This window comes from Pimephales promelas, chromosome 3 (assembly GCF_988280905.1).
Source record: "Pimephales promelas chromosome 3, fPimPro1.hap1.1, whole genome shotgun sequence".
In the NCBI taxonomy this organism is placed as follows: domain Eukaryota; kingdom Metazoa; phylum Chordata; class Actinopteri; order Cypriniformes; family Leuciscidae; genus Pimephales; species Pimephales promelas.
Window position 1 is genome coordinate 16,569,471 of NC_142771.1, and position 135,379 is coordinate 16,704,849.

The 135,379-nt window shown below is 37.1% G+C and overlaps 5 protein-coding genes across 7 annotated transcripts; 2 read left to right on the forward strand and 3 right to left on the reverse strand.

Moving 5' to 3' along the window:
- Positions 1–2,233: 2,233 nt before the first annotated feature.
- cbx6b (chromobox 6b) lies at positions 2,234–7,593 on the reverse strand. The gene is made up of 5 exons (XM_089128388.1): positions 7,366–7,593; positions 5,849–5,892; positions 5,691–5,756; positions 5,242–5,308; positions 2,234–3,773 (listed from the first exon to the last, which is right to left on the reverse strand). Exons 1-5 carry the CDS (start codon positions 7,432–7,434, stop codon positions 2,523–2,525), a joined length of 1,497 nt encoding a protein of 498 aa, XP_088984514.1. The 5' UTR covers positions 7,435–7,593; the 3' UTR covers positions 2,234–2,522.
- A 645-nt stretch (positions 7,594–8,238) lies between these two features.
- baiap2l2a (BAR/IMD domain containing adaptor protein 2 like 2a) lies at positions 8,239–21,419 on the forward strand. 2 transcript variants are annotated; one of them, XM_039687294.2, is made up of 14 exons: positions 8,239–8,482; positions 8,859–8,934; positions 10,306–10,392; positions 11,398–11,459; positions 11,574–11,645; positions 11,885–11,965; positions 12,556–12,687; positions 13,012–13,113; positions 13,331–13,382; positions 13,477–13,669; positions 16,710–16,775; positions 16,849–17,005; positions 18,835–18,875; positions 19,009–21,419. In XM_039687294.2, exons 1-14 carry the CDS (start codon positions 8,429–8,431, stop codon positions 19,079–19,081), a joined length of 1,248 nt encoding a protein of 415 aa, XP_039543228.2. In that variant the 5' UTR covers positions 8,239–8,428; the 3' UTR covers positions 19,082–21,419. The 2 variants fall into 2 exon arrangements, with proteins under 2 accessions (XP_039543228.2, XP_039543229.2); XM_039687295.2 differs by having other exon boundaries at positions 8,240–8,482; positions 16,852–17,005.
- A 1,186-nt stretch (positions 21,420–22,605) lies between these two features.
- Positions 22,606–71,142, reverse strand: pvalb6 (parvalbumin 6). Of its 2 annotated transcripts, none has more exons than XM_089128389.1 (5): positions 71,012–71,142; positions 26,480–26,548; positions 24,896–25,028; positions 24,507–24,616; positions 22,606–23,381 (listed from the first exon to the last, which is right to left on the reverse strand). In XM_089128389.1, exons 2-5 carry the CDS (start codon positions 26,538–26,540, stop codon positions 23,356–23,358), a joined length of 330 nt encoding a protein of 109 aa, XP_088984515.1. In that variant the 5' UTR covers positions 26,541–26,548; positions 71,012–71,142; the 3' UTR covers positions 22,606–23,355. The 2 variants fall into 2 exon arrangements, with proteins under 2 accessions (XP_088984515.1, XP_039543245.1); XM_039687311.2 differs by lacking the exon at positions 71,012–71,142 and adding an exon at positions 56,122–56,372.
- csf2rb (colony stimulating factor 2 receptor subunit beta) lies at positions 71,054–85,486 on the forward strand. Its single transcript, XM_089128386.1, has 14 exons — positions 71,054–71,153; positions 76,900–77,032; positions 77,143–77,312; positions 77,400–77,548; positions 78,866–79,013; positions 79,121–79,247; positions 79,354–79,505; positions 79,595–79,728; positions 79,825–80,005; positions 80,644–80,740; positions 80,844–80,913; positions 81,452–81,546; positions 82,144–82,657; positions 84,851–85,486. The coding sequence occupies exons 1-13, from the start codon at positions 71,054–71,056 to the stop codon at positions 82,610–82,612; spliced, it is 2,025 nt and encodes a 674-aa protein (XP_088984512.1). The 3' UTR covers positions 82,613–82,657; positions 84,851–85,486.
- Positions 85,487–93,633: 8,147 nt separating this feature from the next.
- On the reverse strand, positions 93,634–106,907 carry pdgfbb (platelet derived growth factor subunit Bb). Its single transcript, XM_039687286.2, has 7 exons — positions 106,043–106,907; positions 100,201–100,297; positions 99,536–99,598; positions 97,568–97,761; positions 96,298–97,213; positions 94,802–94,945; positions 93,634–94,679 (listed from the first exon to the last, which is right to left on the reverse strand). Exons 1-6 carry the CDS (start codon positions 106,109–106,111, stop codon positions 94,815–94,817), a joined length of 1,470 nt encoding a protein of 489 aa, XP_039543220.2. The 5' UTR covers positions 106,112–106,907; the 3' UTR covers positions 93,634–94,679; positions 94,802–94,814.
- Positions 106,908–135,379: the final 28,472 nt, after the last annotated feature.

Here is a 135,379-nt window from a genome sequence, read left to right on the forward strand (position 1 = left end):
GGACCCTTAAAGCTGAAGGTGCTTGTATCAGGAATCATGCCATATGCCAAAGCTTAACTAAAAATAACCAGGGTCAAATATTAACTTTGTGCCACAATGACAGGAGAATTGAGGAACTTTTTTGGCAATAAATATTTCTTATAAGAATTGTATCCTGTCGTTATGACAACATATTTAGTTGTTTTCCTCTGGAATATTTACTGCAGGTAATCTCACAAAAACAATGTATCGGTGGTTTAACGCCGGGAATGTCCAACGCAATCTCACAGCAAATCGTACGTATTTTACGAGGTGGCTAAATCGTACGCTTTCATACAATTTACAGTTCACCAGTGTTGGGAGTAACGCATTACAAAAGTAATACATTACAGTAACATATTACTTTTTGCTGTAACGCAGTAGTGTAAGGCATTACTAATCAATTTTCAGTAATATTTTACTCGTTACATGTTCAGTGAGGCTTGTATTACAGTTGTATTACAGTGAGGCTTGTTCTATGTTCTATGGAGACTGGAGAGCCAACCCTTCCTCATCCGATTTGCGCAGTGTAATTAACAGAATTACAAAAAAATATGTTTTGCCTCCTATTTTTTTGTCACGCATGAATGTGTGTCTTTTCCCTAATATTGAAAATAAAACATAGACTGATATTTGTCTAATGTCTGGAGTCCTTTAAGGAAGTAGCCTATATACGTTTCAATACATTATGTATTTTCTGAGAATTTTTATTTCAAGTTTTGACTGCAAATGTCATGTCCATAATGCTGGACTTCCCCAATTTTAAATAATTTATCCTCAACTAGTTTTGTGGTGTAGGTCTACGTATTTTATAATGTTAACTTCAAATAATACTAGTAGCCTAATTTAAAGATAAGGTAGCATTGGATCTGGACGGTAAGGAGAATAACGCTGGAGTTGGAAGAGGTGTGTCGCGATTCTGTAGGTTCGTGGATCTGAGTGCAGCCAATCGCGATTTCATATTGCATATCATTAGAAGCCCCAAAGTTAAGTTCTACTTAGTTATTTTGGTGAAAGTAACTCAAAAGTAATACATGAGTAATGTAACGCATTACAATTCTGAGACAGTAATATTGTAAGGTAATGAATTACTTTTAAATAACAGTAACAAGTAATACCTAATGTATTACAGTTTGGAAGTAACTTGCACAACACTGCAGTTCACACCTCACTCGTACAGTTTCGTACAAAGACCCCAGTGATGGGTAGGTTTAAGGACATGGTTAGGTGTGGTCCTTCCTAAAGACACTTTTTTGTAAAACATATGAAATTGTAAAAATGAGGTTGTACGATTTTGTACAAATTAGCCACCTCGTAAAAGAAAAAAAACAAAACAAAAAAAAAAACATACAAATTGCCGTGATATCAGCTTGGAATGTCACCATTTTTGTTGTTGTTATTAGGACAATTTAAGAAAAAACTCTGGCGAGGATAGGACTATCGTTTCTTGATTTGCAATACACTAACATTTAAAATATGTATTATGTTGCTAATCCTAAGAAATTATTGGACAACTGTGTTTAACTCTCCTGATCAATCTCTCTCTTTGATCAATTTGGACTCTATATAATATTGTGAATATATAACTAAAAAAAAAAAATATATATATATATATATATATAAATGGAGCCCTCAATTGCGGTTTACAGCACATTTCAATGTTCGTGATGCTATAATACATTCACTCACAGAAATGATCGAAAATGCTGCAGTTTTAGTTTGAATAAGTCGCAATTAACACTTGTGTGTGTATATATATATATATATATATATACACATTCAAAAGTTTGGGATTGGTACGATTTGTAAAAATAAATGCATACTTGCAAGGATGTATAAAATTGATTAAAAGCGACAATAAAAGACGTTGTAACGTAACGTATTTCAAATAAACACTGTTATTTTGAACTTTCTGTTCATGAAAGAATCTTGAATAAAAGGTTTCCTTAGTTTTTACAAACAAATTGAGCAGCACAACTGTTTTCATCAATGATAAATGTTTCTTGAGCAGCAAATCATCATTAAAATTATCTCTGAAGGATCATGTGACACTGACACTGGAGTAATGATGCTGAAAATTCAACTTTGACATCACAGCAATAACTTTAATCACAAATACAGATTTATGTACAGTATATTGTAATTTTTTTCTATATTTTTGGCCTAGAAGACAAAAATATTACGAAAATCGAACCAACCCCAAACTTTTGAATGGTACACCTCAATCAGTTGTGATTTATGGAATAAATAGCACATCTTTAGAGAAGCCATTGTTGAGTTAATCTGCTTAGAAACGTCGATGAGTTCAGATTGAACACAATGAGCCAAACAACCTTCATCAGAGACATTCTTTCATGGTTATAAAAGTCATGGCACAGTGTTGTAGAGTGGACATCTTGGCCACATCTATTAACAAAGGCAGCTGAAACTGTAAACAATCTACTAACACACCTCCCAACACCCCTTTTGAAGGCTAGAGGAGGCCGTATCGGTGTTGTCTGCACTCATGTTTTGCTAGGGGGATGCTTTGGCTGTTGTGTGTCGTGTTGAGCTGATATATTTTTGGGGTAGCAGGGAGGAGAGGTGGCGGATGGTGGGTGACAGAACTCCTTGATGGTTACGGTGAGGAGGTTAGCTGTGATATCCGTAACGACCACATTGGCACATCGGGATGTCATGTCAGGATGCCAGTCCAAATCTTCTTCCTCCGACGGCTCCTCTGACACGGGAACTTCTGGAACCTTGAGCTGCCGACGGCCAGAGAAGGGATGCCGTCGCCGCAATCGCCTGTCCATTTCATGAGGTACGGAGAGGTCCAGAATGTGTTCGTTGTCTTCTGAGGATGACGACGCAGAGGACGAAGAGGAAAACATAGGAGAGGACGGAAGAGCAGAAGGACCCGAGCTGTTTTTGGATGCCACGGGTTGAGCGCCCCCTTTGTGAAGGGCAGGATCTTGGGAGTTGGTTGCAGAGGTTTTGGGTGATAATGAGGAATGCTGGAATTGGGTTTGTTGCGGCGAGGGTGGCTCGCCGTCTGAAACTTCCGAGCTTGAGTTTGACGGAGGCAGTTCATCATTGAGAGTCTGACCTTTGGACACGTTCAGGACCTTTGAACTTTTGGAGGAAGAAAGATTGTTTGTGTTGTTGCGACTCTCTCCACTTTGAGTCTGGTTGTCTGCACTGCTCAGAGAGTGAGAATCGAAGAGTTTTCCGAAAACAGGAAACCCAGAACTCCTAATTGGGGGCTGGATTCCTCGGTAGGACACTTCTCCAAACCGCCTGTTTTTACCAATCACCCTGTTCCGGGATGGAATTTTCTGCCTCCCGAAATGGGACTGCTGGGTAGCGGGAACATGTGTCCTTCTGCTATTAGCAACTCCGCCATTCCCAGCCTTGTCAACCACTTTGAGGTTCAGAATGACCCGTCCCTTTTTCACTTCCCTGGGTTTGACTTTTCGATTGAGAATACGGACCGTTTCCGAAAAGGGACTGACTGTTGGGCGGGAAGAAAAAGGACCGGAGGGACCGACTGTTTGATCCAGGCGGGGCAAGGGACGCCGTGCCATGCGATGGCAGCGGTGAATGTCTTTTTTCAGTTTGGGCTGAGCAGCGCCCGACTGTAGTTTAGCATTAGATGGGGCAGTTGGGGTGTAGGACGGTGCAGCTAAGGGCGGAGGAAGCTTGGAATGCAGCTGAGGACGACTATGCTTGAACTCCGGGACTCTTGGGGAAGTGTCTGCAGCCTGCGCTCTTGACTAAATAATTGGGAAAAAGTCGAAAATTATTCACTTATAAAAGAGTCACCTTTTTACCTCACCCTTATGTTGTTGCAAACCAATAGGACTTTCGTTCATTTTTCAAACACAAATGAAACCTGAGAGATTTCTGCCCCGCTATGAAGTCCATTAAACCAAAACTGCACTTGCTCGATATACGCGAGAACTAATGAGGTTTGTTCTCACGTGTCACGCAAGCACGTTTAAGCTTTTATCAAGAACCAACCAATGATTTTGTTCTTGCACGTAAAGCAAGTACACTGAAAATATTTGGTGTAGAAAAAAAATTTCACAATTTATTAAAAAGAAAGAGTATATTCCTGTAAAATGGACAATAATCTTTCTTTCAAGCGATTTTACTCGTGAGCTCTCTGAGAGATGTTCTTCAGTCAGTACACTCTCAACCAAAGTGCACACACCTCTTGTTCAAATTGCACCTCATGTGTCGGCTTTATAACACATAAATGCTCAAATACACACATACAGTTATGTCTAAATGTATGTGTAAATTAATATTTGGTGAATATTCGCATTGGCAAAGAATGTGAACAGCATATTATCTAGTTCATTAGGTCTTAGTGACAGCAGCCTTTAAATCCTGCTACTGTCTAATATTGGCTGTCTATATTATTAGTGATAATCAAACAACAAAAGAAAAGCTTTAATAAGGATTAATCTATATTTAACTTGTACTGTTATGACTATGCAGGGTTGTTTTATATTTGATTATTCCATTTCTGTAGTATGTTGACTTGAATACTACTGTTACAGTCCCTGAAAAAATATACCGCAGTTTAATTTGTATTTTTTTTTTATTATTGTATATATTTATCTACTGCATCTAATGTGCTTATTCTTTTGTTTTATTACTGAATATTGCAACAAATTATCTTATAGAAATACAAGTACATTGTTTTGGTATTTTTTGGTATAATTGGTATTATTATTTTTTAACTGTGGTATCGACTTTGCTATCGAGTATTGTGTACTTTTGGTGGTATTGGTACCAAATATTGGATTTTTGGTATCATGACATTCCTAATTTTGTCATATTTGATGTACTCTACATATGAGCGTTGATCAATGTTTATAAATGAATAAAAGCCTAATTTAAATCTGCAAGTCATAAAGCAAGCAAAAAGACTTAAACTGCCCAATTTATATGATATTCTTTTACAATGTTTTTATGAACCTTTTGAAGCATCAAAGTTTTGTTCACATAGACTTTCAAGGGAGGGACTTTCATTAAAAATATCTTCATTTGTGTTTTGAAGATGAATGAAAGTCTTATAGGTTTGGAATATGAGAGTAAGTAAATGATGAGAGCTTATTTTTGGGGTGAACTGTTTTTTAAAATATTTTTAAAGCATATTTACAAAACAAATTCAATAAATGACACTACAAAACACATGTATTTCCATGCCAGTTGGTATTGCTGCTGACGTACCTTTAGAAGCAGCGTTTTAGGTTTCGGGCCTCTCTTTTTAGGTCCATACATCTCTTGTTCTCGCTCTCTGAGTAAAAAGACGAGTTGATCAAAGGGTTTGTGATTATGTCAGGGTTTGAGCTTGTATACTGAGTGGTTGTGCCAGTTTCAGCTTTAAGAACAACAAACGTCCTCTGAGCATTAAGCATGACTACAAAAGATTTACTTGAGATGTGAGACTCAAGTATTCATGTGATGTGGATAGAGATGTCTCGAGACTGCTTCCTGTGGGTATGCAGGAAAGAGTCAATCTAGCTTTGACTCTGGGAGACCACTTCAAACAGAGGAATCAACTGTCACAAACGTATTTAACGCTCATGATCGCAGGAGTTAACATTTCGTAACTTGTCCGTTTCCTTTAAAATTGTTAATCAGGGGGATATCATTAACGATAACAAGCAATAACTCACTTTTGTTCAAATGCTGCAACCAGTCGTTCATCTAGGATGTTCTCCTCAGGTTCCCATGTGCTGTACCTGAAAAAAATATACAAAATATATATAATTTAACATTCACTACTTGTTAGGCATACAAGCTTAACTAATGAATCATATTTCTGTTAACTCACTTTATTGCCCATCCTTTCCATTTCACTAGGTACTCCATCCGTCCCTATGGAAATAACAAATCAGTTTCCAACATTTCTGAAAGATAACTCATTGAAATAATAGTAAATCCAAAAAGATAATTCTGTCATTATTTACTCTCCTTCATGCCCTTATAAATCTGCATGCTGTTGTTTTTCAGTGGAAGACATAAGTAGATATTTTTAAAGATTCTTTACTCAGCTTGTCCTATACAGATCATGCTCCATCATATATATTTAAACACCTGTAAATATATCATAAAAAGTAGAGCATATTCAACAATCCATCCTTCAAAATGCATGTCCTATTTAGAGTTGAGTGGAAGTTGTCCATATGACAAAGCTATTTTAAAGGGGTACTTCACCCAAAATGAAAAATATCCGATAATTTAAGAAAAAAGAGAGTCGAGTTTCAGAGTATGACGTAGGCATATGACGTTCGTCACTTCTCACAAGATGCTACACATACGTCATACATCAGCTTTTTTGAGGACTACAAAAAATGGCACCATTCGATCAAATTGAAAAGCTTGGAAGAGCCTGGATGTGTTTTAATAACTAAATATACCTTGATTGTGTTAGGCTAAAAGAAGAAAGTCATTTACACGTAGGATGGCTTGCGGCAGTAAATTATGGGATAATTTTCTGTTTTTTGGGTGAACTAAGGTGAATTATCCCTTTAAGGCTTTAGAGGACATGGGATAAAGTCATTTGAACAAACAAACAAAAACAACAAAAAAATAGTGCAAACTACTTCTTTAAATTCTTACCTCATAATAATAAAATACCAATTAGTGCATCAAATGCAACACACTATACAAAGTTCTTTCATATTTTTAACAATCAGTAGATGCTGGTGATTTGACAACCAAAATTTCCCCCACACCGAACCTCAAAAAATCGCCTGCTGTACGGAAAACAAAAACAAACAGCGATTTGAACGTCAAAACTAGTGGTTGCTACGCGACGCGACGCCACTCGCCACAGATACAGAACGCAAAGATTCCATTATAAATGAGTCCGACCAAAACTATACAACCGCGCGAAAAATGTATACCGTTCAGTTGCTTTTAACGCAATGTAAACATTACTGTTGTGTAGGCTACAGTGCAAGCGATTTAATGTTGCAGCGTCGCGTCTCATCGCGCCTGCTGTCGATGGGGTGTCAGACGAACCGGCCTTTGTCAAAAATTTACACTCCGGGTAGACACAAAAAAGCTAACGCGCTAACAGCACCAGTCCCGCTCCAGCTGGCGCCAGTCTAATCTAAACAGACACACACTACACACTCACCCTGAGCTCAAAATTAAGCAACTCAGTCGTATGAATGCATACACAAAATATGCGTAACACGGGTTACTCGAGCGGTTTATAGTTGCACAGAAAGCATGGTGCTCTAATGCAGTTCAATTCACTGCGCTCGGTCTGCAGGGCTGAAGTTACTGGGTTTGTAGGCCGCAGTGAAAGAAATAAAATGAGTTTTAATAAAACAGACTGACCTTACGGACGCGGCGCTTCAGAATGGCCTCGGCGGCAAACACACGGTCGCCTGCCGCAGACAGCTCCATCTTTAATGGGACAGCAGAGACGGGTTCTTCCGCGGAAGCGATGGAAAGATCCTGCGCCGTGGAGAGTGGAGGAGTGAACCAAACACAAACACACACATGCGCCCGCGCGCCTCTCTGACAATACGGCCCATGCAAGGAGAGAGAGTGATCGACAGTTAATTGAAACTTGCGGGTGGCCAGTTTCATATATATTAGGAGCCTATAGTTCATTTTTAATTTTGTCACTTTTATTTTATTATCATTATATTAAACTACCATCATCATCATCATCATCAACACTAATGACACTAGGCATTATTATAACACACATTTAAAAATGATAAATTTAATAATAATAAATATTATTAAAAATAATAAATTAAATGTAATATATATTGTATGATTATGCTTATGGGATAAATAAGTAGCCTATATGAGTGATGTTAAAGAATATAATTGTTTTCCAAGCACAAGCAAGTTTTTATAAAACATTTATGGGGCCTGTCGCAATGAAAATCATTTATGTGAACTATTTTTTATAGTAATAATAATGACAAAATAATATATATTATTTAAAATATATAAATAATATATATGAAGCAACTGCAAAATAATATTAAGTCGATTTGGATAAATGTGTCTGCCAAGTGCATAAATGTAGCTAAATCAGGGGCTTGCAAAGGTTTCTGATCACTGCACTGAGAAAAATACTAAGACGGTACAACAGCACCTGTCTCCTCCTATCTCTGATGTGCAGTGTTTTTATGGCAGGTGTCTAACCTAAGTCACACTTTTATTACTCTGCACTGTTCAATAATTCACAGGCCACACGGGTGACAATAGCTCACCGTTTCCCCCTCTCTCTCTTATACACACACAAATACTCAACTCACAAACAGGACAAGACCAGAGAGGACACAGGAAACAAGGGGGAGATCAGCAGTCAGTCTGGTTGTTTGTTGTTTAGTAAGTGGAAGTTATTTATTTGTTTGCTGTGCTACGGTGACAGATCAGGATGTCAGGACAAAACAGTGATCAACTGCACCGAACCACTCTGGCCATTTATACGGTAAGCGTGAAGTCTTTCACAATTGAGTCTGGATTACACAATCACATGTCTATTAACTGAATAGAACATGTGTAATAAAATACACTGAGATTTATTTACATGTATATACAATTATGTATTTTGCCCAGAAATGTTGCCTATATAATTTTATAATAAATCTATAAATATCCAGCATGAAGCATAGATTTTTTTGATCATATAATTTGCTCATATTAAGTTAAATAAAATATTTATAAATATATTTGTTCAGAAGTGTTTTTTAGATTCGATTTTTTAGATAATTAGAAAATGTGGTGTAACATATAGTTACAAAATGAGTTGACATTTGATTAGTTATTCAGATTGTCATTCCCAAACCGTTTGTCCTCCCGCTCAGAGCGTAATGGAGCAGTTCAACCCAAGCTTGCAGAGACTGGTGACACTGGGAAACAGCTACATTCAGGCTTTCCAAGGCAAGTCAACATGATAAAGAATGAATGAGGTTGAGTGAGGCAAGCAAGTATAAGACTGGAAAAGATGAAAGGAGGAAGAAAGAAAGTGGAGTGGCTGAACTTTGGTCTGGCGGTTGTCGTTGATGATAATAAGTCAGCATTGCTGCAACGCCATTGGCTCATTCAACATCATTGTTTAATGACTGTCTATTTTACGAGTCTTGAGTTTCACTAACACCAGGGTAACTGTGCAAACTTGACATTATGTACATCAGAAGCTTTGATAGTGTCTGTTCCTATGAAAAAATTACCTCATGGCACAAGCTGATTGGCCTCTGGTGATTATGCAGCCAATGAGATTACTCGCTCAACATTTAAATCTGGTTTAGTGTTTACTGTAGGCTAGTCTTGCAGCACCTTATCAGAGTTCCTCTGAAACCCTCCACCTCATGCAGCTCCACCTGCCTAGATATGCTAGATCTTCAGGATTTATGTAGCCTGTGTCTATTTGAGCGTGAATATATATACAGTGTATATATATATATATATATATATATAGCCTCTTCCACGCTCAAGCGCATAGTACATAAAATGTGTCTCAAAGCACCAGAAAAAGTAGCGTAATGATTATGAATGTGTCAGTGCAAAAAGGGTGCAGGAGACATATTAATTATTTATTATATTAATAAACTAGTGTTTTCTGCGTCAGTGTCTGCTATGAAGATGGAGTTGATGATGCTGGCTTGACACGAACGTCCCTAGAGAGAAATGCAACTTTCTTTTCGATTTGAATTGGTCTGTTTAAAGGTAGACATTTCAAGCTTTCTATAGAAATATTTCTCATGTCAACACTATTCATTTTGAAATGAATCTGAAGCAGTCAGTGGTACAGGTCAGTGCTCTTTAAGTTGTTTACATTTACATCTTTTAGCAGACACTTTGATCCAAAGCGACTTACATCTGAGGACTAAACCAAGCGAGTCGAACAACGCAAGAAGTGCTTGAAATACAAAGTTCAGACGTTGCTCGGAGTAGCATAAGCCAGATAAGCAAGGATTTAAATGTTTATGTTCATTATTATTGTAATGTTATGTGCTTTGAGAAATGAGGTAATTTAACGTCGTCTCTAGTGACGCTTTGTGTGGGCTTATGTGTTTTGATGGAGGCATGTCTTTGGAGTCGCTTTGAAGTGGGGGTGGGATCTCATGCTTTCAAAGTTAGCCCGCCCAGAAATGACATATTTTCTGTCTAACAAATTCTTGAATGAAAATGTATTTAATATTTTATTTTAGGAAAGTTCATCTTGTTTAAAGGATGTTCAGATAGTATTACTGTGAAAAGATGTTAAAATCAGTCTTACTATGGTAAATGAATCAAAATGTGTGTCTACAGCCCTTGCCGTCACCAGTGAGGCCTATTTCAATGCTCTGTCTAAGATGGGTGAACAGGCCATGCAAACTATGTCATCGCACTTGCTAGGTAAGCTTTTATTTCCTCTTATCCTTTCATTTTCTTTCACAATCTTTTACTTTTAAATTACAGCAGGACACATTTCTGTCGAAGTCAAAGATTTTTTCGATACACAGTTCATTTTCTTTTTTATGATAAGTACTTACTTTCCATCACAGGGACAGTGTGGGAGAGCGAGAGAAAGAGTTTTGAGTGTTTTTTTTTTATTAAGGGTGATAAATTGGGAGGGAGACAGTGTCCTTTAAACACTCATATTGTACTTTGCTCTTGTAAAGGCACTCTGTTCTTCCCAGAACCTTCTTACACACGAGAGAGAGAGAGAGAGAGAGAGAGACGTTTAAATATCTCTTTACTCAATCAAAAATTACATTACACACTTAACAATAATACAAGAAATATTAAATAAATATTCACCAGACAAAAGATAAAACATCATATTTACACAACACAAACCACTATTTACGCACCATTTGCACATAAATTCAACCATATTTCCTGTAGTTTTAAAGAAAATATATTCAGCCCTTATTCTTGATTCAACAAGTGCTGTAAACAGACTTGGAACTTTAACAATTCATCCTTCAAGAGCAACCCTACGTCTTCCAAATAGCTAGTTTTGCTTGCCCAAGAATAAAACAGAGAGAGAGAGAGAGAGAGAGAGAGAGGGAGGGAGAGAGAGAGAGAGAGATTTTATTTATGGCTGACATCTATCACCCTGTTGTGGTTTAATGGAAAAATTCCATTAAATTTCTATGGTGCTTTTGTTGTTATGAATCATATTTTATGGCCACCGAGAGTTGGTGTGACAGTATGTGCGTGTGTGTTTGTGTGTGTGTCAGTTTTGTAGTCAATATCAGATAACTGCACCTCCCGTGATGTTAAATAATAAATGATGACATAACGTCAGCTTGGCAGTGCAACCTTTAGAGGGTAATACCTATACTTTAGCACACTCAACCAGAAGATACAGTAGCTGTAATAAGATCATAAAAAAAGTGTGTGTTTGTTTTGCAGGTGATGTGTTAATACAGATCTCAGAAAGTCAGAGGAGACTCACCAATGAGATGGAGGGAGTGGTGTGTTACAGACCTCTATTGATCTTTTTATATCTGTCACTTTGTTGACGTAATACTTGTTAGACTGTCTGTACAGCTAATCCCATGTATAATGAGTATGTCTGATTGATTCAGTTCCGCTGGTTCCACTCCGAGGTCCTTCAAGAGATGGACAACAATGTCAGACTAGATAAAGATTACATATCGGTGAGTTTTTTATTCTGTATTGTAAATGCAAACAAGAGAATGTGCATTTTAAGAAAACAAAACCCGCGTAAACACCTGTTTGTTATCACAATTACAACGGCAGCTTGAGATGAGCATCTTAATAAAGGATTCCTTCCTTCAACCTTCTCAAAACTCATAACATGGAGCATTAGCTGATTTAAATTAGGCCTAATCGGAATGTTGAAACTAATATTGATATGGTTCATTTTCTCCTCCAGAACAGCAGGAGGCGCTATGAGATGGAGGTGAGAAACCAGGCAACAGCACTGGAGAGACAGATGAGGCGAGGGGTCCCACAGGTGAGAGCAGTGTGTGCATATACAGTATATCCACAATAAAGGCTAGATATCTCGTCTACGCTGATGGCCAATGGAGGTCGATGTCTGCACCTGGCGGCCATCTTGTCACAGGGAGCTCGCTCACTCGTAACATGACGTGTTTTAATGGTGCATGTACTTTTTAATAACCATAACTTGCTCAATTTTCTACTGATTTTCAAACAGTTTGGTTTGTTATAAACGACAGAGATGTAGCTATGAGACTGCATACTTATGAATAAGTGTAGAAATAAATAATCACCCAGAATTATAGCCACGTTAATAACGTTTGTAAGAAACCAAATCTTTTGTAAATCTGTCAAGATTTCAAAGAGTATTTAAAAGTATTTGTGTTTAAGAGTACATAAGAGTATTTGTGTTTGTGCTGATCACTCATCTTACATCAGCTTGCCTGTGACAAGATGGCCGCCGTTGATGACGATAGAAACTCCACCGTAAGACATCTAACCTTTATCGTGGATTTCTATGAGTGTGTTACTCTTCCCAAATGGCACTTTAGATGTAATTTCTCATTAAAACAGAAGAATTATGAAGGTGATGTTTGTGTTCAGGATGGCAGTGAGTATGTGCACTTCCTCAGAGAGTGTCAGAAAGACGCATTAAAGGAGGAAGAAAGAAGATATCGATTCCTGGCGGAGAAACACTGCGGACTCACCCAGTCTATTGCATATCTCATGAACAAGGTTAATGCCATTATTTTTTTATAATTAACTTGCCACTTAATGAGTTGTAACCAAAGTAATATGTAGATATTATTAAGGAGAACTTGTCAAAAGTGCTTGAAATGTACTAAAAGCGTTATAAAAGCTTATTATTAGTAAAATGTACTTTTTTTATTAACACAATTTTCGAGGGGACTTTAAAAACGTGCTTCATGCTACATAAATGTTATTTTCTAGAATATTCTTTTTCCCACCTTTTAAAAATTTCTTGTAGCTGGATTTACTTGCAAATTGCTTGCAAATTGTTCAGTCTGATTAACATTGACAGTGTTATTCCTCCCACAGACAGGGGGCGGCCTGCAAAACAGAGCAGAGGGCTGGAAAGATCTGGTGAATCACACAAGAGAATCCCATCCACGCACTCCTTCACGACTGGAGGAGAACATTGTGAGATACAGTATAATGACACAATAATCGCATTAAAAAATAACCTCCATCTCATAGCGCCTCCTGCTGTTCTGGAGGAAAAAGTCAATCACATCAATATTTATTCTTTTAGTCACATTAAAAAATAATCATATGGCACTTAGCGACCCTAAATGATGATGCTGTTCATAGATGTGGATGTTTAAACTCACCCCATGTTACTATGTCGTTCTGTCAGCCTGATGTTAACCGCTGGGCAGAGCAGCCACTGGGAACGGTGCCCTCTAGAGGTGTGAAGACTTTATTCTGGCATCAGACGAAACGTTTGAAGAATATTATAGCCTTTTTTGTGCTCAATATGACAATTTCAGCCCTTCTTCGCAGGCCCCTCCCCCCAGCCCAGTCGTTCCAACTCAGTCTCAGGATTGGCTGGTGGCAAAGTGATGCGAGCACTGGTGCCCCACCCTCCCAATGCTAACTCCACCCTCCTGCCGTTCTCTCGGGGAGAAGCCATCACACTGCTCCTTAAAGAGCCTAGGAACGGCTGGCTGTATGGATGTTCTGATAGCTCTGGACGGTGAGACCAGTTGACACCTTAATCCTCACCTTTAGACTTTTGATTAGGGCTGTTTTATTCTGGTCCATTGAGCATTACATTTAAATAAAAATATCTTGAATCCAACTTAAGTGAAGTGACGTCAAGGCCAAGTATGGTAACTCATACTCGGAAAATGTACTCTGATCATCACACACACTACAAACCGTGGACACACTCACCCAAAGCAGTGGGCAGCCATTCACTGAGGCACCCGGGGAGTGATTGGGGGTTACCTTGCTCAACTATGCGCAGCTTTATTCCGTACTGTAATGTCTCCATTATATTGTCATTTGTTGTTCATTTGGCACTTTGCAAACAACACAACCTTGTTCCTGCAGCGACTTTAAGCATGTTTCCTTTAACAAAGTACATGTTTATGTTTTACATGCCGTGATAGTGACATAAATCATGCAAAATCTGATTAGAGTGGTCAGACTGAAACATATTTCCAGAAATGCGATTTAAATAGGATTTCAAACCACACATTAATGCACCTCCAAACTGATTTGTGCAAATCTCATTTAGTGTGCTTTTTTTGCTCTTCACAGTCACACATGCTACATATGATCAGATTCCAATCGGAAATGCACAAAAATCGGATTTGGACTGACAGTCAGAGAATAACCTTTAAAAGACTTGACGGTTAGAACCGGCTCATTTGATTCTTTTTGGCTGTTTAAACCTGGTATTAATGCATTTGGTTGATCGTATCACAAGTAGACGAGGGAGACACATTCCTGTTTACACCTAGTGTTTAATCCGTCTCTTTTGTCCACTAACTTTCAATCACTTCTGTCCCGATTTCTTCGAGGGGAGGATCTATGGGCGGGTAAATGTGTTTTTTCAGATCTTTCGATCTAATGGACAAAATAAACTCACTCAATTTACATATGAACGTGACTGTAGATGATGGAAATACATGGAGATCATCAGCTTTCATTACTTCTCTGACAAACGCAAGGTTATGTTTGAAATCAGGAATGGCGAGAGAACATTGTGCTTAGTACGTTTTTCGCCTTCAAAGTAACCCAATTTGGGTCTAAGCCAACAAATTATAAATCTCATCCAGCTAGTGTGCTTCACATTATGATTTTGTCACACATTATGTCCGTAGGGGTAGAGTATCTTTTTTGGCTGTTCGAACACATGAGCGTTTACACTATGAAAGCAATCCGGTCAAATGTGTTTTCGACGACCTTTGAAAGTTTTCGAAAGTGGACAAGCTCATAATGTTTTATACCCAGTTTACACCGTATTTAGTATCGTCCGACTAGTGATTAGTCCGACTAGTCCGATTTACCAAATTGCATCTTAATACCAGGTGTAAACATGGCCTTTGAGTCAGACGTAGGTGCACTGTAATGGGGTAGGGTGTTTCCAGCGGTGCCCCTGGTCGGACATGACTGAAAAAGTCGACTTTCCATTCTGCCTGTAGGTTTGATTTGTTCATTTCAAACCAGTTCTTTGGTTCAATGACCCATCTGGCCATGTCTATATTAGCTCATTCGGTGCTGCTCAGGGAGCGTGCGTGCTACATCAAATGTGAAAATATAAAGTATCATTAATCCACAACTAAAGTTTGATTCTGTGAACCAGTTAACTGCTTAAGAGAATGATTCGTTCTCATTCAAGACTTGAACGTCTTTAATTTTGATGGTGTAACCCCTTGTCCCAATGCTAATTATGATAGTGAATGTAGCTAACCCAATTTAGTAAATATAACACGAGATGGGGCCCTGGGTCGGTCCTATATATTAATAAAATAAATAACGCAGGTGTTGGTTTGTTTTATGACAACTTAATTAAATAAACTTTGCAACAGCTTACTTTGGCAGTGCCTCCACTTAGTAGGAAATTATTACTTTACTTCAAATTATCCTACTAAGATGCTTTTAAATTCACAGATTAAACCCACAAAGAATGATGTAAACTGGAGGGGGAAAAACACACTGAAATGTGAATGGAGTGCTTATATACAATTTAATGTGAAAAAATAAAAGAATATGAAAATAAAGAGTTCAATTATTGTGATTAAATATGTTCCGTTTAGGAGGAAGCAGTTAAATAATATGCAGAGTATAATTGAAACAATTCCAATATGAATACTCAATTCAATTTTCACCCAAATCAGATTAATAAAATTTCAATTTAGCTGAACCTTAATGACCAAAAAATCAAGTGGGCCAAGATATTCATTCACACAGTCTCAAACAAAAATAAATCTTTGCAGGCCTGTGACTTGAGAGCGTGGTGGCCAAAAACACAAATAAAGGCCGCTTCACTTTTAAAGCAAATAAATGGTTAACGTTACCGTTATCTTTCCAAACTGAGGAGGAGATGATCCCCATAACACAACCACAAAAACAACTGTCCGTTTCCTGTGAAAAATATGTTATAATCAGTCCATGTAACTTATCAAATAAATCACAAACATAACGGGTGCACAACAGTCACAAAATGTATGCTAACATGCTATCGCGATTAGCATTTTCCTCAGTACTTAACCATATTTAATACAGACAGTATTAAACACAAAAACGGAAAATGTACCTTCACACAAGTAGACAAACATCCCAGAAAAGCACAACGATTGGCCATCCATTATAACTGGGTGTACTTTCCCATATTTTTACAATAACTAAGCGGATTGTGACTTCCTTTCACTTTCACCATGCATTTCTGCAAAAACAACGCACATCTCCAAAACCCCGCCCCTCATGAATAATCACCGTCGGAATTTACCCAATCAGAAAACAATAAAATAAAGATGCAGATATTTCACTATTTCAGTGCAAGCAAGTTGTGGTGCCTAAAAGTATAGTTTAAAACCAAACTTAAATAACGCCTATTTCTATGCATATAAAATTACATCTGGGCTACAATGGTGTATGTCCAACTCCATAAAAGTCCATTTTTGCAAGAGAGTTGCTTTATTCTCCTCAGTAACACTCTAAAAACATCTGATGTTCAAACAGACCACCTGATTTTGTTTCCTGTTCATTTATTATGCATTGTTTAGGCAAGGCTGGTTCCCTGCTGCTTATGTAGGCCCCATGAATGAACCACCTGGGCCACCTGTCTCCAGGTAAGCCAATACTGCTTTCTCTACTTTCCCATTTCTTCTATCTCATGACTTTTAACCATTATTCTCTGTTCAGTAGCAGTTCTTTAAGAAGCAGCAGTATGAGTAACCTCCTCGATCAAACTGTGAGCAGCAGCCAACAAATAACTCCGCCTGCACCTCCTCCGCCACCTTCTCCATCAACCAGATCTAGAAACTCCAGGCCTGTCACTCCCACCCCTTCAGAAAACAGAGTAAGACCTGTTAAAATCGACATCAACAACAATAACATCTGAACAACAAAAAAAAATCTAATTTTAATCATTCATTCATTCATCATTATTAAAATGACTGGATTTTATCCATCAGAACTCTATTAGACTGTGTTTAAATAATCTTTTAATTTCAGCTGGAAAGGTAAAGTTATTACATTTTGATTAAATTTATGAAGGCAAACATTTTGTCTTTAAGTAAAGATTAAGGTTCAGTGACTGTAATGTATGAATCCTTTGAGTGTGTGTTTAAATTCTGATGTGGTTTGTGGATTTCTTTAAGATCTGCTGATGTTCAGAATATTTTAAATCCCTGGAGAGATTCCTGACTGTAAGCTAAAGTAAATGTGTAGATGAGATGACAGCAGACTGACTTTGAATTTTAAGTGTCAGTTCCTACTATGGCCAGCAGGGGCACTGTGGTGAAGTTCTGTTCTCTACAACACCACATCCTTCGTTCTGGTGGCTGCAGGGGGGCAGCTCTTTCTGCTGATGGTCGGTGTGTGTATGTGTGTGTGTGTGTGTGTGTGTGTGTGTGTGTGTATGCTGCATGCTTTGGTGTGATCTTCTGCTATACCAACATTGATGCAAAGAGTATCAGTTATATATGAGCCTGTTCTGGTTTGCGCTCTCTCTCTCTCTCTCTCTCTCTCTCTCTCTCTCTCTCTCTCTCTCACACACACACACACACACACACCAGTGAGGGAGTTGGATTACATGACAGCATCCATGTTGATCATCAAAAACCACAGACATCACAGAATTGCACAAATCCATTGCTCACCAACATGTGTGCTGTCCATTTCCCTCCAAAATGATGTCATCTCCTGGAAGCTGATGTGGCTTTTGTTAGATTTTACAAAATACTAACAGGTGTGATATTGAGGACAGAGGAAAACCCTTAATTGTTGAAAACAATAATAATACATTTAATACACAATAATACATGCAATCAAAGCGCTTTACATAGAAGGGGGAACCTCCTCATCCACCACCAGTGTGCAGCGTCCACCTGGATGATGCGACGGCAGCCACAGTGCACCAGAACGCCCACCACACACCAGCTTACTGGTGGAGAGGAGACAGTGATGAAGTCAATTAAACCACAGTAACATTAGTTGTTGGGAATATTGTTTAAAGTTCATTATATACGACACTGAACAATAAACCTACATGATTTTTATAAATTTTAAGTTGAATATTTTGTCTAGTATATTAATGCATAATAATGTCCTGCATAGTGACTTCCGCATCGATGTCTCAGTTTTGTTGTTCAATAATTACAAAAATATTATGTTCACGTGATAGGAAGTAGGACATTTTCACGTTAGAATTATTTTGTAACATATATAAAATTTAAAGTGTACTAAAAAAAATTGATGCAGGATTTACTTTGAATTTTCACTTTGATTGTAAATTACACAAACAATTACAAAGAAATGTTGTTGCCTAGGTAACACATTGGATTAATAATGCATTTTTTAAAATAGATTGATAATAGAATGTTTTCTTATAAAACATACTTAAATAATCTTTATTTATTATCGGAGGCCACAAAATAAAATCTAATGGGCTGGAAGAGTTCATCTGTTTTATACCTTTGATGTAAATATTAGCAGTTAGTTTCTAGTTTACTGCAGTTCGCTTTCGGTTTGAGTTTGACCCTTGATTTCAAGATCAGTCTCTGAGAAAACATTACATTTGTGTGGTTTTGCTGTGACTTTTACTGCATACTAATTGTAAGAATAGCATAAACCCATTTTAAAAGAATCAGCCATACTGAATGACTTTTCTTATTTTGTTTTCGACAGAGACAAGATCAATTTGAGTCTCGACCAGATCTTTTTCCAAGGTCGGTAAAAACACTTTTTATATTCATGTCCCTTAACCTTTAATTATGTTGCTTTACGTATCCACAGCACCAATAAGAGATCATCTATATTGCAGATGTTTCTGTTTAACATAATTTCATTCTTTTTTTGCAGAGGCACGAATCCATTTGCCACCGTGAAGCTGAAACCCACCAAAACCAATGACAGATCAGCTCCACGCATATGAAAGATATGTCAACCAATGGCAACAATTCTTCAACAGCTAATCACTGCTCCACAATTTACTATACATTGTTCATCCATATTTAAAAACATTAACTTTCCAGCATAATCAGTACAAGCATCACATTTAAGACAATGCAACTCAACAATGATTAATGACTGATCTTTAAAAGTCTGCTTGTTCATGCAGTCTTTTTTATATGCAGATGATTCTGCGCTGATTGTTTCTCACAAGGATAAGAATATGATTGAAAGCATACTTAGCACAGAACTCCTAAAGGTTAGGATGTGGATGGCTGATAACAGATTATCACTTCATTTAGGGAAAACTGAATCCCTATTGTTTGGAACAAAGATAAAGTTAAAGAAAGCCTCATGTTTTAAGGTCCTAGCTGGAGATATTGTAATTAAGGAATCAATCAGTTATCTTGGATGTTAGATTGTAATTTATCTGGAGTAGGTCCAGCCAGCGGTAATCACCAAAGTTAATCAGAGAGTTATCAACGTTTTTGGATGAAAAAACAAAGCTAGTTTTGGCAGTAGCTTTAATTCAGCCATTTTTGGATTATGCTTGTGGTGCATGGTACAATGGTCTCAGAGTAAACCTGAAACATAGGCTTCAGACGTCTCAAAATAAATTATTAAGGCTAATTTTAGACCTCCCCATTAGAACTCATCTGGAATCTTCCCACTTTGAATGGGTGGGATGGTTGAAAGTTGAGGATCGAGTGTCTCAGATGCAGCTGGGTATGGTACATAAAATTGTTTATGGCGATGTTCCTAAATATTTTAGAAATTATTTTAATATAGTAAATGAAGTTCACAGGTACTCCACTAGGGGTAGCTCAACCGATTTTGTACCCCCCAAACAGTCTTTTCTTTATGTTGGAACTACCTGGTACACTCAAGACAGTAAGAAGTATAGGTAATTTTAAACAAGGTCTGAAATTATGGTTTAAGGGGCCAATTGTAGTTTTTATAATACCATAGTTTATTTTTTCTGTACAATATGTATGAATTTGGTTAATGTATGTGAATGATTGATGTATGATGTGTTGCCACTTGACTTCTTCCGCTGCCTTTATAAGTGACCACAATAGAAATAAGTCTTCGGGCTTTATTGTGTTATCCCTGACTACTTTTGTATTTGATTTTAATGTATGAAACAGTTTCTTACTGTTTTTCATATTTTTATATTTAAGTCGTCAAATAAAATCAATCAATCAATCATTAAATCAGGCATAGTAGTAAAGAAAATGTACATTTATCTGGCTGTTGGAGGGTTGGCAGCAACAAACATTTAATAACTCTCTTAAATATAGAGTTGCCCTATAACGTATTTGGACACTTTGTCACACTTAAAATACATGAATTTCGTGGTGAGACTTATACAAATACTGCAGGTGTTTTTTTAGTGTATGTATGGAGCCAGTTCTACTCAGATTAAACAGGTATAGATTATCCAACGCAATCTCACGACCAATTTGTACGAGTGATTAAATGGTGGCTAATTCATACGAATTTGTACAATTTGTCTAAACCCACGTGACGGGTAGGTTTAGGGGCGGGGTCAGGGTGTGTCATTCGTATGAATTCATACGAATTGGGCAACTCAAAATATGTACGATTTAGCAAAAATCTTACTAATTCGTAAGAGTGAGGGTGTACAGTACGAATTGTTATGAATTAGCCACCTCGTAAAATTCGTCGATCGGGTTGTATTATCACAATACCTACGCACATGTTGCAACAGCCGATTAGTAGAAAGTTTCACAACACTGTTCATCTTTATTTAGAACAGTGTACCTCTCACTTGAAACCTTTCTTTTTGAAAGTGTTAAGTGAAAAATGTATTGCTTTAAACTTAATCCACTTGATTTGATACTGTCATATAATGCAATGCCATTTTTTCAGATGTGGCTTATGTGTCCAAATATTTACCCAGATAGCAAACTGACATTGAATCAACGTGGAAACGACGTCTCTCATGACATTGAAACAACGTTGATTTGCTCATCGAATTAACGTTGAACCAACGTCAGACGCGGCATTCTTCAAAGCTAAATGAAATCGAAAATTGGTTTGCTTTCATAACGTTGAAACAACGCGTTGATTTCAAGTGGATTTTCCGTTAGTTTTGAAAGAATGACGCATCTGACGTTGGTTCAACGTTAATTCGATGAGCAAAACAATGTCAGATCAACGTTGTTTCGATGTCATATTTCCACGTTGATTCAATGTCAGTCTGCTATCTGGGTAATGCCCCTGCAGTGGTCATTTCTGTGTATTTTCAAACATGACATCACTTCCTGGTTCTCTTGTCGTCCATGTTTCCTCCAGTCTGTTATAAAGTGCAGCAGGTTTGTTGCTGTAGTTGTATTGACCAACCAGGAAACGTAAATGCAGGTCAGCTCAAGTACTTTTAAGTGTTGAAACAAGTGTCTTTTTCATCGTTCACATCTTCTAATAGCTGTATATAATTTGCACTAAGAAAAACACTTCCTAAAGCATCACTGGTCCTCAAAATGCACTTTATGTTTGTATGTCATGCTTGATGCCATTTGGGCTGGTTTAGAGTTCTATGAGGTCTGACCTCTTGGACCCCCGGCATCTCTGATTAGCGACTATCGGTCTCTCTCTCCTGCCCTGTGCTTGAACTTTGTCTCTCTGCTCAGTTAATTTATCGGACGTACCCAATTATGAGCTGCTCTTAAATTGGCTGTTCTGTCTGCATAAGTGCCTCTAAAGTGAATGTTCACTTTAACCTTGACAGTAATTAGTGTGACCTTCTGCGGTGTCAAGCCCATTTCTCTGAATGTCTTGCATCTAATCAGCATGTTTTTTTTTTTCTTTGAGAATATTTTCTAGTTTGATTTAATAGTTCAATATAGAAATATGTGCATATATCATGGTGATTTACGTCTATTATGCTTCAAGCAGCGGATACTGGGAAAATACATGGCGCACGTATACTCTCTCCTGTAATGAACTATGCATTCGATTCTTCACATCTTAATCTGTTTGCTGAACAAATAAAATAATGTGAAGTTGATTCAGTGTCTCTGAAGTGGTCAATTTCTCTGAAAATGTTCAATTTGAGCATCATAAGAGTTTGAGAGGGACAAAGTCACCTGCTGTGTTAGGGAGTAACTAACCAAAAGTAGCAATGCCACTTTTTCACAAAACATTTTAGTTCCAGAATGTGACATTAGCTTTCTTCTGAGAAATATTCACTTTAGACACAGATAGACAGACAGACAGACAGACAGACAGACAGACAGACAGACAGACAGACAGACAGACAGACAGACAGACAGACAGACAGACAGACAGACAGATAGATAGATAGATAGATAGATAGATAGATAGATAGATAGATAGATAGATAGATAGATAGATAGATAGATAGATAGATAGATAGATAGATAGATAGATAGATAGATAGATAGATAGATAGAGAATTTACTGAATTTACAGACTTACTGTACTTTTGACTAATTATAGAAGAAAAGAGAGAACACAAACACATTTGTTTCACACTGGAACTCTTCAGGCTTTGTCTCTTTATTTTGTTTTCTTTCACAACTTGACCTCTTTCTTCTTTTGGTGTGTTTAACAGAAGCCTGTTACCAGAGAGTTTGGAGGGAAGGTGGGGGGCAGTGGGATTCAAGGAAAATTAGGATAGACAAAGAATAGTGGACGATGGAGAGTATGTTGTTTTCTTTTCTATTATATCTACATGTTGATGGCATGAGGTTTTCCCAGTTAAAGGTCTCGATCTATAGCCTACAATAGCAGAAACACTCACTTTTGTATAAAAAGGAAAATAAATAGAATGAGGGTGGGAGATTTGTGTGTGTGTGTGTGTTGGTGATGTCCTCAGGTTTGGGTGTGCAAGCATGTGTGCGAAGCCCCAAAGTATACTTCGGACGTCCGTGTTCCACAATGGTCCGCACAATGTCTGCGTGACGTAATTTTCGTTATCAGGAGGCTCCGCAGACGTTCACGCACAGCCCAGTTTTTTTGACCGCTGTGTGTTGAGTGAGTGTTGAGCGCTTGAAAGCAAAGTCCACTAGCTGTGTGATGTGCGCTGAATGCGTCTTTCCACGTTCACGGCTAAAGGAGAATTTCAAAAGCTCGTGCACTCAACCGGAACACGGAAAACGAAGTATACCCGGGGCTTAAGTGAGTGTGTATGTGCGTTTGTGCTTCAGGAGCATTTTAGGCTGAGGTCGAGGTCAAGGGGTCATGTATGAACAGGCCAAGAGTCTGTATCACTTATTCACGAACGAGAGCAGCAAATTCTGAAACAAAAAGAAATGAAAAAGGTATAGGCTACATAATGTGGTTTAGTAAAAGCATCATGTCCTTAAGGGGTCCAGACTGTGACTAAAATTGTTGTAATCAAGACAATAAACTTAAAATCTAGTCAGTTGTCAGTTTGTGTTCATCCAAGTTTCATCACATTTTGGTGAAATTACCTTAAAATTTACCATAAATTACCAAATTTACCAGAAATTACCATATTTTTAATGAGCCATCCTAAAAGCCTTCGAAGTCTTTACTGAGTTCATTGATGTGGGGTTTGACTACCTCACTGAACCTTGAACTATTTTTCGGTTCTCTCTGAACTGGGAACCATTACTTGAAATTAACCCTGCAAAGCCTGACTTATGAAATAATAGTCCGAAAAATCTGTTTCTATTATTTATATATTTAAAAAATGGAACAGATTAAGCATTTGATAAAACATAAAAAAGTTGAATTTTGACGAGTATCGTATTTGATACAACAGACTTTTATGGCTCATATATAGTAAAGAATAGAGTTGTAATGAGAAAATTGAGCTTATGCTTGAGAGGAAAGAAAAAAATATGGAATCTGGTTGATGATATTTATTGCCAAAATTAAGATAAAATTATAATGCCTTGTCATGTAGCTATATCAATGAGATGTTTATAATATTAAAGCAGAATTCTTGCATAAAATTAATATTTAAATATCAGTTTATGACCAAATCTTTGTAGTTTATATTGCTAGGGCAAAACATATAATGCAATGCAATACTATACAATTATGATTGAGAAATGGACCAAAAAAAAAACATTCCTCAAAAAAAGCCTGATGTATCATTTTTGGTATTGTATTTCTTAAAAAAAATATAATCAGGTAACCCTAGGTTGCTTTAGTCAAGTAAGAGTTTATCTGGAAATATTAATAAGAAAATAAAAAGTTAAGATTACATTTGCTTTATAAAAATCATTTAAGATTTTACAGCTATAGAACGTGTGTAACATAACTTGAAGGGGGACATTTTTAGAATTGGAAGGCGTTTTAGAATTAGAATTAAACACTAGAAGGCTTTTACTTGCTCAATCAATCAGATAACAGACGCCCCTGGAGTTACGGCTATATTCCTTTCACTTTACCTTCTGCTCCAATCTTTCCATCTCCATCTTTGTCCGCAGCCTGCAGGAATGCTTTGGTCTCCTTATCGGTCAGGTCTCTCCCGTCTGTAGCAAACCCCTTCAGAACAAACCTGCAGAGAGGAAACCGAGCGAGACGAACGCCTTTCAAACCTCTTGTGTGCTCGCCTTCATCCAGAGAGTTTCAATTACAAATGTTACGGGTTATAAGCAGTAGTGTAGCGCAAATCCCTTGATGTGGCCGATAGCTAATGCTTTTGACCATATCTCGTCTTGCTATCGTTGATACACAATATCATTGTCTATCAGTGCAACCTGGAATGGGGGGTTAATTGGTTACAAGAAAACATGTTTGTTCGTTTTTAGCAGTGTAGAAATTGTGTCAATCTTACTTAAGTTCCTCTTCCTCTATAAAGCCGCTATTGTCGGCGTCCAGAACATGGAAAGCCTTCTTCACCTCATCAGCAGACTTCGCCTTCAGTCCGACAATCTCAAAAAACCTCTTGTGGTCGAATGAGCCGACGGCTGCGAGAAGATCGAAACAGAGAGAGAATCACTGATGTTTTGTCTGGAAACTATTTGCTCGAAAATAGAAATGATCATTTCATAACCCTCATTTTTTTTCCAACTCATATGTCTTTCTTTCTTTTGTAAAACACAAATGGTGAATTTTCTCTTGATATAATGAAAGTGAATGGGGACTGGGACTGTCAAGCTTCGAACAGAACAAAAAAAGGGGCTGGCCGTTTCAAGACAATTATCTTTTGGGGGGACTGAAAACGCGAACATTTGAAAACGGTTTTCAAAGTGAAAGTGTTTGAAAACAATACCGTTATCGTCTCCGTGTAAACTAAAAAAAACATGAATTTGTGAAAACGTCACATGCATGTGTACATTACGTGTTTAGGCGAATAGTGTTTCTTTACAAAGTGACATCGCCAACTACTGGACTGACATGAATAATAATACAGCAGCCGTTTATGTGAACGGGCATCGTTTTGACAATGTTGTCATCTATAAGCGAAGAACGCAAAGGAAAAATGCAACCCTTAAAATACTCTTAAGTTGTATCCCTAAAACTTGCCTTATGCCGTAGCTCTTAAATCAAATTCTGTGGCATTAGATGGGTTTGATACAGCAGAGTGGCCTCACGACCAATTCGTTCAAGTTCGTAAGAGCGAGTAAAAGGTGGATAATTCGTACAAATTCTTATAACCTCACTCGTACGAATTTGTACGGTTTGTCTAAACCCCAGTGATGGGTAGTCAAGGGTAGGTCATTCATATGAATTGGGCAACCCGCAATATAGGCTATGCACGATTTAGCAAAAATCGTAAAATTTGTTCGGATTCCCGTGAGATCTGTTGAGTGGCATATTTTCCATCAAATTACTTAAAATAACACTACTTTTGTGGTGCTAAAGAGTCATTTTGGAGCTCAACAGGCTCAGCCCAATTCACTTTCATTTTAATAAAAAAAGTGTTCCTGAAATTTTGACAGTTTGTGCTCCACAAAAAAAACCCCCAAAATAATGGTTTAGAATGACATCAGTGTGACTGATGAGCATTCCTTGGATGTTGACTGATATACAGCAAATTCCTCTGCAATAATTACAGTAAAAAGACAGAAGGGGCTGTTCACAGGGTTTTTGTGTAAAAAAAGTGAGATGCAACACATTTTATCTTGAGTGCTGTAACTCGCAACTGTGTTATGCATGAGACACTGCAAAAAATGCAAGATGGGATTACAGTGGCCAAAGATGACTGTCTAGTGCATGTTTACATAAAATCCAATGGAAAAGTATGGAAAGGTGCAATGCAAAAACATGTTCTGTATGAATGGTCCCTAAGAAATAGGTGATTTTTAGAACATTTAAACTCATTTTTTACATCAGTTATAAACATCATCATATTATTTGTCTTACAAATCATATTTTAGAGTAAGAGTACATGGATGACAAGGTGGACCATATTCACCTTTAAATGCGTCCAGTGCTTTCTTAATGTCATCAGGGTTGAGGATGCTGTTCATCGCCATTTCTACACCTGCAAAAAGAAGCAGAGAGAAAAAAAAACAATGATATAGTGTGTATAGTAGAGAATCAATACACTGTCACACAATCCATTAGATATCATGAAGAGAAGGAATGAATAAAAGGCCTTCAAAAAGTGGCTCCAGTGTTCATTTCCATTCTCTTTCTCTAATTCCCGTTATAAAGTTAAAAAAATAAAATAAATAAAAAAGGAGGTGGAATTAACATCCAACTGAAACATTACGACTGTCAGATACTTATTTCAAACGGTCATCCAAAGATTGTCTTTGCATCATTAGACTCACGCTTCAGTCCAAGCCAAAAACTGATACACGGAGAGCAAGATCAAAGATGACTTTAGCTGGAAATATATTTTTAATTAACACGCATTCACCAAACGCTTCCTAGGCAGATGACTCACAGTCTTTGATAGTACGTGTAGAGACTCCTGCTCAATTCTGAAGGGTTTTTAAAGGGACAGTCACCCAAAAACGAACATTCGCTCATCTCATAACCAGTTGTAAATGTGCATATTTAAATCATGAGAATGGGATTTGAGTGAATAATTCTTTAATTTTTAGTCTGTTCCTCATACACAACTATTACTTTACATGAGGAGACTCGAAATACAGTATATAATGCACAAGTCATATGTGGTACAGTTAAGATACTTTTAAGGTGTGTTAAGATTTTTGAAGTGGTCACCATTCACTTTCATTGTATAGAAGAGTAATATGAACCTCCTGCCGGTGTTATTTTAGTATCATTGATATACTATTAGTTTTTTGTTAATATTTTGAATTAAATATTATTTTTTTTACTTTCTCTTTTTTTGTATTTTTCATAGGTAGTTTTGTCTATACGGGATTTATTCATTTTTATTCATTAGTTTTAGTTATTTTAGTTAGCCTATAAATGAAAATGAGAAATATTGCCTTTGCAACTTGCTGAAATAAAATAGGTTTCATTTGTTTTAGTTTCAATATGTAATATATGTTTGGAATGACATGGAAGTGAGTGAATAATGACAATTTTCAAAACTTTAATTTTTGGATGAACTGTCTTTATTATCCTTGGGGTCAATTTGACCCCATTCAATGTTTAACATCTGTAAAAACATAATTTTTTTTTTTTTTTTGCTTCAAATTTAATGACTTTTCCTAATTTAATGGGGACAACTCTGTAAACATAAAATTAACCTGCTAATATTTTTTCAAAGTCCTGTACAAATTTTGTAGCATCGGTGTTCCTTGGGGTCAATTTGACCCCAGGCTCTTTTAGTTGTATAATAAAACAGAAGAAATATTAAAATTTCACACACATTTGTTTTGGTTGTTATATTGAGGTCATTATAACATGTTATAATTTGAATTTATAATGTTCATTGTAATTTTACATATTCAATATCATTTTCAAAAAACGTCCCTCTGTTTTAGGGCTCTAACCAAACAGAACCATATCTGTAGTATTGCGAGAACTACTAGTAGTTCACATGACATGTGACATAATTCTCAAGATAACTAATAATTCTTTCCTGTGTATTTGGGAGGGGAAAACATGATTTTTTGTGAGAACTTTGATGTTTCCCGTGCCATGGGGGAGGAGAAAACATAATTTTTGTGAGATTGACCCCAAACATAACTCGTGTTACTATCCTTGATAAAATAAATAGTTTTTCTTTCCAAATGTTATAGATGACAAAAATCTATACTTAGAAATATTATAAAACAAATAAAACACCAGATGTATTTGTACTTTTCCAATTTTAGGTCAAATAAGTAAGATTTTATGTTGATTTGTAAATTTGTCCATAGTCGGGCAATGGGTATTCTGGATGTGTAAGGGGTTAGGTGGAGTTAGGTGGGGTTAGGTGGGGTGGGGAGGGGGGTGGTGGGTGGATTTCAACTTAAAATGTTACTTAAGTAGTCAACAAAGACATAAATTAACTGAGACAAACCTTTGTACAAAAAAAATAAACATATTGTGGAGATTTAAATTACTGGGGTCAAATTGACCCCAGAGGGTAAAAAGTGTTATCAGATTTGAGGGTAACAGGAGGGTTAAGAGTGAGTAAGGTGATAATTTCCACAGAAAGTAACAGTCAGACTGGCGTAATCATTTAAAAGCAGTTTTTAGCAGTCCTCTCAGCTTCTTTCTGCTTTACCTCGACCGAATGTTCCTGCCTATAGTAAAAAAAAAAACCCTCCTCATTGTCATTTTCCACATTCCCGGCAGTATGTGCAGGTGTGCAGTGAAAGTGCAGATTATATTTTTTGCTCTCAGCTGGCTCCTCGTTCCATTGATCTGGATCAGTTGGAGGTCAGCTTGGGCAAAAACAAGCTTCAGCTCTGCTGACTGGAGGACTTTCCTCAATGACGTTTGATACAACAAGATCTATCTGCACAATGCATGTGAAGGTCTAATGCCAAACATGCTGATACAAAACACAGAGAAGTTTAATTAGCAAAACTTTGAAGACTGGTAAAATATTTTTGGGTAGGATTAGCAGTTAGATGTTTAATTTGCTGTTTATTCCAAATCACAAGAATATGCTAATTAATGTCTTTCAAATGACATATCACATTATGATACCAAGCTAAAATAGTCAAATTAAACACTTTCCTTTCTTTGTTTTCAGTTTTAGTTTTAGCTTCATCATGAAGGTCTATTATGAGGTATTGAGGAAGGAGGATCTTCCACAACACAAACCCCTTCCTCTCTTTTCAGACAGCAACATAATGTCGGCCCAGATCCAACATAGTGAGGAATCCAGATGTGGGCCAGATCTTGTGCGAGTTCCTGTACCAGATACTGCGTTGCTGCCTGGGTTATGTCTGATTTTATGCTAATTTTCACACCCCTCTCAGAGATGTCATCGGCCCTCTTTGATATCTCTCTTCGCCCTCCCATCAGTCTCTTGATATGCATCTCTCTTCAATGATCCTCTTCACTCTCTTCTTAACAATTGAAATCTCTTTTTGTCCTCTTAGAGGCTATGATAACATGCAAACACAGTATCCCAAGCCCTCAAAGGGGTCTGTAGTGTCAAAACACAATGTTTTCTTGCAAAAGAGGATAGTTACAAGCAAAATCCATCACTTTTAGTAAATGTGTGAATGTAATATATGTCTCAGTAGCATAGCACTAACCCTATATCTGCAAGGGATGGTGCTACAAGCCTAGAAGACTTTTTGTTCCTTGTGTTTTTCGTTTCTCACGCTGTTTGTTTCCCAGAAGATGCCGTTCTTTTTGTAAGGCTTTCCCCTTTCCTCCCACCTCAAAGTCTCAAATTCCCCTTCCCGAGGGCTAATTTTATCTCTCTCTCTCTCTCTCTCTCTCTCTCTCTCTCTCTCTCCCTGTGGCTCGGAGAGACCCCGGGGCCCTGGAGAATAATCTCTAATCCTGCAGCATCGCTGGGCGTAACTGTCAACCCTCATGAGTTCCTCTGGCAGCAAGGCCAGGGAATGTCAAGATTGCCAGAGACGGAGATGAAAGGGAGCTCAAGAGGGAGGAATCGGCAATGACAGCCACGGTTATGTCTGCCATGTGGAGAGCTGCCCTTAATGCCCTGATCTGAAATACATTTGACCTCTGGTCTCAGTCAAAACCTCATAATAGTTGTTTTTAACTCACTGTAGCACTTACAAAAGTATGTCTGCAGGGCAAAGGCAATTTCAGCTAACAGGGAACATTCCATTCTTTTTTAAGTTATTTTATTTGGTGAATATTATCATAATGTTATCATATAACGTTCTGAGTGCAACGTTCATGGAACGTCCATGGTTTATTTTGTACTTGATGAATGTTCTCGTAATGTTGAGAGAAAACAACATTCTCAGAGCTTCCTTACGATTTAATGAATGTTCTCGTAAATCGCTCTGAAAGTGATTCTGTTTCTCTGTGCCGTTATCGTTTTAGCTTTGGTGTGAACTCTGCTATTCTTTAATGTTAAGAATGATTTTTAGAGTGTTTGTAGTTATCATCCTTGGTGTAAAAGGGCCTTAAATCTTCTAATAAAAAGAGATTGTTTCAGTGCACTAGAACTGTGACTCCCTGGGCAGTGTGCTGACTACTGAACTGAGGAGCAGATGGAAACACACCCTAAAGCCTCACTGAAGACACAACGAGGGGAGGAGAAGCAGAAAATGAGTGAATGAGGAGGGAGAGCTAGAGAGACATCAAAGGCACTGAGTGCCTGAGAAAGAAAGGAAAAGACAGTGCGGCGCTAGAGAGGAACAAAGCGTGAAGAGCAGTGAGATGCTTTTCAAACAGTTGAGTTGGTGTTTTACAGAGGCCAGCTCGCTCTGACGCACACTGAGCATGACAATTAGAAATGCCAACAGACCAGACCACTTCAGATCAGATCAGACAAGACCTCAAACCAGCCTGTTGATCAGCTAAGACAGGGATGTCAAAATACTGGTACACTGATACTAAACAGATACAAAAATGTAACAACATCTTTATAACATCTTTTATATATATTTAATTTAATTGTTTATATTTCTATCATTAATAATTTATTAAAAGAGGATGTTTAATATATTGGATTTGCTGTGGTATCAAGAATAATGAAATGTTACTTGGTTTTGACTACTGTAATTTTAGGAAGACTGTTACAATCAGTGGTGGAGGAAGTACTGAATCTCAGTACTTAAGTAAAAGTACAAATATCCAGATAAATATTTACTTTAGTAAAAGTAGAAGTAACACAATGACAACCATACTTAAGTAAAAAGTAAAAAGTACCTGATTTTAAATGTACTTTAAGTATTAAAAGTAAAAGTACTTGCATAATAATTGATACTCTTAATGACTATTTTCTAATGATTAATAAAACATTTAATTCTAACTCATTCCACCTAATACTCCTATAATGATGTTCAATAATGATGGAAAAAAAATTGTTGTCACCATTTCTTCCATTACACATCATGCTTATCCTTACTATATGTTAATAACTATGTTTGGCAGAAAACGCGATTAATTTATGGTGTTATTCTGAACCTCTTGGCTTGCCATAATCCTTACCAAACGTATATTACACAAAGTGCGTTTCTATGCACGTAAAAACAAATTTCCGCATATAAATTGCACGATAAACACACTGCGTGCGAGACGCATTTAGTTGATGTATCTATGGCAACCAAACGTCACTGGTGAGACAAATGTGCAACGGACAGACGGTCACATTCACGTTTTGGCAGGGGAAAAACTGATCAGAAAATGTAATGAAAAAGTAACAGAAGTTGTAGAAATGTAGTGGAGTAGAAAGTATAATAATTGCTGCAAAATGTAACGAAGTAAAAGTAAAAAGTATGCACTATATATTTTACTTAAGTAAAGTAAAGATACGTGAAAAATGTACTTAAGTAAAGTAACAAAGTATTTGTACTTCGTTACATTCCACCACTGGTTACAATCTAACTATCTGTCAAGTTTATCAAACCAATACTAAATGACTCCTGTTGGTCACAATAAGAACTGTATGATGAACAAGTTTTATACAGTTATTTATATAAAAAATAATAATACAAAATATATTCATATATTGTGTGTGAGACGTGTGGAGTATAGCTTTTTATAGTAACAACTGTTCTCATTAGTGACTAGTGCATTGTCAAAAAAATACCCAAATGGCTTACACTGGTCAAAAGTTTGGGTTTGGCAAGATTTTTTTTTAAAGAAGTCTCTTATGCTCATTTGCATAAGAGGATGCATTTATTTGATTGAACATATTGTGAACTATTATTACAATAATAATTAAAAAAAAAACAGTTTCTACTTTAATATATTTTAGAATGAAATCTGTGATGTCAAAGCTGAATTTTCAGCATCATTACTCCAGAATTTCGTACTGTTTTACTTAATTTTCCGGGTCAGAAGGTCTACATTTGGTAGTTTCAGCAGTGTATAGTCTATAGTGCAAATGAAAAAAATCGGATACGGGTCACTTTTAAAAGATGATAGAAGCGGGTCATCAAAAAAAAAAAAAAAAAAAAAAAATCAGATATAGTCAAAAAATCGGATTTGGGCATCAAGTCCTGTGGTGTAAATGCAGCCTAGACAAGGTTGGTGAGGATGGGAACAATTTTACATTTCGGTGCAAACTTTGCCCGATAATAACTTAATTGCTGTCTGCGGTTGTATAGGGTTGTATATGGGTTGTGTGCAATAATTAAAAAAAATAGAATAGCTTACAGCAACATTTGCAAAAAAGAACTATGAACTAGTTCAAATTTTGGAACCGTGAACTTAGTTCAAAATTGTGAAGTATGAACTATGAGCTGAATTAGTTCATTTTTTCAACTAGTTCATGTAGAAAGTGAACTTTCCCAACACTGGTAACTCCATTAACAGTCCAGAAGATGATGTGATCACGTGATCATGCTGTAGTCAGGCTAACTGAATAAAATAGAAGCTAAAATACAACAAACTAATGAAACATTCTAAACTCTCTTGCAGGCAAAAACATGACACGGAGCAACTTGTTCATAACCGGATGCCTCAGGGAGTTTTGTAATGGGAATACAGTATTCAGTGACAGACACACAGTCGCACACACACTTTTTATTCATACTGTCTCAGAGATCAAGAGAGAATAAGAAACTTGAAGGAAAAAGGAGAAAGCGCAAACATCAACAACAAATCAGCAGTGAAAATGTGGCTGGAAGTAAACACATTTTGTAAAGAAGTTAAGCAAGGTCAAGTTTGAGAACCTTCACAAACAAGCACAAAGTTCAGCAGCAGCACCAGAGGTGATTCTCTCTCTATATTTCTTTTAAAATGGTTCGGCTGCGGGTTTTTTTTAAGTGCATATACTTCACGATACTTCATGAATTTTTGATTTAGCCTATATCTACTTTGGGAGAGTCAAGGTTTTCGGAGCAGACCGTGAATTACATGGTGCAAACATAAAACACAATTATGGAGGCAGAAACCACACTCATTTAAAAACACTATAATTCTAATTAAAAAAAAAAAAATGAAAACAGCAATAAGAATAATTGTTTAACCAAAATGAATAAATAGCCAATTCAATTTAAATAATTAAGTTTAATTTAATTAAAAAACTTTTAATTAAAATATATAAGGTCATGCATAGGCTACTTCAGGGAACACTTTTCAGACACAACTCAAATTAATAATTATTCATAGACTGATTAATTAGTTTCAATTCATATAATCATGTTTATTAAAACTCTATGAATATGGCTTTATCAGCAGTTTTCTATAAATATCTCTTTAACTTCTTGGCCTGTGTGTTTTTCAATATTAAACTATAATATTGCCCATGTAATGCAGCATAAATGTCACGGCAACAAGAAAATCTAGAAAGCTCTTCTGAAATTATGTTAAAAGGAACACCATGTTGCTTTATTTCGTTATCAGAAACTGTGCCAAAAAAAACTAACAACTTTGCAAAGAGGTAAGGCAACATCTACACTACTTAATACTGCAAAACAATAGTGCTCAAGCATGCGAATCGGGACGCACCTTTAGTCATGCATACTACTAGCATTGCTGTGATGGCTGCATCCACATCAGTTCAACAGCAATTTTCTTTTATGATGCTGCTTAAATAAAAGAGCAAGACAGATAAGAACATGTGGAATGAGTAAAAATTGTTGTTCACAAGATAAGAGAAAGGATGCAGTGCTTTAGGCTCTCCTGTTGGCCACATGCTTCATCTAACAATACAGCTCTCTCCATCTAAAGCCTTGCACGCACAAGATGAAGACCATGAATAAGAAATTAGGATAGACACATATTCTGCTTGGCCCAGGAGGAGAGTTTTATATTACGGCATGCTCAGTGATCCATGAACTTAATAAAACACAGTCGTATGTGAGCAAATACAAAAGCCACAGCAATCCATTAGAGAAAACAGCAGTGTGAGTCTATTAACACTCTGAATGAGAGATGGAAACAATATATTTGTAGCCGAGGGTAAATCTGAGGAAGGACACCAGTGAAAGCTGATAAAAAGGCTTTTTAGGGTTCACAAAGAGATCTGCATCTAAAACCACAATCCATTTAACCTTCTGTTTGGAGCATACGAAACACACAACACCACCACAAATAAATACTCATTGTAGACACACATATAGACTGGCAAATTATCTGAAGAATTTTTAATGATTCTCTTTAATTCTGTATCCTTCAGAAATAATTCCAATATGTCGATTTGATGCTCAAGAAACATGTATTATTATCAATGTTTAAAACAGTTGTGCTGCTTAATATTTTTTTTAGAAACCATGATTTATGTTTTCAAGATTCTTTGATAAATAGAAAGGTAAAAATAACAACATTACTTTGAAACAGAACTCTTTCGGGAAGAATCTTACTGACCCCAACAGCAGTGTATTTACACACACACACAGCCCAGAAATATCACTTTAATATGCAATTCAGATAATAAACTACGGCTTATAAGCTTTCAGAGGAATTCACACAAAACAAATGAGCACTACAGTAAATAAAAATAAATTACTGGGTCCCAGGAGGATAAAACCTGGTTTAGTTAATCATTTGCTGCATCAGAGAAGAACCGATGGAAATAAGCCAAAACCAGATTGATTTAAAAGTCTACATTTAGGGAGTAGAAACAATATTCATGACAAAGAGAGACCATCCGAAACTCATTTCTTTTCACATCAACTGATAGCCATACAAAAGGCTGTCAAGCAATCTGAGAAAGATCATGGAATGAACGTCTAGAGAAACGTCTGTGTTTGCCGAGACCTTAGGAAGACTGAATTCATAAATCTGTTGGGTTTGGTCACATTTTGCTCCTCTCACTGGCAAAGAATAGGACAAAGAGGTAAAGTGAAGTCGACAGAGTGGATCGGGTTCATCAGTACAATCCATCATTGCCTGTAGTGTGCACTGAATCCCAAATACTTCCCCTTCCCTCCCACAATGTGTACATGGAGCTGTGGCGTATTAACTGCTAGCTTAGCATGATAAACGCAACCGTTTTTACTATATGTAATGTACTACAGCCCATTATTTCCTGCTAAGGCAATATGCATTTTGAGGGAACTCGCACTGCGTTGTGAGAAACGACTCTTTGGGGAAGCTCAAAGCATGAATGAAACTATTCCAATCCTGATTGGTGTTGCGTCATGAAGAAACATGTGACGGCATACCGGAAGTATAAAGTTCGCAAGGCGACGCAGTGTCTCGCTCCCTTCTCAGGGAACAAGGGTTACAGACGTAACCCGAGACGTTCCCTTTCGAAGGAACTCGGCGTGTTATGTTATTTTACATACAGTTCATGAAATTTCTTAAATCGCAAAATGAATTGTAGTTAACCGCACACTTGAGTCTCTTGAGTGTCTCCATCTTTTTTTTTGACCCGGTTTAAACATAAAAGGCATACAAAATAAAAGCTGCACATAAAAGCTGCACCTCATTTGCATTTAAAGGGCCAGACACAAAACTGCGTTTTTGCTAACCCTCAAAAAGTAACAACTTTAACATGCTATATAAAAATATCTGTGGGGTATTTTGAGCTAAAACTTCACATACACACTCTGGGGACATCAGAGATTTATTTTACATCTTGTGAAAAGGGCCTTATAGCACCTCTTTAATAAACAGTGCAGACACACCCATCTTAAAGGGTTAGTTCACCCAAAAATGAAAATTAAGTCATTAATTACTCACCCCCATGCTGTACCAACCCCGTAAGACCTTCGTTCGTCTTCGGGACACAAATGAAGATATTTTTGATTAAATTTGAGAGCTGTATAACTACCACATTGGCTCCTAAGGGACTGCCTCTTGACGGCCCAGAAAGTCAATGAAGAAAATGTTTAAATATCCCAAGTGACTACCGTGGCTCAACTATATGTTTATCAAGCGACGCAAATACTTTTTGTGCGAAAAAACAAACAAAAATAACGAGTTTATTCGACTATTTCTTTTCTTCCTTGTAGGCCAGAACGAGACTTCCTTATAGATTTCCACGACGCATGCGCGAGATTTGCGATCTGCTTACACCAGCTTACACTACTTCAGATCGCAATTCTCGCGCATGCGTCGTGGAAATCTATAAGGAAGTCTCGTTCTGGCCTACAGGGAAGAAAAGAAATAGTCGAATAAACTCGTTATTTTTGTTTGTTTTTTCGCACAAAAAGTATTCGCGTCGCTTGATAAACATATAGTTGAGCCACGGTAGTCACTTGGGATATTTAAACATTTTCTTCATTGACTTTTTGGGCCGTCAAGAGGCAGTCCCTTAGGAGCCAATGTGGTAGTTATACAGCTCTCAAATTTAATCAAAAATATCTTCATTTGTGTTCCGAAGACGAACGAAGGTCTTACGGGGTTGGTACAGCATGGGGGTGAGTAATTAATGACTTAATTTTCATTTTTGGGTGAACTAACCCATTAAAGTTATCTATATATCACTTATCCTGCCTGAAAAGACCATACACATTACAGATAAAATTTCAAGCATCAATTAATGTATACATTTATCTTAAAAACTATTCAAAGCCACGACTGATATGCCACAAATCAGGTAATTTTAGGTCAATGTTTTAGCTGTAAGTCAAAGATGCCTGCAGTTTAAAACGCAATGATCAATCCAGTCGTTTATATAGATCAGTGGTTAAGAATCTTCTCTAAATAAAAGAGTGAAAAGGCACAATTTTTAATTTCATTATTATCAATGACCTCAACATTACATATTTTTGGCATATTTATGAATGTTAAGTAAATACAAAAAAAAAAAATCTCACAGAGTTATCATATGTCTTCAGGACATACAAATCATATGAACCATGCACTTTTATGACACCCCAAAACCCCTTTCATTTTCATACAGAAAAAGAGCAGCATGCACATTCACTAAAATAACTATTTTGGAATGGGTTTGGAATGAAATTAAAGCATATTAACTAGTTCTTTAAGTAATACATTTATTATTTTTAAGATTGTAGTTACACATTTTATTTGACTGCAAAGAGGTTTATATATTCTCCTTTCACTGCACCAGTGTTTACGGCTGATTTGTCAAACTATGAATCTTCTCTATGAATAGGACTGGACTTAGTCTAATCTAGATTTTTCTTCAGAGTCTTTGCGAGCAGACGCCCTCTCATGGTGTTCGAACAAATTTCACTTTTAAACATCAATTGTGCGCTGGGTCGTAAACTTGTGGTGTTGTGGAGAAACCGCATTGCGGTTGGGAGTTCAATTCTGCTCAAGGTGAGAGATCTCACGAGCCGGGAATGTCAGATCGTCATTATCGTCAATTACATGGGCTATGGGGCACAGAACCTACAGAGAGAACCCACCACTCTGTGTGTGTGCGGTTAAGACCAGTTAAAAACCTTCAGTGCATTTCTCTGCTGTTAATGATGTATAATTAACCAAACCACACTGGACTCAGGGGAAGGAGGCATTTGATTTTTAAACTCTTCAGTGCTTGTCCTCTGTCTTAATCTGTCTCTATCATTGGTTTTATTGGATCAATACTGGAGAAAGTCAAAACGTGTCTCTATCTATTCTCCTTCCCTTTTTCTCTACAGTACATGGCCTCAAAAAGTACTAAGTCACACTTTACGCCTTTTCACACGTTGAATTTGTTCACCCAAGGCCATTCACCATGTAAATGTGCTCTATTGCCAACATATAGCATTTTAAAATGTTATCTTTCCCTCAGACATGGATATTTGCTAACCCTTTTTATAAATTACAAGTGAGAAATTTAGCTTAAATCAGGCCTTTAATTAGGGTTTAAAGTGATGTTATGTTACTGTAGAGCGAAAAGTCCAATAAAACTGCAGAAATGATTGTCCTTCCCTTAAAAACAGGAAGTGTGGGAGGTAAAGTGCAGGATTAGTCATCACAATTTTGGGTTAATTTTCCCAGAAATGAAAGAAATCTTCTAAATGCATATCTGCTAAAAGTAAATATATGTCAACTTTGCAAGTCACAAGACTCCCATTTTGTGTTTCTTTTTGTGTTTCCAATTACTTTTTAGGGCCCATGTATATATTAAACTAAACTTTTGCAATTCCTGTATTGAGTGTTGCGCTGACGTTGCATTAACATAAGAGACAAGTTCATTGATCCGTGCCACAGTGTTCCGAACTGCTCCGGTTTATCTACTCAGGAATAGAAAGCACAGCTTGATTCAGGTGTGAGCATGTGCACAAGGCGTTTTGTCCTTGTCGGACAGATTGTGGATCTCTTACAGGACTCCAAGAGGTCTAAAGCCTTCTGCTAAACCAGGACAAGCAAACCCAAAACTCATTCAGTTGCTGGTAAACAGAGTATTTGTTAGCATGTGTGTGTGAGATAATAAATGGACCAGCTGGTGTTATGCTTTTTGCTGTAGATGCACATGTGCTACTACGTCTAACACTGAAGTAATTTTACATCAGAAATAGATTTTTCTTTATTTTGTAAAAGGAGCATTATGTGCTATACAGTAAAATGTACGTAATACTGTATTTTTCTGTCTTGAAAACATTAGAATCAGTCCAAAAATACTAAATTCTAAAATTGTTGGATCGCTGACATGAGAAATCTAAAAATATTAGGTAAAAACAGCTGATATGTCCATGCTAAACATTAAAAAAGCTCATATTTCCATGTTATGATGCATTAAACAACATTCACAGAAAAAAAAAAAATCTTTCAAACTCTTTAATAAAACTCAACAGAAATAGTTTACAGAGAGCACATTGGCACTTTTCAACCCTTTTAAGAAATATTTTTCAAGATTTTTAATTAAAATATATTACCATTTTTTATAATAAAACATTTTCAAATAATTTGACAATACATAAATATAATAATAATAATAATAAACGACCCATACAATCAACAGTTGTGGAGTCAACTGCCATCATTCTAAATGTTTAAATGTGTCATGCAATTTTTTAAATACTTAATGTATTTTTTATTAAAAAACTATTTAAATGCACAATAACTTAGTTTTAACATTTAGGATAGATAAACCACTGCTGAGTTGAATCAGAGAGTCATTTTTCCATATTGCTGCTACTGCAGAGCACAGGTTTAAAAAACAGAAAGATATTCTCTCATCAATTATGGATGGAGGGAAGAGAAGAGGTGCCATGAAACCAGGCATGCGGGTTTTTCGGGACGGCAAAATAAGGAAACAATAAAATGCCTGTAATTTATGTAGATAATGAAACATCACTGAGCAGGAGGTCGGTGGAGCGTGAGCACATCCAACAAAACTAAATTATTTGTGTATGGGGGAAAAGCATTCGCAATCCTGAACTGTTGGAGGACAAAGAGGTGGTCATCTTTTTTGAAATTCATAAATACATTTGTGCCGGTTTTACAACCATCTGGCTATAGGGTGAAGCAACGTTAGAATAGAAGTAAAGTAAAACACCCTGGGCTGTGACAGTGAGCAATTACATAAAACTCTTTTGAGTAGGACAAAGCATTTCCCTGAATGAGTGTGTGTGTGTGTGTGTGTGTGTGTGTGTGTGTGTGTGTGTGTGTGTGTGTGAAAGAGAGAGATAAGGGATCAAGAGAAGAACATACCTTTCAGCAAAGGAAACTTAAGGAGAAAGAAAAATAGTTGTGGCGCATTTCTGGTCTTAAAGAAAAGGATAATAAAGAATTATTTTTTTCAAGGAAAAAATGTTAAAATATGTAATTTTGGTGACTCATCAAAGATGAGTTTTAAGGGATAAAATCATCGACTTCAGGGGGACTTTAAATGTAATGAAAGATATAGAATACATTGAATGTTATCTTGCTTATTGTGCCCAAGAGCATGACCTAAATCCACATGTCTAACAACAACTTTTGAATAGCAGCCCTTTGCATTTAGATGGTGCCGTTATGACGTCTACCAGCACGGGCTAACTGAACCGGCTAACCAGCCAAACCTTGCCCCCCTGAGAATCAGGCAAAAGACTTCAAGTCTAGGAAACCAAAGGAAATAGCTTTGGGTAAATGAAAGTGTGTGTGTGTGTTACATGTGCTTAATATGCCAACAGGAGTGATAGCTTTACCAGTTTCCTCCTTCACATGCTCAGTCTTGCATGAGTCTCAATGCATGCTGCAGGATTCCCACAATGCATCAATACCTCAGGGCAATATGGTCCTCCAACTAGCTCACGCATACCATCCCGTTCCTTCCTGTCTGCCAGTCACACACACTCCATTTCTGCTTTCATTATGAAGAACTCCTTTTCACAATACATAACCAAAATTTCCCTTCATGGTCCAATCTCAAATAGACGATTATGACAACGATTTCAAAAACTTTACAGCTTTAGCATAAAATGGAATCTTTTCTGCAGCCTAAAACACAACTAAATGCTTCTACTGTTCCTTTCAACAAACTGAAGGACAAAAAAATATATATTCTATTCATTTTAGTATTAATATCAAAATATTCTTGTAACTGGTAACCTGGGAAGCTTTAAAATATCAGACTTCCACTAACACATGCACTCTTCTGTGACACTGACCTTTGAGCTGCTGCATGCAGAAGTTCAAAACTAGAGCTAGACCTGGTGCATTGAAGATTGTGCTTCAAAAACGTGTTTGTAATACGACCATCATCTTGTGTGTGTGTGTGCGTCCATGTGTTTGAGTTGAAAGATCAATAATTTGACCTTTGGTGATATTATAGGTGGCATTAGTTGGGTCAAAAACACTTCAAGTTGAGGACTAACGCCTTGCAGCACACATACAGAGAGTTCAAACATATTTGGACACTTAAGACACATTTAAAAATGTCTGAATTAGGGATGCACCAATATTCGAAATTTGATAAGCTGTGAATTATTTTCATGTTATGGTCGATAACAGATAAATGGCTAACATGAAAAGTCTATACACTGAAAAAAAAAGCTCAGCTCATTATATTTTACATCACAGACTGAATATTAATTATTGAAAATTAAATCTGCAAAAAATACTGGCAACTTCATCTAGTCATCTATTAAACAATTGGTGATTTTATTGGATTAAGTGTAAAGTTGCATTAATACAGACATTGAAAGTGTGTGAGAGAGAAACGCAGGTAAGGATAGATAGAGATTTCAGGATCAAGCGCACTTTTCTTAAAGAACCCTTTAACCTTCTGATAAAAGCTTCATTCAAGGTTTCAAATACACCTACTAAAACACCAACACTGTTCAGTCACTTCAACTCACACTGACAAACACAGGCACACTATTCCATTAGCTGAGGAGAAAAACACAGGCAGCTGAAGTAATGAATATAGGCAGTCTTGAGAACAGCAGAGGAGAAGAATAAAAGAGCAAGAGCAGATGATATTAAATGGAGATCAAATTGAGCTTTAGTCGCTTTTTACACAGAAAAAGTCTTCTCTATAGTTTTATTTGAAATCTATGTGCTCAGGAAGGAAGTTTGTAATAAAAGTCAGAGATCTCAATACGAACTCAAACATTTCTCATCAAAGAATTTGATAACTCCAAGGCTTTAGTTATCCTATCCACATTAATTGGTCAACACTTGTATCCCCAAAATTCTTATGAGACACAGATGAGACAATTTGATACTTGTATATGAATCTACTGAGCCATGAAAGAGAAACAGGTTTACAACTACAGTTGGGCTACTAATCAGAAATAATAATAAAAAAAAGTTTGAAAGCTATACCACTTTAATTTTTATTTGAATTTATTATAAATATTTATATTTACAGTAGATTATCAATTATAACATCTATATAATATAGCCTAATAGTTTTACAGGAGTAACAAAAAACTGAAGGAATAATGCAGAAACTTATTTATGGCATAATATACTGATGATCACATTCATAAAAGGAAAAAAAAGCAATAAACAACGAAATTAACTAATTTGATTACAAACTTCAAGGAAGTCAAGAGGAACATGGAAACATACATTTTCCGCTAATGATTTTGTAGCAGCTGTGGCCGTCTGAATATGAGCTAATCACTTTTGTACAGACATAATATCAGTACAAAGATTTAATGGTGGAGAAAATGATCTTCAATTTACAGCATGACTCCACTGCAGATGTTTAATGGTGATTTGATTGAAGTGACTCACGAGAAAACAGGTTCTGGTTGTTGGCGGACAGTTTATGACAAATGTCAGTTCCTTGCAAAACAGATTCTGGGTTTGCTGCCAAAGTCATTACGGGATCCTTTAGACTTCTGGTTTACAGAGAATTCATACTTTGCACGTGACGTCACAAGTAATCATACATTTCATTTGTACGGAGAGTCTGGCCTCAGAGATCCTTGTATTCCTTGTAGGCGGGTTCTCTGTTAAAGTTAAGAGTCACTCTGTTAAGAGTCACTCAGGATCTGCCATAGCCAATCGTTAACGTGTGGTCGTGACATATGTCATGCGCCCAAACCGGCCGGAAACAACAAGCCCGAATGATCAGAGGATTATGCTTACAATAAGATGGCTTTCAACGAGCGCAGGTTTTGTTCATCTAGGAACAATTATTAATTCGAAATGTATATGTGAACTATTCATTCAACTGTCGAAGCTGGGTCTAATCATTAAAGATACGCCGATGCGGTCATTTCGGATCTGCCGCAAGTGCTGTAAAGTGAATGATCTGTCTCTATCTGCAGTCAGAAGTGTAATAAACAACAATTTTTCATATTATGTCTCGTTCTAAGATGTTCTGTTCATCACAAGAATCACTAAATTTACTGTTCAGAATTTGAGCTACTGACATGACCCCTGAGCACATCTTCAACAACAGTTTAGCAGCCAGGACTTGGGGCTTCTGAACACCGCCACTCCCTCTCCAGGCAAGAATCTCTAGCAACGAAACCCAGTAAACTAATCAAGGATCTTGCCAGGACGTCGCCAGTTTTAATATACAAAAGTTGGTGTTTTGAGGTGTAAAGATAGTTGTCAATCTTGTAATCTAAACATAAATGTTCTTACACGTTCGCCAGTAGGTGGCAATGCGGCCTAGTGTCCGGAATATCGCAATGTCCGGAATACAGTGAGTAGACCTACATGTACTAACACAGTCTCATCCCAAGACGTCATATAACTGACCATACGTCAACATCCGCCTTTTTAGGGTACCCTTAAACGTCGGTTACATGACGATTCCGGGTCGTCATACAACTGACGCTTTACCTTCAACGTCAGTTAGGTGAGGGGGTAGGTTTAGGGGTAGGGTTAGGATCCGATAACGTCATCCAACCGACGTTTAAGGGTACCCTAAAAAGGCGGATGTTGACGTATGGTCAAAAGATGTCCCAAGACGTCAGTTATATGACGTCTTGGCATGAGACTGTGCTGCATGTACCGGTAAAGTCATTCTGGAAATTTACCGGTATTACTGTATTAAAGGGGCTTAGATTGTTAGAATGAGGGTAAAGTAGGATAAAGTAAACTTTATATGAAATTTATAAAAACGATTGATTTCCTCATTTAAGACCTTTGAGTTTCAAACAATAATAGACCTCTGACTCACTGATCGAACAAAAACAGAGAGATCTCTCAAAAGAAAGTCACACAGTTTTGAAACAACATGAGAGTGAATAAATGACAAGATTTTCATTTTTGGGTGAACCTTTTCTTTAACTACTGTACCACACCAAAAGTGAATGCCAAAACAACACTATTTGAGAAGAAGTTCATCTCACAGCTGTTTTAGTCCTCGTTTTGAAGTTGTACCACTTCACCACAACGAACCAAACAAACTGATTCAGAACTAGCCCGATCTACACCATAACAGGAATGAAAGATTTAAAGGGAAAGCTATCCTTCATCCATCCCACTTTAGAACCAGAGGATGCACAAAGAATCGCTTATTGAGATTAATTTCAAACTAATTTCCGATGCTCTGCTAATTCATCCCTCTTAGTGTGAGCTGAAATTGTGTTATTATTTTTTTTCATTCACACTCCTCACTTCCATTCATTCCTTTTCTCCTGTATTCTTCTCTCTCTCTCTCCCTCTCTCTCCCTCCATTTCCATTCTTATCATGTCCACAGCTTATAGCGTGAAAAAAGAGGACCTACATCAAATTAGTATTCTCCTCATGCTTGGTGCAAAGTGTATGTTAGAGTATAAGTGTGTGCGTACACGGGCACTAGAGGGGATTGTTGTGCACCGTTTAAGAATCATCGAAAATATAATTAGTTGAGTCCCTCTGCAGTCAGCAAACCTTCAGTGTAAGACACAAATCAGCACGAACACATGACAAGTCAACAGTAATGAATATGGACTACATATGGACTAAAGTTATTCAAGCTTCAAACAGCATGCAAATGCACCAAAAATATAATCAATATGTGATACTCCAAGTCCTTTCTCTGAAGTAATATTACAGCTTTGTTGTAACGAGGAGCAGAGCAAAATTGTTTTTGATTCACTGATGATCTTCCCCTTCAGTGAGCCGCTACCCATTGTGACCAAATTATAGAGGGAATGCGCGTGACGTCACCTTCAGCCGGAGTGCCTGTAGTTACCCACAGTGAGTGGCAAAAATACAGAGCGGCTGTATTTGTTTTCAGCGTGAATGCCGCGAAGGACAAACACAACACATAAAGTGGAAAGAGCTTTGCGACTGACTGTACAACTAGATTTGACAAAAAATCGGAGGTTTATTTTTACAGACTGCTATAGAAAGAGGAGCAAATGGATCGCTGCAATTCACAGAAACAGCTGGACTCCAGTCAGCGAAAGGTGGATTTGCAGTTATCATTTTGAGTCAATATGCTGAATTTAGATGTAAAACCATACCCATACATTTTGTATTGTTATAGGCTATATATTAACAACTCATCAATTAAATATTTATCATGCCATATTCTGCATTATTGGATGTTTTTTTTAATGACCAAAAAAAAAAACTATAAAGTTTTAGGGCTGGACAATATGATGATTTATATAGGCTATATACAACACTGATATAAGTGATCACCCGGATTTAGACCTTCCTATTGTATTTACATAAAGCGTTCACAGGCAAATTTGTTTTATATTTAGGTCTGTATTGCTTTTGTTTCCCTGGTGTCGAAATCAGGCAAACATAAATGTCAGGCAACACGATTCCTGGCTGCATGTCAATATCCATGGATCACTAGATTTTTAGTAAGTTGTAAGGAACACTATATTGAGTCCAAAAATTTAGTTTAAATTGATAAAATTGTTCGTTTTAGTCGTATTTTCGCAGTTTCCCCTATTAAATCCAGTCACGCAGCAGATCTTTTGCCACTCAGTCAGGCTGAGGGGGGTTGTTACGGCGGGAAAGTGACGTCAATGCATTCCCTCTATTGAGCCAGAGAGTTGAAATTGAAATGATTCAAAAACTGAATGATTCATTCAGAAATCAGACATTGCTACATGTGTTTAACCATGACAGATTATCTTTGTCATGTCTACAGCAAGACAGCCAACGAGGTCCTGGATCAGTATCAAGGGCAGTAGAGCACTAATCTGCTTCTTACAGGAGTTTAGATATTGCGACATAAATCTAAAAAAACATACACACACTCATACAGTTATTTTACACTCTAGTGACCAGCCTGAGCCTGAGGCAAAAACACTGCGCTAAGTGTTCATAGAGAACAGCGAAATGAAAGAGAGAGGGAGAGGTCTTACATCTCATGGTCGTACAGGTCATAAATGAAACTATTGAGCTATATATGCAGTTACACACACACACGCACAGAGAGAGAGAGAGAGAGAGAGAGAGTAGGCTAATACTGTAATAATGGCCTCTTACTGTAATTGTCCAGAGCCCTGTGGGTATTAAAGCACTGCTCGGCCTAATTAAGTCACTTCATTCCACACCATGACCATTACTATCTCCTGGGCTATCCCAGAATTCACTGGCTTTAAGTGGTACCAATGTTACAGTACATGTTTATGCCATGTCTGTTTTGCAGGGGGGAAAACGACCTTCAGAACTGCGGTGCGCCCTCAATCCTGGTTGGTTATGATTGGCCTGGCACAAATGATGATGATTCTGATTGGTTCTTGGTTTTAAAACGTGGCACCGAGAGCAGTGAAGTCATTATTTACTTGTATGATTATTATTAGAATATTCTTGAGCAATTGCTCCAAATATGAAGCAGTCATGAATATTAATAACTCAACGGATTCTTAGATTTTTGGTTGAACTTTTAAACCTGGATTTGATTCAGCTCGAAAAGAACCACATTAATGTGTCCCCTGGTGCAAGTGAATCATTGCCATTGGTTCAGTGAGAGTGGATGGGGTCAGACTGCAGGCTAATTATCTCGGAGGACAAATCAAAACTAATCTTGATTCAGTGGGGGAGCGAATCACAGTTAGTATGGACTCAAAGGCAGTATCTTTTAACCTCGGGAACTCTATCAGACTAAAGGACTTTTCTACTCCCCACAGTGCTAAGACATTAAATCCTACTGGTCGTCAGATTGAAGTTGCGGATTCATATAGACTGTTATGACTTCTATTATTTTGCCCTTTAGGTGGGAGTGTCCCTTAAAAATCAAGCGGGTTTCTGAGATGACAAAGCAAAGATACTGTAACTGAAAACCACTATTCAGGGAAAGGCGAAGGAACGCACTGTACCTCTCTTTTTCTGCTGACTGAATGAACAATTTACCTCTGCAAAAGAGACAGAAAGAGAATGAGCTTGCATGTGCTGTATATTCAGCACAGACATATTAAACTGATCAAAGACGACAGTATAGAAGACAGTTAAATATTTCAAATAAAAGCTGTTATTTTTTAACTTTCTATTTATCAAAGAATTCTGACAAAATGTATCATGACTTCCACAAACAAAATAGTAAGTGGCACAACATTGAAAATAATAAGAAATGTTTGAAAGATTTCATATTAGAATGATTTCTGAAGGATCATATGACACTGAAGACGAAGAAGGTATCATAGGAATAAATTACAAATTGATATATTTTTAATTAGAAATCAGTCATTTTGTAATAATTATTCACTATGTATAAACTAGTATATTTTCTCCAAAGCTCAGCTACTTTTAAAGTTAAATGTGCAAATTTAGGGCATATCACAGTGTGTATTTCAGATCATCCAGAAAGCTATAGAAAGAACAGTGAGAGTAACCGGATAAGACTGAGTCAGTTTTAGACTGCTCTCCCGGTGGACCTCCGCCACAGTGCTGACCTCATTTAGGAGGTCAGGGATTGGCTAATTGAAGGTGTGACTCCTGGTGCGACACAGTGACCTTAAACGTCAGTCTAAAGTTAGACTTTTCCCTTGCCGAACACAAGTCAAGGTAATAAATAGTCACCTTAAAATGGTACAAAGAGCTAAGAATAGATACACCCATTGATACCAAAGTCTGCAACAAGAAGATATTTCAGAAAACAAAAACACCATAAAAGTACAATAAAAAGTGAGGGCATGATAGATTTGTGTAAACAGTCCAAAGGGTAAAAGATATAGCTCATGTCCCTACATGTTCGCACTTTGGCACAAATGTAGCCTATAAATTAGCACAGGTGAGAAAGTTTTCTCTCTATGCCTTCTTGTTGAACGCTGCACTCCCATAGAGAACATTCACACACTGTCACACCAAATAATAACTTAACAGAAAACCTCTTATGTGTTTATCGGTTCACAGAGTACTGTGTGTGTGATAATGTGTGTCTGTTCATTAGCATGCGGCTTCAATCTGAGTGGATAATTAGCAGGTGTTTTAGCATTACGGATCAAATCCAAATGAGATAAACAGACACACACACACACACACACACACACGCATATGAAAGGCTTGGCATCAAACACACACATAATTATTTCAAAACCCTGATACCCTCACAATGTCACTTACAAGGACACAAACAACATAGCAGAATTTGTTTCTTGATAATAGCGACATTTTTTGACTACTAAAGCATAACAAATACCATAATTTGTTTGCACAGATGTAGGAAATATGCTGAGTTCAAATAGGCTACTCATTTATCTGAAAAGCAATGGTACAGCCAGTTATTCTACTTTGAAATGTGTGTTCTGTGTCAGAATGTCTGTTTTTGTTTTGGTCTGTGTGATCCCGCCCACTGCTACTTTACCCAATAGTATCAGAGATCGTAATTGTACACAAAGCTTTGGAAAACATTGTAAACGTATACATTAGCTGATGCTAGTCGCCTTGCATTGTCATTTGCGCTAATTTCTGCTGCCTATACTCAATCTGGCAACCCACATGACCGTCAAAAAAATTTTCTCTCTCCAAAATTTTTCATTTTACCTGCAGTACCGAGTTCAACTGCTAGCTGTTAAAATTACATAGTGCACCTTTAATATTATTAATAAAAAATATTTTATATTAATATTATTAATTGGGCATAACAAATAATAAAATAATTTTTACTTTATCAATATCCAGAAATGTAATAATATTGGTGCATCAGTAATTATGATCCATCACTGATCAGAGAATCACAACACCATAAAATTGCAGTATTTTTCTTTTAGCTGAAAGTTAATGTGTGTCATATTTCACACTTCAGTCTGTAGCAGAAAAGTAGAGGACAATCACATGAACGAAAGTGGGCAGAAACATCTAAGTGCTATCAGGGTGCGAATTATGATTATGCACCTTCATATTTACATATGAATGTACATTTCTGAATGTAAATTTCATAGTAACCATGACTGATTTTAAAGTGTCATTTGGCCACCAGTAAAATAGGTCATGTCATACCATTGCAATTACCTGGGCAGTTAAGAACGTGCATTTATTGTATAGATGAGAACATAATGTAGAACATAATGTAGTCTATTTTTTTTTAAAAAAAATGCATATGCTCAGTTGAAATTGCCCCCTTTGGCTGGCTGTTGCGAAACTAAATGTGTGAGGCAAATTGTTCAAAAAATGAAAAGTGAAAATGGTAGCATTTTATTTAAAGAGAAAACTAGATAAACACCCTCAAGTCATGGAGATGTGTTAAACTATAAAATGTTTGTTATAGATAATTATAGTTACTAAGAATAATTATGAGTCAGAGAAAGAGAACATAGAGAGATCTATCCATCCATCTAGTGTATTACCCAGGATATCTGCCAGCCTACAACCTTCTACAACTGCCAAGACCTGACTGCAGTGGTCTGCTTTAGCACAAAGAGAGGAGGCAGTTATCAGACCGTTTGACCTTGAATGAACATGTGATCGGGCATAAACGATTAAAGGGAATTTAAAGTTGAATTTGTGCGAAATCTAGGGGCTTTGACAGCTCAAATATTTGGTTATGATTTAAGATCAGTCTCCTGCGTTGTGAATGTGACTTCTGTAGGTGCAGCTGTTCAATACATGGCTGTAAATATGGTTCATATAGCCTACACAGGTGCACACATGCACTGACTAATATTAAAACAATAGTTACTTTCTTCCATGGAACACACACACACAAAAAAAAAATTACAGAGTTTTTTTTTCCCATTTCATTTCTTAAAAAAGGTTAAATATATATATATATATATATATATATATATACACACACACACATTTTAAGAAAAACTCACTCTTGGTGAATTTGCATACCCTTGCTGAAAAACTTGCTGAAATATCACTGATAATGTTCGCCTCTTAAAGGGATAGTTCACTTTGAAATTAATTTTTGATATGTTTTAGCTTATACCTCAAGGGCATCCAAGATGTAGGTGTCTTTGTTTCCACAGTATTTTCAATTTTGATATTTTTAGGTCAAACCGTTCTTGTAGGTCATTCATATAATGGAGGTTTATGGGGTCCACCCTGGGTTCACCTCAAAGAGCATGCACAGAGAGGTCCAAATTAAATATGATCTAATGACTCGTAAATGTAAGTACACGTTGATGGCCTAAGACACGAAACGAGCGGTTTGTGTGAGAAAACGAACAGTATTTATATCGTTTTTACCTCTTGTAACCACAGCCACGTCCAAGTGATCTGAAGTATACGGGCGCTTCAGTCTGAGCAAGCGGCGGAAAGCGCCGGAAGTGATCTCTTGCACTGTTGCGAAAAAAATCACAGTTGTCTGTTGATATATCGAAATCGTCTTCCATTGCAATATCCCATACATGTAAATAATATGTTTAGATATTCACAGTGAAGGATAAAGGCCGTTGCACACCGAGTCCGAAATTCGCATCCGAAATTTTCGCACGTTAAAAAAAAAATTCGACCTCACGTTATGTCAGTCACGCTTGCACACCGCCTCCGAAACTTTCGTCCGTCATAAAATTAATCGGATCGGGTTCGATTTTCTGCGTTTTTCGCATCCAGAGCCAGCATTTTGAGAGGTCTTTTGACAATTCAGGGCCAGGGGGAGCTCGTCCTCAAATCATTGCACATATGCGCCGTGCTTTCAGTTTCGGTTTTTAATTCGATCAAGTGTTTATGTTCTCTTCTCTATATTGGATTATGAAATTAATAAACCTCCCCTTTCAATCAGATTGAAATTTAGGATCGAATAAGGTGTGATTGAGCAGCCTATTCGATAACTAATGTATTATTTGGGCACAATATACACAATAACAGCCTAGCTGTTCTGTCTGCCCAGCGCTTCCACCGGGCCGCGCGCGAGTGTGTGTATGTCCGTGTGTGTGTCCATACCTGGTCCATTTCAGACACACTGCCAGTCTCCGTTCAGAATCGATTGGTTCACGGAAATTGGTGGTCTTGTTTTTAATATGTGGCTCCATCGCTAGCAAAGCATCGAACTGTCCCACTGACATTCTGAGGTAATAATTTTGAATCGCTCAGGATGAATTCGCAACTCCTTGATAAGGAACTCTCCTTCCTCTCGGCGCAATTTCAGGATTGGATGGACGCAATATTTTCTCTTTCTTCCCTTTTCAATAAGAGAGAGGGCAAAAATCATCCTCACTGCTTGACGAATCCATTTGGTATTTTTGCGTTTTTCCCCGCAAAGGTTTAAGAAATACGCAACGGACTCGGTGTGCAAGGTTTCTATGCGTGACGAATTTTTAAGCTGACGAACACGAAAATACGCATACGAATATTTCGTGCTCGGTGTGCAATGGCCTTAACACTTCTGAAATCTGTGTAAACAATGAGTGACGTATACGCGCAACAGATTTCGCACCCTCGCCCTCAGAGTACTTGGATGTGATTATAAAAAAATGTATTAAAAAGCTGACCAAAATATTATCCAAAAATTCACCTTTTTTTAATTTAACAGAGAAAAATTCATGCTGGTTTGGAATGACATGAATGGAAGTAAACAATGGCATACCTTCACCATATCCTCCAAATCACAATTCACTTCAGATTCAGTTAGTATGCATACGTAGTTCTGATGAGACATCAGTCGTAATTGCTTTGATTGTTTTACGTGAGGCCACTAATGCAAGTTGAAATAACGCAGACCTCACAAAGTCTTGAATCAATTAATCTATCATTTCAAGACTGTCACAACAATATAGCGCATTAATTAATTAATCTCCAGAAAGCCTCACTGAGTGATGTGTGTGTGTGAGAGAGAGATAGATAGACAGAAACAGATCACACAAGAGATAGGTGGCTGTTGAGTTTCATCTAAAAGCTGCCCACGTAGGAGAGAAACTCAAAACATACACACACCATCCCACACACACCAACATTGCATTCTCTATCTGCCAATACTCAATTAGTGTCAGCTGTCCAATCTTGACCACTCTCACATCCACACGTACGCAATTACACACACACACACACACACAAATTCAATGATGTCTATCTGTTCATCCAATACTGAATGAAAAACACAAACACACAACCACAGTTAATGACCCATAACTACACAAAAGACACAATGTGTCTAACAAATAATCACACCAAACATAAAAAAGCAGAAAGTGTGTAATTTTTCGTTTTAACCTCCGGTAATAGCAGTTTTTCCAGCAATTCGTGTTTTCACGGTTATCGGTAGGGATTGCTGTTTCGGATCTTCTGAAATACAACATCTCTGGCATACTTCCCTACTATATAGCAAAACAGTATTTGACAAAAGCAGAAACTCCAAATTCACAGTACTCATAAAAGAGTAGATTCTTGAGCACACCTGAGGCAGCTAACCAAGGGCTTCATTAGTTGCACTAGGCGTGCTTGAGCTAGAACACATGAAACATCTCAATAGATTTGTCGAGTGTCACGTTTGCATATACGTTTCCAGAAATTTGGACAAAAATGGCGTAGAATCAATTTTCACTTTGAAATTGCCAGTGCCAGCATTTTTTTTCATCATATTCACAACACGTTAATTGCTCCCACAATATTTTATTGCGTTAATTTCTATATTGTATTTTTGTCTAAACCTTCATCCAGATTAGATTCAGAATGATGCGCAGTCATGCATCTCTTGAGTCATCATTTTTCTCCGAAATTATGACGTGTGGAAACGCTTTCTTTCTGTCTCTCTCTGGGCGGGGTTTAACTCCTCTTTTAGACTTGTGAACTTCCCTAAGCACTTCCCCTTGCGGGAATCACCTCCACCATTTTAAACTGCTTCGTCAAGTGGATGAGGGAAGTTTATTTGGACAGACCCTCGATCCCTCAGTTTTAACTGAGGAAAGTGAGTCTACTCAATATGCACACTTCAGGCAGATCCATACACCACAATGCACCATGACTGTGACTTCACAGTAGGTCGTGATTCATTTACCCCACCTACAAGTGTATGAAATTGGAGTTATTTTGACATTTAACCACATACTACTTGTAGCTACCTTTATAGTTATGTGGCCCTATTTTAACAATCTGAAACTCAAACGCGAAACGGAAGTAACTTTGTATGCGGATCTCGGGCACTGTTGCTGTTGTATATCTAAAATCTAAAATGGGTTGGTCTGAAGTAGCTACAGTACTCATAGGTGTGGTTCGGGTGTAATGTGCAATTAACCAATCAGAGCGTCTTCTCACATTCCCTTTAAGAGCAGACGGGCTTGTTCCATGGTGGATTGCTATGGCGGATTTGCCAGGAGCGGTTCACAGCCGAGAAGACCGACGCTCTCATCAGGGCAGTAAAAGACAGAGAAGTGACATTGTATGGGGATGGGAGGAACCCCCCCAAATTAGCTTCGGTTAAACAGGCTTATAATAATTTGGGCAAATGTGTAAGCAAGATGTATGCACCACAATTATTTCCCTCGTGTGGTAGTATTTTTCCTTGTAATAATGTATGATTTGCAAAAAAGAGACCTGCTGCGTCTGTGTAGATGAGAGAAGCAAAGTGCACACGCTACATTGTCAAGCATGCGCCCTTAGAATAGCATCTGAATAACGTGCCACTGACTTTAGACTAGGTTTTTCCTGGTCTGTGGCAGAATTGTTTTCTAGAAGCTGCAAAATAGCACCAGGGAAGGTTTGTGCCGGAACTCGCCTCCTCTTTTCGCTGAACTGCCCCCGGGAGCGCAAGTTAATTCCCTAACTTAAAGACGTGCGTCTGTGGAGGAAAAAAGTCTGCTGTGCGTCAGGTGCAAAATAAGAATGATACATGCGTCAGTGTACAAAGTCAATTGCGCTGGGTACAAGATATATACATACAGGCCTATATGGTGCATAAAACATATTCATAAAGAAAAAAACTGTAAATAATAAATCGGCTCCGTTGCGGATTCTAAGTGATCAAGGGTTTAGAGTGCTTCAAGGGTTCTGCCAGTGGGCAACGTGAGCAATGATATACATCCAAGTGAATGAGGTGGAGGGAAGTTAGCAAGGGAAGAGCATAAAAAATTGGGCTGCATCCAAAATCACATACTCTATTAGTAAGCAGGTACTTATTCTGAATAAGTAATTACTTCACGACTGTTAAAAATGTATGTTTTATATAGTTTTATATGAATATGTGTAGTTGTTGTAAAAATGTAACATGCTACTGTTGTAATCGGAATTATTCAACACCCATTGCAAATAAGGTTTATTAGTAAAATTTACAGACTTTCAGCTGTTTGCAATGAACAAATCAAACTAAAGTTATCGAAATAGCTCGTTTCCCAAATTCAACTGAAAATTATTTAATTGTGGACTTGCAGGTGGACTGCTCCTTTGGTACAAAATTACACACTTCATCTTTAAATCAGGACAACAGTAAACCACGCCAGAGAAACCACAGGAGAAAAAAAAGACTACTTCAAAAAAACACACTTTAAACTGGTAACCACTGGTGGATGCCAGTTAATCTAGTAAAAAAAGAGTTGAATGGCCAAAAAGGTGAAAGAGACTGAGTGTGTGTGACTGATTTGGTTCATTAACCAGAACAGGATAGCCTACAGGAGTAATGCATCTCTCTCTCTCTCTACAACACACACACATGCACTCTCTCTCTCTCTCTTTGTGCCATCACTGCAGAATTGATATAATCTTTTTGCTATGCCATCCTTTCAGCTAACACGCAAACACCATTCCAGCAGTCCCCACACCCTGACAGCAAGCATCAGAGAGTTTTTGAACCCAAAGACACGTTACGGCACCAGGACTGGAGCAGCACTAATGCAGCCAAGCTCTTCTCCTTATCCTCTGTCATCCTTGTAAATCTCTCCCTCTCTTTCTGTGCAAATTCAATCCCCAGATTGTGTGATTGCAACATCTGGACTATAAGAAAAGCTGTATGTAGAGGGTTTGCGTACATTGTGATCAAATGTTCCCTCAAGGATTGTAAAACCTGAAATCTCCACTTATAAAATTATAAAGAGACTTAAAAGTGTTTCTGTAAGGCTTAGTTTTAGATTTATTGAAATTAGCTCAATATAAAACTAAGAACGTCAATGGGAAGACCCTGTGTGCATGCAAGTGATAACTTGGTATGAGAGAGAAGGGTAGAAAAAGATATGAAAGAGACAGAAAAGTAAATCAATTGATTCAGACAATCTCATTATTACAGAAATGTTATTTGGCTTGTTTATCTCTGTAAATTTATAATAGAATCAGCGCGTATGTATATAAACATATTAAGAGAAACAACACTCCAACATCAGATATAGACAGACAGACTGATAGATAAAATAGACAGAATGATAGATAGAATGACAGATGAACGATATAACAATGGATGGATGGATGGATGGATGATAGATAGATAGATGGATAGATGGACAGATGGATAGATGAATGGAATGCTCTGCCACATTGCCTTCATCATTGTGTTGAGGTTTAAATCGCTTTTTAATGAACGATTCCTCAAGTTTGTGTTTTCTAAATCTCTCTGCAGTCTTTTCTCATTTTACTGTCCCATTTTCTGTAGATATAATATGATATAATATATTACATTTCCAGTAATGCTGTACAAGCTCTCTTTCCCTCCTTCACACACACACTGACAGTGCAGAGGGCTGGCAGAGCACAGCTGTGGTTTGTGAATGGGATATTACATGAAGATGATGTTGCAGCCACTCTGACTTTGATAGAGGATGACCATCTCTCCTTCTCTTTGTGCATCCCCTAACCATTTTAATCTTCCCCATACTTGATCATTTAACCATTTCTTCCTGTTATCAGTGTACTTTATGTCTCACTTCCTCAGCTGTCTGTGGCACCTGTTCTCCTTGCTGCCTCCAGCTCATCACAAGTTCCTTGTTTTACCATCTCTAGTCATTCCATAAGTCTTTTCTGTGTGGTAGAGAGGCATGCCGGAGTCTTACCTGCTGTAGAGTGAGCTGGAGTCCCGGGCTCAGATGGAGATTCAGGTCCGCAGAGGAACGAGACCGGTAACGCACACACAGACAGTAAACCAAACAGGAGCTTGAGCACACCAAAGAGAGAGAGAGAGAGAAGGAGACAGACAGAGAGGGGAAAAGAGAGAGAGAGACACAGCAGGACAGAGAGACAGAACACTGACTAGTTGGAGGTGAGATGAAGGGGAGAGAGAGTGTTAGAGGAAGATAAACGGACAGAGAAAGTGAGTGAGGGAGAAAAAGAGAGAGAGAAAAGGAGGGGCTTAAGTCAGATAGGAGGGACAGCATGATGCCGTAAGAAGTGAGAATCAGTGAATGACCGAATTAACAAATGATCAAATGAATGACCAGAATAAACAAATGAGCAAATTAATTAATAAATAAATGACCTAATGAATGAATTAATAAGCAAACAAACAAATTACCTACAGTAATAAATGACCTGAACAAACAAATGATCAAATTAATGAATGAACAAAATCCCTAATAAATAGAAGAGTGAATGAGCAAATCACCCAAATAAAAAAAGAATAAATCACCCAAATAAACGAATGATCCAAAGACCAGATGGATGAGTTAATGAACTGTTACACGAACGAATGAACGAACAAGCAACATTAATCAACACCAATGTATAAATGAAACAATAACCAAAAAATGACTAAATGACTGCATTAATTAATAATTTGATACTACAGAACTACAAACTTTTTTTAACAACATTAAATGTGTCTCTTACAGCGTTTCAAAGGAGATCTCCACAAAGTCTCAAACTGTTCTCTCGTTCCTCAAGTTCCAAATTCAAAGATTTCAACATGAACTCATTAAATTCTTTCAAGACCAAATGATCTATTCTAAACTATATGCTATCCACATTCATTAAATTCTTTGTGTGTCCTTTTAGGAGGAAAAGTTGATACTTAAATGGGAACAACTGAAAATTAAATCTGAGAAATGAAAGAACAATTCAGAAGCCTCAGAGCAAACCCTGAGGAAAATTATGTTTTGAGGTAAAGATTAAACACAAGAATTAATAACTGGAACATGCACAAAAAAGACCAAAAGCTGCTGAGTGGGGAAGAATGGCTAGCAAAAATGAGGGATAAAATCCCAGGAGGGGTACAGAGATTGGCATGAATGTCCAAATGAATGTTCTAAAGGCACATACCCAATTATTTTAATTGGGGGGGGGGGGGTATGGGGGGGCAAAAGTCTCGACTTACCTCAACCCCATCCCTAAACTTAACCGTCACTGGGGTTAATGGCATTTATGGCTGGAGATTTGACTGCGCGTACGGACACGCGGAATGACGCGGACGTTAATGGCGTAGACATATACGCATACACGCGGATAGCTCAAAATGCGTAGAGATAACACGCCACCTGACTCGAAAGTGGCGTATATGTTTACGCAAAAGTCATGATGTCATGTTGGAATTAAGGCAGTTCTGAGGGTGAAAGGGGGTCAAACACAGAATTAGTATGGTCTTCCTAATAATCCTGTAGGTGAGTGTATGTGTTATTGCAAATTATGAGGTCAAAACAATTAAACATGCATGGATGGAAAACGTTTACAATTCAGTAACATGCATTTATAAAATAGGGAGGATTTCCATTTTATGGCGACTTCAATATCATTTGCACTTCAGTGTCATTAACTCAGTCTGTCACAATTGGTTATGAAAACACCACAATGCTGTTTGGCTTCACTGACATCAATCCTGATACAATGCACAACGCATTACGATGATTAGACATTTAATCCCTGAATTAAAAAAAAATTCAAAACATATTCATTTATCCAAAGCAATTTGAATGTGTGTGAATGGTGAAAGGGAAAACTTTCAGCAAAAATTGATATTTCAGGTTGGTACGTGACTTCAGAAGACTTGGAATACAACAATATATTTTGACCTAATCAGTGACTTTGATTGTCAAGTGCCTCAACCAGCAACGTTTGCTTGTTTTCTTCAGTGTTTTAGGGTGTGCAGAGAATTTAGCTGGGCTACTGGGTTTCATTGGTGTATATAAAAAGAACGCTTTTAGGCTGACGGCCAACATAGCTCCCCGATCAGCTAAACGCTAATGACGTTCAATATCACATCAAGCAACATGCTGCTCTGTAATCAACCTTCAAGGGAAGCACTAAAACAAGCCACATTACAGAATTACTCAAACCAGCGTTAAAGTTGACCTCAGCTGTTTGGTAATTCACAGACTGATTCACTGTTTACACAAACTGGTTTGGCAATTAGTGCGCAAGCATATATTGCTCAGCTAGGCTGAAAATGACTGGAAACAAACTCATCTGAAAACTTAATCTGGGGTAAAGAGTTTCATACTGTATGTCTCTGTGTGAGGGATGCATGTACACCATTTTTCTCCAGTGTGAATGATCCAGTGTACACGGGAGAGAGTTGATAGATTTACCAGAATAACATTATGCTTTATGAATAACATACATACTTTCTCCCTACCTTAGTTTTCTTTGGGATCCAAAAGGGAATTTGTTAATGTAACGTGCAGTAAGCTGATCCTTAAATCCATTCAAACCATTCAAAATCCATTCAGACATGGAATATAAGAGCAAATTATAATGAGCTAATTTTTTATCCAGTGCTTCATGAAAGACTAAACTGCCACTATAGGGCAGTTTAAAGCATTCAAAACACACACACACACACACAATGTTCACATTTACTGCATCCACAAACTGTCTTTCAGGGAACGATTATAAGGTCACAACGTAGATCATTTCTCCAACAATCTCAATTCATTTTAAGGCAAGTCTGTGGTACTTATTCTCCATTTAATTTATTGTATTCTTTGTGTGTGTGTGTGTGTGTGTCTCCAGCCCATCCAACAGCATTTACCTAGGTAGTGGTAGACCATGCTTAGTCATACATGCTGTGGTAAGCCAGAGTCCTGGGATCAGAGGTTGAGGTCTGAAGAGAAACGAGACATCAAACTGAACTTGTGAAACCCCATCAAACCATAATTGTGGCAGGGAGTTTTCCACCTGCAACAACACACAAATGTTATAGAGATTCAGGATTATCAATCATGTTCCTGTACATTATTAAATCAATCTATTGGAATTTGAAGGTCTTCAACCAGCTGACTGGGATGAATATTAAAGTATAGAGAGGATGCAGTATCCTGTGGACATCCCATGGGATTTGTAGTCCATTTAAGCCTGCTGAAGAGTAAATTGTGCAGCCCTAGCATGAAGGACAAAGGCTGCCTCATTCCCTCTGGATCACACACACACTAATGCTGCAACATCACAGCCCATGGCTTAAGCTTCTGAAGAACAGTAAAGGACACACTGCAAAACAATATTGCACCACATTAGACCTCCATCAGCATTAATCGCTGTAAAATGGCTCCGGAACCTCTTGCAAGAGCTGAATATGACAACAAAAAAGTTAAGGCACAAAACTTCACACAAAACAAATACACAACTTTTTTGGTATAAGAAAAAATCCCATTAAAGGAGTAGTTCACTTTAAAAAAAAAAACTTTTGCTGATAATTTACTCACCCCCATGTCATCCACGATGTCCATGTCATTCATTCTTCGGTGGAAAAGAAATTAGGTTTTTGATGAAAACATTCCAGGATTTTTCTCCATGTAATGTACTTTACTGGGAACCAAAGGTCCAATGTCCAAAATACAGTTTATGACAGTTTCATTGCAGTTTGAAATGGCTTTAAACGACACCAGACGATGAATAAGGGTCTTATCTTGCAAAAACGTTTTTTTTCAAAACGAAATAAAAACTTTTAAGTTTTATAAGGACAAACGCTCGCCTTGCTCTATTCTGTGAGGCGCGTTTGTAACGTCACGTAATACGCAATTACGTTCAAAGGTCACGGTTAACATAGCCAGAATTACAGAGTCAGTGTTTACAAGTTGAACGCGGTAGTTCCTGGATCAGAGTCTTGTTACTTTACTGGTGTTGAGTGTGGAACCCAAAAATTACCACCAGACCGATTATTCGGATAAAAAAAAAAGTAACACCTCTATAGTAACTGGAAGATAGTGACACGTTATGAAAGACATTGACGAGAAAACAAAAACAAAAACAAAGTAAAACAAAAAGCACAAACATAGAGTATACCATACAGTATAAACGTACAGTATAGGGCACAGCAGGCATTTTCAGAAAACAGCAAGCTCCTTGATGGGAGGGTTTGAAATCATCGTTGAAAAAGTGATCACTGCACACTCTCTTACATATTAGAGCATGTTCAGGTGTGTTGATATCCAAGTGCAGCGTGAGCAACCACTGTTTCACTCGCTCAGGTTTGTGTATAGGAAATCTATTAAAAATTACATTTTTCTGTCCTGAAGAAAAAGTTCTTTTAGTCTTTAAAATATTAAAACACCCAGGACACGCACACGACATGGGCATTTTATAATGATAAACTGACAAAAAGACATTTGAAAATGTGTATATATGTTCCTCCTTCCTCACATTGGTAAACACTGACTCTGTACTTCTGTACGCTACGTCAACAGTGACCTTTTGAACGTAATTGCACATTACGTGACGTAACAAACACGCCTCACAGAATAGAGCAAGGCAAGCATTTGTCCTTATAAAACTTACATTTTTTTATTTAGTTTTGAAATAACCAATCGTTTCGCAAGATAAGACCCTTACTCATTGCAGCCATTTGAAGCAAGTTTCAGTGCAACTGTCATAAACTGTATTTTGGACCTTGGATCGTTTGGTTCCCAGTAAAGTATATAACATAGAAAAAAAAAACAGGAATGTTTTCATCAAAAACCTTAATTTCTTTTCGACTGAGGAAAGAAAGACATGGACATCTTGGATGACATGGGGGTACGTAAATTATTAGCAAAAGTTGTTTTTAAAAGTGAACTACTCCTTTAAAGACAGTTTCCCAATCCCAAATGAGAAAGCGTCTCTCCTTATCCGGAAAATATGCTAATACTATAATAAAGAAGTTTCCTGGTAATATGTCTCAGCTTAGCTTGAATTTAAAAAAAAAACAAAACAAAGAAGGAAATCTGCGCTTACAGGAAGTAGACTCATGTCTGAAGAGAACAGTATTACACATCATATAGAAACTGCAACTTAAGGAACTTCTTTTAACCAAGGAACTTTTGTGAAACAACTGTGTGTTTGTGTGTGTGCGTGTGCGTGTGTGTGTGTGTGTGTGTGTGTGCGTGCGTGCGTGCGTGAATTTGCATTATTAGTAGTTATTTTAAATAATAAGAGAAAGGAACACACACTTTCACACGAAACACCTTAATTGTGTAATCTGCTGTTAAAATATGAATGGATGTCAAGAAAAGAACTCTAGGTGGCACTATGGGGGCAAACTTCCATTCATTAATAGCATTTTGATCAGCTTCAAGTCACTTATCACCAAGGTGCACAAAACACACGATAAAGAGAAAGCTAGCATTCCTATGCAACATATAAATAATATTTCTTTCTCTTATTGAATGTGGACATTTTACCAGTGCTTATTGTTATAAGAACTCTCCTTGTTTGATCCTGCAACACAGTTTACAAAGACCCCCTGTGGTGAAAATCGAATTTTTAATGTTGTAAATATATCCATGTGGTGTTTTTAATAGCCTATGTGGTGTTTTAAAAACGCGCCCGTCTCATCAGCATCCATCAACACCATGGATTAAGGTATGCTTCCCTGGCTAATCTACCGATATATTGCAATTGCTAACGTCATTTATACTCTAAATGAGCTTACTTGATTTGTTAGTGTTCCGCCATCACGCTCCCTTACTGCGCATGTGATTGTAACGTGCGTGAGGGGTGGCATGCGCCCCATCTGTGATTGACAGGCAGATCTCACACCCCCCTGCGATGATTGCGCCCGATGACCCAGGAGCACTGGATTTTTGCAAAACAAATAACACGCTCCAGGTGGAGTTAGAAGCTCACGTTTGTTTCTAAAACTACTTTATTTATGTTGTTCTGTAGGATTATAGCGTCGATTTCACTGAATATGATTAAAAATAAAAAAATGTTGCCGACGGCAGCTTTAAGAGAAGCCAGGTTATCCCGGTATATTTTTCTGTTGATATAAAAAAATCGGCAACATTTAGAAATATTACAGGTGAATTAGGTATCTGATGTTATGATTAACTATATGCCTTTCTCTGTTGACGTTCTGAGTTGCTAAAGCATTTATTTCTATGGAAGCTGATTGGTAGAAGGCTGCCTGACTTTGAGATGGGGAAAGGAAACATGGTTTGTGTTAGGTGTAACAATATAGCAACACATTATTGGGTGTCTGATAACAAAGTCAAGTAAAATCCTATTCATATTAATTACTGTTATGAGTCCGACATTGTAAAGTACGATACCATTGTGCAGCATTTACCTCAGTTAAGTTCTCCGCCCGTGCGGGTGAGTGGAAACGGGGCTAATTTGCATATTCATGGATCCGCATGAACGAAGCAAGGCTGTAGAGTTACATTCAAGATATGTTGTCATAACTTTGGTGTTTTTAGGGATATAATTCTTGACTACAGGGGGACTTAACACTAATATTCGCATTGAGCTTTCTTCAGGTATTATACACCTCCAGCTCTATTTATGTGGGATATAATGCTTTACTGCATTTTTTTTTTCTTAGGTGGGCTGTCCACAGAAAACACACTAAAAATTACTCCCTGTAAAATACCTATCTTGAAGTGAAAGTAGTTTTTGGCCACAAAACCTTCCTACCCGTTTATGACTCACCGTCTGGTTTTAGAGTAGAACAACTCAAAATAAACTATATGAAAACCAAACTAAAGGTTAAACTGTGGAAAAAGAGGGCCTGAAAACAATGAAAAATAGGAAGTTCTAAACTTATTGTGGCTTTTAAAGTTCAAACTGACACTTGTCACCAGGAAGTTTTGAAGTCTTCACACAAAAATTTCTAGAGACTTGTTTGAGAGAATCAAGCGCATGGGTGAAAAGAGTTACTCACAGGACAGAGTTTTACAGAGTGGCCTTGGGAAAAAAAGGGAATGAAAGGCCAATAAGAGTCATTTATACTGAAGAAGAGCATGTGACTTTTAAATATTTCCGTCTTGACTGAGTCATATAGCTTCAAATGTCTTGTAGTGTCAGCAGCTAAATGACTAACAAGTGTTATAAAAACCTGCATGGCAAGACCTTGTGAATGAAAGACTTACTGAACTTGCTAAAAAGTACACTCAAATGTTTGCATCTTACACATGCTCAAATAGGTATACAGAATTTTTTTTCTGTCAAAACACACGCACACAAACACACACGCACAAGCAACGAAAGCACAAAGGTGTGAAATTCAACTGAGTTGAACGAACATCAAATTAGAAATAGGGGAATCCAGATATCAGTCAAGCATGAATATGCAAACTTTCACATACAGTTCTGAGAAGATAAAACTACTCTGTAAATGAATACAATCCATCACAAAACACATTAAAAAAATCCAGATATGCACACAACCACTCTCCTGCATGTGGCTAATGCTTACATCAAGTTAATGTGCAGCTAACCATTCAAATCTTTATCTTATGGAAACAATACCAAACCCACAAACCCCAATCTTGCTCAGAAGACATGTACACTACAATTAGTCACAAAACAAAAAAGAGAACGTAAACAAAAGTAAAAAAAAATGTCTGTTCCTTCAGTATCTACTGCACCTTCACAATTCAAATATTATTTGTACTACACAGTTTACCAGATTTAAAATAGTGTGCCAGATCCTATTTTTCATAGGTTTTTGAATCTTTGTATGCTTATATTGCTTTGAACATTTTTGGTCACAAAGTTTGCAATGCTCAATTTAGCTACAGTGCATGTTTTAGCATAAAATGATGGCCAGAGAGATTGTGTGATGCATATTCCATGGAAAAAATATCAAGGGTTGTCTATAAATAGTATGTTTTCTATTAATTCAGAATGACCAGGGCTTTTTTTGAGTCTGATGGACACAAAAGGATGTTTAAAAGGCACAAAATTAATATAAGTGAGAACTTAAAAGAAAGTTAACTAATTGTGCGTGAGCAAAACTGCATATTCTGCTGTTTTCTTTCTTTTAGCAATTCAGCACTCATTATTTTCTGGACAGACAGAAATTCTCCACATCAAGACAGTCTACACAAGGTTTCCACAGTTTTTCCTTTTCTGTACAATTGATAAAAGAGCTCTGCATAGAGCCAAGAGCAGACAATACTAGTGTCATCATCAGTGTTTATTTGCCCTCAACAAATGATATATTACATACACTGATGTATATGTGTATTTGTAATATAAATCCACCCCTAAACGAAGATATATAGTTGTGTGAAATATCCTGGCCTATACTGTTTTACTGCACACCTGTGTCCATACTGTGCTTACATCCTTATCACCAGTGCAGCACATCCTCTTCATACACAGAAACATGCTAATCGAGATCCACACAGAGGTCTATTCTGTATATATGGAAGACAATTACAGAGGCACATTTTTTTTCCTGATAATATTTAAATATCATACAACAAGTTTCTCTCATAACAACATTGTGATATACAGAGGCTTGTTTTGCTCATTTGAAGAAAAAACAAAACAAAACAGTTTGTCCTTTCCGCTACAACATGGTATATCTTCACACAATCTCTCTTTATCTCTGTTTTCTTCTTTCATTTTTTTCTTTTTAACATGTGGTCTGACTGACATGTCACACTCGTGAGAAGCTAGCTACAAAGAAAGACAGACTATAATTTGTCAAGTAATCATAAATCCTTGTTCCTTTTGTATTGATGGCATCTATCTATCTATTTCTACTATCTCTCTCTCTCTTTTTCTCTCTCTTTATATATATATATATATATATATATATATGCTGCCCACCCTACGATAGAAGGCTTAGAGACTGACAACACATTTTACCAAAGAACCAATAAACCAAATAATAACTGATAAAACCCCCAAAAAAATCCTCTACAATTCTCAAAATAAGGCATTGAAAAGGCCCTGTTGAAATGCGCTGATTAAATGTCGCTATGGCGTTTATGCCAATTCAAAAAGGCTGCCAGTTGTCATCCAACCTGAGCTCAAGCGTTCGCACACAAACTATTTTTGTGGCAGAGAGATCAGTATCTCACTTACGTCCTGTCTCCTGTGGTCAGGAAATATCACAGTTTCACATCACTCAATGTGAAGAGATAATTCATAGCTCATGGCCAACCGCACACGTTCAGCATCAAAAATGAATAGAGCATAAAACCCAAAACATATTAGGCCACTAAATAAAAGCCTTCAGCTTTTTTATGTGAATCTTTATAGCTTAAATTTCTTTCCTACTTCCACGGTGAAACTGAAGTTTTAGCCCGTTTTGAATTCTTTCTGGCATGACATTCTCTGTGGCAGTGCCTGGTGGTTAGTACAAGCACTGACGTTGGTTACTGGTTAGTAATGCATTCACTGTGTCCGTAATCGAATACTGGATAGTAGGTACTACATTTGGTTTGCAGTTTCATTTGCGACTGTTAAAAAACAATGTTCTATATAGTGTGTGTAATATTAATGAAATATGGAGGCTATAACGACCGTGGCCTATGGCATCAATTGCGCTGCTTCACTGCCATTCACATATTCTCTCCTGTGGCTTCATGGGAAAGTAAAGTGTCCATTGGAAGCGCATTTCAGAAAGTCGCCGGAATTAGTAGGTAATTTGGGTACTTTCGCCTACTGGTTTATGAAAAGACTTCGGACATATAGGAGTTCCTCACATACTGTTTTTTTCCAACTATTGTGTGGAAATGCTACTGTGGGTATTGGGTATTTCGAAGCTGGGACACAACATTTCTGAATACTTTTCTTCTCATTCTAACTTCTCACCTCTATTATGACCAAAACTACAATCAGTGTCACCTTCTAATTGAACAGAATAACTAGTATGGCACATATTTAGTATTAAGAGATTTGAATAACCCTTGTGCAGCGACTTTTGTGGGAACAAGCCCATCCAGTGAAAAAGGAGCATTTTTAGTCATCCTGTCTTTGTTTAGGAACACTTCTGTTCATTATTCAGAGACAAACCATAGGCATTAGGGGTGTAACGGTACATGTATTCGTATTGAACCGTTTCGGTTTGAGGCTTCCGGTTCGGTACGCATACAAACCGAACGGTTGCTTGGACCATTTTTCTTGCCGGCAAAATTCGTGCTGACGCGGCCAACACAACGTTGCGCAACATCCAAATGGCAAGCGTAATGAAAGCAGAACGAAACTGCGCTCCTCGTTATGTGCTTCACGGATCGTTTATCAGTTCGGACCAGCAACATCTGTGCAGCGCGAGCCGATCTCGATCAAGCAACACTGTTAACACACCGCGCTAAGAGATCCGGTAAAGAAAACATTTGAATTCGCCACTGAGGTAATAACATCGCTGTGAGATCTAGTGAGATGCATTCACATTTCTCCGTTATTAACCGTAGATCTCTATTAGATCAAACAGCGCTGTCATGGAAACCAGGAGAAACATTGTGCCGTGAATGAACTAGTACTTTACGTCCACATAACACTAACTGTAACCAGTTTGGCTGGAATGGTGAAATGCTTTCAAGTACTTCACACATCTTTTTCCATCACTTCAAAATTCAAATATTATATAAATAAATATATATTTAAATGTTATTTTTAATGTGATGACCAAAACATTATTTGTTCATCCTTCAAAGATGACCCCCATTTATAAACCTGAAAGTTTCAAGATCTAGGAAAACTCACACTTATTTAAAAATATTTTTTCTTTAAACAAATAGGAAATTTCTCTGGCATTTCTTTGTTTTTGCTGTAGCGAAAACGTACCGAACCGTGACTTTAAAACCGAGGTACGTACCAAACCGTGATTTTTGTGTACCGTTACACCCCTAATAGGCATAGGATGCAACCATAGGATGTTGAAATGTTCAATGTTCAAAAAGTCAAATGGCATGATCTACTTGATCACCTATGACCACTATGACTTCAAATAGATAAGCTAAGTAACTCGTGCGTGCACACACACTGCACAGAGAAAAAGAGGAAGAGAAAGAGAAAGAGTTAGAAATTACTGACACTTTCTTGGATCTGCCTGTTACTGGAAAGCTCTCACTGCTGTTTGAATCTTCAAATGTGAGTTTATGGGTATACCTCAACACGTATTAGCAATTGAATTTGGAAGTATGAGTGTGTGAAAGTGTTTTGGGGTGTAAAAATGTGTGTAGAGGTGCTTCTGTGTGAAAGCTGTGACATTCAATATTCATAAGAAGGTGGCGTTGATGCTGTAAAGGTGAATACACTCAGTATATTGATTAAGATTTCATTATATAGTTCTCGGCTGATATATTCATATTCAGCTGAAGCATGTTAACCCAGTTCCTGTGAGAAGACTGGTTTGATGACCAAACAACTATTGTTTTTACCCAACTGAGAAAAAAAAGGAACTTTTGGTTTTGAGCTATTAGTTCAAGTAAATGATCCTATGTGCATATGCACTTCAGTTCTGAGAAAGCAGCCTCCAAAAAAAGTCGATTGCAACAGACCAAGATAAGCAGTCTTTAATCCAAGGACTAATGAATGGGAAGTTTACTAGCCTGCTTTTGATGACAGAAATACAGGTAAGTTTTTTTTGTTAAACAAGAATACTGTATACTTTTAGATGAGTATGAAATTGTGTAATAAGCTTTCAGCTTTTGCAATTCACAGACATCTATATTTTATATTAAAATTAGCCAAAAATCACCAGTGACAGAAGTGGAAAATATAGGCTATTTATCTAAGATAATTTGGGTGAATTAATGAAATACTAGCACTACAGTACTACTGTTTGAAGAAAAGAAAAAAATCCAGTATTTTGAACTTTTGAACTTGAATTTTCAAAAATCAACTTTGTTATAAGCGTCTCTGAAGACTTCCGAATCAAAATGACCATTATCCTGATTTTTATATGGATTAAAAAAAATCATCACAATAATAGACAGATAATCAGAAACCATAAAGACTAGAGATAATTATATTCCCAACATGTTTTTATGCCTAAGACTCTTTGAGAAATAACATTTAACCTAAAACATGAAGATATATTCGGAAGATGTTTCAAGAAAATCTGAAATAATTTAATTTTTTAAGCTAATTATATTAAGCATAAAAATTGCTAGATTTTGTGTGTTTTATGCTTAAAATAAGATGAAAAAAAAAATAGCCAAAAAGATGTATTAGAATAATGAAAACAAGTGACCCTCTCAACAACAACCGTCTCGTTGTCACTGTTAAACCTTTTTTTTTGCTTTGTTTATTGGAGTGCATTCACGCGTGAAGGCCACCAAGAGTTGTTGTGGTGAAAACACATTTTAAGTCAGTGTAGGAACAATTAGTGATGTAAAACATGTTTTTGGTTCTTTTGCCCTTTCAAGCTCTCACCTACGTTCGCTCCTGTATTTCACCGCAGCTAAACATAGCAGCCGTACGGCAATCAACCTTTAAATGAAAGCGTAAACTTAAAATTGGCAGAAAAACATAAGAAACTAAACTTACTACACACATTTTAAAGTAAATTTCCGACTGAACGTGTTTAATTTGACCACATCTCTTTCCCCCAACGCCCCTCACACAGTCTTTTAAGCTTAGGGAAATCCCTTTCGTAGCTGTTTCCTGGCAGTTGCGAGAATGGTGACAGTGTGCTGTCTGTGTTTTACACCGCGTCGCTCCATTAGTGGGTTAAGGGTAGAGATAGACGCTCAGGTTCACCGCAGAATCGTAGTTTTATGTACAGTTATATTGTACAAACGTGTGCCATGAAGATCTAGAGTGATTATCAAGATTTGCACCTGTTCCTTGAGGTGCTCCATTAATTAAAAGATGGACTTTGAATGCTCAATTTAAAGATGGATTTGGAGGTCACCATGCTTTTGTCACAAACAGTAAGTAATTTTATATATGCAACTTTGTGCTTTAAAATAAAAAAAAAGAATTTTGTGCGTCCTTCATTTTTAGATGCTGTGTTATGTTTTCAAATTAACTAATAGCCTACTTTTAAAGTTTAGTTTGTCAATTTCTATGTTAAAACACGTCTAACTGTAGACCCAAGCATGAGTTTTACTCAGGACAATCTGTTTGCCGGACCGGACAATCTGTTTGCCGGACCAATATCAGACGGTAGTTGTGTTCAAGAAAACAGTCTTTATTTCTACAATTCTTCTGTTTCATTTGGTGGCGCAGAAATGATTTCAGAAACACTTAACCTTTAAAGTTTGCTGTGTGGATGAAGCATTTTTTAATGACAGGAAAAATGTACTGTGAGAAAAATGAAATTCTGTACTTTATAAAGGGATACTTCACCTCTGGAAAGATGAATGTGGAGCCTATTTAAATGGGTCATTTATATATAAGAAATGTGAAATTATTTTTGAATTTTGAGCTTTGACAGAGAAAAGCCCAAAAATGTATTTTTGGCTTATGTGGATGATAGACAACAACTAACAGAATGCATTTGCATCGCTGCCCTAGGAGGCCACGCCTATTAGCGCAGTAGTTAAACAACAAGTCTAGGCTACTAGTGAGTCTTCGTGATGAGTCTCCCCGAAAATGTGTTTCGAGATTGCCCAAAATGTCTAGGATTCGGCTTTTGCATTCTACAGTCGCCATTCATTGCGTTTACTGTAGCGAGGAGGAGACGAGTGAGGGCCGCGGGAGAACGCTGCGAGGCCGGTGGCGTGATTACCAATGAGCGACACCTGTGAGATTCACCGGTCTCGTATCTCTCACGGAGGAGCGGGAACAGCCCCTTCTACTGACTGTAGTCTTTAGCCTCTGTACAAAAAAAAAAATCCTCTGATGACGCAAAATGATGATTTTTGCATCATCTGAGGATTTTTTCCAGACAAAAAATACATAAATCTCCTGTCTCAGGGTGATGTGAGGGTGGAAAGCATGGTAATTCGAAAATACTACAGGTTTTCTACTAATACAAAGCTTAAAGGGTTAGTTCACCCAAAAATGAAAATTAAGTCATTAATTACTCACCCCCATGCTGTACCAACTCCGTAAGACCTTCGTTCATCTTCGGAACACAAATGAAGATATTTTTCTTCTTTTCCCAAGTGACTACCGTGGCTCAACTATAAGTTTATCAAGCGACGAGAATACTTTTTGTGCGAAAAAGCAAACAAACATAACGACTTCATTCGACTTTAAAAAGTATTCTCGTCGCTTGATAAACTTATAGTTGAGCCACTGTAGTCACATGGAATATTTAAACATTTTCTTCATTGACTTTCTGGGCCGTCAAGAGCCAGTCCCGGAAGTCTATGTGGTAGTGATCCAGCTCTCAAATTTAATCAAAAATATCTTCATTTGTGTTCCGAAGATGAACGAAGGTCTTACGGGGTTGGTACAGCATGGGGGTGAGTAATTAATGACTTAACTTTCATTTTTGGGTGAACTAACCCTTTAATGCTAAATCCTGAGGTATCCCTTTAAAAGCAAGTATTTCCCAGAAGCATGTTTGTGGTGTGCTTTTGTGTTTGCTTATGTCAACAGCATAATGTCATTCCCCAAATGAAAATTCTGAAATTACCTCACCCTCACGTTTTGATCCAAACTGTTTGACTTTTTTCCTTCTGTGAAACCTAAAATAAGACTTTGAAGATTGCTTTGTTTTTTTTGAAAGTCGGAGCGGTTCAGTGTTGTTTGTACCCCAAAGGTCCTCAAAACAGACAACTGCAGGGTGAATAAACAATGACAGAATTTTCTTTTTTGGAGTGAATTGTCCCTTTAAATTGAGTGGTTCTAACCACCAACACTGGTTTGTAAATATGCAGATATCTTGGAAGTAACCAGAAGAATCACCTGCTGTAAAAAAAGCTGATCGTGCATCTCAGCTACTGTACAATGTTCTCCACATGGATTCTGCATATGGTTTCATTCACTCTGCTGATCAGACGGGGCATTGGCAACCAGTGTCCTCATTATGAAGTCACGCCTGGGAAAGGTGAGAGAGAAAGATAACACCTTCAGACATTATTGCATTCAGTTCTCTTTTGTAAAACCCGTGTAGTTCAGGCATGTGTCCATCAGATAGATCTTATCGGTGGTCTCTATAATCTTATTGTGGCCTCCGTCCTAAACTCGTACACATAAATTGTATTATCTCAGCAAAAATAAATCCTTATCTTGGACCTAGCTAGACAGTCAATAGAGATTTTCCTTTGCAGACACTTTTTGCAGATTTCCAGTTCCAAAGAATTAGAAATTCACTTCTAAGTAATATTGAGAGCCTTGCTGAATCTAAGAATAGTATATAAAAATCCCTTTAAATTTAGCAATCCAAAAAATTGCGTCATCCAGAGCTAAGCCTCTAGAAGTTCCTGTCTGTGGTCACAAAGCAATGCGCTTGGAAAAAAGGTTTGTCTTGTGACATGACATCTTAAAGGCACCAAGAACAGTAAATACAAATAACAATATCCATATTAGCAGGATGGATTCTGATTGGCTGTCATTGTTTTTTTTTATCTTTCATACTCTTACGAAAAATAAGTTTATTCAAGTGTGCTATTAGTATACTACTTTTAAAATCCCCCTGTAGTGTAAATGCAGTTTTTAATGTTGTTTAAATGTCTATGTGGTGTTTTTAATATGCGTTAAGGCAAACCAAGTCAAAATTCATAAGTCAACACCATTGCTGGGTGTTAAATCTCTTTTAAACTTCAGTGATCTAAAGACAGTCTTAAAAACTATGTTTGAAATCACTGCTGTTTCTGACGTCACAGACAGCATTTCTAAGGATACTGATTGTTAAGCTCAATTGGCTTTATACACAGCTGCACTACTTCCTGAACTTAAGTCAGCTCCTTGTTTCCTGTCTGCCATTATTGGAAAAATTGATTAGTTCAGGTGTGCCTGACCTCAGTAGTCACGGCAACAATAATCAGACACACCTGAATTAATCAAGTTTGGCCAATAATTGCAGACAGGAAACAAGGAGCTGCCTTAAGTTCAGGAAGTAGTGCAGCTGTGCATAAAGCCAATTTGTACTTCTGCGTCAAACTCGCGCCATTTAGGCCTACGTCGTAGACTGTGTGTAGCGCGTATCCTTTAGTGTACCCTTCCATCTTATAAACAGAAATACCAATATCATTAACAATGATATTAAATATTTAGAGTGTTCATCACACGTCCATACATGAGAATGCAGATTATCACTACGTTTTATGGAAGCCAATTGATTAAAGCAATGCATAACTATCTCTGTATTAATTATCTTGAGCCTGCTGAAATGTTCCTATAAATATATTTTCTTTCTAACTGTTCGATTTTGAATAATAAATAGGCTAAATATATTTATCCACTAACCTGCAGCAGTCTGTCTTCTCATTAACAGCAGTATTAGCCTACTTATATTCTATACTTGAGTTTACATCTTTTTAATGAATAAAAAGTGTGCATTGGTGCTTTATTCCTGTCTTTTTAAAATAGTGCTTCAGAGCGCCGGCGGGGGTCTGAAGGTTAACTGATGAATGAATGAATGATTGCGAGGTGCCTACCTACGATCAGAACGCACGCAGCAAGAGGAGAATGACAGTCAACTTCTCTGAATATTAATTAAGCATTTTTGGCATGTAATAGTAAAACGATTGACATTGAAAAACGTGAAATAATGAAAAATTGGTGTATTTTTAACAGCCGCAGCTTTCTCGGATTGGCTTGGTTTGTATTAAAACGTAATGTTCCGATGAGTTTTGAAAATTCTGCACACGGTAAACATCAAAAAATCCCTTCTTCTGTCAATAAAAATGTCCAAAATATAAAATCTTATTACAGACACTCAGGTGGTGTTTGTTCAACTCAATTGACCGCAGTACATTGAAAGTAAACGTAACCGGAAATAAGTGATATGTTTTGTTTCCAAATGGAAGTGCGTCGCGAAGCGGCTTCCTATTCTCCTCAGTGCCAGGCCACGCGACTGATAAGCGCGCCAAATGCGATTACAGAAAGAGCTTCAAACATTCACAATATGAACTATTAACTAGTTGACATGAGCAAACAACCTTTTTATAACACGCAACTATTAATACTAGTATATATTAAACACTATAGCTAAATATACTGACAACTGGAGCGAATATAATTTTCCCCACGTTATCGTGAGCACACAACAGACAAACAAAACATCATCAACTAACGCACATTTAACACTTTACATTCACTACACATGGTACTAGTGAAGTCACTGTGGTATAGTCAAATGTTTCACTTTTGAATGTCCATATTTTTACCTGTAAAACAGGATTGAAAAGACACAAGAGAGTTTGCGTCTGGCCTCCTTCTTCTTCTAGTTTTTTGGCGGTTAGCACACAATGAAATGGTGCATTACTGCCACCAACTGGTATGGAGTGTGTTACTCACTTATAATTATATATATAAATTAATAAATAAATTATAAAATAATAAACAATTTTTTTTATAAATATATAAATACTCTCAATTATATTAATCATTCTAAAATAATGCAAAACAATTCCATAACACGTTTCTTTAGAATTTTTTCCCAAAAATTTCTACTAAATCAAACCTTACTCTTTCCTTTTTAAAATTTTGGATAATTTCCCACCTTTTTCCCTCATATTTTTTACAGTGTATCATGACGTGTTCTATTGTCTCTTGTTGTTCACAGTATTCACATCTGCCGGTGTTATTTTACCTATTTTAAAGGTAGTGTAGGTCAGAATTTAAAAAAAAAAAAACTTTTTTTTTCCAAATTCCTTTAAACTTTGTGTATATATCAATGCATAATTAAAATCTAAGTACTCTGAGAAAGAAAGTGTAAAAATCGAGTGTCTGTAGACCTCTCACGACTGTTTTAAAGACAGCTCATTATTTCCATTCACTTCACCCCCTCCCTTCTGGGCTCCTTCCAAAGCCACGCCCCCAAAACACATGAACGCGCGACTCCGACAGCTGAGCTGAAGACGCATTACCTGAGACGAGCGGAGAGGAAACACATGTAAATAAAAAAAATCTAACTATCATTATGAAGATAAACAAATAAGTTGTATTTTATTACTCACTATCAAGCTAGCATATTGATATTGGTAAAGTTTACAATATATATTGATTCGCTAACGAGCTAGTTCTCTATAAGCCAAAGCAAAAACAGGTTGCATGATACACGTTTTTCCATTGCCATCATTTACACTGTGATGAAGGTGAATTTCGTGTAAGATTCATAACATATTATATGGTGTTCTGACTGCATGTAAGAGTTTGCTTGATGAAAGCATTGTTGATTCTGATGAGGACTCCCCGAGACAAGTAAGTTACCCATAGACAGAAAGCGAGTAGGCCTACCGAATCGTCAGCTGAGGAAGTAGAGGCCGAGGACGGGGTAGTCGAAGTCAGTGTTGTGCAAGTTACTTCCAAACTGTAATACATTAGGTATTACTTGTTACTGTTATTTAAAAGTAATTCATTACCTTACAATATTACTGTCCCAGAATTGTAATGCGTTACATTACTCATGTATTACTTTTGAGTTACTTTCACCAAAATAACTAAGTAGAACTTAACTTTTGGGCTGTAACGATATGCAATATGAAACCGAAATCGCGATTCGCCGCACGACTCAGATCAACGAACCGACAGAATCGCGACACACCTCTTCCAACTCCAGCGTTATTCTCCTTACCGTCCAGATCCAATGCTGCCTTATCTTTAAATTAGGCTATTAGTATTATCTGAAGTTAACATTATAAAATACGTAGACCTACACCACAAAACTAGTTGAGGATAAATTATTTAAAATTGGGGAAGTCCAGCATTATGGACATGACATTTGCAGTCAAAACCTGAAATAAAAATTCTCAGAAAATACATGTATTGAAACGTATATAGGCTACTTCCTTAAAGGACTCCAGACATTAGACAAATATCAGTCTATGTTTTATTTTTAATATTAGGGAAAAGACACACATTCATGCGTGACAAAAAAATAGGAGGCAAAATATATTTTTTGTAATTCTGTTAATTACACTGCGCAAATCGGATGAGGAAGGGTTGGCTCTCCAGTCTCCATAGAACTTAAAATATTCATTTTATTTTAGTTTTCGTGTTCGCATTTATGAGGAAAAAACAATGTTACAGACGCGACCGCTCTGAACTGGCACTAAAAGACTGCTTTAAAACTTTCACATAGTCTGTTGCCTTTAAGAAGTAAAAGCAGACAATACACTGTAATACAACTGTAATACAAGCCTCACTGAACATGTAACGAGTAAAATATTACTGAAAATTGATTAGTAATGCCTTACACTACTGCGTTACAGCAAAAAGTAATATGTTACTGTAATGTATTACTTTTGTAATGCGTTACTCCCAACACTGGTCGAAGTGCAGGGCAAGGAGCACTTTTTAGACAAGAGGACCTGCGTCGAGTTTTGCATCTTCAAGCTCAAACAAGAGCATGCGAACAGGTACGATCTGGATACGCGCATGTGGGCAGGTCCTGTGTGGCAAAAGGTTGCCATGGTTGCGAGAGAGTGACAGTCGCCTAAGCCAATCCCTTGTTTCGTCCCCGGTTCGAAATAATGAGCTGTGTTTAGTGCAGATTAAACGGTCTAGAGTCACTCGATTTTTATACTCTTTTTTTCAGAGTACTTAGATTTTAATTATGCATTGGTATAGAAAGTTTAAACAAATTTGGAAAAAAAGTTTTTCTAAAATTCTGACCTACACTACCTTTAAATAAAGTGCTGTTTAATCCTGTATGTCCAAATCTGAGTCTAGATATAATTGTTTCATCACTCCTTTTCCTGCCCGTACATCTCATTTCCCCCACTTTCCTCTGAATTTTGTAAAACCCGCGTCTGCTCTTCAACAGCTCCTCTGGCTTTTTTGCACAGATGCACTACTTCCTGAACTTCAGCCAGCTCCTTGTTTCCTGTCTGCCATTATTGGGCAAACTTGATTAATTCAGGTGTGTCTGATTATTGTTGCCGTGACTACTGAGGTCAGGCACACCTGAATTAATCAATTTGTCCAATAACGGCAGACAGGAAACAAGGAGCTGGCTGAAGTTCAAGAAGTAACGTTAGTGCAGCTGTGCATAAAGCCATCGCGACTCTCCCGACAGAATGTCAAAATAAAAGTCCTTCATATAAATGTAACTATATTTGTATATAACCAACACATAAGACAATAATGCAATCACTTTTCCCATGACAATTTAAATGTTCAACAGACAGAAAAAACACAATTGAGTACATTGTGTGTATCACACGCGCAAGGGCTGTGATTGTCTGCTTGAACCCATCTTCGGTTTCACACACTCCCTCTGCTTAATTACACATCAACGCAGAAAACGATGCAGAAGTATAAATAAGCTTGTTCGACTTGAACTGGCGCTTCACAAACCGATCGGTTAATGACATAAAACTACAGCGAGAGCAGACGGCTCTGTGTGCTTCACTCTCGTGGTACTTTGATGTCATAAACCGATCGGTCTGTGCAGTGCCTGTTCAAGTCGAACAAGCCTAGTGAAAACCGACGCATAGCCTCACGCAGAAATAAATAAGCATTTAAGTTGCTAGGTAACGCTGCTATCTCCGCCTGTTCTTCGAATTCATGGATTTTTGGCATGCTTTGGTGACGCATGTTGTAGCGTCTATTAAAATGTGCAACTCAGACATGAACTGATGTTTCTGACTTTACCTTTAAGATTGACCTCTGATCTCTTGATTTAGAATCTCCATTGATGGATTCCTTGCAGTGCTACAATGACTACAAGACATATGTACAATGCAGATGGGAGGTCGATCCGCAGGTTACAGCAAACAAATCTATCTTTGAACTTCACTACTGGGACAATAAATACAAGTAGGTAAACGAAAGAAAGGAAAGAAAGAAAAGAAAGAAAGAAAGAAAGAAAGAAAGAAAGACTACAATGGGGAAAATTTACTTTATCTCTCTCTCTCTCTCCTTCTCAGTGAAATACTTTGCGACCGGCTCAGATCCGGTGTGCTTTTACCCAATGGGAAGATCTTTCACGAGTGTCGCTTTAACACTAAAAGGTTTACTGTTAACGCAAATCACATTCTATATTTCAAAGTACCCTGTAATGACTCCAGAGCCACAATCCTCAAAGTTGCTGAGCATGGTGAGTGTTTGTTTTATAAATGCATTTTATCCTTCTAAAGCATCTGTGGGGTGGAAAGGCAATTCACCATTATGTGTGTGATTTTAGGAAAGGTTAAGGCCCCGATTGACTTGAAGGAGATGGTTGCTGATAGCGGAGGTCATCTGCTTTCCTGGAAAAGCCCATATCCTGCATCCTCAAATATCACAAGAACTCTTACATACCAGCTTCAGTATAGTGGTATTCAAGACTGGACTGTGAGTACACACACATACAGTACATTTTCAGAAAAAACATTTGCAAATACTTTGCTCTATCTACCCTTTAACATTCAGTTTATTCATTTAAATGACAATACAGACATTTATAATGTTCCAAAAGATTTTGATTTCAAATAAATGCTTTTTTTTTTAACTTTCTATAAATAAAATAATGCTAAAAAGTAGCATGTTTTCCACCAAAATATTTATTAAATAAATATTAAAATATTAATCGCAACTCTTTTCAACATTGATCGTAATAATTAGCAGCAAATCATGATATTAGAATGATTTCTGAAGGATCATGACTGCAGATTGCAGTAATGATGGTGAAAATTCAGCTTTGATCACTGGAATAAATTACATTTTAAAATATATTCAAATAGAAAACAATTATTTTAAACAGTAATAATATTTCACACTATTACTTTTTACAGAATTTTTGATCGAATAAATGCTAAAAGGTGACCCTTCTTTAAAAAGCATTCAAGATCTTACTGACTCCAAACTTCTGAAAGAGACTGTATCCTATACTGTATGAAATTAAATAAAGTGTCTTAAATGAGAAAAAGGCATCAAAGTATAAACACCAAACCCTAAATGGCATTAAATGGCTCACATACTCAAAATATTATCTGATAGCAACATTTTCTGTACCTTGTGGATATCCTGTCTACAACAATATCTGTGCTGCAGCGCTTTGTTTCACTGTAGGCTACTATCAAACAACGCAATCTGACACTGTAAGGAAACGTCATAATAACCTCAAACTTTCCAACCTAAGATAAAGCCTCCACATGAAAGAGTGATACTAGCGGTTGAAACTGGAGATAGATCCACTGTCAAGATTGGGATATGTATATAGGTGAATGCTGAGTGTGTTTAAAGTCAGTATATGATATAGTATATCAGTATGCCACTTGTGGAAAAATAAGTGGTTATGTAGTTTAGCATGCTGCCAAAATACTTGTTTCCTGTATACTGCATAAATATTACAACTCATATTTCCAATGAATTAAGTAATGGATTATGTATATCCAACCGGTTGCTCTCCGCTTTACATTGGGGTCCTGATCCAGTTATCCGGATGAGCATGCGTTATCAGTTTTTACCGGTCATTATTAGGAATTAACATACCGCTGGATGGTGCAATTGACCAATTAGAATTAGAAAGTTCCACGAGCCATGTAATAATTATAACATAGGCTATAGAACGATTGCATGCGAATGTGTTTTACACAAGAGTTCAATAAACAATTGCATGTTATTGAAACATTACCTTCGCTAAGTTCTTTTTCTGTTTTACTGGTACAGATTGTGGATAACATTAATGCGTCTGAGTATATGATTAACAAGGAGTCACTGTTGCCCGGCAACCATTATCAAGCCAGAGTGAGGGCGCGGGGTCCTGTAGGACTCTGGAGTGACTGGAGCCCCCTGGTGTCCTGGAAAACTCACGATGGTGTTATTTTTGTTTATTTATTTATGTTTGTTAACTATCTAATATATATAGATATTCCTTATTATACTGCAAATACATGTTTTAATGAAGTTAATGGCCTCTTGCAGATGGAGTCTTTAACCTGCAGTGTGTGATTGTGGGAGAAAAAACTGTGACGTGTACCTGGCAAATGAAGACAGACCATTTTGAGTTGATGTCTTATCATCTCTGGTGCAGGGACAGTGATAAAAATGAGTGAGTTCTCCATCCATCCCAAACTCATGTGATGTCCCTAATAATTGATCTACAGTGTGACGTCACATCCTGTATATTGACAGACAACCCATTCTCTATCCCACAGGCCCTCTCTTTGTTGTAAAGATCCTCAGCTGCAGTCCCAGGACATTGAGCTATCTGAGTTTATGTGTTCTGTGAATGTCTCTGACCCTTACCTGTTAACGGTGGAGCTGAAACCAGTGCTATACAGTAGGACGTTCAGACCTAGTGAACACAGTAAGTCTCTGTTGTTTAGTGGAGTCTTAAGTGACAGTGCTGCCATCTGGAGTTTAGGAAGAACATTCATGTTTGTTCTTCTCTTCAAGTTAAACTTTCACAACCTGACCAGATTCAAGTGATGGAAGAAGATGGCACCTACAACTTTAACTGGTCAGCAGTTATTCCATCAAAGGTGGAAATGCAGTACTCCACCCAGCTAAAAATCTCGAACAACATCTCGGTGTGTTAGCTACTTTCGGTATCCGTGTTGCATTGGTTAAATGATTCATTGTAGCTGTGACTGATCACATGCCTGGTTTTACTTTCTTTTTTGTAGGACCCAATTATCATTACACTTCAAGTGGGGGTCAACAATTTGAAGTTTCCTTCTGGGAATCTAAGTTCTTCAACTATTTACCAGGCCCAGATCAGATTACTGCCTGTAAGTGTACAAGACAACACGTATAAAGTTCAGCCATCAGATTGGTCGCAGCCAGCAGAGTTCACCACTAAGCCAGGTAACACTCTGCACTTCTGATCATACAACCCTAATGTTGATTTATTTCTTTCCTAATTTAATTTTAGACGGATTTGAATAATGTGTCAGTGCCCAGTTCACAATTGAGATGTGCTCACTTTTAAAGTGGTTTAAATTAACAAATTGCTGATTTCTTCCTTGTATATTCAATTAAACGCAAAACAGAAACTACACACTAAATCATTTTTTAAATAATGTTTGAAAAAAGTATAATATTAATATTGACTTATGCGTTGATTTTGGGTAGATTGGATGAATTTTGAGATTACTATTAAAAAAAGTGGCACAGAACATTTAAAATCACCCTTCTGCATGTGTGTTTGTTTATGTATGCATTTATTTGTTTAAGTTATGTTATGCATATACTTATTGAGTGTGTTGTATACTTGTGTACTCTTGTATACTCTGTACTTTGTGTGCATATGTGCTTTGGTGTTTTTTTTTTTTTGCATTAAAAAATTTACTTTATACATGTGTACCAAATTCATTGAGAGATTTTTGTAAAATAACAAAAATGTAAGTTCTGTGAACATCTTTGTAATATTATTTAAGCTCATAGGACAACAATAATTAATACATACAGGACATAACTCAATACATGATGCTTTTTGTGTGTAGTTTTATTGCCCACCAGCTTTCTCATCTACATTTTGGTTCCTGTGTTTGTGGTGGTGCTTTTCGTCATCTTGTACAATGCCCTTCCTGCCTGTCACAGGTAATTACACGCTCCCTCAAAACGTTCGATATCTGTGGCATTGTGCTGTGTAGATGTTTTTGTTTGTGTGTTTATTTATTAATTCGTGTAATTCTATTAACAGAAGGATCAAGTTATGGAATGTTTCGGTTCCATCGCCCATAAAGAGCAAAGTGTTGGAGGGGATGATCAAGGTGAGTCTTTACTAACTGATTATTTAAAGAAAAAAAAAATCATTTCCTTAATTTCTCCACCCCCAAAATGCATGAACATGCAATGTTTCGCGAAAAATAATGCAAAGATGACAAACTAATGACAAAGAAGGAAAAAAAATGAGCACACAGCACACAAAAGCATATTCAAGCAAGAGTTGGTTATTAGTCGCCAGCAGAACAGCAGCTCCAGCACAAACAATGCCGATTAAAACTGTCCTGTTACTAGAGCTAACATTACAACAAATGCATATCAAATGCATAGCTAGATGACCTTCTACTTCCGAAATTCTGAAGTGCGCATACAATAAATTCAGGGATTGTGCATTCTGCTGCACAACATCTAAAATGATGGCAAACATGGCTTTTTGTATCAGTTTTGTCTTATAGCCTAAATTTATTATAAGTAACTAGTAATCTGGTTATGGTGTAACTAAATTACATATTTGCTTTTTCTATCTCTCTCTCTCTCTCTCTCTCTCTCTCTCTCTCTCTCTCTCTCTCTCTCTCTCTCTTTCAGAAGTCTGCCAGCGGATGGCCACATATCATTGAGAAAGAGACGACCTCTATTTGTGTTCTGTTTGCTACAGACAATCATAGTATCTGCAAAAGCAGGTAAGCTCTCACTCAAATGAAAACATTTCACAATAAAACAGTGCTAAATTTATCACGAAATGAATGTGTTGAGTACTCTATATCTACGTATATTTGCATGATAATGGTCTTTTGTGTGGGAATTACAGTATGGTCTCGGCAACAGTAATATTTTAGTATAATTTATATACTAATATCGTATTTATAAAATTTTCGAATGAGCTTTTAATTGTAAATGTTGTACTTTTGCTATTTTTATTACTTTTTGTTTTTTATATTTTTATTTAGCTTGATTTTTTGTATCAGTTTTATTAATTTTAGTAATTGTATAAAGCGCTTTATAAATAAAGGAGACTTGACTTCAGCTTTGTTTCAATTACATAACATTTTTTGTTTTTAGTTATTTTTTGTTTTAGATTGTTTATAATACTGTAGCAACACTGCTGTGAACTGTCTTTGCATCCAGCTAATGCCAGCAGTTCCACTTTTCTTTGCAAACCCTAATAAATATGTTGGATTATGGTGTGGGTTGCGTATTGTAATTCATGTCGACTTTAAAGTGCATCTTAAATCTCTATGTCTGACATTGTTTTACTTTCATCCATAATTTTGTTGCAGTGACACCTGGGAGCCGCTTTTGTTACCTACTGAAGATGTGAGTTTAAATACTGGTAAAATGGGACAGTCATGTGGATCAAACCCCTTGTGCACCTACATGGGGAAAGGTGTGTGCAAAGACAAATCAGGCATGAACTTCAGTGGGCCTTATATTCTGTGCTGTGATGATTCCTGCACTCAGGACAAAGTATTGGACGGGTCTACAGACAGAGATCAGACATCTGTGTTAGGAAAGTCTGAGAGTTTTGCTCCAATAAATGGAGGCTACGTTGTAACTCCTCCCACCGCCATGCCAGCCCTTCAAAACTCCGCCCCCATTGACAGTCCGAACAATAACCCATCAGATGAACCTCCAGCGTACACCCCCAGCCCAGATCAGGGCTGTGCGGTCCTCCCTCATCCATCCGGATACTTCACGATGCCATGTGTTGCCATAGAGTCAGAGCCGAGTGGATCGTCCGGAACATAATTATCAAGAACTCCGTGTTAGTTTGGTGCATTTCTCCTAATAAATGTAAGTGAAGAGTTCAGATGCAAAAGCCTCTAAATGCCATTTGAAATTTTTTTTCTAGAATGATCATTTTTATCAAGCTTGTATATTTAAGTTCAGTGATTTCACTTAAATGGCAATGATAATTACCTATTAATTGTTATTTAAGTGAAATTACTTAAAGGGTTAGTTCACCCAAAAATAAAAAATTAAGTCATTAATTACTCACCCCCATGCTGTACCAACCCCGTAAGACCTTCGTTCATCTTCGGAACACAAATGAAGATATTTTTGATTAAATTTGAGAGCTGTATAACTACCACATTGGCTCCTAAGGGACTGCCTCTTGACGGCCCAGAAAGTCAATGAAGAAAATGTTTAAATATCCCAAGTGACTACCGTGGCTCAACTATATGTTTATCAAGCGACGCGAATACTTTTTGTGCGAAAAAACAAACAAAAATAACGAGTTTATTCGACTATTTCTTTTCTTCCTTGTAGGCCAGAACGAGACTTCCTTATAGATTTCCACGACGCATGCGCGAGATTTGCGATCTGCTTACACTACTTCAGATCGCAATTCTCGCGCATGCGTCGTGGAAATCTAAGGAAGTCTCGTTCTGGCCTACAAGGAAGAATAGAAATAGTCGAATAAACTAGTTATTTTTCTTAGTTTTTTCGCACAAAAAGTATTCGCGTCGCTTGATAAACATATAGTTGAGCCACGGTAGTCACTTGGGATATTTAAACATTTTTTCTTCATTGACTTTCTGGGCCGTCAAGAGGCAGTCCCTTAGGAGCCAATGTGGTAGTTATACAGCTCTCAAATTTAATCAAAAATATCTTCATTTGTGTCCCGAAGATGAACGAAGGTCTTACGGGGTTGGTACAGCATGGGGGTGAGTAATTAATGACTTAATTTTCATTTTTGGGTGAACTAACCCTTTAACTTAAATATACAAGTTTGATAAAAATCATCATTAAAGAAGAAAATTTCAAATGGCATTTAGAGGCTTTTGCATCTGAACTCTTCAAGTACTCAAAGATGGACCCAGAGATGCAAGCGAGGGTCATGGCTAAAATGTGTGTGATATTGAGCACAATAAAAGCAGATCAAATCTTTGCTTTATTTAAAATGTCACTTTAAAGGGTAGTTCACCCAAAAAATGCCATTACGTATTGGAAAAAAAAAGTGAAGAATGTTGGTAACCAGACAGGTGATGGGACCCATTGACTTCTATAGTAGGAAAATACTATGAAAGTCAACGGGTGCCGTCAACTGTCTGGTTTTCAACATTCTTTTAAATATCTTCCTTTGTGTTCAACAAAAGAAAGAGACTCAAATACTCAATCAGGTAACAACTCGAGGGTAAGTAAATGATGACACATTTTTTGGGGGGCGAACTATCCCTTGAAGAGCATTGTATAGCTGCACCTGTTTTATACAGTCTAGCTGCACAGATGAATGTTTTTTGTAGCCTACATAATGAAAGCTGGTAAAAAGGAATTCGTTGGAGCTTCACTTGTTAAACCTGCTGTGCTTTGACAGTCTCACCGACAGATGGCAGTAATGCTTTAAATGAGTGTAAGAAAAGTCTTATTTTGTTTTCTTTCCACAATGCACACTGTGGAAAGCAAGGGAAACAAACAACGCATTAGTCGAAAATGAATGTTTTTGCCAGGGCCTAGCTCACACAGGCTACTCTCGGCATTGAATGTAGCCTATTGTGTTTGGTTGTTAAGTCAATTTTAAACGTCTGACATGGGTACAAACACCAAACGTTTTCACGCAGAAATCACAATTGTATCAATAATGCGTTTCAATACCCATCTGAAACCACACACACGCACAACAAGTGAGTAAATAAATCACTTATACTATCGGGGACCTTAGAAGCAAGTCATATATAGGCTATTATTAGAAATGGAAAAGGCAAAATGAGTCTACAAAGCTGAACTAAATCTTATTTTGGGTAAAAAAATAAATGATTTTTAGTTTTATGGTTACTGTTGGCATATATGAAACGGTTTGTTGTATTTTAACTGGTTTGAAGAATGTCACTTTCAACAAGAGTGAACAGGTTGCACAGGAAGCAACGTGTATGGAAGTATTTGTATAGTAGTGCTTTTAGCAGTGTTGGCTGTTTTCACCAAATGGCAAAAAAATATATAGCTATATAACTTAAAAATAAAAAAACTGTGTTGTTTTCCTTACAGCTGAAGTCGTCCAAATAGACGTACCCGCACCTAACTCACGTCATTGATCCAAAGGCTTACAATGTGTTGGAAATTGCATATTGAGTTACTGCATTTAAACTTTTTAAATTTCCTTTGCATTTAAATTTCCTTTGCGACCGTTTAAAAAGAATGTTCTAAATGAATATAGATATGAATGAAATCCATACTACATCTGCCATGTTGTTACTGTCACGTGACCTACTAGCGTCAGTCGCTTCACTGCCATTCACAAATCCTCTACCGAGGCCTCATGAAGTGTCCATAGCATGCATCACACTTCAAAATCTCACTTGAAGTAGTATGTCCGAGCACTTTTCGCCCACTCATTTTCGATGTAATACATAGGCTACTACTCTGCTGGCGTACTGTTTTTCATATACTAGATAGTGGGGAAGTATACGATTTTGGACACAGTGACAGTTTCAGATTGGTCAAGATGCTCCAATAAAACACGAATGTTTTGATGGAGTCACAGAGACAATCAAGGCTGTGAATGGCTTACATATTGTCTCTGGTTAAGGAGAACGTATTCAACGTGCTTATTTTCTTACGCTGGTGTGATCGCAAACTGTCTGTACTCAAGCACAATGTATTAAAGATTTTGCTAAAGCTCAAGAGTGATCTTCTTTCACACATACTTAATTTTAGTGTCTGTTTATGTGTGTTTATCGCCGTCTCTCTCAGTGTTTCACATGTGTGTTTTTTGGCAGATTGGAGTTAATGGAATATGTCTGTATCATCGGTTTCACACAGAGCAGATGTGATTTATCGCAGACTAATCTAATCCACTCTGCACCTCACATTAGAATTGTGTGCGTGTGTGTGTGTGTGAGAGAGTGACAATGTTTTAATTACGCCACTATACGTCACTGAAAAAAGTGTTTCAAATTCACACATGTACACGCACAATGTTTTTTTCCACAAACATTCCAGATAAATTTTGATCTTGCTCCTGAAAACAGATACATTCCACACAAAGACTTTAAGATCCATTGTTCAAGAATGAGTGAGAGAGAGAGAGAGCAAATCCAAGAGGGAGAGGTGAAATGTTCTTGCTAGACAACATGTCCCCTTTGCTTTGTTGTAAATAAACAGGAAAGCCTTCAAGGAGTTTGGGAAAAAAAAAAATGTGTCCATCCTCTATCAAACTATCCACTAGCTGGGGAGACGCCACTCTTTAAGAAGTGATAAGGTCAAAGATCACAAAGAAGTTAAACTGTTCTGGTAAGTATTTAGTTAAAGGGATTAAAACAAGTTATATTTAGCATTTAAAAAGCATTAGAAAAAAAATACAATGTTTATTTTTATTTTATCCAACTTGGGGTTCTACCTCATACCCCAAAGGGCAAAAAAATTAAATAAATTCCACACCACTCATACATAATCAAAAGGCCAGTTGTCCAATAGCTTTCTATAAAAATAAATATATCTAGCTAATCTGTTTAGCTCAGTAATCCTGTCTCTCGATCTGACCTCTGACCTTTAGTTAAGCGCTCATAGAAGACTGATTCTCGAGCAGAACTGATGTGGACTAGTGAGTCAGAACAAAACTCGCCCACCCAAAAGAAGTCCCTGAATTCTGATGTAAATGTACAGTCAAAAAAATCACAATGATCTTCTAGTGAGTAGTGAGATGAAACTTGGCAGTTTTTTTTTTTTTTTTTACTTTGCTAACTCCCATTGACAATTCACAGACATTCAACATTTGGACACTTTAAACCAAATACTGACAAATGAACACTCACTCAGCAATAATATTTTATTTAACAAATAGAAGCTTATTTAATAAATACATTAACAAACTCCTTGCGATCACATCTAATGTGTAAAAATGTATTATTTTAGCTGTAATAATGTAATGTTAGTTACTATATACAGCATGGCAAGGGGAATTTAGCATATTTTATAACATTGCAGAAATGTTCTTATGTCATCAGATTGATGTTTAATTATATCAAGTGCTGTGAGAAAGGCTATAAATCTCCTCCTCCAGCATCCTCACACACATTATAGCTTATATTAGCCGAAACTCCTTCTGTACATATGTGTACAGATGTGACGTAATGACACAAAGACAAGCTCGAATCTCCCGCGGAAATCCACCAGTCCCACTGGAATTAAAAACATTATTACAAGCTTACCGTTTTGAATCGAGCTAAGGCAAGCAGAGAGTTTTGAACACTGGCTGATTATGTACAAGCTCAAAAATGTATTTTGGATAATTTTTACCCCAAAAAGCTACGGACTGCAGCTTTAAAATATAACCTACCTACTACTAATTTCATTTTTTTTAATATTACAATCAAAATGCCAGTTCAAGGTAAACTAAAATATATTGCTATAATATTGCAACTGAAATATAGGCTACCATTTGTGTTACTTACTAACATAAAACTTTGTAATACATTACTTGCGACCAAAATATAATGTTGAGAAAACGTTTGCACTTGCTGATCATGAAAGTGATGGACAGCAGAATGTCAGTTGAGATGCACATCGGGGTAACAGCAGTACAGTCTGTGACTGTATGCGAGACAGATGCCGTCAGGAGGTTATTTGGGGCTCAGTGTCACACAAATATGCACAGAGATAAACATACACACAAACATCTGCGGAAGAGCGCACATATTCACACACCCAAACCATACACAAGCTCACACACAATAGATCAGATCTTTATCTGTACCGGCAGCACACACACCGTCTTCCTGTTATCTTATTTAAGGCCCTGTGGCTTGTGCTTTTGCACTTGTGTGTAAGAAACTATTTGTACATGCTTGATTAAACAGCTTGAGCTGTGACTGACTGTACGTGTCTAGTCTTTAGATGTCTTTCAACCATTTTAAAAAAAACAGTTTAAAAACCAGTGTAAACAACATCATTTGTTTAACAATTTAATCAGTGTTATTTTTTTTTTTATAATATTGCAATGTTTTTTTTTTATATAAATTAGTTATCTGTGCACATTTTTTTATGTGCCGCCTTATTATTTATTCAAAATAACTTCCCCTTTCTCTTGCAGGTCATCTCTTGTTTACAGGCATGAGGGCGAGGCAACCTGTCACTCACATGACATCCCAGCAATAGGAAGTCACACAACCATCTTATCAATTCCCTATGCAGGACCGGCGCGTGCACTTCTGCCGCTCTAGGCGAAAAACAATTTTGCCGCCCCTCTGTTTGCAACGTATACCAACAACAACAAACAAAGACCAACATGCCATATAACGCGAAAAAAACTAGTCTAAAGTCAGTGGCGCGTTGCACGTTGTTCATAATGCTATTTTAAGCGCGCACAGTTTGATTCTCTCACCAACATATGCAGAGTTTTTATTTTTGAAAATCATACATAATAACAAGGAAAATATTAACACTTCTAGCTTACACATTTAGGCTACCCAAATTTTTCAGGCTAATTGTAGTAATGACGGATCAGACCTGTTTGGCAAAACACAGATGTAGGCTACTAGGGCATAACTTACCCCCATAAAACGTCACTTCTCTGTCACTTCAATTCACTTTTACGGCCATGGCAAGAACGTCGGTCTCCTCGGCTCGGCTGTGAACGCTCCTGGCGCTCTCTTATATTATCATATTATTTTTTTATCATAATAATAACAACAATCCGCCATATTTCGTGTAGACATCCTGCTGCATTAGTCCCAGATATGTGATTCATGATGAACGATCTGTTCATGTCACGTGACAAATGAACGTAAGACTCGGAAGGTAAAGTAATGGGCTCTATGCACAGCGGTATTTCCATTGAAGGATTAAGGATGCTCGATAACTTCCGCCGATCGTAGAGTCCAATGCAATACCGAGAATTTATATTGAATTTTATACTCCATGGTTATAATAAAGAAACTTTAGTCACAAAAACAGATAAAACAGACACCCCTCGTTGTGTTTATGCTTCTTTTTAAAATTATATTAAATAAATATAACTATATATAAAATTACATCTAAACGTATGTACGTTTCGTTTCAAAGACGGGAGGACAGTAAATTTTGAAGACTCTGCCATAATCCCGTTTTCCTCTGTTCTCCTCCGCTTAAATCTCCACAACCGGAAATGGACGAGCATCCTTGCGTCAAATGCGGAACTTATGCGTGCATATAGCCCATAGGCTAATTCATGTTCCCTGTTAATAATTTTTTACTGCATTATGATTTCTTAATTCAGAATATGATCAACATTGCGTAGGTGGATGTGATCAGGGAATTTGGCTGTTAAAATTACATAATTTAAAGCCACAACAAAATGACTCAATGTCGCCCTCCCAGACGCTGCGGGGGCGAAAGCTAAATCAGTCATGACTCGAGCAGGGCAGCCGCAGCTCAGTAAATCATATAAATAACCCTTGTGAATTGTTCATTCCCGGTTGGCACACATTTTGCCGCCAAAGCGCTGCTCTAGGCAATTGCCTTTGCCTAGTTCGCCTATGGACGCGCTGGCCATGTCCCTGTGGGCTATATTAAGTCTCGCTCTACATTTTTTCTTGTTTGTGAAGCCGTTTTACTCACATAGCCTACATGTAACATTAGGGAAGAAAAGACTATTTACTTTTATTTTCCAACTTTAAATTTCAAAAGTATCTCATATTTCATGTCTTATGAAGCCATATGATTGCTTGAACATACCTAAAGTTTCAATTCACGATAATGTTTTATAATTAAAATATAAGTTCTCATAATATGCATGTAAACTGCATGTGTGTGGATGATTTTTGGTACAAGTTTTGCATCATGGGTGGACTTCAACAGTTTTTTAAACATTTTTCTTAGATGTTAGCATGATTTTCTTTCTATTCATCAATTCATTGAATTTCACACTCATTTTTAACATCAACAGGCTTGGACAGAGCATGACAATATCCAGATGATATCTTACAGCCATTGAAAAGTGCTGTGGGTTTGTGGACAATCTATGTGTGTCTGTTTATATGTGTGTTATGCTAGCAGGTTAATGGAGGCTAAATCATGGAAAGGGAGGGTGCAAACTCTTCTCTCTGTTAGCATACATGAGATTTATCTGCTCTTAGTGCTTTAACTCTTGCAAACATGAACACTGAGTGCCTGTACATCATGCTTTAGCAGCAATAATAATAACAAACTTTATAGCACCTATGCTTAAGTGTGCTTAAAGTAAAATGTGTGTACTAGCAGAGAGAAATACCTTCTTATCCTCACTGTCTTAGGGGTATCTTTCAGTATGTGACCTTCCATGGTTGCCAAGTATTCAAGTGATTTTATTTGTAAATATCTTTGCTTTGGCTTCAGTAATAATTTCTAACGTAATACTAAAGCACATGATATTTCAGCGATTGTTTTGCTCTGTTGGAAAAAATATATCTTCCTTTTTGAGTAATAAAAATGCATGAATGAAAATGGTTTAAATAATTTATCATTTATATTTTCTTAAGCAGCAAAATAAAAATATTGAATTTAGTTTAAGTAGACGCCATACACTTTTAAAAAAAGCTAAAGAAAATGCTCCTATTTTCTGCTAAAAGACATTTCCATTAAGTTTACAGACATTATCTTTAACTCTAAAACACAACACAACTGCCAATAAAACAAAGCAAAAACATATTTCCACAGTTTTCCAGCATTGTTATTGTTAACTAAAAGTAAGACTACTAAAAATGCAGATGTAAATAGCAAAAATGAGATAAAGTGCATAAACATATAAACATTAAAAAAATGAAGTGAGGTACTTAACATAAATGTAAACTGTGTTTAACTGCCGCTGAGAATTTAGTTCATTGAGTTGAATCTCCATGCATCAAAATGTCAAGCTCATCTAAGGTCATGATGTACAATGCCAACTGATACACTTTACTGGGTCTTACTGTCTCTCTCCTCCCACAGGAATGCAGGGGTGCATAATTAATTGAATTAATTCAGGACATAAATTCCTGTTATCAAGGGAGCGAGTCAGATATGAAGTGAGGGAGTGCATCCATCTGTCCGGGTGGGCCGCAGCAGAGCAGGGCACCCTCACAACCATTCACACACAGACCAAACAAAAACAATCTGCACGATAGATTTTAAATGATGGTAATGTAATGCTACAAACATTAATGATTATTTATTATAGCTAGAGGTCAGGGGTCTGAAAAATCTAGTATTGCTGTTTTTAAAGCAGACCTTCAGAGATCCACCGTTTGGTTCCAGAAATCTCAGCCGAAGAGTGTAGATCTGTCAGTGCCCTTGAGAACAAGCCTCTTGGCCACTTTATGCTCAGCGAAGAGGGGAATTTTAATCAGGATGCTTTAGTCCAGGAACAAATTTGTCACCTTCCCAAAAACAAATACAAACAACACGACTCCCTTGAGTAACAACGCAATAAACTTTCCTCCCATTTCAGGAACACCAAAGACCTCCAACTGTCAGTGGGACTTCATGTGGTGATAGGGCATAAATGGACTTCTGGGACGTTTACAGGGTCGTGGGATTGAATCAGGCTGGGCTGAGTTTCGTGAGGTTATTGTGTTCACTATACTGTAGTTCAAAAAATTGCGGTCGGTTTTTTATGTTTTTGAAAAAAGTCTTTAAAGCTCGCCAAAGGTGCATTTGTTGTGTCAAAAATTCAATAAAACAGTATTATTGTAAAATATTACCATTTAATAACATAGCTGCACAAAAAAGAAAAAAGGCATGATGAGTAATGGCTGGGAGCATCAGACCAACTGCAACAATGAGTAATTAAAAACATTGATTTGGATTCTTTTAGGCAAAATGGCTGAAACAGTAAATACAATCAGTGATACGATTTAATTGCTTAAAGGAGTAGTTCACTTTTTTAAAAAAAACTTTTGCTGATAATTTACTCACCCCCATTTCGTGATGTCCATGTCTTTCTTTCTTCAGTCGAAAAGAAATGAAAACATTCCAGGATTGTTCTCCATATAATGGACTTCATTGGGTGCCAAACAGTTCAAGGTCCAAATGAGTCATTTCAAAAGTAAATAAAAACGTTTAAGTTTTATATGCACGAATCCTCGCCCTGCTCTGTTCTGTGATGCGCGTTTGTGACTCTCCTGTTCGAACTCGTTCATCAAAATGAACAAATCTTTTTTCAGGTAATTTGGTTAATTCAACAAACGAAATGAATGAAATGACTCGAAAAAAGATTCGTTCATTTTGATGAACGAGTTTGAACAGGAGAGTCAGGAGCATGCGCATTACAGAACAGAGCAAGGCGAGCATTCGTGTTTATAAAACTTAAATGTTTTTATTTAGTTCTTAAATGACAGATCATTTCGCTATATAAGACCCTTATTCATCGTCTGGTGTCGTTTAAAACCCTTTGAAGCTGCTCTTAAACTCTCATTTGGACCTAGAATCGTTTGGTGCCCATTGAAGTCCATTACATGGAGAAAATCAAATCAAATCAAAAACCTTAATTTCTTTTCGACTGAAGAAAGAAAGACATTGACATCTTGGATGACCTGGGGGGTGAGTAAATTATCAGCAAAAGTTTTTTTTTTTTTTTTTTTGAAAGTGAACTACTCCTTTAACACTTTCGACCAATAGGTGGCACATACAAAGTTTGGTATCAATAGGCCAAAGCATGGCAGTTACAGCTTCAGAATCAGTTTAGTATCATGACAAGAAGTTATTTAATGTATTATTTGAGAATGGTTTGGTTTATCGAAAAGGTTTTAATAGGAACCAATTGTGGTACAAAAAAGATCAGACCAATATACACACTCTAAAAAATGCTGGGTTGTTTTAACCCAATTTTGGATCGAATATGGACAAACTCGAACATTGTGTTAAAACTGTAATTTAAAAAGGCAACCAAAGGGCTGGGTTTGTCCATATTTGACATAAATTAATTCTTTAACCGAATTTGATTCTAAATTTAGTTCCAAAACTTTTCAGTACATTCAGGGCAGGGTGCCAATGATGCACAAAGTTTTGTAATGATATGCAAATGCATTTGTAAAATAGGTGCATTCACACCTTCTGTGATTGGCCCCTAAAAAACAGTTTTCTGTTTTATTATATTTAAAAAGTTGATTTATTTATGTGTTGGAAAAGTTTAATATTTAGGATCTTCAGTCTTCAGTATCACATGACCCTTCAGAAATCATTCTAATGTAATGATTTGCTGCTCGACATTTATTATTATTATCAATGTGGGAAGCATGATATGTTTTCGATAAATAGAAAGTTAAAAAGAACATCTATTTGAAATAGACACTTTTCATCAATTTGATTGGTCCTTGCTGAATAATAATAAAAACTTAAAGACAAACTTTTGATTTGTAGTGTGTGTAAAATGTGCTAAACATGGGATCAAAATATTGCCATATCCAATCATAAATAAGCCAAAATAAAAAAAGAAATGCCGTCGGCAGATACTGTAAGTACAGAAGTGAAGTTGTCTGGGCAAATGGAGTGGGACTAAGCCAATTTTTATCAGGACCGACAAAAGAAAAACTTACTATTATTATTAATGCACTGTGCTGAAAACAAGTGTATGTATCTTAACTGCAATGCATACTGTAGCGCTAGCACAACCCCAAGTTCATGGCTTAGATTCCCAGGAATCTCACTGTAAGACGCTTTGAAGAAAAGTGTCTCCCAAGTGATTTAAAGGCTGTGTGCAACAAATGAAGTGCATGTGAGGACCTGAATACATTTGTATTTGTTTCTTAACTGAATTTAGAACTTAAAACATTACAACGTATCAAAATTACACAACAAATGTTAAAACCTTAATGAGACCATGGCTTACACTTTAATGGTTAGTGTTAAAATTTTATTCTTAACATAAAAAGAGTGCAAATTCTGCACAATCTGCAAGGTTTAGTAAATATCCAAAACAGACCATCTGTACATGAACATACTAAAAAATAATCCACATTTTGGGTTTCTGGTTTTGTAAGACTATGAAACACTGGGCCTGCTGTGAACAGAACAGATTTACAAAACGAATAAATAATATTAATGAATAAAACTCTAACTGCTTTGTGTTATAATGTAGCACCTTTACACTCTTAGAGGTATGAGGAATTAATTGAGACAGAAATGCATTCCCTTGCTCTATCGTGTGTGAATTTCCAGTGTTATTTTCATCGCTTAAATAATAACAAATGATACTGCAAACAACTTGACTGGTAATATATTAAAATACAAAGTTGTCTCTGCATGTTTTAGGTAAAAGCACTTAGTTTGAAATATGGCATACTATAACATGCTTTGTGTGCATCCCTGGAAATAATGTGCTTTTTTTATTAGATTTTTTCATTGATAATACTGGACAGTGGAAAAAAGAAACTATGATTCGTTGATCAGCTGCTTCATCCAAGACTCGATTTCAGCACTGATTCCACAGCATGGCAGAAAATGGCAACCACTTTTTTTTTGGGCGATTCAAAAAGAAAGGTGATATGTAGCACAGGTCTCTTAAGGTATAAGTGATCATGGGAAATATAGTGTTTCAAGCCATTCTCTTCCACCTTCTACTAGTTATGTGTTGAACAGGCTGTTTACCACTGCATATTGACCCAGTGTCATACTATTAATCAGTTTCTCACCAATGTTCAAAAGATGTTTCATGCTTCTGAGGTTCTGAACTTCCTGGTTTACACAGTTCTCGAGTCCCACTTCTAGAATTTTTGAAGCTACAACAATCCTGCGAGCCTCTTTTGTGTCAGGATTGTCCCTTTCCTCATGACTTTGAGCAGAGAAGGAGAACACCAGGTTGAGAGAGGTGATTAGTGCCGCAACTCTTAATGTCCCGGGACACACATAAATAAGAATTTTATTGGGTGAAATTGCATCCATCTATCTGTGATAGAGCGAACAAAAAAAGACAGTCAAGATACTGCATTAAATACTGCTACCATTCTAAACATTATTACTGTGTATTAAACATTTTCATTTAGTATTTTGCAAATCTGAGCAGCTCACCTGTATATTTGTGTTACATGAGAAGAGCTCTCATGGCAGATTTGCTGATACGATTACGTTGCTTTCTCCTCCTTTTCGGGGGGTGAGGAGGTGGCCTGTGAGGTTTGTGTGGAGGGAGATGTTGCAGAGGAGGGGATATGGTTCCTGTTTGCAACAAAAGATAAAGTCATACACTGTAAAAATCTACATACACTGTAAAAATGAATGCGCTTTATCTAATCAAAACAATTATTGCAACAGATTACAAGCAATATTATTCATTCAGTTTAACACATTAGAATTGAGTAATAATTAATCAAATTATTCCTTAAAAGTTAACCATTTAAAATGAGTAAAACTTTAAAAAAAAATGTCACCATTATGGTGATCGGTATTTGTTTTAGGTTTGTTTTAAAATTGTGGTTTTCTCCTTCAGTGATTCTGCTTGTTAACATCAGGTGTCTTCAATGTTGGCAATATAAAATAAAGAGATCTTAATTATTCTTTGATGTCTGTCTGTTATTCAGATATGTTTTGTTTAATGTTTTGGTGTAAACTTTACTCATTTTAAATGGTTAACTTTTAAGGAATAATTTGATTAATTATTCTATCTATCTATCTATCTATCTATCTATCTATCTATCTATCTATCTATCTATCTATCTATCTATCTATCTATCTATCTATCTATCTATCTGTCTGTCTGTCTGTCTGTCTGTCTGTCTGTCTGTCTGTCTGTCTGTCTGTCTATCTATCTATCTATCTATCTATCTATCTGTCTGTCTGTCTGTCTATCTGTTTGTCTGTCTATCTGTCTGTCTGTCTGTCTGTCTGTCTGTCTATCTATCTATCTATCTATCTATCTATCTATCTATCTATCTATCTATCTATCTATCTATCTGTCTGTCTGTCTGTCTGTCTGTCTGTCTGTCTGTCTGTCTGTCTGTCTGTCTATCTATCTATCTATCTATCTATCTATCTGTCTGTCTGTCTGTCTATCTGTTTGTCTGTCTATCTGTCTGTCTGTCTGTCTGTCTATCTGTCTGTCTGTCTGTCTGTCTGTCTGTCTGTCTATCTATCTATCTATCTATCTATCTATCTATCTATCTATCTATCTATCTATCTATCTATCTATCTATCTATCTATCTGTCTGTCTGTCTGTCTGTCTGTCTGTCTGTCTGTCTGTCTGTCTGTCTGTCTGTCTGTCTATCTGTCTGTAAATTGTTTCTGTGGAACATCTGCCAATTAAGCCAGATCTGTTTATTTATTGATTTAAGTTTATATATTTATTTGATTCATAAATATTTAAAATATTTGCAATGGCAAAAATGACTAAATAAAGTGAACCTGGGGTGCTTTTTTTTTTTTTTAATGCAAGCTTAAGAAAAACCTTACCATGGTACAGAAATCCAATTTCTGGCCATAGACGACAAAATTCTGCAACTTCAACAACTTCTATTCATTTCTACCAGAAAATGATAAAACATGAATGAATGGAACAACCTCATTAATTTACCTGTCCGCTGTGTAGTTGTATGAGTTTGTTGTTGTTTATGATGCAGTTGCTGTAGTTTCTCGTCCGGCTGTATATTCGTCTGCTGTACTTTGAGGTGATGTTTATGTTTCTGCTCATCTAGGAGTTTGTGCTCCTCCTCCTTGGCCTTTCTGTCCATTTGTCTCTGCTCTCGCTCCACCTCCTTCGCCTCTACGTCTGTCGTCTCACCTCTCACATTCGGACCATTCTCCGTTACATCTCCCAAATTCCGACTGGCTGTTCCTGTGGCACTGAAAGCAAGTTGTTCTGTCTGATTGGTTGTTCGCAATTGTTCTATTTCTTGCGTGAGGTTTGACTGGTGATTAAAAGTCTGATTGGTTAATTGTAATGGCCCCATGTTATATTCAGATGTCTGATTGGTTGTACTTTGGTTGGCATGACGCTGTGATTCAAATTGCGTAGTGTTGTGCTGTGACGAATCAGTTTCTTCCTGCTCGGTATGATTCGGCAGTGGAGCCGTTGTTCCCTGTGCTGATGATGTGCCGTTCGTGTTGCCGTGTCTCCTTCCGTCCGCAGGGTGACGGTGATTACTTTTACCCCCTCCGTACTGCGTCTCGTTCCGAGCCCAGCCGTCACGGCCGAAATGGAAAGTGTCTGATGCTCCTGATTCAGAGAATCTCTCTTTAGGCAGCCAACTGTGGCTTAGCAGGTCCTCCAGGCTTAACCTCTGGTTGTGTTTGAGTTCATCACTGCGATGGAGCTCGTCTTTGGGTCGAGTTTTTCCCAAACGTTCCCGTGCGTCCTGTTTTTGGCCGGATGATTTCCGGCGCTGGGCAGGCCGAGGAGCCGGCTGACAGCGGCACTCTACATGGTCGAGGACGGAGACGACGGCCTTATCGTAGAGCGGCCGCTTGTTCACGTACTGTATCTTCATCACCTGGGGTGAAGAGGAGAGGAAAGTGAAAGTGGTACATAATATGCACCCACAGAAAAAAGGTACAAAAGCTGTCACAGGGTTATTACCTTTTAAAAATGTACACCTTTGTACCATGTTTACCCCTTAAATGGTGCATATTTGTACTTTAAAGGTACATAGCACTTAAAGTGTAGTAGGATCTAAATGGTAGTACATTTTGAAAGGTACCGCCCCAGAGACAGCTTTTGTACCTTTTTTTTTTGAGAGTGTATGATGGGGTGTAACAATATATTGTGTCAACGTTATATCACAATACAGAAATGCAACAGTATGTATTGTAGTACGCAGTTGAAAAGAGAGTGTGTGTGTGTGTACCTGTAGGTATCGTGTGTGTGTAAGTACAGGAACACATTGCAGGCTCTTGGTGTTACAGCAGCCCGAGCATCTCTGCACCTCCACGCACGGAGGCCACAACAGGAAATTTGCATTGCTACGGTCCAACATGGAGCGTGTGACCTCGATGACCTCGGTCCTGACCTTACAGATGGCTTGCTGAGCGGGCTGAGCATCTGCAGACAAACATGGAAACACACAGACACAAATGAACTACGCGGAAAAACATAAAGCAATCAGGTACTTGTTCGTATTTTGATTTCCCCCATCGCAAAGATCTCAAGCCCCTCCATACAATAGCAAAAGCCACCCATAGCAATTTCAACTGATCTTATTTTCCAATCTTATTTTAATAATAGAAGCTTTTCTGTTGAATTCACTTTGGGTGCCTTTCCTACTACTTGTGGTGTTCCTCAAGGCTCTGTTCTTGTTCCGATTTGATTCCCCTTGTATGCTTCATTTGGGGTAAATTTCTAAGAAACACTGTCTGTCCTAATCCATCTGCCCCTCAGATCTAACAAGAGGGGTTTGGACACTCTGTTGGCTTGTTTAGCTGACGTAAAGGCCTGGATGTCCTTATTTTCTTTACCTCAACGCAGGCAAAACTGTGATTAAAGTTTTTTAATCATTAGAAGCTGTTAGCTCACCTTGTTTAAACTTTAGCCATTTGTTAACCCATTATTGAGGAATTGGGTGAAATGGGTATATATCCTCTTAAATTTGACAAACAGGGGTGCGTTTCCCGTACAACGATGTAACTCGCTGCTTCACTACCATACGATGCATCGTTGGAGAAATCAACTAGCTAGTTGCGACTGTTTCCCGAAACCCATTGTCGCAAAGTATAGTTCAACCACGTTGGTTTCGCACGTGGTGGAGAACTGTTTGAGATCCAATTAACGCTAGATTTGTCAATATAAATTACAGACATGTCATCTGAGGACTGTTTCAAATTGTTCTCAGTTATTTAGCTTTATTACCAGACTCAATATTTGGCTCGTTCTTACATAGAGTAGAGCACGTTCGCACATGCGCACTCTTCAAACACGGTACAAAATCTTTTGACAAACGGCGTAAAAGGCGTAAAAGGCGTAAATTACATTTGTATGTGTTCTGAATAAAAGGCACAGGTTGTACTGAATCTCAGCTTGCTTATTTTGCTCAAGATAAGGATTTATTACGTCCAAATGTCTTGCAATATAGAAACGATGCCTCTAACCAAAGGTCGAGAGGTGTCGTTGAAACCACACAACTTTGCGATGCTGTTTGCGAATGTTCGTTGGAACGATGGTTTCGGGAAACACCGACTCGTTGAACTATGCTGATAACGACGGAACTTGCGACCATAGTTGGCTAACGATGCTTTCGGGAAACGCACCCCAGATTAGTTCTGTGGTCGAAACGAGTTATTTTTTTTGCATTTGAGGCCTATAGCTAAGGTAAAATCATTTCTTTCTTTTTGAAAAGGTGATCCATCGGTTTACTGATTCTCGAGACCACATTAGGCCTACTCTGGTTTGGCTTTCATTTCAAAACAATATTGAAAAGTGATTTTACTGTTTTGTTTCGTTTTATCTTTAAATGTTTCTGGTCTTATCTGTGTTTGTAATCTGTTATGTTGTTTATTGTTTTAATGTTGATGGTATGTACAGCAATCATTGTTCTTAATGGTGCCGTATAACTAAAGTTGACAATGCACATTATGGGACCTCTGCATTTATGAAACTGTGCGTATGGCCCTGTCTGATAATAATGATAAAAATAACTGATAAAAATAACGTTTTAGGGGGAATTAACTTACAAATGGCATATTTAGTAGTTTCTGCATATTAAGCAAGGATAGAAACAATATTTTAACACTGAAAAGAAATACATAACAAATAATAAAAAAAGAATAAAACAGATAATGTAGCAACAAGCCAGAAAAGAGAAGAAGAACAAAGAACTAACCCAGAAGACTGCGTGGCAGACGGTTGCTGGTGTCGTTTTCATGGTGACTGTCTGGCTCAACCTCTGAAGAACAAAATAACATCATCAGGTAGCAAAATAGGGATGGTAGACCCTTGTAAGAAATTGCAACTTGTTTCTATTTTCTAGAGATGAAAGTAACAAAAGAACTGGCATTTCATACTCTTGTGGTTTTGGAACGGCTCACATTTTGTACATTTTGTCACATGAAGCTAAAGCACTTAAGTAACTCTGCATAAGAGTCTCTACTTAATGTCTTATATCTAAATGAGGGCAACATACAGTTCAATGTCAAAGACAAAAGGTTGCTCTGTAATAAGCATTTAAGATGCATTCTATATTAAGTGTGTGATACTGGGGTGTTGTTGCCCAGCCATAATTGACATTTTTAATTAAGGACAATAATTGCCTCCAGGAATGTCAGAAGAATTTTGAGATTTATTTAAAAAAAATTAATTTGCTACAGCACAGGTCACTTCAGTCACTAAAGCCATAAATAGGCCTAGAAAAGAAAATATAAAGAGACAGGGAAACTTTATATCCACACACACTCTCACACATTGAATGTCTGTCTCTTGAGTCATGCATGAGACGTGCATCTCTGTGAGATTTCCAGTACTTGAGTAATTTAAAGAGAGACTATTTACCTATGGATTCAGAAAACAGTAGAAACTGCAAGTCCTGAATAGAAGACAAAGATCCACCCTTCACCAACTCAACCACAGCAGCCGGGAGAGGATCGGCCTGGAAGAGAGAGGAAAAGGGAACTAAAGCGTTATAAATAAATATAACATATTTAATATTCAATGTTTTTTGTTTTATTAATGCTTTCATTCAGCAAAAGTTCCATTAAATTGATCAAAAGGGAGCGAAAAGACTTTTAAATCATCAAAAAGTTCTATATGCTGTTTCTTTTGAACTTTCTGTCATCAAAGAATCCTGACAACAACAAAAAAATGTTTCCACAAAAATATTAAGCAGCACAACGGTTTTCAACATTGATAATAATCAAAAATGTTTCTTGAGCATCAAATCGTCATATCAGAATGATTTCTGAAGGATCATGTGACACTGAAGTCTGTAATGAAGCTGAAAATACAGATTTGATTAAAACATAAACATAAAATCGTACAGACTCCAGGGTTTTGAACTGTAGTTAATAATAACACATTGGCTGATGCTAAATGTGTCTCTAAATATGTTACAATTTAAAAGTAAATCCATTGTTCTGAAGGCGAGCATCTTCCCCCGTGTTTAACAACGTTTGAACTCAAAATTCTGAATGACCAATCAGAATAAAGCGCATTTATAAACGAATGTGAATGTGGTGTGTGTTTGAGTGTGCGACAGTGAGACAGAGCGTTATGGATGCTGGTTTGTCTCAGGGTGTCAATGCAGGTCTTGGGGACACAATAGCCCTGTTCATACAGCATGTCCAGACAGGGGCCACTGACCCTCGTCTCATCTGGCAGCATTTATGCAGGACACAGGAAAGAGGGCAGAGAGGAAGTGGGGGATGGAGAGATGGAGAAAAGGTGAGTTTGAGGAGAATAAAGAGAGAGATGGATGAGGGAGGCTACCGGAAGGATGGGGTATTTAAATAATCGGCGTGATAAGGGAAATCAGTCACATTACTGGCTGGCGATTCAGAGAGTTTCGCATGGGCAGAACAAATGCAGGAATACAAGTGTGCCAAAAGTTAAGTAGCATCCTAAATTTACCGCACCTCTTGCGGTATGCACTTATAATTTAACAGAAATTGATGCATGGTGAATCACTGGTGTATTTTACACTCTTGGGAGCTCTGAGAAGCACAGTGATCCTGTTTTGTCCAGAATGCATAAATCTCATGAATCATCAGTTTTCCATTTTTCATTTCTTCGTTACATTCTCAAGCGCTCTATCATCGGGCTGTGCGTGCATGAACTCCTGCCAATACCACAGCATGATTTCAGTTCAGATCTATAGTGCACACCAGGGCAGAAATAAGCAGGTAAACATTGTTTGGTCGTTGATAATGTTGTCATAGTGATTTGATACTGAGATCATCACAGTATGACTGATGGAATGAAAACACAACATACACTACCGCTCACCAAGGCTGCATTTATTTCATCAAAAACACAGTAAAAACAGAAATATTGTGAAATAACTGTAACTGTAACTTATTCCTGTGATCAAATCTGAATTTTCAGCATTATTACTCCAATCTTCAGTGTCACATGATCCTTTAGAAATCCTAATAATATTCTGATTTAATGCTCAAGAAATATTTCTTATTATTATTCATGTCGAAAACAGTTGTGCTGCTTAATATTTTTGTGGAAACTGTGAAACATTTATTCAGGATTTTGTGATAAAAAGAAAGGCCAAATGAAAATAGCATTCATTTTAAACTGAAAATCTTTTGTAACGCTGTAAATGTCTTTACTGTGAATTTTAATTTAATTTGTTCCCAAACATTTGGATGGTATTGTATGCGTGGACATACAACTTAACGCACAGACTAATTCACACCTATTTGATTAATAGACATTTATAACACAAACACACTAAATTGCTGTATGATCACACAATGTAAATATAAAGAATCACGCAACAACAACAACACACACACACACACACACACACACACACACACAACAGATGGCATAAAAAAAGTCCAACAAACACACAGAATAGAAGGAAATTTACTTTCTCAGAGGTTTAAGTATCGTCTTCATCTCAGACATTTGTACTAAACAAATGAGGCCGTTTTGACATATATAGAGTAGTTGAGATCATTTAACAAATTTTGGTAAATCTTTGAGTTCATCAGATTTCTGACTTTAGTTTTACTTTGGTGACTTAGGAAATCTGACAAAAGTTTGAGACATTTTTGAGATCTCTCCAGAAAGGAAAGACATATGTGATCTCTGATTGCATCTGAGACATTAAAAGATAGAAAATCCTTTTCCTAATGGAAAAGACTCGACTGGTTCACACCATAAAAATTAAATTAAAGTTGCCGATTTCATTAAAATAATGCAAGCACTTGAAATATTTAAAACTAATAAATTTCATTATATTTATTATAGTAGAAAAAAAAACGTCATTACTTTTATTGCAAAAAAAAGCCAATTGAAGGAGAACTCCGGCGCAAAATGAACCTTTGGTCAAATAAAACATCGGTACCTAGTCAACCGTTCTCTGAGATTTGTTTTCATGATAATCGAATGTAAAGAGTTTTATCTCTAAAAACTGTTTAGCATATAATGCTAGTAATGGGGGCATTTAATAAGTAAAAAGAAATCACTAGTTTATACCACTAACAAGGCTCAAAATAGCCTCACACTAACACAGTAATGTAAATAGTCTCGATAAGTCGATCCCCGAATGCCGTTCATACAGTTCAGAAGTTCGCTGAACTTCATACAGTTCAAGTCACTCAGCACAACATTCGTGGTTTGACTTGTCGAGACTGTTTTCCAAAGATGGCTGCTGCCTGTATACACGAAGTGAACTGTCTTTATAAAGTATCTTCTTATTAAACGGTCTGTACACTTACAAAGTTCTCACTGCTTAGTTTTGCATGTATGGAGCCTCATTATGTTACTGTGTTAGTGTGGGGCTATTTTGAGCCTTGTTAGTGGTATTAACTATTAATAACGATTTCTTTTTACTTAGTAAATGCCCCCATTACTATCATTATACGCTAAACAGTTTTTAGAGATAAAACTCTTTACATTCGATTATCATGAAAACAAATCTCAGAGAACGATTGACTAGGTACTGATGTTTTATTAGACCAAAGGTTCATTTTGCGCCGGAGTTCTCCTTTAACTGACACTTGCAGTCTGCCTCATCCAAATAAACCAATGGATTGGTGTGGGAGGGTCGAGTGTGTCTTTGTTGATCACCAGTGCTGAACGACACAACCCCTGAGCCCTGCTGCTATATCATCCGAGAGTGAAGGACAGGCCCAGAGCATTCTGGGATTGTGGAGGAGTGGTGGAATGCACAGGCAATGTTGGGGAGTAATGATACATAATTGCACATCTGCTGACAATGCTCTCTCTCTCTCTTTCACACACACACATGCCATCTACTAACACATGCAAATGTGCACAACCATCAGTTTGTGTAGTAGCAAGAATTAATATTGCATGTCTGTATGGTTTTGATTTTTATCTATAAATGAAAACATATAATCAAGTGAATATGTCGTATATCTATTTTTAACCTATAGCAGATTTGCCCATCCAAATCACACATCATAAAAAGATGGAAAATTGTTCTTACATGGGGAACTCCCCCTCCAAAAAAAAAAAAAAAAACATCTTAAAGTCGAGAGAGATCATAATGACAGCTTTTAAATAAGTTTTGATCTTGCATTTACATTCGAACTAGAAATTACATTTTCAGATTTTTTTTTTCAAACATCCTTCCATGCAGTGAAAAAGGTGCATGATTTAGAGTAGAGATTTCATGTCTTAAAAAATTAACTAGACATTAATTCAATCTTCTTCTATGACTTCTTGTAGCTTTTTTGGGGGGCGGGAGGGGGGTCACAGAAATGTCATATTTTGATTGAGTGCCTGATGCAACACAATCATGATGGTCAACGGAAGGGCAAACACATTAAAACCTGCAGATCTCAGGTGCTAAATGTCAACAATCCTTGGTGCACTGATGAGGATTACAAGCTCCTGGAGCCTTCGGGAATCAGATCACTGATTCATTTAATAGAATCCGCCATGGGTAATTCTTTCTGATTCTCCATAGGTGATTTATGATGTTGTGGGTTGCCACAGCAAAACTATACGTTCATGTGGCAGTAACACTATTCAAAAAGGCTTTGAAGCTCTGGGAAGTAAAATCCATCCTTTACACAAATAGGCCTATATGCACAAATATTCACAAACACTTGACAAAAGGAATTATTCACCCAAAATGAAAATAGAAAAAAATGGTATCGTGCATATAAAATTATCGCAATATCGCACAAATTGTGATATGCATGGCCTATCTGAATGATTTTAATAGGCTACTTTAAAAAGTTTGAGGTCAAAGTTTGAGGTCGACACATATAGCAGAGAATAAAAAGAGTTATTAAGCCCATTAATCTGTGGAAAACATCTCAATCTGACTCAATGAAATCTGATGTGTATCAATGGGATCCGTGCATTAAAGTGACAGCAGACTAATACAGTACCTGCTACTGTCTGTCACAAAAGAAAAAGAGAAAATCACTCACTGCTCTTAACTGAACAACTTGTGTAGCTTTAATATGAACCAATGTATATTTAGTTCATGGAGTTGATGGTATTTCATTTTTGTTTGTTTATTGATGTTAAAATGACATGTCAAATATCAGATTTGTGACAATAATTTTTATGTATTTCTAAAACAATATACCATTCACTTTCAGAAGTTGAAGCGATGATTTCTTTTGAATGTGAAACATTGGTTAGGCTATATAATTTTCAGTTTTTAATATATTTAAATATAATTTAAAATGATTTTACACGTAAAGCATATTAGTATTGCATATCAAATATCACGTTATTTCCATACAGGACATCTGTCAAACTACAAAGAGTACAAAATAAAAAAAACATAATAAAAGTACTCTGTAAGACTCTTGTGTAATATCTTGAAGCCATTTATATGGAAATTTAAAGATTCTCTATAAATCGTTCCCTTTGAAAAAGCTCTGAAATCTCATTTGCCTTTATTTAAAATAAATCTGCTGACAGGTAACGTCAGGTTTGATGTCACTGACAATGTCAATTTCCATTCGTCAATGAGTCATACTCATAACAAACTATGCAACAATTCTAATATCTGAAATCTAGAATGAGATTTAAAAGTTGCAATGGGAACATTTTCAACATTTAGGTTGAAACATCTAGACGCATCTTGCCTGTTTTAATAACATTTAAACAAATTGTTGCTTTAAGTGGGTTGATATAAACGTGACTCGCCAGTTCAAATATTTGAAATTGAAAATGCAAGAGAGCTAAAGTTTTTCTGGGGGAAAATACTTTTATTTTGTCTTGTTTCCCAAGCCAGACAGCAACATCGGCCCAGATCCGGCCCACATACATGTTGATTTCATATGTACCAGATGTGGCCCGGATCTGGGCCGACACTATGTTGCTGTCTGGGAAACAAATCTATCATGTGGCTCCAAAAGAATATACAGAATGTGTCATATGAAACATGTTTGCCTGCTTTTGTCCTCTTGGAGGCTTGACATGTGGTCACCACTAACTCTTAAGGAGAACCAAAAAAACAACAACATTTGTTTGAAAAAACATGAGGGTGAGGGAATAATGACATTACCTATTTTTTTGGGATGTATATCCCCATCAAACAAGTCATTATCAAAATAATAATAATAAAAATAATAATAACAAAAAATGACAACTGTGTATTGTTAAAGTACAAGAATGCACGAGGAACCAATGAACTATCTATCTATCATAGGAAATTGAGATTCATTACCTCCGCACTGCCAAACCGCAGACACGCCGCCGCAAGTACCGCGAGAAGTAGCGGGATCCGCGATCTCATCTTGCTGCCGTGCCGCTGCGGGGCTCCACGGGACAGCGCGCATTTAGAGAGACGCTCACGAGACGCTCAGCACTGGGCTCTGACTCGTAAGCAAATATCGGGTTAATTAAGCAGCAGTTTAAGTCCCTCAGCGGCTCTGCAGGCTCGACATTCCTCTCAGTGCGCAAACATTCAAATTGCCCTCCACGGCAGAATGAGTCTCTTTTCTGAGGAGCAAGTGGCCCATTTGAAGTCCTTTGAAATGCAGTTTGCGGATTAAAGTGAAGATGGGTTTTTTTTCAGGCGAAACACCAAAATCCCGGATTCCTCAGCTGGCGGTTATTTAATCATTCATTTACATGCTCCATTCCAATAACGACGCCTCTTATTATTATCTGAGAAAACTGTCATCTAAAATATCTGTTCAGTCATGGCAATAAAAAAAGTAATTCAATTATTAAAAAAAAATAGCAGTCAGACAGGACTTTTTATTAATAAAAAAAACGTATTTAAAGTGGTGCGCGTGCGGCCCCTTTGTTTGGTTTAAAATTACCACAATTAACACCGTTGGTTAAGTAGGTTATTAAAAAAGTTATATATAAAAAAGGCTTTCAAATCCAAGCTGTTCCATGTGTAATTCACGAGGGTCCCTTCGTCTTCGCATTGCCCCTAATGAAAGCGACATTAATGGAAGTTAAATTAAAACTCTTGGTCTTGCAGTTTTCTTATCAATGTCTAGCGCGTGCACGGCCCCGCGCGAGCTGTCTGTGCGGTGTTGATTATGGGACTGTGGCTCTGAGGAGGATTTCAGGGGTCTGTATGTGGACTCTTATCTTACCCTCCCCTTAAAGGCAGGGCTGCACTCACTGAGAAAGAGAGAGAGAGAGGGGATGGGAGGTGAGTGAGGAGCTCAGATGAGGTGCTGAAGTCTTGTTACTTGGATGAACACGTTTTAATGGTAGAAACATATTTTAGATGTACATATGCATGAGAACCAAAAGAAAATTTCATTATGTTTTCTTATGTTTTTCATTTATACCACTGAAAATATATACTATAGGCTAGCCTACTCCACCTCATGTTTTGCTTACTTTTTTGAAAAACTTCTGCAAAATGTTCATGCTGATGCTGTTCTTTCCTAAAGGCATTCAGCTATCCATGACACATTCACTATTATGTCATATACTAAAAATCTAGCTCACAAATGGCATTTGCATATTTACAGTATATTTAAACGTGCACTGCAATGTCATCAATAGCAATGTCATTACTTATTACAGGTCAGAATTCACTTCAGACATAAAAGTTATTTTTTACATGAGATGTTCTTTTATAAATTGCATGATAATGCAAGAAACATTCAATTCACATATTTGAAAAAAAAAAATGTATAAAGAATGACATGAGCATGAATAAGTTATTGTTTCATTATAGAATGAATGAGATGCGGAGACATATTCTCTCCAGCCAGTGCACTTTTAAATGTTTTCACAGCATTGCTGATGGCGATGGAATCAAAAGGTGTGTCTAAATACCAAAACTTTTATGACCTTAAATACCAAAACTCTAAATCTTATGACCTTTCAGATTTGCACAATGGGTGTCCGAGTTATGAAACCAAAAGGGTCGGAAGCCTAAAACGAAGGTGACTGAAACAGCTCTGTTATACATAATTTAATGTAAATCTTCATGCATTAGTAAGATTTAGGGCTGTGCAAAAGTTAATTGCGATTAATCGCATCCAAAATAAAAGTCTGTTTTACATAATATATTTGAGTGTGCTGTATATAATTATTTTGTATATATAAATACCCATGCATGCATGTATATATTTAAGAATTATTTGCACTTAAATTCTGTATATATATAAAAATACATAATCTATATTATATAAATATAAATATTTTATATAGGAATAACACATTTTCTTAAACATATACATGCATGTGTGTGTATTTATATATACAAAATAATTATATACAGCACACACAAATATACTATGTAAACACAGACTTTTATTTTGGATGCGATTAATCGCAATTAACTTTTGCACAGCCCTAGTAAGATTAATTTATTTGTCCCACTACAAAGAACCGGTTTTAACGGATGTTAAAGGTTTTTTATGGAAATGTCAATACCAATGAAGAGTGTGATCCGAATATCTTGAGGTGAGGATCTAGAAGTGCTGTTGCTTCAGCATAAAGGCCTGAAACACTTTTTAAATAAGAATTTTAATGTGAAAATGAATCAGAACAAACAAATCTCTTGTATTAAGATCCAAGTTTAAGAAAAGGTTTATGCTTACCCATCTGTGATCAAAATCATGTTGCACCAACTCATTTAAAAGATATTAAATGATAGTTTTCTAGCTGAGTTAATATATTTGTCTATACACTAATAACAAGCCTTTAAGCATAAACCTTTTGAATGGTCTAAAAAATACTTTGACTCACTGGCAGTGGATGTTTAAAGGAAAAAGTTGAGAAAAAGCAGGAGATAAAAAGATGATGCTTTACATTTTTAAGTAGTCATTTTGGATGTTTCAGTCATTTCAACTTAAATTTCATTAAATTGACTAAACTATTTTTTAATCTTGTATAACAAACAAAAAATACTTATTTTGATGAGTTAAAGCAATGTAAAAAGTAAAAAACAACAAAATAGCACTTTAATCAACTGACCTCAAATTGTGTATTTAAAAAACATTTGCACTTAAAACCAAATGATGTTAATGAACCACGTTTATGAGCAAAACACTAGAAAAATGTGTGGGCAGCTGCCAATGGCCTCAAACAAAAGAGCACTGTGGTCAGACAGAGCGATGAGACCCATCACTGACACGCGTGTGTGAGCAGATATCATCTGTCTTATTAGGAAAAGGACAGGTCAAGAGGTCAAGTGTGAACAAGGCTGGCTGGACAACCTCTCGCAACTAATCCAATCTCTCATTCTGCTCCCGTTCTGTTCTTCTCTTTTCCACAGAATTGTGCAGCGTTCATCTTTTTATTCACTATTCATCTCACGCTGTAACTCCCACACTCCCTCTTTCTCCTTCCATTTCTTTGTCTCCCGCTTCCTCTCTCCTTCGCCCCCTATCATCCTTTCATCCTTTTGATATTGCACTATTCCTTGGTTTCTTTCATCTGTAATATGTTCAAGTCTGTTCATGATTATGTACTTCTCTTTCCGTCTCTCTGTACATGCCAAACTTTAAACAAGTATTTCTCTGTCAGAAAGGCCTTTGGAACGCAGTCAAACAATTATATGTTTATCAATTTAGATCATTTTATTTCACGTATAGTGCTGTAGAAATTGCACACTTAAAAAGTTCCTAAAGTGTTCTGAGTGCGTTGCTATACAAGACTTTAGTGAAGGAAAGAACTACCCATAAAGTATTGAAATAATCAAATTAAAAATGATTGAGAAATTATTTAAAACGTTGATTATATATATATAGCATATATAAACAATTTTTTTTACGTTTATTGTAAAATATGCACATAGGTTACGTTTAAACACTTTGAGAAAGAGATTGACTCAATTACGACATTCTCTCTTTTGAGCTCAGATCTTTTAGTGCGTTTTGCTTGTTTCGACTCTGATAGGTGGAATTTGCATCATGGATCATCATCAATGTAGTTTTTCACCTCAAATTCACTGTAAGTTGTGACAACATGTGTTTTCACATTGCATAGTTTAACTCATCAAAATAAGTAAGAAATTTTCAACGTTTTTTATAAGTTACACAAGATTTATCTCATTGAAGTCAACTTTAATGTAATTCAAGTTGAAATGACTTAAACATCTAAGTTGATTGTGCTTAAAAAAATGTAAGCAACTTTTTCTTTACAGTGAATACTATGGATTAACAACCTTGTAGCTCACAGTAAGGCTGTCTTTAATGGTTTTACATTATCATTAAAAATCAATTTCCCAATGGAGAAAATGAAATGAGTTCTTACTTCTGGAACCCGACGGATCTTCGTTCAGGAGAAGTTCGTCCCGGCTGGTAAACACCTTCGAATTACCATTGGTTAATCCAAATGAGGTAATAGGTGTGGCTCTGAGACTCCGCCTTCTTTAATGTGAAAATATTGTCCGACCCTCAAGCTAAAACACAAGTAAAAACAAACTATTTTTAAATGTTAAATACTGTACAGCGGTTTGAATTAAAGCAATAAAGTGCTGTATAAATAAATGAAGAGTTCAGATGCAAAAGCCTCTAAATGCCATTTGAAATTTTCTTCTTTAATGATGATTTTTATCAAACTTGTATATTTAAGTTCAGTGAAGTGAAATTACTGAACTTAAATATACAAGTTTGATAAAAATCATCATTAAAGAAGAAAATTTCAAATGGCATTTAGAGGCTTTTGCATCTGAACTCTTCAAATGTGACATGACTGATTGTGCAAACATATCCACATCGGTACGATCAGATGCTTTCTTAACTGCTGTTTTCACACTGCTTTTGTGTTTTTGTTACTGAAAGGAAACAGCAGCATATATTTACATATTTTTCGAAATGTGGAGAAAATGAAAAAGAACATGGCTGTGTTTATATAGAGGCCTTACTAGCATGGCTCCACGAATAATTGTTCAATCAAAGCTTAATTCATGAGAAATGTAACCAACTTTTGACATTATGCTGTGATTATTTACCATTATAATCACTGTGATTGGAGCGATGTCTTGCTGTGATGTCATCATGACCATCCGGGACAGGATGCTGTACACGAGTAACAGCGGGACTCAATGAACCGGATAAAGACCGGAGAGGAACACTATTGTTCAGAACTGCAGAGCCATTACACCACAAAGCCAGCTGTTGGGACTCTTGGGTGTGTTCACTCACAGTCCGAGTGTGGCAGATCAATTATGAACGCCATCAGAACTCTATCTAGTCCAGTGAACATGGTCATGCATAGAAGTCTAGATCAGTGTTTCCTCTCATAAAGCTCCAGTAACCCTTCAGCAACACCAAACCAGAAATATGCTCCTTTTAACTTAAATATTACACTAGATATAGATATAACTATACCATGGATATTATTCAAATAGATATTTTTATAATAACTAAAAAAATATTATACTAGATTTTTTACTTTACCACAAATGTTATTAATAGATATTATAATTCCAACAAAGCAATCGATACTGAAGTTTGAGAAACAGACTCACATAGTAGATTTAAATTAAAGATGTTTAAGGATTTTAATTGTAAAATAAATAAATACCACAAGATTGAGAAAAATGGAAAAACTATGAAGAACTGTTAAAAAAACAAAACAGCAATTTATCCAACACTATTGTGCATTACATTCTACCAAGGCTGCATTTATTTGATCAGAAATACAGTAAAAACTGCAATCTATGTTTTCTATTTTACTTTAAAATATATTTTATTCCTGTGTTGTCAAAGTTGAATTTTCAGCATAATTACTCCAGTCTCCAGTGTCACATGATCTTTCAGAAATCATAATGATTTCCTGTGTAAGAAACATTTCTTATTATGAAAACAGTTGTGCTGCTTAATATTTCAAATACTTTTTTTTTTCAGTTTTTTTTTTTTGAATGAATAGATATTTCATTTTAAATAATGTACAAGTCTTTACTGTGACTTTTAATCACTTTAATGCATTCTTCCTGACCCCCACAAAACTACACATTTCTTTAAAACAAATTGCTGGCACCAAAATTTGAAATGGTAATGTATCACATATGTTTTTAATTAATTGGATCTTTGGAAAAGCCCTATCATTTTTAAATTCATAATTTCTAAAAAGTTTCCTAGTTATAAAAATCAGAACTGCACACCACAAGAGAAAGAAAGCTATAAAATGAGAGAACCGAGAGACAGAGAGATCAAATAATAAGTCATATTATTCACTGATAGCATGATGAAGTAATGAGTTTTGACAAATGGTCACTCCTCTGCACTGGACCTTTCGCTCAAGAGCATTATGTATGGGCCAATTGTCATCATCTCTGCTATGATGAAGAGGCTCTTATTATGCCTTTTGGATTATATTCATTGATTTGTTCTCATCAAACAACATGTTATTGTTGTCCTCTTCCGGCCAAACTGGTGACTTTGTTTCGAGTGAGTGTACATCTCCTCTCAAACCAAACTAGCTCTGACAAAAGGGAGTTTTCCGTTGCCTAACCTGAACAGCACTTCCTCAACACACACAATGCTGAAGTGTCACTGGAATCTTTCCACATTACAAAGGAGGTGTTCACCCAGAAGAATACATAATCCTCACTACCCGTCTAAAATAATAAAACATTAGGTTTTTATACTCAATAGACAGTGTGCATCCCCAAATACATGGTTCAGAACAGAAGACTTGACTCGCGCAACTGATTCTGATGGTTAATATGTTGCAAAGCAAATGATGCAACAACACTCTGTAAGCATACAAAAACACATGTGAGTGAAATAATGAATTTCTAATTGTAATCATAAATGCTCTCAAATTATGTGCTATTTCTGATTTAACATTTTAGAATGTATTTGTAAATTTGTAACGTATTTGTAATGATAACCATACATTTGTGCTCAAAAGACACATGTGTTAATGCTCACCCAGGCTGCATTTATTTGATAAACAGTTTTATTATTTTAATTTTAAATAATGTTTTCATTTTGAATATATTTTAAAATGTCATTGATTCCTGTGATCAAAGCTGAATTTTCAGCATCATTACAATATATATTGAACAATTTTTTACATTCCAAACTTTGAGTGGCTGTTCATAACCGATTTTATTTCTATATTGTGACATATTTCAGAGTGAATTTGAAAGGCAGAAAGGCAACTTTAATCCACCAGCCACATGAGAATTAAGTGATTCCAATTGAATATGAAAATCATTTCAGAGCTAGGGCAAGTCTCTGAATTTTGATTCAAATTAAACTAGTAAATGAATAATAATATAATAAAATAATAAAATATTGGCCTCGAGAATCACATCTGAATCACCTCCTGTTGTTCAAGGTTCATGGGACATTTCTTCTTCCCCTTCGTTCCTCTTCTGTTGTTTCTTTATTCACCCTTTCTTTCTCTTCTTCTTACTCTCCTGCTTTGCTGATCCCCCTGTACACACACAGAGGGGAAAGAAACATAAACAAACCCAAACTTGGCTTTATTTCTGGATTATTATTTTTAAAAGCACCACCACAAAGAAATAATATTCCATGAAATCTTCAGTTTGCATTTTTTATGTCTAAATTACACACAGATATTTTGTTTGTGGCTGGATGTTTTTCACGGATGTTTTTAGATTCTGTTGGGAACAGTGTTGAAAAGTGACTCACTCGTGCCATAGCAAGTTAGAGCCAAAAAACCTTTGACCTCTTCTGAGTCTCTTAAAAGATCTCAAATATTTTAGCGAGCGCAGTTAACATTCAGCCACAGATAAAGCTTTCTCTGTCTCGAAGAGCAAGATCATCAAGACACACTGTATGACAGCACAAACTGCACAAATGTGTATTCACCTAGTATGTGCTAACTAACACTGCATAGTTTTAACTTAACATGATACTGTGTGGCCATGAATTAAGAATTCATTCCCACAATTTTATTAAAATTCATCCCCTCATTTTTAATGTAGTAAAATCCAGTCAATCGTGGGAACAAATTCTTAATTCGTGGCCTCGATATCATGTGCGAGGCTCCGTACATACACAATGCCTATCTCTTTGTAGGTGTATGTAAAATTGTCTCAGGAATGTCTTTTCATTTAGACTTTGAAGATTTTTATGGCTAAAAAAAAAAAATATTTTTAATAGCTGCATCACTCACAGTAAACGAGTCTAAAATGAGTCCTCGCTGCATTTTATGTATTTTTTATTCAGTGTAAATTCATTTTCCAGTTACACTTACTGTTGACCCATTTTTAAACAAATAAACACAAAAAATTGTTTTTCTATTTTGTATTTATACATGAACAAAGTAATGTTTATTAAGGACAGCATAAAACGGAAGTTCCAGTCGACTTTTATTCCCCATTGTTACGTATTTGTGAGTGAAACAGCTTCTCGAGCAAGAAAAAATGTAGGGCGGGACTTAATTGTGTCCTTTAGGAATTGATTGGATGATTGTGGTTTGCCATTGCTGTGAAGTCATGTCATGTGATTGACAGGTTGCCCCGCCCTCACGTCAATAAACACATCATCAGAGAAAAGAAGATGCTGCAAGAGGGAGGGGAAGTTATTTTGAAAGCTTATGAGGGCACATGGATTTTAAAAAAAATGATATTTAGCCTAATAAGTACATCAGTATTTCATAAAAAATAAGAATGCCCATTTTTGATTTTATTATGTCTTCACAACTAAATCTCACATCAAGTTAGTGCTTTCAAGCATTTTTATATTTATATTATAACTATAATAATGCAAATTTCAGATCTGTTTATTCGTGAACTGATGTTCAGCTTTTCTTTTAAACAATCAAATAATTTTCGGAACATCAGTCATCAAAGCCCAGTAAACATAGCAGATTAATTTCACCAAGCTCACTAAAAATACTCCATACAGATCGTCATTGTCAAAACGATCCTCATTGACACGGATCTGAGGAAACGACTAAAATGCTGTATTACTCATGCCAGGCCAGTAGTTGGCGATGTCAATTTATAAAGAAACACTATGCGCCTTAACACTGAACACCAATAAAGAGCCTAAGTCCCTCCCCTTCCGGTCGACCACCATGGGACCTTATTTCGGAAAAATATTATAGTCAATGGCGAGAAACAACAAATATTTTGATCTCGTTTGAATTGTGCCCTGCATCACATATATGATGTTTGTCAGTTGAACAGATCTATTTTAAATTCAAGAAAGTCGCAGTTTGATGTAAAACTATTGATGTTTAAGACTGTGAAAATACGTAATTACAAAGACTACAAACCCCAAAGGCACACATTTTCTCTCAATGAATGAAGCTAACTTTACTGAAGCTAACGTCTGTCATTTTTTCTAGTTTTACGTTATAATTGTAAAGTTAAGAGTGTTTTGTGCCAGACTGCACACATACGAACAACGGACTTTGCTAGTTGTTTCGCTTCCTGGGAGATGTAGTTCACTGAGTGATTTTCACATAAAACTAAATGTTACTCTTCTGTTTTATTACCAGCTCCGACTTTCTTGACTTTCAGAATTATCTTTTAAATTGACAAACATCATGTGTAATTCAGGGCACAGTTCGGACGGAATAAAAAGATAGGATGTCTCTCACCATTGACAACATATTATTTCTGAAATTAGGTCCCGGCTGGAAGCGGAAGGGAGGGACTTAGGCTCTCTATACACATGCGATGTGTGTGACGTCACCGTTTTCACAAATTCACTTTTTCGTAGTTTACACAGAGACGATAACGGTATTGTTTTCAAAAACTTCCACTTTAAGGCCCCTAAATGAACAGCCAAAACACATTCAAAGTCTAGTGTAACAGGAGGCGGGACTTATCGCACGAACAGCCAATCATAGCGCAATAGAGGCACTGCCGTCTCTCATGTGAAATTTTTCCCCATTCATCCTGATTTACACTCTTTTTAAAGTTCTATTTCATGTTGCTATTTTATTGATGTACTATGGGTTATTTTCACATCCAAAATTTTTTTTGAGGTGGCACTTGTCTTCTTGGAGGAAATGGCCATCACACACACATAAATTGTGCATGGTTGATTGCCAAGCATGAACAACACAAATCTGTGCAACATGTGATTTTGACAAAAGTTGCTCTTGATCATAAAGCTGTCACAAGAAACGTTATGATTGATGGCAGCAGGTTTTTGATGAGATTGCAGGTGTCTCACTGGAACGCGATTGAGACCTTCTGTTTGATTTCAGGCATGTGTGCGTGTTTCGCTGGGAAAATCCCCAGCAACAAAACCCCTCCCCCGGTGTTCCTCCCACCATGCCAGCCAAACAGAGACAAAAATGCACAACATTCTCACACACAAACATACCGAAACTAACTTTAGATGGATTCACACAGCTTCAAAATTGACAATCATGCGTCTTTTGACAATAATGCATAGCCTACTTAAGTATTATTTTGGGGTATCTGTAAATTAAAAACAAATAGGCTTCTGCTACATTTACAAGGGAAAATTATACTTTACTCCATTGCAATTTCATTAAAAGTACATTAAAAGGTTACTCAATTATTACTCAATTATCTTAATGTGTAACGAAGGTCAGTAAAGGACAGAATATTGATTAGACTGGATTATTAGTTTAAAAAAAACTATAATCAAATGTCAAACCAATCTAAAATCATCTGCTGAAAGTATTAATGTTAGTTGAAAATATTCAGGTAACAGGTTCCAGGATATTGGTTTACTTTTAACGTCTGCTGTGAGTTTCAAATAGTCAGAACAGTGAGAAACGAGTGATTTTGATAAGTTTAGGTTTCTTTTGTTGTTTAATCAAAAATACTAAAATGAGAAAATCTCAACATTCTTACAGAATTCAATTTTTAGCTTAGAAAGGTGTTTACCTTTTACTTAAATGTGGATACTTTGGTTTACTTTTACTCAAGCATTTTTGGGGTGTAGGTACAGGAATTTGAATATCTGTATTTTAACTCAAACACAATGTATCAGTACTTTTTACAGCCCTGATGCACAACGATATAGCTATAGGTTTTGTTCACACACTGTGTCTTTCTGAGCATTTTATTGTCACATGACTTATTTGGACAAAGTCACTACTTTTTTTGATGCACATAATTGCTTTTCTTACTATTTCTGCAATATCTCAGTACCAGTTTGAATTCAGGTCTTCCTACAGATGTATCCATCTCAAGTGAAGTGAGTGTAGGCCTAGACATTTTTATGCACATCTTTGACATTTTATTTTCATCTAGGCATTTCCATCTAGCATTCTGTTATGCAATATCCTGAAATCCTTATAAATATACAGACAGGATAATATAGAAACATCTTACTTTGTTTCTGGGTTTGAGTGTCTATGTATGTGCTTCCATTAGTTCTTCCTATTGGCTTCCTCCAGCACACGCTCTCTGGTATTGTGTGATGTGAGAGGATGGATAACAAGCTGTTTTCCTCCATTAGCAGCTCTGTTTCTATCACAGCTCAGGTTCCTTCATGGAAAGTGGCTTTTTCTCCCTGTTAAATGAGAAATAGTAGTAACATAGCTAATATGTATTCCTGAAAGCCAAATCAAACGCTGAGCTCCTCAGGCCACCATTTTAGTGTCCACTGCAAATACAGATGTATTTGACAGTTAAACAATTCTTGGTATTTCTCACACTCGTTCTGTTTTCTGTTAATGTAATAAATAAAATAAATTTTGTTTTCTGAGGAAAACTCAAGTCTGCAGGGCGAAATTTGTTAAGTCTGAGCACTTAGAAAAAGTAATAGCACACTTTTGCTCAACATGCCGCATGACTTGAGGTATTATTCATTTTTGTACCAGAAACGTTCAGACGAGTTAAGAGCCAAACATAAATTCTTATGGGTTAGGGATTTCATTTAAACACTAAGGCCCAGTTTCACAAACAGGGCTTAGATTAAGCCAGGATTAGGCCTTAGTTCTTTTAGGGCATTTAAGTAGCTTTTATAAATGTACCTTAGAAAAAGACAAAAGATTACTTGCGTGTGTTTCGAGACAAATCAATGGCAATGCGATTTTTAAGATATGTCAGTGCAAGCTGCTTTCAGTTTAAAAAAAAAAAGCTCAAACATGAATTTCAGTCTAGGACTTCTGTGAAACCAAAACTAAAAGCATTAGCAATAATAATACTTAATCATCAATTATTTAATACATAAAAATATTTATTTCAGTTTTGTACTGTGGATCAAAGTTGGCCAGAATTGTAGTCGTGCCATCTTGCAATCTATCTTTATTTTAAGCTGTCTACGTCGACCCAGTTACAGTGTATTGTTGTGCGTTTCCCACTATTGTAACATGGATAAAATCTAATGCTCTATGGACACAAAAGAAACATTTCAAACTATATTCTGAAAACCATTGTGTGTCTCTGCCACCTCAGATGGACGGCGGTATTCATGTCTGGCTCTAAAACGCAGCAGTAAACTAAATGCAGTTAGCTATCGCTCACTAAGCGTGAAATACAAAACGAGTTTTACTTTAGGACAGTGGCTCTTTGGATGAACATAAATTGTCTGCTACATCTGTGAAGATATACAAGATACAGGATTGCTTCACATGCCGTTTTGATCTTGTTTGACCTTGTTTAATGCCAATGACAGTGGCGCAAACCCAATTAAGAATATGTTCTTCATTTTTTTTTTCTGTGTGTGTGTGTGTGGGAAGGGGACTTCCACACTGTGTGGTATTAATATCCTCATGCCTCCATGCCTGCAGGGTTACTCCTCTGCCAGGAAACACATGACCTCAGCACACCTCCTCACCTTCCTCTCTGATGTATACTGCACACGTGCACATAGATTCAGCTCCAAACATAGGCTTACTGCAGTTTCAGATCATGGATGTGCAGCTTGCAATTTGGCTTGGATGATGATTGGATTTTGGAGTGCATGATGCTCCCTGCAATATATCAAAAAAGGTGTGGGTCAACACAAACAGCTCTGTGATGCTTAAAATCGAGAGAGAGAGAGAGAGAGAGAGAGAGAGAGAGAGAGAGAGAGAGAGAGAAAGAACACTTCCATGAATGACTAACAGGTGCACACTGTTGTATTTCCTCCTATTTGGACGTCATCTCCTACTCTTCATTCTGTACTTCCTGCACAACAACTTCCTGTGACCGGTCCCGTTCTGTTGATCGATAGCCTGTTCTTGTGTGCTTGGTTTGTCCTTTTTAGTGGACTTACGGCAGTTTTAGAAGTCATCATGTCTGTTGTGGAGGAGCAATGTTAAAAAAGTTACATTATAATGTTTTATAATATTGTTTTTATTGTAGTGTTATTGTTTTTCAAATAAACAGAAATAAAAAAATACATTATTATTAATGCTGATGATACTGACAAAATGTTGCCAATAAAGCAATTCCTTTAGAATAGCAATAAAGTTAAAGTTTCCTGCACTTTTTTACCAAATATCTGACCCTTAGTTGTAACTGCTATTGTATCTTAATTTTTGTGTATAAAAAATTACCTGTTGCATTGTCTGTTGTATGTTGATGTCCCTTTCAGGGGTTTCAACTAGCTCCTGTAAAACAGCATGAAATACTTCAAAGAGAATCACCTTAGGATACTTAACTCAATTTTAAAGAGCCATTTATGCCAAAAACATGTTTTACAAGAAGAAATGTCTAATATGATTGCATAATATATTCATGGTTAACAGATTATTAAATTTGTATATTTTAGTATGTTTGAGTATGTTTACAAGCTGGTTAATTCAAAACATTTAATTTAAATTAAAAAGGAATAAAAAGAATGATCCCTTGATGGGAACCACTTAAACAGAACAAACCCCTTCATGGTTCTATAAAAAACGTGAGAATATAAGAGTGATGCTGGCCAGCCAGATATGTTTTGGAGAGTAATAGGAAATACACAGAGTTAGCTGGCGTCAGGGAAGGGCTCGATGATGTTTCCAGCAGCAGGGAAGGGCTTTTCTTGAAGCCGTCAAGCTTGAAGGCAGGGCTCTCTCTCTGAGGCTTTCCACGGTGGGGTTGCAGAGCTCTCTCACACTCAAACACAAAGCAAATTGTATGTAAAAACAATGCTAGCTGTCTGACCGTCTCAGGGAGGGTGGCCAGAGAAGCCTTGACTGGCCTAGTTTAGACGACCCTGAGATGGCCAGACAATAGTCTTCAATAGAGCAAAATACAGCACAATGCAATATTCAATATAATCTCCAGACATCTTAGATATGGGTCTAAAAAAACTCAATTCCAAAATGGTGCTGTATAGAAAAATACTCAAATTGGATATATCCTCTTTCAGACTTTTTCCTCTTTGGTGTTGTTTTGGTCAAGCCTTTCAACATTTTTACACTCCAGATCTGGCCTTGGCCAAAAGACTGAAGGTGCTGCTCTTTCCATTGGAAATAGTCCCCAGGGATGTCTAATCCTTCTCCCAAGACCACTTTCCTGTAGAGTTTAATCAAGGTCTTCAAGACTACTCTAAACTTCTTCTGCTCGTAGAGGTCCACTTTCCTGCAGATTTTAGCTCAAACCCTTATTATTCAGTAAATTCCTGAACAAGGTCATCTTCAAGACTACTTGCCACTTTTAGTCTCCAAGTGTGCCCAAATGGCTTCTAGAGGTCCACATTCATGCAGAGCTTTATTTCAAGCCTGAAATAAACTCATATGAACCAGGAAATCAAGGTATACAGGACAACTCACTACCAGGCAATGTGTGGTGGAGCATTGGAGTTGAACTCTGAAGGTGGACCTCCAAGAGCAGGATTGGACACCTCAATTGCAAGACATCTCAGGCTAAGAGTTCATAATTTGTTTGTCTTTCATATTAACCTTCTTAATTTAGAAAGTGGTTAATTTTTACCATTTACTTTGATTCTAGGGGTAAATAAGAAAATGAACATGATCCTGAATCAACACTTCTACATAGATTTGCTTAAGGTTTTCAGTCCTGGTCATGGGGAGCCTCCGCTCTCCACATCTCTCTTATCTGATACACATATTTCAGATCATGGAGCCAAAACAAGCAAGCCTGCAAGGTTAGTAAAAAAAAAAAAAAAAACGTAATACCTGCTAACGCCTCAGTACGCAGGGAATGGGACCAGAGGCCATTATCGATGGATGTCAATGGAGGAGAGGCATCACTTCGCTGAATAAACTGTTTTTTTGAGGGGCAAATCACCTTATCATTAAATTAATCGACAGCCTGTTGGCTAACCTTCCACCTGTTTGCTCTTAAACATTCGTTTTGGATTGATCTATTTTTAGAGATTACACTGAAAAAAAATGCTGTTTTATAACAGACGTCACAGACAATTGCGAGACTGGTTTGGTTCAGTTTACGACGCTTCTTATTCATTTCTATGGTATCCGCAAACAGTGATTAACTGTCGCACAACTCTGAACGAAATTCAGTGACATCAAGGCTGTAATGCGATTGGGTTATCAAGGTACACATGATCCATGTTAACTGTTACACTTAGTTAGCCAAGTTTACCGTTACGCTTTCTCGATACATTTTAAGTAAAGGCTGGTGTGCTGAAGCAGATTGTAAATAAATATTGCAGGACAGAGGGTCTCCAAGAATAGGGTTGAAAACCTTTGATAACCGGGGATCTCCTTGCCTTGAAAATGATGAGACATTGATTCAAACATGGGTTAACATGGGTTGGATTTTGCCTTTCCTTTCCAAATCCGATACAATACACTAACCTCATTGTGCAGGTGGGTTCAGGATAATTCTAGATTGAAAGTTGTGTTATAGCAGATACATAAAATTGGGCTATATCTGTACGTAAATGCTTCCTTGGCTAAATTTGAGTTCCATAAAGCCTAGGGTAAAAAAAGAACACTTTGTGGTCTTGTGTTTCTGCCATCTGGGGTTGGCATCCATTACGGTTTCTTTAAGGTGGCTCAAACTGAAAAAAAGTAGGAACCTCTACAGAAACCAATGCAAAAGGTCTGACATCAGTCAGTTTTTGGCACTCTCAACGCCATTAGCCCTGCTCCTGTTTTTCCCATCATCCCTTGCACCTTCCTGTTCTAAGATGCATCTCACTGTCCTCCCAGCCTTGGTTCAATTGCAGAGATGTAATCTGAATCTCTCAGGGTTCAGCTGATGGTACTAAAAGCATGTCCAAATTGGGTTTTCTCTTTTGCTTCCCAAGTCCCACTTTCTTTCTCCACTCTGTTCCTCTCCCTCACTTGTCGTCTTGTCATCCAACAATAACACAACATGCTGGCTTCCTGTGTGTTGGGAGAACAATAGGAGGATAACTTTGATGGCGTGTGCGAATTTGCTGTAGTGCTTTTATCTCGGCCTGTAATCTCCTACAGTGTATTGAGAAGGGTCTGTGTTCCTGAAAGAAAAAAGAACATTCATTTTTCAGATGAATTCCTAAACGAAGTATATTGTCAAAGGTCTTCTAACACATAAAGGATCGTAGTCCTGTAAAACTCATTTCGACAAATCATGTGTGCACCATTGCTGACTGTAATAGCAACCTCAGCTAATGTTAGCTTATGCCTAGCTGTCCGGAGCCAATCGTTAAGCTCCTAGTGTTCTGAAAATCCTCCATTCCCATTAAGGACGATCTTCAAACAGTTTGAGTCATCATTCTTGCCTGACAAAACGGGCTTCTTTCTCAAGATGAGCCACAACCTAGCACATCTTGTCAACAAGAAACACTTAACAAAATATAATGCCACTTTAAAAACAGAAGTTGCACACCTTGTCAGATAGAAAATATTAGGAAAGATACAATCACTTGACAAATTAACACACACAAATTAGGCAAAATAGATACATCTTGCCAACCAACCCTGTCAGGATGTACACAATGCATTTCTTTATGACCCTTCTGTTTCTATGAATAAGAAATGCAATAAAAAAAATATAACTATTGCTATATATGGAAATAAAGCTAAAATTAAAAACATATATTTTTTTTTTTGGGGGGGGGGGGGGGGAATAGTTTGGTTTCTAATTTTTGTTTAGTTTAAGTTAATAATTACTAATAAAAACTAAAACTTACCACACTATAAAATAAATAAACCTAATAGTAATATTTGAATATATAAAATGACAGAAGCACATACAATTACTTGAATTAAAATGAAAACTGTAAATATACTAATGAAAGCTTAATAAAACTTTAAGTACACACATATAACTTAGTTTTCGTATATGAAATTATAACATACAATGTAATAAATCTAAATGGGCAAAAGAGTTAAACTGTGAACCTTTTAAAAAGCCAATGTTGGGATGGATTCTCTTTGCATCCCCATTTAACTTTCTAATCCCAGTTATTGTTCTTCCATAATCCTGTTTTGTGTCAGAAAGGCCTCAAACACATTAAACGCCCCCAAATGCCTTAAGACCTCCAGTTAAAAGCACAATCTGTAATTCTGGCAGCCGGCAGCCAGTTAATGCGAGTGAAATCTCACCCCTTGACTTGAAAAACTCCCGTATGCTTCAGTCATTGTTTACAATCATGAGTGCATGGGGTTCATCTTGAATTATGTCATTAATAAAGCTTGTGTTGTGAAAATCTGGCTGCACAATACTATGACTTTGGGTCAGTTTGGTCAGCTGTAGACAGATATAAGGCCACACACACACACAGCACAGGTCTAAGAGCAGTCCATCTTTGTCATCTCTGAGCTGGAGTCTCATTCAGCAGACAATGGTGGACTTCAATTCACACAGTCCCTCTGATGTGTCAGACATAAACTCGCTCTCTCTTCCTCTCACTCTCTGTCTCCCTCTCCTTCAATGCCTCCATTTATTCCATCAGACCCAGGGTATTCCCTGGGTCACCATTGTGTTGGTATCCAGGTTGCCAATGGCAACAGTCCCATCGTCTCACCCACACTCTGACACCATGTCTTTTGTCCATACATCTGACTGAGAGACAGAGAAAAGAGACAGTGAAGCAGCGAGTGGGCAGGGGAGAGAGTGTGAAATTAGTCACGCAAATACCACTGAGCACAAGTGCGCCCCCTGTTGGTGGAGCAGAGAGAGTAGACCTGTGGGCGGATTGTGAGTGAAACAGATTGTGAGGGGAATCTGCAGGTGGACACAGACTCACACAGTGCCAAAATTCCTCAGCCAATCGCATCTTTTTTCTCACTCTCTGCCTCCGTTTCTTGTTCTTTCGATCCCACGAGAAATTGAGGGAAATTTGAACAGAGATTCAATTCACTATTTAATTCAGTGTTTTTGATTTTTGATCTCGGTCCCCATAGAGAATTTGGGCATCCCGTTTGACTGCAACTTAAAGTTTGACAAAAAGATCACTACAGTTGTGTGTCTGTGTCAACTTCTCCTTCTTACGAAAGTTAATCCTTTTTTGTTCATGAGCAATCTTGAAACTGCACATTTCTTCCCGACTTCTGTAATTCGCGTATTATGCTGTTTCTCAGTCTTTCACTTCTCGTCTTAACTGGTACAAAACACAGCTGCTCAAAAGGAAGCACAAATATGACCACATTACACCAAATTATTTAATTTCTTTGCTGGCTTCCTGTAAAGGATCGATTATTATTTGTGTACTCAATAGTCCTCAATAACCTGGCACTTCAATAACTGTTTTATTGCTCCTGCAATCTCATAACCTAAAGGTCATGTGACCTTGGCCAAGTACTAACTGTCCTGAGTTAAACTAAAAAATAGAGGCGATCACGCTTTCGCAACTGCTGGATTGAACAGCCTTCCACTTTACATTAGACATGCATCCATCACTGCTTATAAATCCCATCTTAAGACATATTCTTTCTCCCTGGCTTTTAACATTCCTTAAGTATTTTTTGGGTTATTTTGGGTCTCTAGTCTATTGCTCATTTTGTTTTTATTTCTAAATCTCGTTCCCTTTTAATACATTGTGGTTCTTTTATTCATTGTGCAGCACTTTTGTCAACCTCGATTGTGTTTAAATGTACTCTATAAATAAATATTGATTCATTGATTGATTGACTGATTGATCATTAACATTAGTTAATGCATTAGGTGTCAGAAAATAACAACGGATGACACTTTTACAGTATTTATTAATCTTAACATGTTTATATTTTTACAGATACAAACACATTATAGTATTAAATTGATGTATTGCATTGATGTACAGGATTATGAATTTGCCAATAAAGCTCCTGTTTCATTAAGTTACCAAGGCACTCAATTAGTACAAGTAGATTCAAACATAAATTTATTTTTTAAAAATCCAAAATCAATAAATTATTATTTCTAAATGCACCATCTATTTGTCTTCCCAGAACCCCTTGCCACAAAAGTGTCCTATAGAATTCGCCTTTGGCTTAGCCATTCCCTAGAATGTAGATTGACCAATCACAGCGCAGCCAAGAACGAGCTAGGTCCGACACTTTTTCACAGCGCTCCATATAATTTCAACACAGGCATCTCATATTTTTGGTCTCGGCAGGCTATTACCGTCATAGTTTTATCAAAAATATGGTTAAACATTGTGTACAACGTTTCCCAGAGAGGTTGGAGGGGGTGTCCGTTTTTCCTCTTCCCAAAACTGAAGTCAAATCCGGGTAAGTGTCGTCTTTGGATTAAACTGAATGGACGTCCCCAGTCAGCTAAACCCCTCAAAGATCAACAAGCACATCTTTTTTGCTTCTAACCTTACTGTGAGTGTGAAGTTATTCTAGTTAGACCGTTTTATAATGTTTTAGGTTATGATTTTGGTTCTCATACCGGTTGTTGATACGCTAGCACACGCTACTAATAAATACAACGTTATACAGTACTCGTGTAGTCCGTTTGCTTTGTAATAATTATAGAAGTATATATTTATAGAATAATGATTATAGAAGTGAATAGAGACCTACCCAGCTTTGCATGAACAGTGTTGCTCTCTGATATTGTTAGTCCCAGCCTCCGTCTCGATTAGGATATGCAGTGGTTCATGTTTTGACTGTGACCGGTAACGTTATGCTTTTGCCTCTATTTGGATGCCTTGTTGTTTCTTGCGTTTCACTTGTATGTCTTCAATATATCCTTCGAACGCATATTGCAGTCCTTTTTGCCTACTTCTATCGGGCACTTTATTTGCTGCTTTATAAAAGTTTGATAACATTTCAGCAGGAAGAGCTGTCACAGCATAAGCCATGTAAACCAGAGCCCTGATGAAGTTTGATGGAAGTAGCAACAGTAACTAAGGGGGGCGGGGCTAAGCCAAAGGTGAATTGGCCAAAGAAGAACACTGTCTAAAGGATAAAACTATTTTTCATTTTAATTAAACAGATAGAAAATATTGGCCCAAATCAGGAACTGGGTGAACCCAACCTGCCCAATTCAGCCTTCCTTGGGAATCTAAAAATGGTCTTGTTAATATCAATTATGTTTCCAGATTTCTAACAACCACAGCATGTCTAAGATTCAACACCAGCTTTATCGTGCTCTCTCTCTCTCTCTCCCTTTCTTTCTCTCTCGAACAGAGGAAACTGCAATACAATGATAACGGCTGTGAACACAATAGACCCTAGGAGCACATTCACACCGGCAGGCCAAGTTTAGCTCGGAAAGGTCAGCACACACAGACCTCTATTCCATTATTCTCAACATCATCCTTCAGTGGACTTGCAGTCTGCTAATAAGAGTGGAGCTTGTCTTTTTTAGTACACGGAGGAAAGTCTGTATGACGTGAGCGGTTAGTAGCCTGGGAGAGCTGAGCTCCATATTCCAACAATCCCGGATGTCTTGATAATGAATCATCAGGATTGACTGCATGGCTGCATGTCGTTGGTACAAAATATCACAAGATAATGAAAAACCTGACATGTCAGTTGTATGTGTCGAAAAGGCCATTGTGAGTCAACAAAACATCAACCCTTAAGGATTTGGCCATATTTTTCCACCTGAGACAAGTTATATGAACCATAAAACATTTCTTTAGCCATAAAGCAAAATCTGCAATCATTTAGTATGAAATACTCACCAATGGTTGTTCAACTGCCTTTGTGATGAATCTTAGATGTTCAGTCCTGCAGTGTGACTCCCATGACTGCCATCTAATTAAGAGCCAATAAGCACAGATAAGTTACAAATATTAGTACCATCTTGTCTATATGATATGCAATTTAGTTGTTATGTACTCAACATTACCTTGCTTTGAGTAGAATGAATAGACCACAAATTCACTTTCGCCCAGCCTACAACTGACATCCCAAGTGAGCTTTTTGTTTTCCACAACAAAATATTGTTAACATGTCTTAATTCAGATGGTGCAGCACCATTTCATTTTCTTGTGTTAATATTGTGATGTCAGAATGTGACATGATTGAGCTCCCTTCAACACTGTCAAGATCTATATGTGTGTCACATAGTCTGCCTGGACTTTTATGATTTTACAATCTAACAAGAAACCATCATTAAGAAAATGGGGACAAAAAACTATTACTAAAATTTCAATTAAAAAAAATTAAATTTTGAAATGTCATCATAGTTCTTCATTATAATATCTAACATGCTTGAGATTTCTAGCAGCTGCTCCTTAAGGCATGGGAAAAAGGTCACAGTATTCAAAGAAAAAGGTCTCAACCACACCATGGCGTCTTGCAAAGGTTATCACACAAAATGGATGGATATTTATTTTGACTTTTTTGGGAGTTTTCAGTTGAAATACTGAAGGAAGTAAGGGAAGTGTCAATATTTTAAATCACACATCGAACAGGTGAGCTTTGTGGTGCGTTATGTACATGACATGACCATAAAGGAGTGCTTCATTCAGCGCTGTGATGTTCAGTCTGATGTTCAACAACAGGAGAACAGCATGAAAACCTAGTAATGAACTTGCTGAAGGACATCCATGGTCAGGGTTATGATGGAGCAGCCAACATGAGGGGGGCTTACAAAGGACTACAGTCCAGAATACAAAAGCAAACTGCAATATGTTCATTACCATGCTCATTGTTTGAATCTTGTATTAGTGGAGAGTGCAAAGTCAAGCATTCACTTTGTCAATTTTTTTTTACAATTGTTGAAAAGCTTTACATGCAGCTTTTGTTCAAACACAGCAAGCTATGAATCCTGGCCAGCGTGCCCTTGAGCTACAGAAGCTCTCAGACACCCGATGGACCTGCAGGGAAACAGTCCTCAGGACTCTCAGAACATCCCAGATGTGCAGTTCCTGGAAGATCTGACCAAGTCTGAGCCACCTGATCTAGCTGGAGGGGACGTTGCACAGTATTAACTTTGAATTTATTCTTTGCTTGGAGATGACACCTCCAATATTCATGGAAACAGCAGTTGCTTCAAATGCTCTTCAGAGGCAAGACTTGGGCTTGGCAGCAGCATACACTGTTGTAAATGGTGTCATTAGCAGAACGAACACATTGAGTGAAGAGCAATTCAAAGAAATATATTTCTCAATGCTACCATTCAAGCGGAGACTCAAGGGATCAATGTGCCTGAAGAGATTCCAGGACAAACCACACATCAGCAACAGAGGACCACCAGCCACAGATATTAGAGGAGGACTACAGAGGAAGGATGAGCTTCACTTTTTTTTGGATTCCCTGTGGAACTCCACAGGCGATTTCAAGGGAAGGGGAACACTGGCAAAATTGTGATGTCACTACAATGTTTGATTGAGCCATCAAAGTGGAAATACACTGCAGATGCTGAAGCACTTCATGCTGCCCATACTTTATGGAGTTTTATGGATTTCAAGAGAAGGAAGAACAGCTGCGAACTGAGCTTAGAGTTTCCCTCTCTTCATTCACATGCTCATAAAAAAAGTGGCATGAAAATGAAATTTGGGAACATTTAAGGAGTTTGATGCTCATGTTGTGTTTCCAATACTTTTTAAGCTGGTGAAAATCTTTGCAACACTACCTGTTAACAGCCACTGTTGAACACTCATTCTTGAAGTTGAAGCTGGTGAAAACGTAACTTTGTTATCCGTGTGGACAAGAATGACTCTGATCTTCTGCTTCTGGCCATTGAAAAAGACATCCCAATCATAAAAGGACATGTTACAAAATAGAAAGGTTTTGCTGTGAAAAGAAAAGGTAAATACCAAAATCTAAAACTATAAATAGTTGTTGTCCTATCTATTAATTGTATATTTTGTAATAACTGGATAATTTGTTTTAACAAGCAAACACCCCTTTAGACCCCCCCCCCCCCCTTTTTTGGCTTATGCCACAGTCCCTCAAAATGTCTGTGCACGGCCCTGATGTCATTGTTATTGGAGTTGTCAAAGAATAGAGCAATACCTTGTAGTAATGCAGTGCTTTATCAATATGTTTATGGGTTGGGCTAACGCAAACAATAACTGATTGGGTCATGGGGTTTGGAAAAATGAGTGGTTGAACAAATCGTTTGGGATTCGGTGAGCAAATCTGGTAAAAATAAATGCATATTATGAGACAAAAAAAGTGTTTTTTTGTCATTGCATGCATATAAAACTGTTGTTGGGGACTCCCAAAACAACATTAGGAACATTTTAAATGCCATAACAGGTGCCCTTTAAAACCCTGTTTGAAGATCATTGAAATAATGGTTACGATTGAAATTTGGACACAGAATTTTTGGTTTCTGTGGTTTCATTGACTACACAGAAGAAGCAGAATACAAACAACCCCATTTCCATTTCCGGCTGCGGTGTAATACCATACCTCACAGCACAACCAATACAAGTCAATGGAGTTGGACAAAAATTGCGATAAAACCTGTTGGAAAGCATCTTTTGCAGCGATTTTTGTGTGAGCTTATCAGTGAACACCCCAGACCTCAATGAGTTTCACGTCTTTATAAACTAAAGTTTAATGCGTTATTATGAAGGATTGTTCCAGTGCACCTATACTACCATTGTGGAGGTGTGTGGGGGTGCAACCACAGTAACCGAAAATTCTCGGGCCAAATTTCAATCTTAACTGTTCTATTTCATCAGAAACGATCTTAAAACAGGGCTTTAAGTGTAAAAGAACTTGTCCATTAAATGGATTGTCCATTAAATGAATTAATTTTTTAACCCATGTCTTTACTTCAGAAGGCCTTTATTAACCCACTGAAACCGTATGGATTACTTTTATGACGGATGGATGTACTTTTTTGACTTTTTAAAATCAGGATTGCCATTCACAGCAATTTAAAAATTTGGAAGAGCTTTTTAACATAACTCTGATTGTATTTGTCTGAAAGAAGATCATATGCACCTAGGATGGCTTGAGGGTGAATAAATTATGGGGTAATTTACGTTTTTGGTTGAACTATTCCTTTAAAGTATTTTACATGTTTTGCAAAAAAAAGTATCAAATGCATGTTTTTCATTTTTGACAGTAACACCTGTTGAGCATCCACATTCTCAGGAACAGGACAGTACAAAATGCCGAAATGTAAAAATACTCTGAACTGCTCCACTTTCCCAGAAAGACAAATGTGCTCATCTTAAAGCCACTGAGATCCATGTGAAAGCACCACCATGCCACACATCAAACATAAACGCAAAGAGCCTGAGGCACAGACGTTTCAAAGCACACATGCACCCTGTGTCTACCACTAAACAAGAGCCCGATCTAGCCAGAGGACTTTGATGAACCACATGACTGCTTCAACCAAGCCAGAGAAGCCAGGAGCTTTAGATGTTTAAAAAGGAATATCTTACTCAGATACACCCATATTCTGCCCTCAGTGCGTAATTATTGTTTATTGCACCAACAAAAAACAGAAAAAGGAGAAAGACAGAAAATCAGTTTAGTGAGTGGAGTTTGAAATGAACTTAAATACTTTCTACTCTCCTATGAAGTTCAAATGTGATGATAAAAGCTTGTTGTATCCTGATAAGTGTCCTACAGAGGAATACATACATACTGGGAGATTTGACAGCGAGCCAGTAGTCAACAGCGGCATGCAGTCTCATCTGCGTGTGGGTGAGCAGAAAGGATCTTTATCAGTCACAGAGGTCATAAATTTCTGTGGCTATGCGTGTTTTATCTCTATCCATACGCCAACAATCATAATCATTGTCATTCTGTACATTCTACCCTATAACTCTCTCTTTTTTACCCACCCCAAAATCCCAGTCCAACACAATATACCTCTTCCTTTATGTGGAGTTGTGAGGATATGAAATTAGAAGACTTGAGATCTGGTGAGTTGACTTAATTGAATTGAGATTAATTTAAATAATTTGGTTCTGTCATTTTCTCATCCTCGTGTCTTTCCAAACCTATATGCATTTCTTTCTTCTGAAGAACCCCAAATTATGATATTTTGTTCAATGTTGGGGTCCAAACAACACTGGAGCACATGGAAATTCTCAAAATATCTTCTTTTTGTGTTCAGCAGAAAAAAAAGTCATGCAGGTTTGTAATGATATGAGAATGAGTAAATTTTGGGTGAACTATCCCTTTAAAAGGTACAATATGTAGGATTTTTCGGCACCAGAGGTCACTGACCTCTTATAATAACAAAAGCGTCTTTTGATGATGCAAAGCATTAAGTGGAATTATGGATCTTGTCGTCAAGCTGACGGATCGTTTATGGATGAGTGAATACATTGAGGTTTTTAACATGACTGTGGTATGAAGCAGGGTGCAATTGCTAATGAGAGACAGATATCAGCGTCACTCGCGTAAGCTAGTTTTCTCACGATTTACAAATCGTATAACATTGGCCTAGTGGTATTTGGACATTTTATTGCAAAAATCCTGCATATTGTACCTTTAAATTGAGATGACTTGGAATGAGAAAATTTCATTTGAGTTGAGGACCTTTAAATTGAGACAAGTGAACTTGAGTAGATTTGACAAAATGAGACGAGTTTAATTTGAGTTGGCCTGTGGTGAGATTTAATGTTGAGATTAGATGAGACTGGCCTGAGATGACATTCAATGATGAGATTGGTTGGGTTGACTTGAGTTGGGATGGGATGTGCGGAGTTCAATTTGAGTTTGAGTTGAGATGCACTACATTCAATTGAGGTGAGTTGAGAACAGCTAAACTGAAGTCCTCAGAGAGGAGAGGTATTGTATTGGACTGTGGGAGGTGGGATTTTTTTAAGGGGCAAGTGACGTCAGAAGCTTTGGGGCCTCAAGAAAGGGTTCAAAAAGAAAGTTAGCAGATTTGTGGAGTGAGTGAAAACAGAAGGGAATGAATCAAGTGCTTCAGGCATAAATCACGGAAACAAGTTAGCATCTTTGCACTGGTTGTATTGTCCTGAAGTCATTGGGTTTATTCAATGATTTTTGGTAAAATGCCTGAAATGAAATCTGTAATTATTCAAGCTCAAAATATGAGTTGATAACCTTATAATATGACATAAATTGCATCAGCTGTACCCCACTTGTGTTTTTTAAACCATTAACGCATCGGTTGCTAACAAGTGGCTAAATGGGACTAGGTTGTCAGGGACAGTAAACATAATTTCAAACAAAAACAAAAAAAACTCACCAAATCACTAGTTTGCTTGCGTTGGTTTCCAATCTTGTCTATAGCATTCTAACAAAAACTTTCCAACTTGTAGATTGTAAAACATCTAAAAAGTTGTTCTTTTATTGGCACACTTGAGCTTAGGCTACAAGTTTTGTTCATTTGTGAAAATTCTTAATAAAACATGTAAGAATCAATGTTGTGCACAGAGCTTATTTTCTGCAATAATCCAAAAGCCAATGGAAAAATCCAATTGGGTTTTTGTTGTGTGAACCAGGATGATACTAACTTCTCGGTTGGCATACAAAATTGTAACATACTGTATATAGAATAACATTACACAGAGACGCTTAATATCCTCTGATAAAGATCCTTTCTGTTTAAGCGTAGCACTCTCCTATCCTTGAATAAATCTTGCGCACAGTCACAAACATCCCGAAGTGTGTCGGTCTGTGTGCGGGTGGATCGCATAGAATTATATAATTAAGTCTTGTCTGATTGTTCTATAAGAGAGGCCAAACTGGCCATTTGAATGTGCATCTCAGCGATTAGGGACTTTTCAGAGTGTGTGTAGGAATGTGGTGCGCTTGGCATTTTTGAAGAAAAGGGCAGCTCTCCGCTTGAGAGTGCCAGCGCTGCGGGATGAGATCATGACTGGAGATGCCCACTCGCTGGATACAGCGGCACGACTTTTGCCCCCTCGCTCCCTCTCTCCTAACAGCTGGGGGAATTCCAGACCTGTTAGATTATGGATCGAGGAGATTAAGATGTTTAGGCCTAAATCAGATTTTATGCCTCTGTGGTGCTCTTGCCCTCATAGCTGGAACATTTTAAACTCGAACCGACTCGATTTCTTCTGTACTCTTGCTTTCTCTTTCAGGGCAGGATTTGGCTGTTCGCTGATAAGCGGTGTGTGTACGAGGTGGCAGGCAAGCCGTTTGCTTTGCAGATAGTAAGGTAGTGCTATTGTTGCAAAGCAGGAGTTGTGTAAGGGATAAGAATAATCTGGAATAACGCAGCCGTGAACAGAGATTACGGCCGAGGTGAAAGGCACGGTGGACCTGTGGCCTGCTGCGCTTTTAAAACAAAGATTGAACAAATACACGCTTGATACAGACTCACAGAGCCATTACATAAGAGCCAGACAGACTTCATGCCCTTTAACCAAACACGGCACTTACCCCATATCTAACACCAGAGCCCTTTGGCTTAGCCTCTGAATTAAATGTCTGTTCAAGTCACTTAAAAGGTCACAGAGATTTCATTGGAATAAGTATAAGGATGGCAGTCAGGGACACTGTCTGGTTAGGGAAGAAAAGGTGCGATCACAGTAGGCTTTGAGCGTGTTGCATTTCATTTTAAGAAATAAATCATCGGGGCTGCACGAAACAAACTTCTCGAACAAGAAAAAAAAAATGGATGGGACTTGATTTTGTCTTTCCGAAATTGATTGAATGGTTGTGGTTTGCTAGACAGGTTGCCCTGCTCTCGCGCCAGTGAACACATCACCAGAGAAGAGAAAAGATGAGCTGCAAGAGGGAGCGGAAAATATTTTCATTCAAGATTACAAGAGCGCATGAATTAAACAAAATAGTGATGTGCACAGATGAATCTTTTATAATTATTAATGCAATATTATAGTGAACTGATCAATGTGATGTTTAGACCCATTATTGGCCATCTTTTCAATATACAAATTGGCAGGTCAAAGTTCACCAAACTTGAATTATTAGTATGCAATAAATAATGCAACTTCTTATGGTCTAGTTAGTATATTTAACCACTATTTATATCTCATCCTCGTTTTGTTTTGTTTTTTCATTGCAAATTTTAATTGATTTTATCTTGAGAAACTTCACAAGCTACCAGTGAATTCAAAGTTTGATCTACCCCACATTATTTTGAATTACATTCCAACTGTATCTTACATTAAAGCTTTTGCGGCGAGTACATCAGTGTTTAGATGAGAGCATTATTCAGTTGACCCTACGCCAAAAATGCGTCAAAGATATTCAAAGGAGATTGCTCAGATTTTAGAAAAACACTGAACATGAAAGGATATTGAAATAGAAAAGAGAAAGAAATAACTGATTCCCAGGACTTTTCAACATGCCTTTAAGTTCCCTTCATTTGCCCCCTTGTGTCCCTCTCTCCTTTTTTGTTCTCTGTGTGTTTTCCCCACCCATTGAGAGCAATGTGTATGTGAAAGAATGTCATCATGAGACGAACAGACTGCCCTCTACAGTGTTTCCCATCCGAAAATCATTTACAAATCGGTTGTGTCCAATAAATTCAAATGTTTATTTCATTGGCTTACACTTAAGCCAATGAAATGAGCATGTGAATTTGGGCACAACAGATTTGTACATGATTTTCAGATGGGAAACACAGTAGATCAATCAACCTCAATCTTAATCAATCTTAGATCAATCTCAAAGCTCTTTCCCAATCTCTCAATCAATCTTAGATCAATCTCAAAGCTCTTTCCCATTTTAAATGTGTGTTTTTGTATTTCACGGCATTTAGGCTGAAAACCAATGCTGCCACTCAGTCTTTTTGTCACTTAGTGGGAGTAACCTCAGTCACTCCGGCCGATGGTGACGTCACAGGCATAAACTCTATTCTAGCATTTATGCTGTGCGTAAACCAGTTTGGTCAGTGGAAGATTAATACAATTGTTTTTTCACACTTTGGCAAACAGACATGTCCTGTGCAATTTTGTATATTTGACAGTAAGGATACTGACTGACCATCTTTCATATTCATGCCTGAGAACCTTTTGTAAAATAAATGATTTTTCAATAAATACTGTTAATAATTGTATCCTTTTCTTTCATCATTGTTTTAAAGCAATGTTTTTCCCTTGTCTTATATAAATTTATTAATTTGAGTTTAATCAACTTAAATCATTTACGGCAATCGGTTCCCTCAAACCACAGCTATAAAGTTGTTTAGACTTGTTTAGATGTATTAAATAAACTCAAATCAGTTCGTTAAAATTAATGGAATGAACTTAAAATATTCACGTTACATCTACTCAAAATGATTGACTAAACCAACACTAAATTATGAGTGAATATGACTCAATATATATAAGTTCAGAATACTCATGAAGTTGTTTTTAAACTTATATGGTTTAAAGAAATCAGTTTCCTTTGAGTTGAGTTAACTTAGTGGGTTTTACAACAGCCCAGATTGTGCCGTTCAATTGATCTACCATATGAGTGAGATGTCATGAAGTATTTCTCATTTTCACAATAAACCTAAATTATAATAAAT

Bases quoted from the DNA above. Each gene is read 5' to 3' on its own strand.
- cbx6b (XM_089128388.1), bottom strand. From the start codon at position 7,434: ATGGAGCTGTCTGCGGCAGGCGACCGTGTGTTTGCCGCCGAGGCCATT. The intron at 5,893-7,365 runs GTCAGTCTGTTT...TTATTTCCATAG, and splicing joins TGAAGCGCCGCGTCCGTAAG to GGACGGATGGAGTACCTAGT. The intron at 5,757-5,848 runs GTGAGTTAACAG...TATTTTTTTCAG, and splicing joins TGGAAAGGATGGGCAATAAA to GTACAGCACATGGGAACCTG.
- baiap2l2a (XM_039687294.2), top strand. From the start codon at position 8,429: ATGTCAGGACAAAACAGTGATCAACTGCACCGAACCACTCTGGCCATT. The intron at 11,646-11,884 runs GTGAGTTTTTTA...TTTCTCCTCCAG, and splicing joins TAGATAAAGATTACATATCG to AACAGCAGGAGGCGCTATGA. The intron at 13,383-13,476 runs GTGTGAAGACTT...CCTTCTTCGCAG, and splicing joins GGGAACGGTGCCCTCTAGAG to GCCCCTCCCCCCAGCCCAGT.
- csf2rb (XM_089128386.1), top strand. From the start codon at position 71,054: ATGTTCTCCACATGGATTCTGCATATGGTTTCATTCACTCTGCTGATC. The intron at 77,033-77,142 runs GTAGGTAAACGA...TCTCCTTCTCAG, and splicing joins TACTGGGACAATAAATACAA to TGAAATACTTTGCGACCGGC. The intron at 77,313-77,399 runs GTGAGTGTTTGT...GTGTGATTTTAG, and splicing joins CCTCAAAGTTGCTGAGCATG to GAAAGGTTAAGGCCCCGATT.
- pdgfbb (XM_039687286.2), bottom strand. From the start codon at position 106,111: ATGAGATCGCGGATCCCGCTACTTCTCGCGGTACTTGCGGCGGCGTGT. The intron at 99,599-100,200 runs GTAAATAGTCTC...TTTGTTCTTCAG, and splicing joins ACTGTTTTCTGAATCCATAG to AGGTTGAGCCAGACAGTCAC. The intron at 97,762-99,535 runs GTTAGTTCTTTG...GTTTGTCTGCAG, and splicing joins TCTGCCACGCAGTCTTCTGG to ATGCTCAGCCCGCTCAGCAA.
- pvalb6 (XM_089128389.1), bottom strand. From the start codon at position 26,540: ATGGCGATGAACAGCATCCTCAACCCTGATGACATTAAGAAAGCACTG. The intron at 25,029-26,479 runs GTGAATATGGTC...ATCTTCTCGCAG, and splicing joins AGCACTGGACGCATTTAAAG to CCGTCGGCTCATTCGACCAC. The intron at 23,382-24,506 runs GTAAAGTGAAAG...TTTTTGTTTCAG, and splicing joins TGGAAAGATTGGAGCAGAAG to AATTTGCTGCTCTCGTTCGT.